Below are 105,589 nucleotides of genomic sequence, written 5' to 3' on the forward strand. Positions count from 1 at the left end.
TGTTTCACATAGGTGTCCCTGCTCTGCTTATGAATTAGGTTCCATTTTGACAGAACCTCAGTTTCCTTTTAGAGATGTAAATTTTGTTTTAGCTAATAGGGGATCAAGAGGAAGGGATGAGTGGCTATTTGTTGTTAGCTGTGTTCTCTTCATTGGTATGGATATGCAGAATTGGGATATTGTTATAAAAATCTGAAAAGAAATTTTCAAGGGAAGCTCTTTGTAGCAAGTTTATAAGCTACAGATGGGCCATTCTTTCATTTCTTTTTGCATCTTACCTAGAACAGAGATGATAAAGTATACATTTAAAAATTAAGTATACATTAAAAATACTTTAAGGCTGGCTACAAATAATTTTTGGTTAATCTTTCTTAAGTAATCTTACACAACATTTATTTAGCACTTTAAACTGCCAAGAACATTAACCACTGACTTTCTGTTTTGATAGCTACCCTTTTGTTTAGATGGAAAAGCATTTTCTCCACTCAAAAGAAGTTAGTTTAACAAGATAAATGTCTGTTATATGAATTAAAATTAACAACAAACATTTAGTACCAGACCTTGGAATATATAATCGACAAATTTCACCTCCACTTCACATAAAAATAATTTTAATTTCTTTGCAGTGTTCAAAACATTATCCAAGCCTTTATCTCATACGACTTATTTTCTTTACATAGTAAAATTTCCAATCTTGGTTTTAAAAAAGGCAAACCAGTCAGCTACATTAGAGATTAGATGTAATATACAGCTGCTACAGCCTATGCAACAACATGAGAAATAGTTTCTGCTGCTTTCATATTACACAGGTAGTTGCTTCCCTCAGCTAACGCCTGGAGTCTTGTATTAGTTTTATGCATATTGTGTTTTGTTCTGTTACTTGGCAGGAGATTCTACTCCCTTGAGTCAGCTGTGTTCATTGGTCAGAATAAATTCCAGAATCTGACACCAATTCCATTAATCACAGACAAGCCTGAATAAGTGAGTAAGATAATAGAAAGACAAAAAAAAATATATGAACAGTGAACATTGTTTATGTATGTATGCTATTCAGATAATATAGATGAGATCTGATATATTCTTTTGAGTTTAAAATGGATGTTTGAAACTGTCTATTAAAAAGGCTAAAGGTTTCCCACATGAAACACTTTATCTCAGGCAAAGGATGTATGAAATCAAGTAATACATTTTATTACTAGTATTCTTAATACTGCAACCCTGAAAAATTGATGTAAGTTTCCATGTGAAGCCATCCTTGTTATTTTCTTGTTTATAAATGATAGGCCACTTAGAATAAAAAAGTTTGAGGACATTTTGCAATTATACGATATCAATATGGTACAGAATTTGGTTTCTAGAATTAAAATTCTTAAATCAGTTAATTAAAAATCACTCAATAAGTAACACATTACATTTCAAACCAAAATCTAACAATTTATAAGCAGCTCTGTATAATAAGTGAGTGTACTGTAGACGCTTTGAAGAAAATTACTTTATAAATTACACATTTAGATTTTCATTATGGACCCTGAAGGGATAGATTAGACTGAAACCTTTGTGATGCTCTACTTCTAATTGGATTATAATAGTTATTCACATACTACATAGACTTTCAACTATTTCATCACTTTTCAATTAGGACTGGAGATGTACTGGGATAAAGTTGGCTTCTATGGTCAGGTTATTTCAAGTCTTAAAATTCAAATTGCAATTCTAAGCTTTATCAAAAACATTGTGATTAAAAATGATTTTAAATTTTGAAACACAATAGCATATAGAGATGGAAAAACCTACATACTGTTATCCCACTATTTATATTTTTCATATATTTCTCAACAGGAAATGTTAACTATTAGCATTGTCATTTGCTTATGTAACTTAAAGCAACTTATATAAATTTTCTCTTATATTAATGGCCTCCTCTATTTTTAATGAACAGCTATTTAGACATTTCACATGCTTTGTAAAACCATATCTAAAAACTTCCAATTCCATTCTTTATGTGAGGCAGAAATGTACAAACATTATCAAAGACAGAACTGTCTTTTTGAAACACCTCAAGTTTATTAATTTATTAGTAGTATATATCTGATTCTTAGCCAGAATGTGAAGCTGGAGGGTTGCTCTCATACTGGAAAATCAACTACATAATACGTTACAGTATGTGCAAATGTGTACATTGAAGAACTCTGCAAAAGTTTAATCGAAACCTGCTTTCAGTTTATTAAATAATTTCTCAAGAATACTTGCGGGAGGTACAGCAACCTCATGACCAAGTCACATATCTCTTCAGAATTAATTCTTATAAAGGCAGTTTTGATTACGTTGATCCAAGTTATGCAGGGGTGGCAGGATGGCTAAAGGCAAAGTTTTATTTTTAGTTTCCCCAAATGCTGTTTCACTTGATTTAGGAGGGCTTGGGAGTACCCAAGAATTGTCTTCCAGAGAATTTCTGCCATACGAGTAGTGTTCCTGAAAGTTTGAACAGTCATGAGGAATAGGTCTCTCATTATCTGTCCATGATTGGAGAATTGCTTTCTCTGATAAAATCTTTACATCTCCTGGTAAAGGGGGAGATGTGGTATGACAAAGAGTTTTGCCATTTGGTGAGAGAGGGGGGTGTCTTCTGTATGTTGCAGTGAAATTCGTCAAGTGCAGTTTTGTGCTTTCTTTCCCATGGTCTTCCATGAATCCTACAGGGGCACACGCTAAAAGAGAAAGTACAGGCCAAATGTCAGTTGTCATGGCATTTTTTATCATAAAATTAACATTAATTGGTTGAATTTATAACTGGAAGTAAAGTGAACATTTCAACTTAGGGAAGTCACTGCACTGTTCCAGGTATCACTTTTCTCACTTGCAAAATGGACACAGCATAGTAATCCTATCCTGCCTGTATCATTGCACTATTAAAGGTGAAGAATTTAAAATTTTTAAAAGTGGGAAACCAATAAAGTTAAAATACAAGTAAAGATTCTGTTCGGGGCTCTTAATGTGGCTAGAGAAGGCTTGCAGACTTTTTACTTCGGTAGAGAATAAGAAGGCTTTCCTCAAATTTCAGTATTTATTATTAAATATCATATTCCTTTATTTATTCAAATCTTTTTTTTCCATAGGTGGTCCAAAAGCAAGTTTTTTCAGAAAGAATTATATTATGAATTGGTGAGACCTAAATAATATGTGTTCAGGCTTTTATGAATAAAACAGTTTAAATAACAGCTATAAAATAATCCAGTATCTTATGAAATACATATAATGTAAGTTCTGCTACTGTCACAATATAAGCCAAGTTAAAAAAAAAAAAAATTCTTCAGTAAGCATGTAATGGCTTAGAAAACAGACTGCTCTAAAGCTATTGTTTAGCCACAGTCAAAACAATGGTAGTATGAGATTTTGTTACTCTTCCAATTCCTGGGCAAAAAGGATGCCAATTGAAACTGAGCTTGACTCTATGTAGTTTGAGAACAAAGCAATTGAACCACATTATAAAATAAGCTCTGTCTTTTTACTTGGGAGGAGACAGGAGTGAGAGAATTGGAAGTAATACTGTTCAGCTTTTGGACAGGATGGTATTGTAGTCAGGAAAAAGGTAATCTAGTCTTGTCTCTGTCTACTCCTCAGAGCACTGAATTTTGTAGTGAGGAGTGGTGGCCTCAAGCCTACCACTGTTATACGAAATGTCCTAGGAAACTTATAGTTCAAAGCACTAAAAATTTATCACCAGCTCAAGACACAAGAATGAACCATTTCTATATAGGGAAAGCATTTTTCCTTTATTATTATTTGGAAGTTATATTTATTATATAAATAAAGAGCCACGCTGAAAACTCACTGCAAAATTACTGTATGAGTCCCTTTTAAGAGAAGTCTTATTTCTACCATCAACTAATATTCCTTTATATATAACCCTGGCCACTAGAAAACTCAAGGACAAAATGAACCATAAATTAAGTGAGGGCCTGCCAAAGCACTATATTATTTTGTTTTGATTCATAAGTCACTAACTGTAGAAAATGAAACAAATTCTGAATTTAGTTTTCCTTCACAATATGCAACATTTCCGCCCACTAGTGTATACTCCTGAGGAGAGCTATTTATAAAATACAATTTTATTTTATTTTTTTGCACTCTAGGGACAATCTGAAGTATAAACAATTTAAAACTGGATAATGATTATTTTTTATAAAAAGTCATAGCATTACTTTAAAAAGTAAATTTTAGGGCATTCAAATTTATATCACACAACTTCTCAGAAATACAACTGTTATGTATTAAAAGGTATAAATGCACTGATTTTTCTCTGAGGTATAAAAATAGCTTTGGCAAAGTAACCACTACTAGTTAACACAAAACTCTAAAAGTTTAGTCAGCCAAACAGGTAAAATATGAAAGGAAAAGCAATGAAAATTTTTGTTTGGCTGAAGGGGATAAACATCTAGCCTCTCTTCTAAATAACCTATCTTTCATGGAAAGAAAAAACTTTGCAAAAAATGAAAACCAAATAATGAATCAAAGTTACTTTTTTCAAAGCAAACAATTGAAAGAGCTAGGTCTTTGGTATACTCTGTAATGAAAAATAGCTTTGGGTGTCTTGGTGTTTTTTTGTTTTTTTTCAAATATATGAAGTAGTTGTGGTAAAAGGTCAACTAGAGCAAACTTAACACCTCAGCCTTATACACATAAGCAACACTTGGCTGAGAAAAAAAGCCACAAGGGGAAAGAATACAGTACTGAAGAAAAAACACATCAGCAACACCTTTATGTGTGAAGTTGACCAGTATGAGACTGAAGCCAAAGCAGAGACTGGGTAGGCTGTGAACATACTATATATTCTTTGGCTTATCAAACTCATTTGATGAGATTTTGATAAGATACGATAACTCAGTTGCTCTTCAAGCTTTTGGCTGGAATCAGTGGTTTCCGGCAAACATTGACTTGCCTTTCTTGATCACAGTTGGGGTTTTCAGTTTTCTTAGTAATTCAACCTGTACTTGAGTCACCAGATGTAAATTAGACATTTCTCTCTTCAGCTCCCAGTATACATTTTGCACATCATCACTGAAATACAGGGTTTAAAAAAAAGTTAATGGTCATTCTTCTCTTTATGAACGGAAGAGAATAACTTTAAAATAGAAATGCTCACATTTGTATTTCTGCTTGAATTAGTTTTGAGATGATGTAAATTAAAACTTCCTCATTAAATAATTGAAAGATACTTAATTAGGGCATTATAACAAATGAAAAGACTTTATTCATAATAATAACACTGACCTAATTTCTAGCAATTAACTGAACTATACTAAAAAGAAGAGTATTATGAAAAAAAGTATTCTAACCAATGAGTTTCCTATAGTTCTAGTCTCAGAATTGAGATTTTATCATAATTACAGTGCAATTGTGTTAATACATTTAATAGTAAGGAATAACTGATCAAGACTAAAGTGATATTCATGTATGGGTTTTAAATTTGTATTTATCTTATGATTATTCTGTTTTTGACACTGTGAATTGAAATACTCATATCAATTGCTGAATGTACACCCAAGCCCCATTAAAATAAAATTTGGGTTTCATGTATTCCATTCTTTTATGTTTGACTGGGCTGTCTCATACTGTTGGTACTAAACCAATGTGACATGACAGCATAAGACATGAAAAGCCAGATGATTTCCTGGTACGGGGGGGAAAAACTAGGGAGAGAGGATCATATGAAACAGAAATAAAAACTTCACAAATGCCTCTCGTTTTTATGATTAAAAGTATTTTTTACCTCAATTATCTGATAAATTATGTTATTTTAAACCTAATTTTTAATAACTTTCATCTTCAACTAAATATTCTTATTTGGATATTCATGATTTTATCCCCTTTTTAGGTCCTTAATTAACTAAATAAATCAAAATTTACAATATATATTTTTAACTTTGCTGAACTAGAATACATAAAATATTAGAGTAAGAACAACTGTTACCATAATGTCAAATGACCAGTATTGTTTCGTACAGGTTAGTGTAATTTTAGTAGCAATGAAATAAAATTGGACAGATATGTCACTTCATGCTTTAACTTTTGTCTAGCTTTAAATGAAAACCTTTTAAAACAAATTTCAAGGAATAATACTCTTCATACTTAAATCTAATGTTCTATTTTAATCACAGAAGCAACAGATATATTAAAAAACAATTATTTTGAATTATGTAAGGTTACATATGTATTTTTCTCAAAATATTCCATTCCATTCAGAATGCTTTCAATAGTAGCAGTGGAATACTTTCTACTGCCTCTAAGAGAAATCTACAGGTTTTAGTCTGTTGTAAACATCACTTGTTCACCAGTAGTCTATTAAAAATCACAGAGCTGCCTGGCTGGCATGGCTCAGTGGTTGAGCACTAACCTATGAACCAGGAGGTCACGGTTTGATCCCCAGTCAGGTCATATGCTCAGGTTGCTGTGCAGGAGGCAGCCGGTCAATGATTCTCTCTCATCATTGATGTTTCTCCCTCACCCTCTCCTTACCTCTCTGAAATCAATAAAATATATATTTTTAAAAATCACAGGGATTTTTTGCAGGTTTTTGACAGGTGTGAATAATTATGTCACAAAAATTAATCCACTCTACCTCACCAGTAAACATCTGAGATGGTGCTACATTGAATGTTTCACATAGGAACCTATCTTCATTGTGAAGAGAGTTGTTGGTCCTTGATGCAAACCGGGGCATTTGGTGTGCTTTCCGGAGTTACTCATTACATAGCAGTAAGAATAAACACTGTATGTGTGCTAATAATTCATGGAGACAGTCACAATATGAATCATGATGCCTAAAAGTAGTGTTTCGTTATTGGCATGAGATGGTATATCAGTACCTGACTTGTAGAAAAGAAAAGCAAATACCAAGATAGTGTTTGGATACTGGAATATCAAACATATTTAAACATTCAAAATAGCTAAGCATATAAAATAAAAGAGAATTATCATAGAGGTATTAGAAGCAATGTCTGATACAGATTTTCCAATTCAGTTTAATGAAGACTGCTTATAAATTATGTTAAACTAACAGCTAGATCACGAAGTTGAACATCTATCTAGTCCAGGGGTCCTCAAACTTTTTAAACAGGGGGCCAGCTCACTGTCCCTCAGACCATTAGAGGGCTGGACTATAGTTTAAAAAAAAAACTATGAACAAATTCCTATGCACACTGCACATATCTTATTTTGAAGTAAAAAAACAAAATGGGAACAAATACAATATTTGTATTTGCATGTGGCCCGCGGGCCATAGTTTGAGGACCCCTGATCTAGTCTTTTTCTTTTGTCCTTAATGTCACCTGGATTGAAAACTACAGATATAAATATCTGAAATTATTACTAAGAACAAGCTCTCCCTCTTGTGGATAACGAAGTAATGGCAGTTACTTTACAACTAACACTAAAGTGCTATAGTGTTACAAATTTATTTTTTATTTTTAATTTTATCTATTTAAATAAAATGTTTAAATATATTACTCAAGTGGAATTGGAAAAGGAAAGTTGTCACCCACAAATCTTTAGCAGAGTTCCAACTAATCTTCACTTAACAAGGCATCTTTGAGATTATACTGCAGTACTGACCCCCTTTGCCCACCCGGCAGGGGATTAAAGTTAAGTTCTGCTTTAAATGCCATGCAAGCAAAATCCTAGTAATATATATGGTTTCTATAAAGAACTTGTAAAACTACTCAAACACTGAGATGCAACACTAAAGCATCCAACATGAGAACACTAAAAGCAATAGATGAAACAAACAAAAAAAGTTGTTTGAGCATTTATTATAAGCTAGGCACTTCACCCACATTCTCAGGCCAACTTGGCAAACTAGGTTACCGAATTTTACTTGAGGATACAGGTCCAAGAAGAATTTACTTCACTCTAACATGCTGCTGCTCAAAACCATCTTTTAGTTATCCAGTCTAATAACTGACTGGCTTTGGGGGGGGGGGGGGGGTAACATTTTTCATATCACCCACAATATGCATACTGTCAACACAACCTTATTAACCCCTTAAAATATTTCATACTTCTAAATCTTAAGTGTAATGAAACCTTTTTATCCACATATCAAGAAGGGGTACATGTCCTGCTTACAAAGTAAAATTATATAAAAGCCCAGTTTTCTTAATTGACACTATACATTTACCTCTGATGGTTAGCATTTTTTAGCAATAACGTATTTTTTGAATTAAAGTGTAGTGTGCAGGTATTTTTTTTTAGACATATGCTTATTGCACACTTAAGAGACTACTTTTGTTCTTATCCCAGAAGGATAATTCTTTTAAGAATTTATGTTATACCAAAGACTAAGGCTGTCCAGGTTTATCCTTAAGATAAGTGATATTAGTGTAAGAATTGCATAAATCTCTATGTATAAATTAGGATTTATTACAGAATACTTCTACACAATTAACTCTCTAATATCCTACCTAAAATATTATTGAATGTTCAAATATTTTGTTTAAGGCATTACATTATGCACCTTTCTACTAAAGTTCAAGCATATTTTAAGCATCAGTTAAATCAGCGGTTCTCAACCTGTGGGTTACGACCCCTTTGGCAGTTGAATGACCCTTTCACAGGGGTCGCCTAAGACCATCCTGCATATCAGATATTTACATTATGATTCATAACAGTAGCAACATTACAGTTATGAAGTAGCACTGAAAATAATTTTATGGTTGGGTCACAACATGAGGAACTGTATTTAAAGGGCCTGAAGGTTGAGAACCACTGAGTTAAATGTATTTTATATATTGTGATAAACATTACATGCAGTACCCAAGTAATATCCGTTTTTAAGGCTAAATAAAAAAAACTAAGTACCTATATACAAAGTAGTCTATAGAAGAAGAATGTATTATTTTTGAATGCTGAATAATGTTCATACCTTGAAATGCTTTGTCTTTGGAGATCTCTGCTCTGCAGATTGTCTTCCTGAGATGGATCCTGTCATTTGTTTTAAAAAAGTTTAAAAGTTGTTACATTCTATTTATTCTCAATACCAGACACATCTTTCAGATGAGTAGAATATGTCTATAACTGTACAGCATAAACTAGATTTGATATTCAATTTTATGAAAACACCTCCAAACCTATACAAGATATTTCAAAATCAATTGTAATTATTTAGTCATTAATGCTTTAATTTTAAAAAATGCTCTTATGTAAAAGAATTTGGAATCTTACAAAATGTACTTCTGAAATCTAAAGTCTATATTCTGAAAAGGGTAACAAATAACAAAGTAATGCTCATTCAAGGTACATGTGAATGAATTCCATGAAAAAATGAAGTTTTATTGGTATTTCACTTTTTGATATTTTTTTAAAGTACCAAAATTTAACAGGTTATTTTTTAAAAAGATCAGCATAAACTTCCTTATTCCACAAGTCTATAAAATCCTTTATATATTTTAAGTTTTAGTGGTGTAGATTATAGATATGACAGAAAAAAATAACATTAAAAAGTAGATATGTTCAAGACAACTGTAACACACTTGTTTTCAGTGCATCATTTAAGGATCTGTAACAAAAATCACTACCATGGGTACTAATTCACTTGGCAGAAGTGGCCCGTATAAACTGAGAGAACAGAATTTATTTTTTATTTACATAATCTAAATATGTTTTAACATGGAACATTAAAAAGCTGTATAAGGAGTTTGTGAGTACTGTGAACTTGGGAGAGTAAAATATTAAAATTTTTTCTATTATAAGAGTTAAAGCATTTTTGGATCTCTGATTATTCAAAAAAATACCAACTAAAAATTCTTTTAAGTTGTTATCTTGGGAAGCACAATAGAGGGAAAAGAGAACTAGCCCAAGAGTCACACAAGGTCCATAGCATATGACCTTGGACATTTTTCTTTCCTGTTCTCCACAGGAGATAAAGGAATCACATCAGGTCACTTTTAGTTTCTTTGTATCACTGATTAAAAATATACATTTAAATTAATGTATACTGAAACATATATGTAGAATTGAAACCTTCATTTTTTTAAAGAATAGTTTATTGACTTTTTTTTTTTTTTTAAGAGAGGAAGGAAGAGAAATATTGATGTGAGAGTGTAACATTGGTTGCTATTGGGGATGGAGCCAGCAATCCAGGCTGTGCCCTTGACTGGGAATCAAACCAGCAACCTCCTGGCGCATGCCCAATCAACTGAGTGACAACCGGCCAGGGCTGGAAACCTTCATTTTTAAAGCTAATGATATTCTTTTAAAAATATGACATTTTGGGTTGGAAAATATTTTTCCAGCTATTGCCTAACAATTCAGAAAAATCTAATGTAAACTAGCATTAAGTACAAATGAATTGTCTCTAATATTAAAAAATCCAGTTCCTAGCCAGTCACTAGTTTGCCTGTTTTCTAAAAGGAAGTATGGGTCTGTTTCCTGACTGGTGCCATATGATGTGGGAGTTTCCCATAAAGGGGCCGACCCATGGCTTGGGAAACATTGCTCAAGTTAAACAGCTTCTTGTACTAGAGGACTTCTCAGACCTTACAGTACACTATAGTACATTGTGAATGGGCTATTATTAGGGACCTTAGACATCTACACCATCTCTCCTTTTACTGATCCAGTGTTTCCTATACTTCTTTGGCAATGGTGGCTGTTTTTCTCAAAGTATCAACTATACTGGATAACAAGGGCTGGAATATTGGGGGCTACAGAAAGTCTAAAACAGCGGTCACCAACCGGTGGTCCGTGAGGTCTGAAAGGTTGGCGACCGCTGGTCTAATAGGCCCATAGTGGAACTGACCCTAGAACCTTGACCTCATTAATACCAAACACTAATCAAATGAATTCACTAAATATTTAAGCAAACAAACCAAAAAACACTATTATGTTCACGTAGGATGATGTATCACTTTTCAGAAGGTGGTGTATCTTTCACAGAAAGTACTATCTTAAAAATATTTATAAATATGGCTATAGTAGATATAAGATTATTAATGTGAACATATATTTCTCTCTTTGGCTTGCTTTTTGATTCTCATGCTGACTAACCAACACCTTTGAAACAAGACTTAAAATTACACATCCCACAATGTCAATATAAGATTTCAATCTGGAACCCTTGATGAATTAAGCATTTCCACTCTTCCCTTTCCTGGTTTATTTTCTTATATTAGTTGTAAGCATTTTTAACTTTATATCTCACCTTTCCCTGCCAAATAAATTCCAATGAAGGTGGGGACCTTTTTTAAAAAAAATTATTCACCCCATCTCACCTTAGACTCAAAGTTTCTTAGTCTCTCAGATTGTTTTATCAGTAGTAAGAAGTGATAAAGTTTCTTCTATCTTCAAGTCTGTTTCTGTGATTTATGATAGATGAATAATTAAACTAAAAGTAAATTTATCCCCTAGCACCATCTAGTGGAAAAGAGTAATAAGAACTGAACTATAACACATACATACCACAATTATGAGCCAAGTTTTTTATGATTCCATGATACTGTTTCCTACTCTATAAGGAAATACCCATTATGTATACAAGCTATCAACTTATTTGGAGTCGAATGCATAATTTATACATTCTGAGCTTCTGACAGTTATAATTCAGAGCTTCAAGGTGCAGATTTTTAGTTGCAAGTACATCTTTTTAAGAGGAGCCTCTCAAGGCTACTGGCGCCTGGGCTTGTGGGAAAGGATGCTAAAAGGCTTTGAAGGAATTGTGGAACATAGTCACAGGTTCAAAGCTGGGAAAATCAACTTGAGATGTCAAATAGGAAAAAAAAACATTTTGGCTCTAACAAGAATTGACTGTAATTTTTGTACTGTTTCCCCTTTATCAGGGTTGGGGGCTCCAAGACAAGTTCTTCGTTCAGTTCACAGGAATTCATTCCGTCAAGGCCAAGGCAGGATGGTATTACTCTTGATTCCTGGCTCATTCTCAACCAGTGGTCACCTTAGACAAAGACTGCATTGTAGTAATGAGAGGACTGTCAGCTAGCTATATATAAGGACAGTTGGGATTCAGAAGCACATCCTGGCTGTCTGTCGGGAAGTGTTGGAAGTAGTCTTCTTTTAGTTAGTGACATGCAGAGGCACCTCGAGTAGGTGACACAGCTCAATAGTGCTGAAATGCTCAGATGGGCAAAATGATTGAGCTGAGAAATAATTATCCAGCCGGGTACCTTAGTTTGAAATACATGACTATATATATATGATGCATATAAAGGCTATCTGAATCCATAACTTTTAAAATTTGCATTTGCTGCACTGCTCTCACACCACCCTGCTTCTCCATCATCTCTTCTTTTTATCCTTGGCATTATTTGCTATGACATCGGAAAACATGTATCCAAACTTGTTAGAACCCAATGTAAAATATTAGTAAATAGACTCTTGGTGAAGACAGATAGGCACCTGTGTTTTAATAGATGACTTTAAGCTAACCACACTTAAGCAGCTAAGTAGGGTGTTTTGGGTTTGCTCTCCTCTCCCCCGCCCCAAATTCTTGAATTCTCAGTTATTTGCTGAAAATTAAACTTGCCCCCAAGTATCAGACTTCTGAAAACAAGTGGCCTCTGTAAAGTCTTTTTTAAAATTCTAAAAATCAAGTTGTCTCTTGTGGTGTCTGTATTTATTAAATTATTAAGGAAAATAAAAGGGAAACAAATCCGAGTTGTCTTTAAACCAGAGGAAAAAATGACTTAAGGAAATTGAAGGAAAGGGAGTTTGAAAGAATAGCTTTAATACGTTAATAAGTAATAAGCTTTATAAAAGTTAGTTTTTATACAACAAAATTATATAATCCTGGAATTATGCTAAAAGTATACAGTATATCAGATTTTAGCACAAATGGAAGGATAAAGGTGAATTTTTCAGAGAATGTAACTCTAAGTAGTTAGAATTTGTTAACTCTGTGATTTTATCCCTAGTTAAGTCATTCATACAATGCACACAGAATCTGAATTTCTAAATTTAACTCTGCAGTACCGTTTGTTTGGCTTTTTGTAGCTCTATTCTGAGATTATTACATTCTTTCTTCATCAGTTCTAGTTCTTGTTCCAAGCCATGGATCTTCAGGTCACAACTCAACTTTTCCACCTCCCAGTTTGATGAAGGTGGATTTAAATTCCTTATCACTGAAAAAAAGAGGGACATTACAATTTTTTTTCTGTCTTCTACTTACAATTCAAAAAAGTTATGCTAGTAAAATGCAGATAACAGAAAAACTAATATATGGAAAATTAGTAATAGTTTTTTAAAAACAGTAATTGCTTTAAAAATCTATGCTAATTAGAATAAAAAATCTAGCAAGCATTGTTTTAGAATGTATTGTTCACCCCTATCCTTGATTTTCTGTGTAGGTTAAAGTATAAATTGGTCAGCATGGAACTTCAAGATATATACTAGTCAAGCATATGCTAAAATTAGATTAATAATCTTTATATAAGTCAAGGTTAAGACAGTGACAAAAATTAAATAAAGTGAGTAAACTGAGGCTCACTCCACTAATCACTCCACATAGTCCTTTCGGAGTATAAAGTTTGACACTTAAACCGAGAACATTGTCAAAACAATTTTATTCATAAACCTTCCACTGTAGACCCCTTGATACAACTGAATACTGACTTATCCTGATTTCGTTCTTTAGTCTACCTAGAAAAGTCCCACTAAACTACCATAAGAGATCTCATCTCAATCTCCTGTCAAAAGGTCTCTCAGAGGCCTACTTTTCAGCTTGTTTCATTAGAATGTTCATGCAAACATGCTAATACTCATATCTCACAGACCTAACTTTTCACCCTAGAAACTCACTGCTCATCTGCACATTTTAATAACCTTCAGAAAAATTTTTTAAAAAAGTAATTGTAACCAGTCTATGACAGTATGTCTAACAGTGGACAAAAGATTAGTGGGAAGAAAAGCCAGGACATACCAGTGGGCAAGAAGTTTTGACAAGGATGGGGTTCTACTCCTTTCTTCATCTACTTTATCACAAACTAGCCCTGAATAAAAACTTCCTCCACCTCTCCCCCAGGAATAGTGCAATTTATATCTAAGGAAAAGTTAAAAGGAGTTGAAAGCAGAATAAATTAATATAATCCTAAAAATTAAATAAGTTAAAGCCGTAGCATACAGATAAAGTAAAGTGATCATGGATATAACACACGAGCAGAAAATATGTATTAATCCCGTTAGAATATTTATAACAAGTGGCATACCCTGCTGAGTTTCCACCTCTGTTCTTAGCTGGAGGAGTTCTACTTCTTTAGACTGCAGCTGTTCATTCAATACTTTCAAAGATTCAGAGTTGTCTTTATTCTAGTTAAGTAGGGAAAATGCCAAATTACATTCAACAAAATCTGCAGGTGATATTATATATTAATTTTCAGGTAGATGCTGAAAAACTGATTCTAGCCTTTTAAAAGCAAAGTGGGAAAATGAACTCAGTTTTTCACTAATCTTTTTGTCTTTTTCTAACTTGGGACATAGTATTCACTGGCCTTAAAAAAAAAAAAAAAAATACAAATTCTACCATGTCCTGATTTTTCACAATAAGTGAGTGGTGTTAGATGTATTTAAGTCCTAACATCATTATATAGACTACTACCAGTGCACGAATTTGTGCACGAATTTGTGCACGGGTGGGAGCTGGCCAGCCCGGCTCCAATTGGGGCGGATAGGGGCCAGGCTTGTCAGGAGGAGGAGACAGCGGGAGGTTTCCTGGCTGTGGAGAGGGGCCGTGGGCGATTGGGGGCGGGGAGGGGCTGTGGGTGGTGAGCCGGGCGGCCCACTCCTGAAAGAGGTGGGGGGGCTGATCAGGGGTCAGCGGCCGTGGGAGGTTGCTGGCCAGCCCCACCCCTGATTGGTGGGGGGGCAATCAGGGGCGGAGCTGTCTGGGGAGAGGGGCTGCAGGCCGATTGGGGTGGGGGGCCGATCTGGGGTGGGGCCGGGTGGGGGAAGGGGCTGCAGGAGGTTGGCCAGCTGGCCTCACCCCCTATGGGGGTAGGGGGGGCGATCAGGGACAGGGCTGGCCAGGGGGCGGGAGGTTGGCTGGCTGGCCCCACCCCCTGATCGGCTGGTTCGCTGGCCACAGTGGGTGTCATAGCAACCAGTCATTGCAGTGGTTCCAGCATTCCGGTCACTGGCTTTTTATAATATATAGATTTATTTTGCATAGAATTAAGTTGCAAACATTACTATTAATACTTTCTTAAAAATATATATTTTATTGATTTCAGAGAGGAAGGGAGAGGGAGAGACAGAAACATCAATGATGAGAGAGAACCATTGATTGGCTGCCTCCTGCATGCTCCCCACTGGGGATCGAGCCCACAACTTGGAAATGTGCCCTTGACCAGAATTGAACCCAGGACCCTTCAGTCCGCAAGTCAACGCTCTATCCACTGAACCAAACCAGCTAAGGCTAGTAATACTTTTTATTTTTGCCTTGAGCATATTTATTTTTAAATTTTTATTCAATAAATATTTCATATTTCTAACTTTAACATCTTGAATGAGAAAATTCATTTGCAATATATAATATCATTCTTTTCAAACCAACTTACCATTTTATCCAATTTGCTCTTTAAATTATCTCTATCAATGCAAACCTCTCGATATGCATGATAGGCCTTATTTACTTGTTCTCGTCCCACAGAACTTGTTTCTTCATCTAATAAAGCACCTGTAAGCTAATGATATAAAATAAGAAAAAGCTTAAAAGGGTATTCTACATAAAGCAATTAGTCTTCTCATGGCATCACATCTTACTTTAATCACTGTAATACAGGAATAAAGCCTGGACTGTAATTATCTAAACATTTTACTTCCATACAATTAACCTTTACTGATTAAGAAAGCAAAAAAGGACAGAATATTTTTTAACCCTTTGCGGTACAATGTTATTTTTTAAATTCAAACAGTCTGGTCCAAATTAATTGACGGGATTGAATGTTGAACTTTTTAATGTTCTTATTGCTCGACGTTGGACCTGCTCCTAGCGCCTGGTCCAGGGGTCCTCAAACTACGGCCCGCGGGCCACATGCAAATACAAATATTGTATTTGTTCCCGTTTTGTTTTTTTACTTCAAAATAAAATATGTGCAGTGTACATAGGAATTTGTTCATAGTTTTTTTTTTTTAACTATAGTCCAGCCCTCCAGTGATCTGAGGGACAGTGAACTGGCCCCCTGTTTAAAAAGTTTGAGGACCCCTGGCCTGGTCTGTCGAGTCAGCCTCGAGGTTGGACCGAAAAGGGTTAAAGTATTCTATTTTATGCTTTTACAGTGGAACCTCAGTTCTCAAACTCAATTTGTTCCAGAAAGCTGATTGAAAAAGGAATCATTCCCCCCCATTAGAAATAATGTAAACTGAATTAATCTCTTCCAGACCCCCAAATAATTCCCTGTTTTGTTTAATCTTTATTGTACACAGTACATGTCTAATATACTGTTTACTTTATAAATACTATAAATGCTTTAAAAATGAAAAGGACATTAAATATAAATGAAAATGTAACAAAAAGGAAAGGAAATGTACACTAAAAATGAAAATTTGATCATAATAAGCAGCAATAAAAGCAAAAAAAACATGAAAATATTCACAGCACAATTTCCTGAGATGTTACAATGTAAAGTTTAGTGGTAAACTGACTCATAATCGCGCATTCTCTCTTTTGTCGCCTGAGAGATGAATGACTGATCATACAGGTATCAGCATGAAAGAGTTGTCGGGTTGAGAAGTGAATTGTTCAAAATGGGAGATGTTTGAGAACTGAGGTTTGACTGTACTTATTAAAATACTAGAGGCCCAGTGCATGAAATTTGTGCACTCTGGGGGTGGGGGGGCAAATCCCTTAGCCTGGCCTGCACCCTCTCACAATCTGGGAGTCCTTGGGGGATGTCCGGCAGTCGGACATCCTTAGTGCTTCCTCGGAGGTGGGAGAAGTTCCTGCCACCACCACTACACTCGCCAGCCGTGAGCCCGGCTTCTGGCTGAGCGGTGCTCCCCCTTTGGGAGTGCACTGACCACCAGGGGGCAGTGACGGCGTTCAGCATATGCCCCCTGGTGGTCAGTGCGCATCATAGCAACTGGTCATTCTGCCATTTGGTTGATTTGCTTATTAGCCTTTTATTATATAGAATTTTATACTTTACAGTATCTTCTTTATAACATTCATTTATCATACTAAAACACAGTACATCATTTTTTTATAGTCCTTAGTTGTTTTCCAAGTCATAGTATTTACTTTCCATTATCACAAAAGGTGTCAAGGAAAGGATGGATTAGTTCATTAAATCCTATATTATTCCAGAATGGGAATTAATAGATTATTGATCACAAAGTACAGAAATATTTCCAATGTTAACTAGACCGAATCACAATATTCTTCTGAACTTTAAAACACACACAGCTATGAGCTCCAGAATGTTACTTTTTCTCACTTTATCCCAGAATGTCACAAATTCATTTAATCACTATTAAAGTAAATTCATATGAATACAAAGAAATTATGAATAATTTTTACAACTGACTCCTCTTATTCCTCCAAAAGAATTAAACTTTATCAAGTTCCATCCTTGAGTTTTCACAAGCAGATAATTTATTTCCTTGTTTGCTAAGGAACCCATTTCCTTCCCCCTTTATTGAAGCTGTTGCTTGTGAAATATGAATATGCTGATCTGAAGAAACAAATTAAACTAAAACTTTAAAACTCAAAAACAAATGGATAAGTGAGGAAAATTTCCTAATACACAAAGCCAAGTAGAACTGATGATTCATAATTGAATCATCTACCTTGCTGTATATTTTACAACATTTAAGAATGTCAGGCTCTAACCGGTTTGGCTCAGTGGATAGATAGAGCGTCGGCCTGCAGACTAAAGGGTCCCAGGTTCGATTCTGGTCAAGGGCATGTACCTTGGTTGCAGGCACATCCCCAGTAGGGGGTGTGCAGGAGGCAGCTGATCGATGTTTCTCTCTCATCGATGTGTCTAACTCTCTATCCCTATCCCTTCCTCTCTGTAAAAAAATCAAAAAAATATATTAAAAAAAAAGAAAAGAATGTCAGATTTCTTCAGGAAAAGGTATATAGACCAAATTTTATCAGTTAAAAAGCACTATTCTTGTTATGTGTATTCAAAAGCAAAAGAATGCTGAGGTAAAGAAGATGTAAGTCCTGGTGAAGATATTATTAAGCATATAATAACACTGTTCCAGGCGCTTTCTCTTTTGACACTTGATTTCCTTTATTGGCTATAACTTTTGCACAGATTTTAAGATTACAATTATGAAGGTAAGGCAATCTGAAAAAGAGGTTAAGAAAAATATCTGACATATATCCCTCCAAATTGCTAAATCCTATTCTATAAATATTCCCCCAGCACAGCGTATGTGAAACATTGCCATCTATCAGTACAATACCTAGGGTTTTGAAGTTAGCAGTGAGTTATCCTTGGAAATTTAGTACAACCATGTAAGACAGGACAGAAAAATATTTAATACTTTAAATATTTTCAATTGTTCTTTGGGTCACAAAACATAATGAAGGTAAATAAATAATTACCTTTTCTTCCAAAAATCTTATTCTTTTCTTTAGGAAAGAGTTCTCTTTTTCTGAATCCTTGAGTCGTTTTTTGATGTCTTCATATGCAGTGACAAGGGCAAAATGTGAAGCAACAGACTCATCTGAATATATTGAGACTGGAGTCACTGTATCTCTCCTATGGGCTTTTTCATGATTTAGAATGCAGATATCATCTTCTACCAGTGTATCCATGACAGCTATTTAAAACAGTAAATATATATAATATAAATGTCTCACTGAATAAATGAACAGAAAAAGAAGGAATATTTAGAATAATGTGAATATTGAGGCAATGGTTCAAAATTCCTGTTTGTTTTAGAGGCAGTATAGTATACAGTTAAGAGCATAGACTCTGAAACCAGACTGTGAAGGGTTTGAATCCAAGCTCTACTACTTAGTGTCTATGTGACTTTGGGCAAGTTGCTTAACCTCGCTGCCTCAGTTTCCTTAGTATAAAGTATAAGAAATAATAGCAACTACTTCATAGAGTTTTTAAGAATATTAAAATAGTTGATATCTATAAATCATATAAAACCATAATCTCAGCTATTAGTAAGTTTTATAAAAAGTTGTGAAACACCATTTTCAGTCAAAAAATAAACAATTTTAAACTCTTTATACCCATATATTTCTTCCTCATCAACATTTCCATTCTTAGATATAAACAGCAAGTTTATAGCCTCTCCAATTATAAATTTTCAAACACTTTTAGTATAATTCATTACCTTATTATTATATATTTTAATGCATACTCCACTATATTCTTTCCATACCAGTAACTGATTATATTTGTTATACATTCAAAGTAGAAGACAAAGAAATTAACATTTGAGTGTCCACTATGTCCCAGTAACATGTACATTATTTTAATATTATCTTATTTAAATTCATCCATATAATTCTATGAAGCAGGCATCATCTACATTTGGTTAGAATTTGTTCAAAATTTGTTCAAAATTAAATCTAGTAGAACATTAGCTTTGTGACAGCAGAGGTTATGGCGTGTTTTTTGCTTATCATTGTGTCCCCGACTCATCACTGTGTGGAAGATACTCGATTATTGAATGAAGAATGGTAGAGGTAGGATTCAAATCAAACTCTGAGTCTAAAACCTAAAAGAAGCCAATTACTTACTTAAAATATATTCGCTCTTTACATCTACGTTTGTTGTTAGATTCAGCGTTACTTCCCCACCTGAGTTATGTTCCTGAAAAAACATGATGAAAGGAGAAATAGTAGCTGAAACCTTTTAAGATCTCATGGGAAAGACAAGGTAAGAGGGACTAGGCCATAAAAGAACCTAAAAAATCCTTTAAATTAAGACACCAAATACAGCATTCTAAATGAGGACTCTCAATGGTGTTTTATGTATCTTAGATTAGTAATTAATTGATGCTTGAAAAATGTTTTTATTTACCAGTCCTTGCTTGAGATAACATTTGATTGCTTACTAGTGTCAGTCACTGTTCTAAAAGTATTGTGTGAAGAAACTGATGTAGAAGAAATTTAAGTAATTTTCCATAGTAACACAGTAAATGGAGAGCTGAGATGTAAACACAGGTGCAGAATCGGTTTCACTATGCCTGCATTTTTATGGAGGTTTCATTACATAATAGGCATAATCCAGCCCCTCTCCACTACCCTGAGGTCTAAAAGTTCCAACCCTCTAATCAGATGGGTGGTTCTCCTGGCAGCCAGCCACCATCCTCAGGTGCTGTCCAAAAGTCATCTCGTTAACATAAACCCAGTCCTGTTGGAAAGGGCTTGTTATACCCCTAAATAACAAGACACCCATTTCACTTTTATGGCTGTGATGTGATTTCAGAATTGAGGATGAGACCAAGTAGAGGGGAGGGCAAACGTAGATTTACATTCATGAGTATGTGAAACAGTTTATTCTTGTATTATTTTTAAGTACTGTAGTATTTATTTGTATTACAACTGTAGAGCTACTTTTGTTCACTCCTGTATTATGACAAAAGATGCTCTCATAGTTTTTATCCCTCAGTAAATTCCAAGGGTTTTGAGAGCTGTGATATATGAGAAATATTATTTTGGTTACCCGAATGACCAAATATATTTCTTATAAAATCACATATTGCAATAATAATGGAGAAAGAAGGACACAATTTGCCAGATCAGGTGGATAGGAAACAGAACAGTAGTTCTTAAGGCTAGGGGAGAGACATAAAGAAAAAAATAGAATCAAACATTGTTAATCAGAATTATTTTAAAAAATCTTAAATTTCAGTCTTCACTACAGTTAACACTGAGAGGACCCTCAGTTGAGATATGCTACAAATGCTGGGTGCAACACACTAGAAAACAAAGAAATACCTTCTGACACCAGACTGGTCTTTTTTCTAGGGATAAATATGATTATCTTCTCATATTTCATCATCATAATATCTACCATTAATTGCTCACTTACTGTATGACAGGCTTCCACATGCATTTTTTCCTATTTAGTACTATTATTCTAATTTATATACAAAGTCTTAGAAACAAATACTTTAATAACAGATACATAACTAATCAGTGGCAAAGCTGGGATGTGAACCCAAATAAGCTTCCAAATTTATATCCTTTTAAAAATTTTGATTGTTTTTTTTTTGTGTGTTTTTTTTTTTTGAGAGAGAGAGAGAGAGAGAGAGAGAGAGAGAGAGAGAGAGAGAAGGAACATTGACTTGTGGCTCCAGCGATCCATGCACTCATTGGCTGACTGCTGCTCTGACTAGGGATCAAATCCCCAACCCTGGCATATGGAGACAACACTCCAACCATGCTACCCAGCCAGGGCCAAATTTATGCTTTTCTTTTTTTAAATTTTTTTTTTATTGATTTCAGAGAGGAAGGAGAGGGAGAGATAGAAACATCAATGAGAGAGAATCATTGATCAGCTGCCTCCTGCATGCCCCCTACTGGGGATCAAACCCGCAACCTGGGCATGTGCCCTTGACCAGAATTGTACCTGGGGCCCTTCAGTCCCCAGGCTGACACTCTATCCACTGAGCCAAGCCAGCTAGGGCCAAATTTATGCTCTTAATACAACATTCTGAGAGGAAACATAGCGTGGAATCTGATATTACCAACAATAATCTGGACAAGGCAGAGCTCAGTGGTAGGTAGAACTCTGGCCCAAGATTCAGAAATCTAGGTTCTAGTATACAATCTGATGCCTTGAGTATTACTTTACTTCCCCAGATCTAAATTTTCCCACCAATAAAATGATAGGGTTGAACTACATCACTAAGATGCCACCTTCCTAAATTGTGAAGGCAAAATTTTAATCTGAACATGGGATGGCAACCTAGAGATATAAGGGAATTCACATTTTTGCCAGGAACTGAGTAAAAGGTATGTAGTACTAGTCCACACCAAACTTGGCTAGAATGATGACTACCAGATAAGAAAACAGAGGCTCAGAGGTGAGGTAAATTTGCCTAAAATCACTGACAGTATGTGACGGGTAGGGTTTAAATAAAGGCCCATTTGTTACTTTCTTTTTTCTATTCTATATTACCTTTTTGTCTTCCTAAGTTTTTTTATTGTTAACAATATTGCAGATGTCCTCCTCCCTTTGCCCACCTCCACCCAGCACCCCCACCCTCACACTATTGTCTGTGCCCATCGGCTATGTATATATATTCTTTAGCTAATCCCTTCACCTTCCTTTATCCAGTTTCCCTCCCACCCTCTAAGCTTTGTCATTCTGTTCTGTTTATCTTGTTCATTAGATTCCACATATTAGTGAAATCAATGGTATTTGTCTTTCTCTGACTGGCTTACTTCACTTAGCATTTCCATCATGTTTCTACCTCTGAAAAGCCAGAATAGCCCTTCATAGAGTAGTCAAGATACTATGGAGCAAGAATTAAGTCTTATAGAAGACCAACACTCCTTTCTCTATTTTAATGAATAATTAGAGGCAGGAATGGCCTAACTATTTTATAAAGGGGTTATAAGTGCCTTTTTTTCAAGATACTGTCATTCTATCTATGTATCTCAGCACTCAAACACCCTATAACTCAGTGAGTGCCCCCAAATGTACTTAGCACCAGATATACAGTATGAAAAACTTCCTTCTCATTTTTATAACCCTCACTGATTTATCTCACTGTGTCAGTCCCGAAATGAATTTGCATGCCCAGGAATCATAAGAATTTTTCAGGGTTAACATAGGTATAAAGAGCAGTCTACTTCTTTTCATTCCTTTCATAAAATAATAGATCTCAATGTAATTGAGCACCTATGTAGTACACTAAATGTTACTAGTGTTAGCAATGAGTATTCTCTAATAGTGGTATGACAACTATAATCCAGAATATCAATACCACATTGGCTCTGTTCATGAATTATGGAAAATGTCACATTTTATTAATCATGACAGCTTCTGTGTTGGTAATTAATATTTACCAAGTGTTTATAGTATGTCAAGCAATACGCTTTGCCTTTGAGGGAAACTCTCTTGTTTATTTTTAATGATTCATTAAATCTACATTAAGACCTCTGAAGAGGGCAAGAAATATCTCTTATCACCGGTGGAGCAACTGAGAAAGACAAAAGTAGAAAGTGTGGGAGCCAGAAATGAAAATCAACCAGTTGACTCCAGAGCCAGCAAAACTCATAGAAACTTTGCTTTGGTACCTTGGAGAGTAATCCTTAATACCACTGGAGAGGCAGAGAAAATGGAGAGATTTAATCTCTTACCCAGCGTCACGTCAAGTGCACAAACAGAAAAATCAGCACGCAGATCCTGAGTGAATGTTCTGACTTAATCCAGTGGATTTCCCATGACACTATACTGTCTCTTTAAATTAAAACTTTACATTTGTACACAACTCCCGATTTTAGAAACAACAGCGCATTAAAACTTTATAATAACCCTGTGAGGGATGCACAGCTCCTAGTTTACACATGCTTGTAGTGAGTGATCACAACAGGTTGGGAAACTCGATATGGCATGTTTAGAGAACTGGAATTTAAATTATGCCGCGAGATCTTGCTCAATCCAATTTAAAATTACAAAAACAAAATAGCGTCTTCCACGTTTAAGAGGCACGGGTCAATTCCAATCCTCGTACGTCACTGTCTTTTATCATCTTAGCATTTTTCTAACAACACATCCTGGAGCGATCTCTGTTTTCCTCCGTTCTGCAGTTTTCGCGAGTCTCTTGTTTGAGTTCCCTGACTGCAGGGCCGCGGTCTCTGCCTACCTTGCATGTTGCAGTCACTCAGCAAAAGGTCGCAGACCGTACAACGCACAGGGGAGACACTGGCGAAACGAAGACGACCTGCCGTCCTCGACAATGTGCAGGGGTGAAGTCCACTGCTCGGGCGCCCCAGGCAGTACCGCCCTAGCCACGCGTCCCTCTTACGTTTTAGACATAAAAGCAGTCTCCATGAATGAAATAAAACCGAAGACGTTCCCGTAAGTCAGACTCCGGAACGAAAATAAGGAGAAGTAAAGCGAAGGACCAGGATGGGCCTGGAACAGCGCGGGTGCGAGGCTGGCAGGGGGCAGGGATGCCCAGGCGTGGGCTGCTCCCGGCCACAGAAAGGACCTGCCTCCGGGACGGCCACCGCGGCAGCCGTTGGTCCCGGCACTGCCCGCGACCCTCCCCCGGCCACAGCCCGTCACTCACCCCTAAGTCAGGCTACGCAGCGCCGCGGAGTTTCGATTCCCCAGCGTTCGGAAACGGGTCGCCAGGGGTCACCACGGGCTTCCGGTTTCCTCGAAGACACCGCCGCTTCCCCGGCGAAGGCCGCCGCTCCGGGTACACCGCGGAGGGGTTCCCATTGCTTTGGCCACAGCTGCGCCAGGACCGACCAGTGGGCTGGGGCCCGGAGGATCGGGAAGGAGTGGCCAGCCGGGGCAGGAGGGGCCGAGGCGCCGCCGGGAGCAGGCCCGTTACCCAGCAACACGCGCGCGAGGCCCAGGACCGCGGGCGCTGGTCCCCTCAGCGCCCACTCGGGCCGCCCCGCGGCAGGGAAACGCGGCCGAGAGGGGCTGGCGGCGAGCAGCACCCGGCCGGAAGGGGGCTGCCGCGGTCCGCGCGCTCGGCGCTGGGGCCACGCCAGCAAACCGGAAGTCAAGCCCCAGGGAGCCGGAGCTTGGAGGGGTGGGAAGAGGAGGAGGTGGGCGTGGCGTACTACGTATCCCGTGAGTCTCCGCGGCGGGCCGGGGCGGGCCGCGGCGACGCGAGGAGGGGAGGCGGGGCTGAAGAGCTGGGTAAGAGCGTTGTTCTCGGCTGCGAAGGGTGCTCGGGGGCCTCCACGGTGGTCCTCTAGCTCGTCCGTTTCACTTAGCGTCCAGTTGGGGGTCCCCGGGCGTGTGCGCTGCGTGTTCGCTCCGCTTGGCAGCGCCCTCACGACGTGACCGCGCTGTCGCCTCGCGGAGGCTGGGAAACCTGGAACCACGCGCGCGTGGAGGGTGCGGGTGGCGGACCGGGAGTCGGGGGGCCCGCGGGGAGCCGTTCACCCCTCTGCTTCCTGGGCGCTGACTCGAACCCTTGGGCGATCATTTGAAGCAGACCCGGCGCTGAGCGTCCCATAGTTACTCCGCACACTGCTGTCTTTCAAAAGATGAAATTGGTTGAATTTAGGACAAAGCTTTGGGATTTGGGATTGTACCAGCTGCCCTGGAATTGCTACCACCTTTGTTTTTTCCTGGATGACATGCTTGAGCTATGGAGTGAGGGGTCATTGAAGTTGTTATATTGGGGGGTCGCAGCCAGTGGAGCCCCTCAAGCTCCAGGGATGTTTCGGTTTAAAGCAGCGGTTCTCAACCTGTGGGTCGCGAACAATGAAAATACATCCTGCATATCAGATATTTACATTACGGTTCATAACAGTAGCAACATTACAGTTATGAAGTAGCAACGAAAATAATATTATGGTTGGGGGTCACCACAACATGAGGAACTGTGTTAAAGGGTCGTGACATTAGGAAGGTTGAGAACCACTGGTTTAAAGCCATAAACAAGAAAATGGTAATTACAGGCAGGTTTCCCTCATTAGCTGCCAACTGGCAGCAGTGCCCTCACCTAGTGTTTTGGCCACTGGGGGCTTAAATGTTGTTACAGGTGTGTGTGCTGTTGGCGGTATTTTTGCATCGCCTTTTAATTCATCAGCCCAACTGTCAGCTCATCCAAGCACGGACTCACCTCTAGGCTTCTGAAAAATGCACAGCTTTTAGGAATAACGACCACTACTTAGTTACATGGTGTGTGCAAAATATTTAAACATCTGTATTCCTGTATTCATCTAGAAAGTCCATTCGCTTCCGTGTGTTTGGCCGGGGCATGGAAGAGACCAGTGTTTTTAACATAGTGGACAAGAATCCTGTTCATTTGCTTCGATAATGTGCCGTTCAAATTTAATAGTTAATTCCTGAAGTTCATCCGTAGCCAATCAGGGCAGCGAAAGGGGGAAAAAATTAAAAACCAAGCGGTATGGTTAGTTAGTAAAATATTGAAGAATGTTAACAAAATAGGAGTAAGTAAAGAATATAAGTTTAGCTTCAAAACTAAAATTATAGTTTTAGTGTAGACATTTAATCACATGAGGAAATGTTTATAATGCTGTTAAAGCAAATTGTCAGGTTCTGTTCAAGATTACAGACAGATATATTTCTATCTTTTCCTATTAAAACTACAATTAAAAAGTAAAGAAAAGAAAATATGCACATAACAGAAAAGGAGAGGGTTGGAAAATAATCAGCGAACGGATTTCAGCAGATATCCTGAGAGGAACTGGGTCTGAGCATGTTATCAAAGGGAGCTCAGGAGCTTTGGCACAGAGCAGGCTGGACAGGTGTCCACCATGGAGGTAGGACTTTTGCCTTTTCATTGTAGGTAGAAGAGCTCCTTTCAACATTTCTTATAAGGCAGGTCTACTGGTAGTGAACTTCTTTCCACTTTTGTTTGAGAAAGCCTTTATATCTCCTTCATAGATGAACGATAACTTTGCTGGATAGAATATTCCTGGCTGGAAATTTTTATCTTTTAGTGTTTTGAATATGTCAATTCACTCTCTCTTGGACAATAGAGTTTTTGCTGAGAAATCTGCTGATAGCCTATTGCAGGGGTTCTCAACCTTCTGGCCCTATAAATACAGTTCCTCATGTTGTGACCCAACCATAAAATTATTTTCGTTGCTACTTCATAACTGTAATGCTGCTACTGTTATGAATCGTAATGTAAATATCTGATATACAGGATGGTCTTAGGCGACCCCTGTGAAAGGGTCATTCGACCGCCAAAGGGGTCGCGACCCACAGGTTGAGAACCACTGATAAAGGAAGTGGTAAACTTAAAGACTATTCTTCCACAACATTCTGTCTTTAAGCAAATGAGCTATGTGACTTCCAAGCTAATATCCTATACTAATAAAAGACAAACATGCAAATTGACTGTACTTTTGCTACTCCTTAAGCCACGCCCACCAGCCAATCAGAGCGACTATATGCAAATTAACCCAACCAAAATGGCAGCCGGCAGCCATGGAGCTGGAGTGAGCAGGAGGCTTGCTTGCTCCAGTGATGGAGGAAACCAAGGTTCCCCGCCTGCCACGGCCTGGCTCTGAGCTCCACTGAAAACAACAAAGTTTCAATTATAGAAGGTAAATAAACCCCAGATACCTGCTTTCAGCCAGCCATGGCCACGGAGCTGGAGCAAGCAGGAGCTGGCTCTGAGCTCCACTGAAAGCAACAAAGTTTCAATTATAGAAGGTAAATAAATCCCAGAATAAAAAAAAAAAGATAAAAAGGAGAGGCTGTGAGCTTATGTCGCCAGGGTGCTTGGCCAGCCTGAAAACGGCCCTCAGTCCCTCACCCAGACTGGCCAGGCACCCCAGTGGGGACCCCTACCCTAAAGGGGGTGTGGCCAGCCTGAAAACAGCCATCAGCCCCTCTCCCAGGCTGGCCAAACCTCCATGGGGTGAGGGTCCCCACTGGGGTGGACATCCTCCGAGGGGACCCACACTGAAAGAGGGCATAGGCTGGGCTAAGGGACCCCCCCCCCCGAGTGCACAAATTTTTGTGCACCGGGCCTCTAGTAGTTTACATAAAGGTCAGTTGAGAATGGCCACATGTAAGAAAGAAATAACTAAACAAGCCTGAAATTAATATTCTCCTTGTTCAACCTATGGATATAATTCTAGACTGCTTATGGCACTATTACATTTGGTTGACAGTCTGAAGAGCTTAATTTTAATTATCTTTGTTGGATCAGTTATTTTCAATATACTGAGTAAGCTGGATACTCACAACCATCTGATATAGACCTAAAATATATAGATTGATTACTAAGTTTTGAAGTTGGCATTTAGCACAGTTAATCCAATTTCTAATTATAAATGTTTCCCTTGAAAAATTGTAAAGCAGAAGAATATAGTTGCTGCAAAAGATATCAGCCTTTCAGTATGGAAATGAATTGTTTCTTTTCATTCTAATTTGATTGCTGATATTAGAAGAAAACCATCAGTTATCTACATTATTAAAACAAAAAAAATATTTATTAAGCATCTTGGAGCATTTATTAAGCTATAAGCTATCTAGCAATATCTGCATAAACTAATCTCTGAATGATAAAGATAAATATGATTTTGCACTGATAATAGGCTCTTAATAAATTTCTGTTGAATCATTAAATATGGTCTACAGTTGACATAAAGTCACTGTTAATTAGATAAATGAATGAGCAGTCAATGTTAAATTTATATCATAGAGAAGATTAAGGATAAATGCATTTCAAAGCTTAAAATACAAATTAAGTTGTGCACTGGAGAAAAATCATGAAGGTAAGACAAAATAATTAGAGTGCTTTCATTTTACATTGGTTTCTGCGTATTTTAATTTTTTAATGTAACTACAACTATAACTCACTTTAAAGCAGTCTAGCAATGAAGTAAAACATTTATTATTGGTCTTTAGTGTACCAGGCACTGAAATGGGTTTTTTTCATATGCTGTTTCATCATTAAAATTAATATTTCATCCTATAAATTATTATTACCTTCATCATGTACACATGATAAAATTATGTTCAGATCATTTAACTGGCTTGCCTTCACTTAAAAGTATCATAGGAAATGGAGCCAGAATTTAAATCCAGAACTCCAGTTATTCAATTGATACAGCCATCCAAATTGCTACATGTTTTGATTATCAACACTGGTTAGGTCAGTCTAACTCTGAGGTCCATATTATTTCAATTATTTCATAATATTATAAATATTCAATGCTCCTCTTTGGCAAGTATTCTTTAGATGCTAACAAGATAGAAATTAACCTTCCCATAAGTGGATTTTCATGATGTGATAAATGGTATGCAGAGGGTGTAGAGACTGCTGGGTGGGGCACATAGTAGGGACATTGACTCCTACTTAATCATTTTTCAGGTTGGCTTAGACATCACTTCTCCTAAGTAGCCTGATAAACCCCTGGCCTGTTGGAAAGTCTCAGGTGTGCTTAATGTGCTTCCACAGCATTTTGTAGTTGTCTCATAATATTACTTAATATTACTTGAGGAGAGGGATCTTATCTTTGCCTGGGCTCATATCAAACCCTCAAGAAGTATTTATTTTAAAAAATATACATTGTTATTAATTTCAGAGAGGAAGGGAGAGGGTGAGAGAAATAGAAACATCAATGATGAGAGAAAAACACTGATTGGCTGCCTCCTGCATGCTCCACACTGGGGATCAAGCCGGCAACTCCGGGCATGTGCCCTGACCAGGACTGGAACCGTGACCTCAATCACTAAATCATGCCAGCTTGGCAATCAAGAAATCAACCTCCCTCCCTCCCTCCCTCCCTCCCTCCCTCCCTCCCTTCCTTCCTTCCTTCCTTCCTTCCTTCCTTCCTTCCTTCCTTCCTTCCTATTTCACAACGAAGAAAACATAATGGTCTGAAACTGCAGCAAATAAATGAGAACAGTTTTAGGTAAGCTTTTAGGTATTGAGGTGAAAAGGGATGGATATTTTCTTGTAATGTAGGAGGAAAGTTTATCTTTTGAGAATGAGGAAGATAGCTGGATATTTATAAAGGTTTCAAATAATCACTAAGGATGCAAGAGGAAAAAGAGAAGATGAGTGTGGAATGGCTGCTTTTGGAAGACTATTTCTAGAAGAAAAGATGTTTAGTTTTACAAGCCAAAGACATACTGAAGTAGAGAGGGTTGCTGTATTTGCAGAGCTAGGCTCTCCAGTTCTCGGTTTAGTGACAGTAAATGATGAAATGACTTTCAGAGCTGTTTGCAGTTACGTGAGACTCCAGAAGATTTTCACAGTGGCTGAGTGCTACTTGTGAAAAGAAAGAAAAAGCTGCTGGCAGGATAAAATAAAATCAAAACAAAAAACTGGAATCATGTGGTAGATACAAGGACAGGGCCCAGCCTGAACTCTCTGTATTGACACCAAAGAAAGTGAAAAGTTTATGTGGAAACAGGATAAAGAAGCAACCAGATCAGTGAACTGTGAGGAGAATGTCAGCCTCCGGATTCTGATGCCCGTGGTACCACCTCAAGTACTTCTCTAGCCCCATCTCCTGTTGCAGTTACCAGTCAGATGATGGCTCTCATGCAGATGGCTTCCGGTTCTAATAAGAACACCTGTCTTTTTCATTTTAACCTCACATGTTGGAAAACGCAGGAAATAAGTTGTGGGATTATCTATAAAAGACAATTTGGGGAAATCCTTTTAAACCTTGCTGCAGCAATAAGAAAGCAGTGTCTGAGAAGCTGAAGGAACAGCAGCCAGAGCCTCTAACCATTTCCACTGAGGAGTGGTGCCTGAGGTTTATGTAGAAGAGGAACCAAATTTCGGAAAAGTGCTTGTATTAGTTCACCAAAGCTACCATACCAGAATAATACAGACTAAGTGGTTTAAACAGCAGAAATTTATTTTCTCACAGTTCTGGAGTCCAGCCAATGCAAGGTGTCCTTAGGGTTGGCTCTTTCTGAGATCCTTGAGTTAAGGATCTGTTCCAGGCCTCTCTCCTTGGCTTATTGATGGTTGTCTTGCACCTGGGTCTTCACATCATCTTCCGTCTGCAGGTTTCTGTATCCAAATTTTCTCCTCTGATAAGGACACAAGTGATACTGAATTAAAACCCTCCCTGATGACTTCATTTTAATTTAATTACCTCTTTAGATACCCTGTCTCCAAATACAGTTAAATTCTGAGGTACTGGGGTTTAGGACTTCAACATATAAAATTTGGGGGGGGGGATATAATTCATCCCTTAACAGTGGCTTTCCCATTTTTGACTTTTGCTGTTCTCCAAAAGGCAATTTCTAGAATGGTTTTGAACTGGTGGTTCTTTTCTCCATTTCTACAAACTCTGAAGCAGAGTTAAGTACTGTATCTAGCTTACTAAAATAGAAACCAGTTTAATAAGATACTGAGAATTTCATAGGAAAGTTGAATGCTGCTATAAAGTGTTCTTAAGTCTTTAAATCCCCTTCTATTGAATTAAATCAAGGGAATTTCAGGGGACAGAGATAAGATTAATTGTATGATAAACTCTATGTAGTTTTATCCTTCTAAATTGAAAAGTAGTGGTTGAGGCATTTTTAAATGATTATTGCCTATACTTGTTTTTCCTGATAAATATAAATTTGTAGTAACTTGGTCACATAGGCTTGTCACTGGAAGTATTAATAATTTTGAATTAAGGTTTTGGCAAGGTTCTAATCACTCAAACCTTTACTAGTGAAATATACAGGACAGACTAAGCTTTCTAGTGTCAGTACCTTGAAGGAGAAAGTAATTCCTAAATATACATAGAGGTAACTTGACTATCTGTGTTGCATCCTGTGTTATTTCCCTCTGTGTTAATATTTGATAAGGTATTTAATTTATATGAGACTTCTAAAGCAGAACCAAAGCTCCTCTTTGGGAAAACTCACACTTTTAAGATAAGGAATCTTGTAGGAATATACCAAAGTACTACCATGTAGTAGCTAATACATTCTATTAAAATGTTACACTATATGAAAAATAAAGTATGTAGGTCATCATGATGACACAGCACAAAGGTTAATGCTTCTTGGGGTACATTTCTTAGAGGAGAGGTTTTACCACATATGTAAATAGTTGGCTTTTATTTATATTGTATGGCTGATGATTTCACTGAAAACCTGCACAATTCAGTTTCAGCTCTGGATTCAGTTGACCGTTGTGAAGTATTTATACAGTGGGCATTTGGTTTGTTTTAACCTATTGGGATTTTTTTTTTTTCATTTCATAATAAATAAAATTTCTGGAAGAAAGAGGTGTGTATTAATGCTGAGCGGGTTGGTTTTGGGATGGATCTTTTAGTCAGGCTTTTGAAATATTGCGATGTTAAGTGATTAGTGAATCCTGAGTGTGACGCTCTTTAGTTCTAAACTCTTTATTAAAAACCTCTCTCATTTGAGCCCAAACCAATGTATTGTCATTGTCACTTTTCTAAAAGTTCAGGAAAGAAACATCACCAGTTCAGAGTTTTTATAATAAGGAAAAAACATTTTGCCTACCTTATTAAAATGCGACTCGGTGCTGATTTTTAAAACTGGCTTCTAAAACTTGGATAGTATAGCAGTAAGCAATGAATCATTTTTATGGATATCCTGTAATTTTATAGTTATTAGTCTAAAATTAAAATTGTATACTTCTTCCTTTTGGAAAAAACCTACTTAACACATGCCACCATATACACAAAGTGAGTTGGGTGGGATCTCTCCTTAGACTTTGATATGTATAAGAGTCTTAGTCATTATCATCTCTTTCATGAGCCTTATTTGAATATTACTTTGTACATTTTGGCTAGTATTGATGATAGAATATACTACAATATGGATTATCTCTATGTCTGTATGTATTTCTTTTTTACTATACCCACTCAAAGTTTTCTTTTCTACCTCCCCCCTTTCTTTGGTCAAGGAATGTATCATGTAGTCATATACTTTGTATTAATATATTTGAAATCACAAGTCTGTTTCATGCTTTTATGTTGTTAGATTCCGATTATCAGATTTTTACTAGGATATTAAATAGATTTAGTCTTATTACAAAATTTAAAGGCTGTAAACAAAAGCAACCTTGAGGCTTCCCTGCTTTCCTGAAGCTCTTCTACTGAGTACATTCACCTCATACTTTAGGTATTTCTGAATATTGATCTAAGTGTCTGTATATTGAAAATATTTCATCCTTGTCTATTTCTTGCCTTTCAACTTATTTTATGGAGTTTTTATAGTTTACTAGTAGCCCTGTGCACGAATCCGTGCGCCAGTAGCCTGCTGCCACCTTCCAGTAGCTTTCCACCTGCTGCCCCACCCTGCTGTAGCTCCCCTCACCACCCCTCCCCCCTCTCATAGCCCTGCCCCCTCCTGTAGCTCTCCGCTGCCTGCTTGTAGCTCACTGCCCCACCCTCCTGCTGATCCATGATCCCGTAGTTACGCAGTCGGTCATTACGCTTCATGGCATAACGACCTTTTACATATTATATTTTTATTATATAGGATTTGCACAGAATCTCAACGTGTTTATCAATCTTTTATGACTTTTGTGTTTTACATACAAATACATTTTTATTTCAGTGTTATAGTTTTTTTACATTACTATTTAGTCACTGAAGTTTTTTTTAAATTGTGCGAGATTGAAATTTTATTTTTTGTTGTAAAAATCATGAATGAATATTGATTTTCTCACATGCTTTTGGGGCAGCAAATGTTAATATTATATGGTTTTCCTTGTTTAATCTGTAATGTGGCATGTCATGCAAACAGTGCAGGTGGCCAAGAAGCATACCTTTCAGCCCTGCTGGAGCAGCATTTCTCAGAGAGAGTCACAGACAGGGATCAGTAGCTCAGTGGATGAATCTCTTTTGCCTCCTTCCACCTGAATCAAAACATAGAGATATAATAAGGCCTATGACAAACTTCATTGTAGAAGGACGTTGACCATGAGCTATGGAGCTTTTAATGAATATTAGAGAAACACCAGCTACTTCCTTAGCATGATCAGGGACCGGAATACAATCTACACTAATAAAAGAGAAAAATGGTAATTGGCATACGACACTACCCTTTTCATTGGCTAATCAGGGCTATATGCAAATTAACTGCCAACTAAGATTGGCAGTTAACTGCCAACAAGATGGCGGTTAACTGCCAACAAGATGGTGGTTAATTTGCATATGTAGGCACAATGCAGGGAGGCGAAAGGGAAAGCAGGAAGAAGCCCCCTGCCACTGACAGTGATCGGAAACCCAGGGGGGAGCTAAGAGCTGGGGGGCAAGGCGTCCCCTGCCCCCCAGCCATGATCGGAGAATCAGGTGCCTTTTCCGCCCTGGCCAGTGATAGCAGGAAGTAGGGGTGGAGCCAGGGATGGGAGCTGGGCATGGTCGAAGCTGGCAGTCCCAGGAGCTAGGGGTCCCTTGCCTGGGCCTAAAGCGGAGCCCGCGATCGCGGGGCAGCTGCAGGTCCCCGCTGCCCGGGCTGGACGCCTAGGCCAGAGACATTAGGCCTGGGCAGGGGCGGAGCCTGCTACCGCGGGGAGCTGGGGGTCCTCTGCCCAGGCCTAATGCTTCGGCCAGAGGCGTTAGGCCTGGGCAGGGGCAGAGCGGAAGATCGCGGCGCTGCTGCCGCTGCGGGTCCCCGCTGCCCGGGCTGGACGCCTAGGCCAGAGATGTTAGGCCTGGGCAAGGGCGGAGCCTGCAACCGCGGGGAGCTGGGGGTCCCCTGCCCAGGCCTGACACCTCTGCCGGAGGCCTCAGGCCTTGTCAAGGGGCCGATCCGGTGATTGGTGATCGGAGGGTGATGAGGATCAACTCCTCTGGCTGAGGCATCAGGCCTGGGTGGGGAGCGGAGCCGGGGATTGGGGGGATATGATGGTCCCCTTGCCCAGGCCTGAAGCCTGGGTCAGAGGCGTCAGTTTTGGGCGGGGGGTGGAGCAAGTGATCAGAGGGAGATGGGGGTCCCCTGCCCAGGCATGATTCCTGGGCCATAGGCCTCAGGCCTGGGCGGGGGTCAGAGCCAGTGATCGGGGGGAGATGGGGGTCCCCTGTCCAAGCCTGACACCTCTGGCGGAGGCGTCAGGCCTGGGCAAGGGGCCGATCAGGCGATCGGAGGGTGATGGGGGTCTACGCCTCTGGCCGAGGCATCAGGCCTGGGCAAGGGGCAGAGCCAGCAATCGGAGGAGTCTGGGGGTCCCCTGCCCAGGCCTGACGCCTGGGCCAGAGGCATCAGGCCTGGGCTTGGGGCAGAACCAGTGATGGGGGGAAATGAGGGTCCCCTGTCAGAGGCGTCAGGCCTGGGCAAGGGGCCGATCCTGCGATTGGAGGGTGATGGGGGTCAACGCCTGAGGGCTCCCAGTATGTAAGAGGGGGCAGGCTGGGCTGAGGTACACTCCCCCACACACACACCCAGTGCACGAATTTCGTGCACTGGGCCCCTAGTCTATCCTATATAATAAAAGGCTAATATGCAAATCAACCGAATAGCAGAATGACCAGTCACTATGATGTGCACTGACCACCAGGGGGCAGACGCTCAACGAAGGAGCTGCCCTCAGTGGTCAGTATGCTCTCATAGGGGGAGCGTCGCTCAGCCAGAAGTCGGGCTGACGGCAGGTGAGCGCAGTGGTGGTGGCAGGAGCCTTTCTCGCTTCCGTGGCAGTGCTAAGGATGTCCAACTGATGACTTAGGTGGGCCTAAGCCATCAGTTGGACATCCCCCAAGGGCTCCTGGACTGTGAGAGGGCGCAGGCCAGGCTGAGGGACCCCCTCCCCCCCGAGTGCATGAATTTCGTGCACTGGGACTCTAGTATATACATATAAAAGCCTAACTGACCATTATGATCAGACAGCTGGACGACCAGCTGGTAGCTGTGAAGCGCACTGACCACCAGGGGGCAGATGCTCAATGCAGGAGCTGCCCCCTCATGGTCAGTGTGCTCCCACAGCCAACTTCCTGCGGCCAGCCAAGCTCCCACAGGTCCCTCCCCCTCAGCCAGCCCCAATTGGGACTAGGACTGGGTGAGACAGCCCCGATCACAGGCCAGACCAAGGGACCCCACCCATGCACGAATTCGTGTACCAGGCCTCTAGTAGTAATATAATGTGGCAGAACTTTGATTCTAGCACAATTCTGATAGCATGGCATTCAAGGTTGATTGGCAGTCCCAGCCCAACTAAAATCTAAGCCTTGTGAGTACAGTTAGCTTCAAGATGTTGGGTGTTAGTAGTGGGATTGCAACACGATAAGCCATATCAGTATACATGTTTGGGCTAGCACCAGCCCCCTGGCTGGCATGATGGGAGCTGGAGGTGGCACTGAGATCCAAATGTTGTTGGCCAGAATTGATGGCCACAGTTCATTTCCATGGAGCTTTGTGGGACATCACATTTGTGAGGCCATCTTTCAGGGAACCAGTCTTGGACACATTAATTACTTCTCATTGAATATTTGTCCATGATTAATTTTTCTCTAACAGATCTGGTTCATTTCACAGATCTTACCTGCTTTAAGTAGGGTTTTTACAAGTTGACTTTTTAAAATGAGATTAACACAGTCTTTGTTTTCTTATGCTCAAAAAGAAACTTAAATTTCCTTTTGAGTTAAATATATACAAGGTATCCTCTAGTAATTTAAAATTTGTAAAGCCCTGTAGTTATATATCTAACTAGAGGCCCAGCACATGAAATTCGTGCACGGGTACAGTCCCTAGGCCTGCCCTGCAATCAGGGCCATCTTCCCCAGCTGCCCGCAGCTGGCCCTGCCCCCTGCTGCCACCCACCCCCGGTTCCCCGTTCGCCATTGGGTGATCGGTGCTTGACGACCGGGGAAAGGGACCAAGAAATAGTGATTCTCATAGTGACTGGTCCAGTGATTGTTCTGCTATTAGGGTCAATTTGCATATTACCTTTTTATTATATAGGATATGATTTATTCCTGAATTTTTTCTTTTTAAGGAACCAGCTTTTGGTTTTACTGATTGTTATATACCAAAAATTATGTACACCTAAATTCATATGTTGAATAGTGTAAGAGAATGTCAAATAATTCTTTATCATTTTAAAATTGTAAATATATTGTTTTTAAACTTTGCTAGGTTGATATGTGACTTCGGATTCATCCCAGTGGAACCCCTATTTCTTTTTGCTATTATAGACCTCACCTTTCTTCTTTGTAGTATTTTTTATCCTTCATAAAATTTTTCTAAGAATAATTTTTTAAAATTCCCCCTCTGGGAGTACTGCAAAACTTTCAAACTTGACTGTCCTTGGTACAGATGCATTTTTATTTCTATTACTGTTCACTATTATATTTATTTTTTAAAAAAGCATCCTTACAACCTCTCTATGAAATAATAATTTTTAAAAAAATATATTTTATTGATTTTTTACAGAGAGGAAGGGAGAGGGATAGAGAGTTAGAAACATCAATGAGAGAGAAACATCGATCACCTGCCTCCTGCACACCCTCCTCCAGGGATGTGCTTGCAACCAAGGTACATGTCCTTGAGCAGAATCGAACCTGGGACCCTTGAGTCCACAGGCTGATGCTCTATCCACTGAGCCAAATCGGTTATGGCTGATATAATAATTTTGCAGATAAAATTACAAGAGTTTAAATGACTCTCAAAGTTATATAGCCAATAATTGGAAGAATATGGACTACTCTTAGACTTCCCTATTTTCAGAGCTGATAACATTAGATTTGGGTGGTTAGGTGGGAAGGTCAATGAAACAGTCTGCCAACATTTGCCAAAGGGAATTTATATCTGCTATCATTAATTGTTTTGAAGATTGTGATAAAAGCATCTTTCATGAGAGATACTGGAAGACATCAGTCTGAAGGCTCCAGATGGAGATTGAAGGTGATGAAGAATGCCACATTTTAATGACTGGCAAGAAATACACCTTGTAGACTAATATGATTTCCTACCTAAGGGAAATAACATATGAACCAAAGACAGAATAAACACTGAAAACCAACATTTACTGCAAAGAAAATAAAGTTTAGTAAGTCTTCAGAGCTAACAAGACTAACACAGTGATGAAAGGGGGGCTGGTGAAATTTAAACTCTGATATGTGGCTAAAAAGAACATAGAGGAGCTGATAATCCAGCACAGGGAGTAGAGATTTTTGAAGAAAAACAGCCAGAATGCATCAATCATGAACCATTAAAGCAGGACAACTTTTTAGAGGTCATCTAGCTCTACTCTCCTTACTTTACAGATGGGGACACTGAGGCCTTCTGAAGATTACACAGCTGGAAAATTGCATAACCAAGATTAGAAACTATATTTTTTTTATTCCAAGTCCTCATCCTTTTCTACTGTCTCTTGATTATTATAAAATTTTAATTTATAACATTAAAATTATTCAGGTTCTCTTTGAAAGTAGGCAGGCTTAGTAATGCAGTCTTTTTAAAAATATGATCTTATTGATTTTTAGAGAGAGAGAAAGGAAGAGGGATAGAAAGAACCATTGATAAGAGAGAAACATCATCGATTGGCTGCCTGCTGCATGCCCCCCACTGGGAATGGAACCCATGACCTCTTGGTTCCTGGGTTGATGCTCAACTGCTGGGCCAGGAATGCCCACTTCATATTGAGGATCAAAAGCCTACAGAAAGCCAGGAGGATTTACCACCCCCTCCTCCTGAAGTATAGCCTGTAGAGCCTGTAATACTTAAGGCCCCAGATTCTCACCTCCGATGAGGGGAGGCTTATCAACTACGTCCTTGGTTATGGGATCAGGTGTCAGGCAAGCTATGCTACAAGGATTGCTTTTGGCTTGCCCAGTTATGTAAGATCAGCAAGGTAATTGGATGCATGAATCGCTCTCCTTTAATACCTTTAAAGAAATAAGGAAAAGTGTTAGAGAAAATGGGGCTAACAGTTCGTTTATAAAAGGACTCCTTGAAGCCTTGTCTGAAAATGACCATAGGATGCCATGGGACTGGCAGATTTTGGCTAAAAGGACTTGAGATGCCAGTCAATATCTATTATGGAGAGCAGGATATGATGAGATCTGTGAACAGCAGGCTGACCAAAACAATCTAGTGGGTGCTGGTTACAGGCGAGATATTATCTAGAAAATAGAAGTGATTGAAATTGAAATTATAATGCTGAAATGCCCCAACTTTGAAAACAGCAATATAGATACCATTACTTTTCTCAAACCTAGAGGAGTTGTATTATCTGGGATAGCCTGTGGTTAAAAATGGATTACTTCCTATAACAACAATGTTGGAGAGCAAAAGAAAAATGACAATTTTGTTTGTTTGTTTGGAAGAACAGTCATTTTTCTCATTCACATACAAACAATAAAAGCAATTTCTATTATAAGTAGCCATTTATCTTCATTCCTTTTCTGTATGTATTTATTCACACAGCCTCATTAAATTCTTATATTGTTCAGAACTCCTTGGGTATGTTGTAATTTTACCATCTGGGATGCATCAGTCATAAAATGTATATCCATTGTAATAAAAATTGATGCTTCACAAGAATTCACATTGTCTTTACTCCATCTTACAGACCTTTGTTCTGTTGAACAATGGAACTATGTAATATTTCTATTCAAGAAAAATTGAACTTATTTTTTTTTCAGGCTCTGCTATAACATTCTAAAATAACATTCATTAAATACAAAAATCTTTAGAGAATTTATGTAAAATCTATATGGAATTTTCTTATTTTCTTCTTTAGCTCATGATTTTCACTTTAATACTACAAATTATATATAATGATTATACTGTATTAAGTTTTCTAGAACTGTTTAATGGAGTTCTGCAGACCTTGGTGGTTTCTTTAATAAATTCAATTTAACTAGTAATGCATTGTAATGTATTGTTACAAATAAAAATTGCTCACTAATCCCTTTCCCATCTGTTAGAATATTTATCCAGTTCCAGATGCTTCACAGAAGTATAGGAGAAATTGAACAAAATTAGGTAAGTGATATGAAAAATCCCTGCATGTAAAGCACTTTATAGGCATTTTGGAATCAATATACAGAACCAATTTTTCCATCATCAATTCATTCATTGCTGGCAACATAAACATACTGCCTCTTCCATTAGATAGCTTACAGTCTAGTGGTAGGAAGTAGTCATTACACATCACTATAATATGAAGCAGAATGTTATACATACCAGAAGTTAAGATGACATGAAGGTCAAGTAGGGAGAAATTGCAGCTGGTTGGGGATATCCAGAAAAACTTCTTAAAAGAGATGGTATTTGAGGTAGATTTTAAAAGTGGAAAATTTACAGATTATGATAGAGTAAGGAGGATAACATGAGCCAAGACATAGAGACAGAACACATTGGATATATTTGGGATATATCAAATAATGTAAGTTGATGCAGTTTGAAAGTTTAAGAAAAGAAAGTAATGAGCACCTACTATGTGCTGTGCCTCTTCATACCATGCATGCATTATTTTAGTGAACATTCAGAACACTCTATGAGGTAGGTGCTGGTAGTAGTCCCACTTTCCAGGTAAAAATATTTTAAATGGTTTGCCCAAGGCCACACAGCTATTCAGTAGATATTATTAGATCTTAATGTAGGTCTGACTGGCATAAAACCCATACTGTTAATCACTACATTATAGAGTTGCTTTGTTTTGTGAGGAATAGTTTATATAATACTACAATCTTTACAAGAAATGCTAAAATATTTTTTAAGCTTAAATGAAAGCAAATCAGTAATATGAAAACATGAAAGTATAAAACTCATTGGTAAAGGTAAAATTCAGAATATTATGTAATGGTGATGTGTAAATAACATATTACTCATAAATGTTAAAAGACAGAAGTATTTTGTCTAGCTACAAACCATTTTAATGTATACACAACATAAAAATATGTACATTGTGATATCAAAAACAAAATGTGGGGGAAAGTAAATGTGTAGAGCTTTTGTATGCCAGTGAAGTTATCAGCTTAGGATGGACTATAGAATGTTTTATGTAAACTTTGTGGTAACTACAAAGCAAAAGCTTATACTAGATATACAAAAGATAATGAGAAAGGAATCAAAGAATACCACTACAGAAAATCACAAAGCATGAGAGCAACCGAAGAAAAGAGGAACAAAGGATCTACACATCCAGAAAAGAATAAAAAGGTTACTAGCCCTTTTTTTATAAAAAAAAATACTCTAAATGTAAATGGACTAATTCTCCAATCATACCTTGAAAGTGAAGGGATGAAAAATAATATTCCATGCAAATGGAAACCAAAAGAAAGCACAGGTTATGATACTAATATCAGACAAAGTAGAATTTAAGTAAAAACTTGAAAAAAAGTCAAGGTCATTATATAACTAGGAGCCCAGTGCACGAATTTGTGCACCTTGAAAGGAACTGTGGGCCACAAGGCTGCAGTGGGCACAGAGGCGGGTCTTGGCCCATCCTCCGTGTCCCTGCCCAGCCCCTTCTGCCGCGGCCCCTGACCCCAGTCTGCCGGCAGCCCCACTTCCTCTGCCACCACTCCCACACGCTGATGATGCCGGCCCTGCTTGCACCCGCTGATGGCGTGGAGCAATTGGGGCCGGAGCCAGCAGCGGGTGCAAGTGGCAGCTGCTGCCCCAATCACCCCTCAGGAGCAGGGGGAGATAAAGAAGCCCTGAGGGGCGATTGGGATCAGCAGCCACCGCTCTTACCCACTGTTGGCGTCCGGTGCTGGCCCTGATCACTTGGCGCCGGGCTTCGGCACTGGCAGCGGGTGCAAGTGGGGCCGGCTCCGGCAGCAGGTGCGAGTGCTGGGTGTGACCGTGACGCATGGGAGCAAAGAATTTTCAGTAACCACCAGAGGCTCGCCCTGATGACAGCGACCAGTGCCCTGCCGTGGTCTGGTGCCCCCACTCACCTGCTCTACCATCACGCCAGGGCTGATACCCACCATGTTCTGCACTCTACTACCTGCTGCCGAAGCCTGCCATGTTCCACGCGCCACCTGGTGGTCAGCGCACATCATAGTAACTGGTTGTTCGATTGTTCTGCCATTCAGTCTATTTGCATATTAGGTTTTATATAGATAGATGATGAAGGTGTTAATTTATCAAGAGGATTGAAAATATTTATGCATCCAGTGTTGGAGCATCAAAATAAAGAAGCTAACATTAATGGGAGAGATAGATAGTAATACAATAATAGGGGATTTCAATATGCCCCTACCAACAATAGATAAATCACTCAGACAAATTAAATACAGTACCATTTGACATAAAGTACACTTTTGATGAAAAGAATCTAACATATAGAGAACATTCAATAGTAGAAGAATACATATTCTCAAATATACTTGCAACAGTCCTCAGGATAGATCATATGTTAGGCCAACAACCAGCCTTAACAAATATAAGAACATTGAAATGATATCAAGCATCTTTTCTGAACCACAATGGTATGAAACTAGAAATCAATAACAGGAGAGAAACTGGAAAATTTTCTTTGGATGCATTCACATGAGTGGAATTAGTAGGTAAAAAATTGTGAATTGTGTCAATTGTAATATATTGGCAGTTTTTTTCTAAAGCTATCTGTAGTCATCCTGGAAAGGCCTATGATAAGTGAGTTTCAAAACATGTAATTAAATCATGATTTAAGAGCTTTTTTAAATGGTGCATATTCTTGGCTAGTAGTGTTCTAACTCAATATAGTATATCTAAGTTTTTTTTTTTAATTTAAAAAATAGGTTTTCATTGCAAAATAAGATGCTAATATTTTTACTTGTATTTTATTAATTACAGTAATTATTAGTTTAACTATATTTTAGTAGTATGCACATAGCAATTATTGTTGAAGTTAGAAATTTGAGGCCTTAATCATACAATGCTAACTTTTATTATAAGTTTAAAATTTTTATAAGAAAGCTATGCTAAATGTTCTTTTTCAAATCACTTAAATTATAATAAAAGGTAAAATTATACATGCAAATATTTTTTAATTTTCTTAAAGCATTTCAAATTTTCATATGATGAAATGTTTTTCTGCATTTGATTTTCCTCAGAATTTGAAAAAGAATGGTCTAATCAAGCCATGCTGTAATATATATATATACGCAGAGGCAGTACTGCTTAGTAGGTAATATCATGAATATGGGACCAAACTACCTTCATTTTAATTCTACTCTACCATATATAAGCTCTGGAACCTTAAACAAATTTCTTTGCTTCAGTTTTTTCTTTAAAATATTTCTTTAAAAATGGTTATACTAAGGTCGTTGGGAAGACTATGTAAGTTGTGTGCATGAGTCACTTAGAACGATACCTGGATTGTAACATTCAATAAGGCTTACCTATTTTTTATGGCAAAAGTATTGGATATCTACCAGCTGTGTGTGATATGGTAGATTAATAGATATTAATCTCTAGTCTTCTGCTTCATCATACTATTCTTGTTTTTAATTTTGGAGCATTTTGAGCCCCAAGGAATTGCTGCATCTATTTTGCTTCTGGGTAAGTGGAAACACAACATGCTCAACATGTATAATGTTTATAAGGATAGAGAGTAGGTGGGCAAAGAGGGTATTTAAAGAGCTATTTTTCAGATTTTGGATTGCACTTTTCTTACACTCTTGAATCCTTACTCTTTTATTTTCCTCTTATTTTCCAGATTAAATTCATTTATGAAAAAAGAAAAAATTTACTGTAAGATAATAGTAGATTGTCATAACACTGCAATGGATTCCTCCATGGAAAACAATACATATATAAACAAAATGTGGGTTCAATGTGAAAGTTGTTTGAAATGGAGGTTGTTGTCAACTGAGGATGCAGCCAGAGTTGATCACAATGAATCATGGTATTGCTACATGAACACTGATTTAAAATATAATAAGTGCTCTATTTCTGAAGAAGACTTTCCTGAAGAGTCTCAATTTCATCGAAGTGGATTTAAGATTGTCTATTCACAGATACCTGTTGGTAGCCTGGTTTTGGTAAAATTCAAGAATTGGCCAAGGTAAGATATTTGCTATCATCATATATAATAAAAGGCTAATATGCAAATTGACCAAATGGCAAAACAACTGGTCGCTATGACATGCACTGATCACCAGGGGGCAGACGCACAACGCAGGAGCTGCCCTCTGGTGGTCAGTGCGCTCCCACAGGGGGAGCACTGCTCAGCCAGAGAAGCCCTGAGCCGGGCTCATGGCTGGTGAGCACAGCAGCAGTGGTGGGAGCCTCTTGCCTCTGAGGCAGCGCTAAGGATGTCCCACTGCTGGCTTAGGTCCTAGGGCTCCCGGACTGAGAGAAGGTGCAGGCTGGGCTGAGGACCCCCACTCCCACCCTCCGCCCCTGCTGAGTGCATGAATCTCGGGGCCTCTAGTTATTTTATAATAAACTGTTAAGATATAGTCTTGCTAAGTTTATGAATTTTAAAACTTTTCAAAGAATCAACTTTTTTCTGTTGTTTGTCTAATTTCTTATTGTTTCCTGATGTCATCATAATTCTTTCCCTGATTTCTTTGGGTTTGATTCTACTTTTTCTAGTTTCTTATATTGGAAACTTAGGTAACTGATTTAAATCTATTTTTCCTCTTATAAGTATTGCTTTAGCTATATCTCAAAAATTTTAGTATGTTGTGTTATATTTCCACTGAGTTTGAAAGATGTATTAATTTTCTTAGTATTTCTTCTTTGAAATGAGTTGTTGGAAGTATGTTTTAAAATTACCAAATATTTGGGGATTTAAAAATAACTGTTACTGAGTTATAATTTAAATAGATTGTAGTCAGTTTCATTGAATTGTATTCTATAGCCCAGTATGGCCTATCTTGAAAAGAATGTGTATTCTGTAATTGCTGCCTAGAAACCTAAAATATATTATTATTTTTCTCCTACCCCTCTTTCTCCTTCCTCCTCCCCCTCCTGTTCCTTCTTTCTCTTTCTCTCCCTCCTTCCCCTCCCCTCCCCCTCTTTCTTCTCCTTTTTCTTCTTCTTCTTTAGATTTTTGTATATTTACTATTGTCTACCTCAGTGTTTCCCATTCCGTATTGATTTTTCCAAGAATGTAATGTGCAGTATACATATAGTTTCAAGTGTTTTTTTTCCCAATTACTTTTTAAAATTATATTTATCCTGTTAACATTGTTTTGATTTTCTTATTTTGGGAAGGCAGCTATGCTCACCACTATACCACCAACGCTGATTTTCTTATTTTGGGACTTACATATATTACTTATGGTAGATCTTTGTTTATCGTTGGTATTTTTTCAACTCTTTTCATGTTTTCATTTTTAAAATTTTAATTATTTTCCATCTTTTATCTTTCTGAAGGTATTATCAATTGAATGTAATGTCTTTTGTGTTTCTTCCAGATTAGTCTTTATTGAAAAATTTTGAAATGTTTTTATGAGTTTTGTCACCTGTCTGTTCAAATCTTCCTTTTCTTCAAAACCTACATTTTTTAGTTTCTCTAATTCTAATTTATATTTTTTCACAACCTACATTATTTTCTTAATTTGTATTAATTCAACCTTTAGTGTTATATTCCCACTTTTATTTGTACCATCTCTTTTCTTTATTCTTATTGGTCCTGCCCTATTAAACTTGGATTATACTCCCAACAGTTTCTCCTCAGCATGAGCTTTCGCTCTGAAAAGGAGCTCTGTCAGTTAGTTTTAAGTGTTCATAGGGCCCAGACTGCTCTAACGCTTTCAATTTTGTTGCAGTCCCCCTCACAATTTTGACTGCTGTACTCAGTTTGACTTTCCAAAGAGAACTTATGGTTTTAAGGTTCTTATGTCACAAACACATCAGAACTCTGGTTGCCTGCCCCTTCCCACTTTGTTCTCTCTCGTATATAAAGATGCTAATAATGTGGATCTTGTAAGTGTTGGTAGTTTGTACCTACATTTTGCATTTGTATAGCTCAGTGGTCGGCAAGCTCATTAGTCAACAGAGCCAAATATCAACAATACAACGATTGAAATTTCTTTTGAGAGTCAAATTTTTTAAACTTAAACTATATAGGTAGGTACATTGTTATTAACTTAATTAGGATACTCCTAAGCTGGCCTTTGCTAAAAACATCCTCATTTTATAATAATAAAGCCACCAACACAAAATAATTACAATTCTTAAATTGATGCAAAAATACCTGTAGGATTTGCAGCTGTTTGGAAAAATACAAGTAACTTTATGCTTTGAGTAGGTACTTTTGTCACCCACGTGCAGTTTGCGGACGCGACTAGCACTAACCACTACACAATGAGACTGCTGACTGATTGGCTCACTCAACTCGTGCATGAATCATGAGCACCTACCCCGCGCTGCATATCCCGCAGCCCGCCTGCCCTGCGTCTCCTTTCACCCGCCCGCCCGACACCCCCCACTTCTTCTAACGCCACTTCAAAATAGACTCGCCCAGGCCGAAAACCGACTTCTGCACATGGGCCACGAAGTTTCAATCGCACTGTACGTGCACACCCGCACGTGGTATTTTGTGAAAGAGCCACGCTCAAGGGGCCAAAGAGCCACATGTGGCTCACGAGCCGCGGTTTGCCGACCACTGGTATAGCTTATCAATTAGTTTTGTTATAGAGGTTTTGTGTCAGGTTTTGCCTTTCTGTTATAAGTGTTCTGCCTGTATTTATGGGAAAATCAGGAGATTCTAAAACTATAACACCATTGCTGTCTTCTTCCCAGAATCCCTTGCTATTTTATATTACATTCTCCTACTTAACATTCTTAAATCTGGGATATTCTAGCTCATGTTACCTTGTTTGCATTCATATTGAACTATTTTGCATTAAGAATATGTTTGGTTTCATAAACTGTGGTGAGCTTATTCTAACATACACCTAAGACACACACAAGAGGCCTTCAAGTCATATACATAGATTTGGGTTGAATTATGTCCTCCAAAATCACATTTTAAAGCTCTAACCTCAGAATGTAACTGTATTTGGAGTTAGTGCCTTTAAAAAGGCAATTATGTTAAAATAGGCTCTTAGGGTGGGCCCTAATCCAATCTGAGTGACTTTATAGGAAGAGGTGATTATATACAAAGACACCAAGGATTCACAGAACAAATACCATATGAAGCCATCTACAAGTCAGGGAGAGGTTTCAGGAGAAACCAACTCTGCTGACATATTGGTCTTGGACTTCTAGCCTCCAAAATGGTGAGAAAATTAATTTCTGTTGTTTAAGCCACTCGGGTTGTGTAATTTTTCTATGGCAGCCATAACAAACTAATACATCTAAAATCTTTGCAAATGCGGAAATTACTCTGAGATTTGTACATTTTGTTGCTGAGAGCTTGTCTAGGTATCAAATGTGAAATATTGTATGGGTGTGTTTATACATATGTATATATATATGTATATCTTCTCTCTATATATAAAACCCTAACATACAAATAGACCAAATGGCAGAACAACTGAACAACCAGTCGTTATGATGTGCGCTGACCACCATGGGCACGCGGAACATGGTGGGTATCAGCAGCAGGCAGCAGAGCACTGAACACGGCGGATGTTGGCATAGCACAGCGGATGGTGAAGCAGGTGAGCTGGGGCCCCAGACCAAGATGGGGCGCTGGTCACTGTCAACGGGGCGAACCTCTGGTGGTTACTGAAAATTCTTTGCTCCTGCATGCCATGGTCCCGCCCAGTGCTTGCACCTACCAATAAAGTAATACTTTCTTTTCCTACAGCAAACTCTATGGAAAATCAAATTATAATAGTTATATTTACATCCACATTAAGTGTGTGAATTAGCACATACTTATGTACTTGTAAAAATACTGATGCAACCTCTTGCCTTTGGACTATGTCTCTCTGCTTTGTGGTGGAGATATCTGCATGTACTAGGAAGAGAAAAACTATCTCCATAATGCTTAAGCAGCCTTGATTTTTAAAAATTTCAAATAGCATTGTATTCAACTAAAAAGAGCATAGACGTTAAAAGTAAAAGAGAACAGTGCATATCTTATTTATTATAGTAGGACACATTGTCAAACAGAAGCTAGGCTCTGTTTAGGATAGCTACCTTGGGCATATTTACACATACAAAGCTTTCTCATGAATATGAAAATTAGTTTATAGAAAATATATTTGCATCCTAATGTAATGTAGTAAAACAGTTTAGTAATAAAATATGTCTTTAGGTTAACAAACCAGTCCAGTGATACATTTTAGATATGGTATGTAAATTTATAAATTGATATTTCTACTAGATCCTTTCAGTATTACAAATTATTATTTAACTAGGGGCCCGGTGCATGAAATTCGTGCACTGGGTGTGTGTGTGGGGGAGTGTCCCTCAGCCCAGTCTGCCCCCTCTCACATACTGGGAGCCCTCAGGCGTTGACCCCCATCACCCTCCAATCGCAGGATCAGCCCCTTGCCCAGGCCTGACGCCTCTGGCCTAGGCGTCCGGCCCGGGCAGCGGGGACCTGCAGCTGCAGTAGCCCTGCGATCGTGGGCTTCGCTTTAGGCCCAGGCAAGGGACCCCTAGCTCCTGGGACTGCCAGCTTCGACCGTGCCCAGCTCCCATCGCTGGCTCCACCCCTACTTCCTGCTATCACTGGCCAGGGCAGAAAAGGCACCTGATTCTCCGATCATGGCTGGGGGGCAGGGCAGAGGCGGCCCCAGGGCCGCCTCTGCCCTGCCCCCCAGCTCTTAGCTCCCCCCTGGGTTTCCGATCACTGTCAGTGGCAGGGGGCTTCTTCCTGCTTTCCCTTTCGCCTCCCTGCATTGTGCCTACATATGCAAATTAACCGCCATCTTGTTGGCAGTTAACTGCCAATCTTAGTTGGCAGTTAATTTGCATATAGCCCTGATTAGCCAATGAAAAGGGTATCGCCATACGCCAATTACCATTTTTCTCTTTTATTAGTGTAGATTACTTCGTATTTTTTGCCTATGGATTGATATACTGTGTGTGTGTGCACGTGCATGTGTGTGTATGGATGGGGAATTTCTTCTCCCCAACAACCCCTGCATTTAGGCACAGCCCAGAGATTTCTTGACAAGTATAATGTTCAGTTAGTGATGATTCCAGCTCATCTATTCTGTTTCTCAAGGATTAGGAATGAGGCCCAAGTAAAATTTGCTCTCCTCTTAAACATCCAAACCACAGTTAAAAATAAGTCATGTACTTCTTCTCATTGGAAATAAATAAATTCATGCTTAAGTTTCAGTTCCTATTGAGGGCAATAGCTATCACATTAAAGATCATTTTCCTGGATAAGAAATGTGTAAGATATCAGTTTCTTCATAATATACTAGAAGCCTGGTGCCAGAAATTTGTGCACGGATGCAGTGCCTAGGCCTGGCCAGTGGTCAAAGCCCGGGCGTCTGGCATGGAAGGGCAGGTCCCAGCTGACCTCTGGGCCCTGGGCAGCACCTGGGCCCCTGGGCCCCCGCGTGCACCCCTCCACCCGAGTCATTGGGCCCCCACCTGGCTCCCTCAGTGCCTGGGAGCCCAGTGTCAGCCGCCGCCCCCCCCCCCCCCCGCCACCACCGCCACTGGTTGCTGTCTGGGGGGGCAATCAGGCCCCACTCAGCTCCCTCAGTGCCTAGGAGCCAGGCGGTGGCCCCACTCCCCACCGCTGCTCGTCATCTGAGGGGCGATCGGAGGGCTGATTGGGTCCCACTCACACCCGCCTTGGCCTGGTGTTGTCTGCTCACCTGCTCCACCATCCCACCATGGTCCCGCTCTCATTGGGGCCCATTGGGGCTGGCAGTGTCTCCACTGCCACCCACTGCCAGCACCATGTTGCTGACGCCTGCCATGTTCCATGCCACCCCCTGGTGGTCAGCACACATCATAGTGAGCAGTCAAAATCCTGGTTGAACTGGTTGAGGGGACAATTTGCATATTAGGCTTTTATTATATAGGATTTGCACTTCCCCTTGAATTTACCACATGTTCTGCCAAAATGTTCTCCTTCCCTCCTAAGGGGATTATAACACCAGGTACCTTTTTGACTTTGTTGTATTTGTACATTTTACACCCACAGATTCTAAAATTGATCATACACTTCCCTTGTAATTCTGATACACTTCCATTGGGCTGCCTATTCTTACTCTCCCTCTTCACCTTTAAGCTTCAGAATTTCTCATCAATGTGAAAGTGAAAAATTGGGAAGTAGATGTGCCCAATGTGCTGTCATCATTGACAGTTTTGGAACTGAAATTGAAGTCAGAGTGAGGGCAAAAATGGACATCAGCTTTTTTGAATCACAGCAAGTCAGAGAAGATGATAGATGTAGCAGCTGCAGGGAAGTAATCATGTTTTCTACATCTACTGCCTCTGCTCGGCTCTTCCTACCGTTTAGGAGCATTCTGTGTTAGCCGAGATATACAGACTAGGAGTCATGATTCCTTTGCACCGCCTGGAGAAATACAAAAGTGCCAGAGTTATTTAGACATTTGACAGAATTTTGCATAATTCATCTCTGAATCAACATAGAATATTTTCTATAATATAGCATATTTTTAATAATGAACAGAAGCTTTTTTTCTTTTGTTGGCATTCAATAATTTTTAAAGTCATCTTTTTTTATATATATTTTATAGAGTAGTGATTTAGATTGAAGACTCTTGGGCCCAATAGGTTTGATGTAGAAACAGTTATATCAGAATTTGTGTCAGAAAAATACCAGCCCATGTTACACATAATTGCAAAATATTTCTTTCTTTCATGTCTTAAGTGTTAGAAATCCTGAGACTGACACTGAATGGAGTAGTTGCTATGCATAAATTTGCTATTGTTTGGCAATGATCCTTTTAAAATTTGCTGTGAGGTTTAAATCAGTAGTATTAAGCGTGAGCTCCTTATATTTTACAAAAAGTTTAAACAAATATAATGTAACAATCAGTTTGGTTCTTTTAAAATAGCTGTTAATTGAAGCACATACTTGTTCCTTGGTGTTCAATAAGTTGGGGGTCTCCATTGCAGCTGCCACTTATTCTTAGTCATTTGTCTATTGAAGTCTTCTTTTGACTGGGTTTCTTCAGAAAGTGGATTTCCAACTTAGTTTTAAAAGATGAACTCCACTTGAGTTTTACTATTAAGCACAGCACAATAAGAGCTTTCACATGTTGTTATGTGAACCCGATAATAACCAGACAGTTTTCATTTAAGTCCTGAACCACTGTTTGTTTTCCATTATCGTTTCCTTTTCTTCCAAATTATTAGGCTTGTTTGGGTTCCAGATAGTGTGACTCAATCTGTAATCCTCTAGTCTAGCCCCACTTCCATGATGGAAGGTTACCAAGGAAGCCTTCTACCTCCCTTACCCTTAGAGAGGCCCAAAGCCACAGGACTCTGCTCAGCATCAGGGAACAGTGGATAGCTGTTCCATTCTCACACTCGGGTGACTGGTGCACCTAAGTCACCACCTCCTTGCAGTTCTACTTGGGACTTATCAGCTTCCTGGGATCAAATGTTTTTACCTTAATAATGCTAAGCATAAACTCTTTTCATTAATCTATAATCTGTGAAACTTTTTTATAGTTGGCTGTGGTAGATATATTTCTATATTTATAACTTTTTGCAAAAATATTTTTGTATTATTCCTTCTACTTCTCAGTGGTACCAATTATCTTAACTATATACGGTTGTATTAGTTTGCTAGGGCTGCCATAGCAAAGTGTCACAGACTGGGTGGCTTAACCCAGAAAATTATTCTCTCACAAATTTGGGGACTAAAAGTCTAAGGTCAAGGTGTCAACAAGGTTAATTTCATCTGAGGCTCTCTCCTTGGCTTGTAGGCGGGTCTTGTGTCTTCACATGGTCCTCCCTCATATTGGATTACGGCCCACCTTTCAATTTAGTTACTTTCTTAAAGGTGTTATTTCTAAACACAATCTCATTCTGAAGTATTGGGGGTTAGGACTTCAACATATAAATTGAATTGTACACAATTCAGTATATAATGATGATACTTCAAAATATTTTAATTTACCTAAAAACTAAAATGTGTAAAACACATGTTTGTTTCAATTTAGTAACTGCACAATGAGGAACCAGAGTTACAGTGAGGCCTCATTACCTGCTGCCGGCCTCTTGTCTGGGAGAAGGCAGAACTAGAGTCTGGGTCTCCTGATTTGAACCTTGTTATCTTTTTACTCCATAGTGCAGCAAACTGAAATAGAACTTGATAATTGTACAGATCTTTGAATGTCTGGGTATATTAGATATGTATATTTTGGGTCATGAACTATAAACTTCAGATTTCTATTGTACATTATTTAGTCACAGCTTCCTGACCTTATTTAGTACCTTTTTCCCTGCTTTATTTTCTGAAGAATAGTAGGTCAGAGTCTAGAGAGATTGGTAAACTAGTTACAACTAAGTTGCCAAATAAAAAAATAAAACATACCAAGGAATTTCTAGAGATTTATGTTATTTAAAAAAAAAAACCTAAAGATTTATTTTTAGTAAAGGATAAATTTTATTTCCTGCACTGAGGATTTTTAGCAATGTGGTCACCTGTCAATGGAGCAGATGGGGGGGCGGGGGAGGGACAATATTGACTGCTGAACTTACTTCTGCTTGTCCCACAGAAGTTACAATCTCCAGAGTTAGCACAGCCTGAGCTAACAGTACCCTTTTGGCAGCCCTGGCTCAGGAAATGTCAACGCTCTCCTACCCGTTCAGAAGCCCTGTCAATGGGTTAACATTTTAGTAATTAGTCATTCTGATTGGTTAGAGTTGAGTCAGTCCTGTCATGATTCTGATGAATCTTTTTTCTCTTAGCAATACCTAAGTGTCTCTTACAGACCCTGAAGATCACCCCTTTGTCTTATAATTCTTTCTCATATCTCATGTATATCTTAAATGTGACTATTTCAAAGCTTTCTATATCTATAAAGGCACAACTGATTACTTGTATCAAATGAATATCCTACTTTTAAAATGTGAATATGTTAAAGTTTAATAATTTATTAAATTCAAAGAAGAAAGTTTGATATACAACTATGACAGATATATTGATGACTGGCTTTTTTAAAAGCATCAAAATAATTAAATATAATTTTCTTTGAAAGTTGGCCAGGGATACTTTGCCCTGATCCTTTGAAAGGTAAATATGTGACCTATGACCTGGATGGAAATGTTGAACAGTATCACATAGAATTCCTGGGTGATCCCCATTCAACATCATGGATAAATGCAACATTTGTTGGAAATTATAGTATCACATTAAAGGTAAGTAGAAAAATCAAAATTTTATTCTTCTTGCACTTGTTTTTAATTATTTCCACTTTTGTCTCAGATATTAAAAGATACATAATGATTAACTTTTATATTTATATAAACAAATAGTATATACTCTTTGTTTTAAACTCATTTTAATTTTTAAAGCAGTTTTTCAAAGGAAGTATGGATATAAAAATAGTTATGGGGTACTTTAAAATTTTATTTTTCTAATAGAAATATAGTATAAATCAACTGAGGACTTCACATAATTGTGTTTTGAAATAATTTTAAGATTATTTGGAAATTTTTTAATTCTTTTGAGAAAACTCTAAGTTGTAGCTAACAGGGAAAATTACTTATGTAATGCAACCAGATTTTCAAATTTCAAATGGAATATTTCATTATACTAGCTCTATCAGTATCTTTTTGATTCCTTTTAAACTTTAAATCACACAGTCCAATTAATGAATAGACTGGACTCTCAGGTTGATGAGAATAGGTAAACTGGACCTGTTTCTATGGATTTGGTTTAATTATTATAAATTAGCTCAGCTATCTGTCTGTATTTTAATATTAAAACTTTTCATCTGCAAATCATGCTTTCATGAGAAATCTGATGTCAGAAATGTGGATTCCTTTTCCTCAGTTTGGGTAGTATCTGTTTTTTAATGAGAAGCTTATGTATTCAACTACACATATGAGTGTATGTACATTTAAGGCGTGCCCTTTAACCCACACTATAAGTAAATCTGTGGAGATTTGAGGTACTTTAAAATGGGCTTTTACTCTGTCTTTGACATAAGCAGTGTATTTGCCCATTTCAGCTTGAAAACAGCTGGAAGGAAAGGCTGTTTTATTTCAGTGTGGAATAACATCGCTTATATTCATGTCACGGGAGTTTTGAACCAGTCATCTTAATGTGAGCACCTTCTCAACTCTGACTTCTTGGATGTATGCCTGGGTACTTCTACTGATAGTCACTGAAGACAGGAAGGAGTGTTCTCCCTTCTCTTTCCCCTCCCCTTCTAAAGGATGGGGAAGTCTAGCTTCTCATGAAGCAGACCTTAGAAGCTTAGATATTTGATAATGTGATAAAGAGTGGGACACTTTTTTTAAAACATATTTTTTATTGATTTTAGAGAGGGATAGAGAGAGAGAAACATCAATGATGAGAGACAATCATTGATCAGCTGCCTCCTGCACTATCCCCTACTGGAGATCGAGCCTGCAACCTGGGCATGTGCCCCTGACCAGAATCAAACCTGGGACCCTTCAGTTCGCAAGCTGATGTTCTATCCATTGAGCCAAGCTAACAAGGATGAGTGGGACACTCTTAAGAAATTATATGTAAATATAAATTTTAAAAAATCAAAGTGTATTTTAAAATTGTCAGAACTAGTAGTACTTGTAGGATTTGACTCCCGTCATGATTAATTTGAGTAGTCTGGTATCAGTGGGCATACCATTAATCCCTGGGACAAGGGAAAAATTTTGATGCAAAACAAAGCCAACACACAAGAATCAGTAGACATTAGTTTTTAACCTTATGAAAGCATTAAAGCAAACTTAGAAAATCTTGCAAAGACCAGGAATTCAAGGCTGCTTAAATGAATGAAAGGCTGAGAGCAGAAGAAAGTAAAGTATTGGTTTCTGCTCTTCCTCACCCCTTTCCCAACTAGCCAGGCACTCTGGGTGGATAACTCACTGGGTGCCCACAGGCTCTGGGGCAGGCTCTCTCCTCTACTGTCATTCAGGGTACCTACCTACAGGTTTTGCTCTTGGCCTATACTCTTTTTTTCTTACCTGTGCCTTTTTTTCACTTATTCTCTTAGAGCTTGTATAATAGGGGTGCCTTCTTCTGTGGGTCTCTTCATTAAAGTCTGAAATTTTAGTTCCTTTTCACTTCAGTTCAGCTGGCACATGCCAGACTGGCTGTGCTCTGATTCCCTACTCCTGGCTACCTAAGGTCTCAGCGTGCCAGGGAGGGGAGATTAACCCGTGACTGAAGCCTCCTTGCTCCAATCGACTCAAGAAACACAAGGCAAGGTGGTGGACTCAGGGAATACAGACAACCAAGGTAGAAAAATGATAAAAAATGATACGTCTGAGAAATTGGTTGAAAAGTATTAATTCCAAACTATGTATTACCTGGAGATAGCTGGGATTTATGTCCCTGTCTCCTGGAGATGGAGATAGTCTTGACTTCAACCTGTAGTTCTATGACCTAGACTTCCAAGGGTTTAATCTTTCATTGTCCTTTTTGCACTGGAGCTCCTGTATCCTCAGATGCTATCTCTGTATTGCACCACAGTGATCCAGATACTAAATTCATACCTCCTCCCCCCATAAGAAAGATCACTTACACAAGTAATATAAAGTAGACAATGTAAACTTTCTTTAAGATTTTTCTAGAAGGGGTGGAGAAGAGATGCACATTGTCCAATCTTTTTCTAAAACTCAACAAGGAATGAGAGGCACATATGACTCTTACTGGTTTAAGCTGTCTAAATCTTACTTCATACATTATTTCAACATCATTTTCTTCTAGTTGTATAAGCTTAGTTTAACAAGTGATTAAATAATATTTCAGAATTTTCACTAATTATGGGCTATATTAATTTTGCTGTGTATGTTAAGGTGGGAGAGAAATAAGCTCCTCTAGAAAGACATTCCATGTATTTACAAGAAAATGGAATGTTTTTAGTTTTAGATTATAAAAAATTTAACTCTTTTGTTTCATGTTTGTCTAGTTCTTTTTTTAAATATATAATTCCCCCTGGTAGATATGTTTATGGGACCACTGAATTAGTAATTTTATTGTTTAAAGTGCAAAAGAACTCTGTTATTATCTATTAATACGAATGGTAGGGTTTTCTCCAATAAATAAAACTTACTTATAGATACAGTGCAATATACTTTAGAAAACAGTTGAAGGCAATATTTAGATTGCATATTTGTAATTTATATTGGTTTATTCATACATTATTTTTTTCATTTATCATAAAATCAGTAGCTATAAAAAAGGCTAAAGTTCCCTCTTCATTTTAAAGAAACCTTGATTCTTTTGAAAGTTTGTATTTAAAATATATATCACTCTGATAATTACTCAGATAAAATGTACATGAACGTGTACCAGGTGGCTATTTGTTGTTGTTGTTAATCCTCACCCAAGGATATTTTTCCATTGATTTTTTAGAGAGAGTGGAAGGGTGGGCGAAAGACAGAGAGAGAGACACATCAATTGGTTGCCTCCCGGCATGTGCCACGACCAGGTTGGAGCCTGTAACTGAGGTACATGCTCTTGACTGGAATCAAACCTGAGACCCTTCAGTTCTCGGGCTGATACTCTATCCACTGAACAAAACTGGCTAGGGCTAAATGGCTATTTTTTTTTAAGAGTCAATGCATGGAATACAATTCTTTCCTCATTGGCACAAATCTTTATCCTGTATTTAGTAGGTACATGTTTGCAGAACTCATTATTTACAGATTTATTTTTTAGCTTGATAGACTACTATGTGATAGACTGCTACTTGATAGACTACGAGTTTAGCATTTCTTAAGCCTGGATGTGCATTATAGAGCCTTACAAAACAGTAACAACACCACCACACATCAAAAATACAGCAATGCTAGGGTTCTACTCTACTGGATCGATTAAATCAGAATGTATTGGAGTAGGGCCAGGCCTCAGCGTTTTTAAGTTGCTCAGATAGATCTGATGTACAGCCCAGAGAGACAGAACTGCTGAGTTTTCACATCATGAAGCATCAGAGTTTTATTGGAGTTATCTTTATACTAGAGTCCTGGTGCATGGATTTGTGCACTGGTGGGGTCCATCAGTGTGGTCTGTGGACCCCACTGGGCTGAAACCAGCATCCAACATCCCCCGAGGGGTGTAATAGTGTGCGAAATAGCAGGTGGCGGGGGAGGAGCCGCTCCCGCTCATCCCAGGCCTGTTCATCCCAGTCAGCTGAGCAGGGCTCCCACTATGGGAGCACACTGACCACCAGGGGGCTGCTCCAGCATTGAGTGTCTTCCCCCTAGTGGTCAGTGCGTGTCATGGCAACCGGTCAGACTGTCGGACACTTAGCATATTAGCCTTTTATATAAATAGATACTCATGTTGAATGACAGTCTTGGGTAGACTTGCTTAAGCAGAACTCTTGACTTTTCAAATTATGTATGCAGTAGTTGTCATTACACAAGTGCATCTGGAATAACATCTATTCAGCAAGTGTTTTGCTTCTAATATCATTAGGATCCAAATACTAAGAATGTAGTATATAATAAGGATTAGCCCATTAGTTTGTAGACTAGATTATTAGGCAGCATTTTGCTCTTAGAGTAATGGAGTGAAACTGGATACAAATCTATTGAGCCAGTGGAAAACCACATTTGCAGCAAATCTGTAGAGCTACCAAACTCTCAAAAGTTTTTTATCATATGGATTCTATATTTGATGTAAAATTTTCTGTAATTTGCTATTAGTTTAAGACTTTTTGTTTGCTTGTTTTCTAAGCATCCTTTAGTTTTTGGCCTGGAGAAAGGTTAAGGGAATTAGAACATGTTTCTATAACTGTGATCTTTTTGTGAATAGTCTAGTCTGCCAAGGAAACTTTTGTAGTAATGTATATTAAGAAAAGAATGAAGTTGTCATAGTGGTTAAAAAGGCAGTCTCCAGAGCCAGGTTCTTTGGGTTTGAAGGTTGGCTGTGCTATTTACTAGATGTTTGAACTCAGGTAGGTCACTTATCCTTTGCAAATCCCACACTCCTCATATTAAAATGGAGGTTATAATAGTACCCGCCTCATAAAGTTGTAGTGGTTAACTGAGATAGTATATATAAAACATTTAGCTCAGTGCTTGTCATATAGTAGGCTCTTAATAAACATTAGTTGATATTTTACAATGGGAATATAGGTGAAATACATAGCTAAATAATTATTTTTCCCCCTAGAAACTAGTATCTGTAAAAGGGAGCACCAAAACACATACAAGAACAAAAAGGTGGAGAATGATATTTTTTCTTTTGATTAAGATCATATGTCCAAATGGCATGATTTTAGTGGGGGGGGGGGGTGTGTTTTTTTTTTTTAAATCAACCAACATAATGATCCCAGAAATTGAGTGAAATAGACTGAATTGATCATCTATCTTATCCTCTGATTCTTTTTGTACATGGCTGAAAGAGTCCATTGCTGTAATGCTTTTCTAGTTTAAGGTAAATGTAAGTGCTAAGAACTTTTGAAAGCAGGAGATAATTTAAAACTTTCTGAATCCGACTTCTTGGTGAAGGAATGAATAGTCCTCAATATCAGCAATCTCCCAAGAATACTTTGGATTTGTTTGATGGAATTTGGAAGGAGAATAGGAAATACTATCTTTCAGGTCCTTTGCAACTGAATGAAACCAGTTTTTCCCCTATCTCTATTCTGCTTCTTGATTCACTCACATTTATATATGCTGACTTTGATGTTTCAAGTAAATTTTTGAATTCACCTCTGTCATCTCCCACCTTCATCTCTTATGAATTTAGATAGCTGTGAACTTCTACTGAAGTTAAAAGTCCAAATCCAAATAAATGACCAAGTTTATTCTGTTTACCTTAAGTATCAACTAGGTTTCTCATATTGACTCTTCAGTAGAATTGCAGTCATCTTTTCTAAGAAATTCCAATGTGTAGCTTTCTCAATTTTCTGGAAGTGCTTATTTTCTGTTAAAGAAACCAGAGTCAGATCATTGTTTTTAAGCCAAAATACAAGGCTCATTAAATTGCCTTCAGAGTCATACCCATTATAAGTAAGTCTGCCTTATAATGGGTCTTTTATAGTGGGGTTCTTAAATAAGCAAATAGTTGTAGTGTAACTTTTTGGTACATTCTTCCATTAGGGAATGGTGAAGTCCAAAACTCATAATCAGATGAGTGCACAATTGATATATAAACTCCTTTTTCATTTCATTTTCTTTAATTCCCCCACCATTTTTGCTTTGTTTTGATTTTAAGTATCTTTTAGCCAAGGGTCAAGACCAGTCCATGACTCAGGCAAAACCCATATCCCTAAATACTAAATAATTTTTATTAGAATAACTGAAAATAAATTTCAGAACCACTTCCTTACCATTTTGTTTATCTCACAGAATATGTACTGATTCTGTGTCACATATCTAACCATCCCTTTCTCCTAGATCTTCCACTTGCTCTATGAGTCTATCTTTCAGCATAATCTGAGTATCTGTCTGTAATAAATACAACCATTGTTCTCTCATTAACTCATATTCCATGAAAAATGAGCAAATGTGGAGTAGAAAATAGCAGTCAAGTATGTTAACTTTCTTTTAGGCTCAGGTCTTGGTATCCTCATTTGTTGTTTAGAATCCTTTAGATAAAAAAAATCCTTTAGGTCAATTCTGACTTTTTAAAGAGCTTAGATTTTAAAATATTTAGTAAATATATGTAGCCTGAGATTTCTTTAAAATCTTTTTTTCTTTATTGATTAAGGTATTACATATGTGTCCTTATCCCTCCTTTACCCTCCTACTCCCACCCCCCTGCTCATGCCCTCACCCCCTGGTTTCTGTGTCCATTGGTTATGCTTATATGCATTTATATAAGTCCTTTGGTTGATCTCTCCCCCTTATCCCCACCCTCCCCTACCTTCCCTCTGAGGTTTGATGATCTAATCAATGCTTCTCTGTCTCTGGATCTGTTTTTGTTCATCAGTTTATGTTGTTCATTATATTCCACAAATGAGTGAGATCATGTGATATTTATCTTTCTCCGACTGACGTATTTCGCTTAGCATAATACTCTCCAGTTCCATCCATGCTGTTGCAAATGGTAGGAGTTCCCGCCTTTTTATAGCAGCCCAGTATTCCATTGTGTAGATGTACCACAGTTTATAATCCACTCATCTGCTGATGGGCACTTAGGCTGTTTCCAAATCTTAACTATTGTAAATTGTGCTGCTATGAACATAGGGGTGCATATATCCTTTCTGATTGGTGTTTCTAATTTCTTGTGATATATTCCTAGAAGTGGGATCACTGGGTCAAATGGGAGTTCCATTTTTAGTTCTTTGAGGAAACTCCATACTGTTCTCCACAGTGGCTGCACCAGTCTGCATTCCCACTAGCAGTGCACGAGGGTTCCTTTTACTTCAAATTCTCACCAGCACTTGTCATTTGTTGATTTGTTGATGATAGCCATTCTGACAGGTGTGAAATGGTACCTCATTGTTGTTTTGATTTGCATCTCTCAGATGATTAGTGACTTTGAGCATGTTTTCATATGTCTCTTGGCCTGTGTATGTCATCTTTCGAAAAATATCTATTTAGGTCTGTTGCCCATTTTTTGATTGGGTTGTTTGTGTTCCTTTGGTTAAGTTGTATGAGTTCCCTGTAAATGTTGGATATTAAATTCTTATCGGAGATAACATTGGCAAATATGTTCTCCCATGCAGTGGGATTTCTTGTTCTTTTGTTGATGGTTTCTTTTGCTGTGCAGAAGCTTTTTATTTTGATGTAGTCCCATTTTTTTATTTTCTCTTTAGTTTCCATTGCCCTAGGAGCTGTATTGGTGAAGTTATTGCTTCCGCGTATGCCTGTTATTTCTTTGATTTGTCCATTGAGGTTATCTTTATCAAAAACATCTTGACTTCCTATTTCTTCTCTCACCCCTAGTGTTGCAGGTAATACTCAGTTCCTGTATTGGTAATTTTTGTATAGAATTCAAATACAAAATCCCAGTATTTTAAGCCAAGTAATGGAATCACACTGTAAAGATTTAACTTTCAATTTTCTTTATTCTTTCTTTTTCTGCCTAATTTCTCCCCTGGCACTCATTGCATTCTCAGCATTATGTCTCAGAATGATGTAAAGTATCAGACTAAATAGAGCTAGTACTCTTTTTGGTGGGGGGTGGTCAGGTTAACTGGTTCACACTTTGTAGTGGTGTGGGATGGGGCACAGAAGTTACTTTGATCTTAAAATCTTGTTGATTCAGAGTAAGCAATATGCCTATTTATGTCTAAGGAAACTTAAACAGGGTAAGAAATACATCTTTGAGAGCAGTATTTGCTTCAAGTGTTCAATAATTTGAGTAAGCTATGTAAATATCCCAGGGTTGATTATTGAAGATTATGTGAATTTATGTTAAAGATGACAGATGAGAGGGAGGTAGATATTAGGAAGGCAAGGAATGTGTGGTGCACGTAGGTGTGACGTGACTGTCTTCTAGTTGGCATCAAAGGAACAGGAGTGTTCTTACTGTCTAGATTACCAGTTGCTGTTGCAGAAATCCAATTTAAGGAAGACAAGATATCCTTGTGATTAGCTTTCTACTGAGCTGCTTTAAGTGAAAACAATCTGCGCAACAGAGGAGAAGAGCGATAGCTTTGGCATGATAGTAAATAGAACGATGCATCAGGGCAGTACATGGTTAGTCAGTGAGCTACACTGCAAGTTTGAATGTATAAGTAGCAGCAATTGACATAAATCACCAGGCAGAGGACTTTATAAAAGGCAGTGGTGTCCATCCTCATTTAGTGGGGGTGCATTCCAAAGGAAAATTATTTTATACTTCTTTAGATTATGAAATCTGTGACTTATATCCCCATATTTTAAGAGGCATATTATTTAAGAAGTTACTTAAAGTAATGGTCAGTATTTGAAGTCATTTCAGTGAATTTATGAAACCAATAAAGCAGACTAAGTACTTGTGATTCTGGTTTTCCAGATTTTTATCATATGCTCAACATTGTGTCTAAAAGAAAAATTTCCTAAATTGTAGGTACCAATTTTTCAGTTAACTTTAATCTATACTAATAAAAGAGAAAGATGCAAATTGGTATCACTCCGCTACGCCCACCAGCCGATCAGGATGAGTATACAAATTGACCCAACAAAGATGACAGCATATGCAGGTGTGGAGCGAAAACTAAAGACAACTGAAGACGACTGAAGATGCCTGAAGACTGAAGAGGCTTGCCTTCTCTGCTGCTGTCCGAGCGGAGAAGCCTCCGGACTTGGCTTCTCCGCTGCGGCTGGAGCGAAGGCGTGGGTCCCGGGTGCTGGAGGAAAACCGGTGCCAGCAGCCAGGGGAAGGAAGGCCTATTGCACGAATCTCTTCGTGCAACAGGCCTCTAGTATTGATATAACAAAAATTCTAATTAATTTGGATTGTAGACCCTATCATTGTACCTACAGGATTGTAGTGAGGCTCTGCCATACCTCAAATAGGGCAGATAAAGAAACATTTGATTGATTTGTTTTAAAATATGGTACTATTTTTTATATACTGTTTCAAGTATTTGAAGTTAAATACACATTTTTTTATATACTCCAATATAATAGGATAAATCAGTGGTCTATGAAACACTTTAAAGATCTGAATTCTGTACACAAAATGAAGGGTTATATTATTTTAGGAGTAATCCTATATAATAAAAGCCTAATATGCTAAGTGTCCAGTTGTCTGTTCAGCCAATCAAAGCATAATATGCTAATGATATGCTAAGGCTGCTCAACCACTCGCTATGATGTCTACTGACCACCAGGGGGCAGACAGTCAACCGGTTGACCAGTCACTATGATGTGCACTGACCATCAGGGGGCAGACACTTTGACCTATAGGTTAGCTTGCTGCTGGGATCTGGCTGATCAGGACTGAGCGAGATGGGCCAGATACACCCTGGAGCCCTCTCATGGTCCCTCCCTAGCTGGCCAAACTCCCACGTCCCTCCCCAGCCCCGATTGTGCACTGGTGGGGTCTCTCAGCCTGGCCTGCGCGCTCTCGCAATCCTGGACCTCTCAGCGGATGTCAGAGCAGATTTCGGTCTGATCCTGCAGGCTAGGCCAAGGGACCCCATTGGTGCACGAATTTGTGCACCTGGCCTCTAGTATCATCATATCATTCCTAAGGCCTGGTAGTCATCATGTTATACCTTTTTCTTTTAGCTTCCTAGGCATAATCACATAATTCAGGATTAAAATGTAGCAACCTTTCACTTTCCTTTTTTTTAATCCTCACTCGAGGATATGTTTTTTATTGATTTGAGAGAGAGAAACATCAATGTGAGAGAGAAATATCGATTAGTTGCTTCCCATAAGCACCTGACTGGGAATGAAACCTCAGTCTAGGTATGTGCCCTGACCAGGATCTGAACCCACAAGCTTTTGGTGTACAGGATGACACTCCAACCAACAGAGCCACCTGGCCAGGGTGCAACCACTCACATCCATCACCAATTTCCTGACCAGGTTTTACCCTGGGGGAAAAAAGTGTATTTATAATACCCAATAAATATTTACTGAGCTCCTATTATTTGTGACTCTTCTAGGCTCAGAAGTGAACAAAACAGACAAAATTTAAATGCCCTTATGAAATTTATTGGTGGGATGATAAATAGTAAACAAGCTAAGTAAATAAAGATATGGTATGCTGATTGTTGCTGAGTGTTATGAGGGAAATTTAAGGAAAAGCAATAGGGGTGGAAAGACTACCACCTGCCTATTATTCTAATCTTCAAAGTCCCTTAGCTAGGAAATCCTTCGCTACCAATCAAATACCAGTGCTTGGTTAACAATTTGTTTTGATTGTATTTTTCCCTTTCACTTATTCCAGAAAGTGGTCAGGCCCCTAGTATTCCCATGTCTCCTGAGTGTTTTGTTGTGGGGACCAAAAGCTGAGCTTGTCTGTCTTGTTGACCTGAGTTCCTTGAGGATGGGAAGGGTGGAGTGGGAATGAGAGGCCAGCGCCTCTGAGAGGGACAGGCAGGAGCAGCATGGCAGAGAAGAGATTCTGTCAGACTTGGAAGAGGATAAAAGTCTGTCAGTGCCCTGAGTAGTGGCAGGACCTCAGAGAAGGATTACAGTCTGGTGCACTCAGGGAGATTGAACCCATGCCATCGTGGTTCCCGGCCTCTTTAAAGATTCTTTTGTCCAGGTGTGGCAAAGAAGCTGTTAGACTGCCTGACTTCAAGGGACCTGAACAAAGACGTTATTCATGTAACCACTGTAGGTTGAAAAGTAATGATCTGTCCTCACTCTTCATTCACCACATTTTTTTCCCCTCAATTTATGTGAACCTGGCGAAAGTAAGGGATGGCTCCAAAATGACTAAGATCAATCACCTTGTTGGATTAGGATTTCTCATTCAACTTAGCAAAAATAAGATATTGTGACATTGCGTACACATTCAAGTTTGTGGAGTAAAATTTATCCTGCTACAAAGCCGGGCTATTATATCTTGATTAATTCTCATGTGGAGAAGCAATCGTAAATACAAAGCAACAGGCTCTGATCAGTGTGGCTCAATTGGATGAGCGTCATCCCGTGCACCAAAAAGTAGACAGTTCGATTTTTGGTCAGGGCACATGCCTGGATTGTGGAGTGTGCAGAATGCAGCCAATTGGTATTTCTCTTTCCCTTCCCTTCTCTCTCAAATCAATAAAAAACATATTAAAAAGTTACTTAAAAAATACAAAGCAACAGAAGACATGAATTTCTCCAGATAACAGATTTCTCTCCACTGGCTTTACTGGGTGGGCAAACACATACGTATTCTTTTCCTTGAACTGGACACTCCATATTAGTGTATGGTGATAACACAAACCTTATTCAGTAAGTCGAAAGTTACTGAGAAGTGTCATCCAGCTTCTTCCTCAAACCCTAGGAAATGTAAAAGTGATATTAAAGCCTTCTGTCAGCCAATAACACTGGATTGAAACAAGACCAGATAGGACAGTAACTTACAAACTTTTCAATTTTGGACACGGCCAGGAATTTTCTCAGACTAGAGCACTATCTTTCCCTGTCGAACTATTTGTTTAAGTCTCCAACCTCATGCTTACTCCAAATATTTGGATGCTATTCATCTATTAAGAATACATCTGTCAAGTATTATTTACTTTCATAAATTGGCACAAATTTTCAGACTATGTATCTTCCTTCTCTTTCCTTGATGATTGCTTATTATTTTCCTCCACCCCAAATTGAATGAAACTGACTGAGAAAACTCAGGTTGCCACAGTAATATAAAAAGAATGAAGGACTTGATATTCCCTCTTGAGATCATAGAATTTACTGGAATATGAAGGTGCCCAGCCCTTTTATAGTCTCAGCTGAAGTCATTGATCTTAATTCTTGACTTCATAAGTTTTTAGCTCCTTGAAAATCTGCTAGTTACCTTGAAAATGTACTTCTTAAATGCATTTAAAAACTTGTCTGAGTTTTGTTTTGGGGTGGGAGATAAGATAGAAGTTCTAAATTTATTAGATATGTTCAGGCCTAAGTGAAAGGCATAGATATTTAAAGCTACAAAAGCTGAGGACAGGTTGGCCATTGTTGCCCATTGCTTACAGTATCACTGGAAGACTGAAAGAAACTGGAAATAATGGGTGCCTTCTATCCGTTTAGAATGTGCACCTATCAGTTCTTCAATTAAAAATCAAACTCATAGAAAATGCAATCCATAAGCTGAGACTAATTCTGGAATTTGCAATTCTGAGTCAACTTTTTGAGTTGATGTTTGTTTTACCACTAGATGGCACATACTTACTGATAAATTCTTAAAGACCGTCGGATAGATTTTCCAAAAAGCTCTTCAGTTACCCAAACTTATCAAAGTTCGCTGTAACTATATATTGCATTGATTTTTCTCAAGAAATTTCTTTACCTTCAGTTGTTTAGTGCTATATCAGGTTTTCCGTGATTTTTCTCTATAACTTCTTACTTAGCATTCTTACAGCTTTTGAGTTGCAGAAATGTCTCAAGGCAAATACTAGCTAAGCTATCCTTAATTTAGTGTAAATTTTTTAATGTTTATTGAATTGTATATCTCTACTTTTCATCTTTTATCATGTGAAATAGCTTAATGAATGAAATTTAAAGATTCTGTGTACAAAGTAGAGTTTTTATTTGATTTTTTTGCTTCGCTGCTTTTAGACCAAATAAATCAATGTCCAGGACCACATGCAATTTAAGAACCAATTTCTGCATGCTTTTATAATATGCAGAGAGATTAGGCAAATGGGTACTGTGGAGAATACAAAAATGAAATATTATGTATTGCTTCTGTCTTCAAGGATCTTTCATTTTATGGGAGGAGATGGTCATGAATGCAAATTAACTATAATATGAGTCAGACTGTAGTAAATAATTAAATGAAAATATTAAGTGTAATGAGAACTAGATAGTAAATATTAATTTGGAGACTCCAAGAATAAAGTGGAATTTGAGAAGAACCCAAGTAATTCTTATAGTCATTTTTTACCTAAAGATTCTTCAATTGTTTTTATTTTCTAAATACATTTTTGACAAAACTAAATAAACATTTAGAGAAAAGTTCTGTATTCAAGTAGAACAACATTTATTGAGTGCTTCCTACTCTAGTAAACTGTCATCTATTATTTCATTTAATACTCATGAGACCTTTGATATATGTACAGCTATCCACATTTTATAGATGAAGAATTTGAGGCACAGAAAGTTTAAGGAACTTGTATGAATATGTCAGCTGTCTTCCATAACACCAAAACTAGATGTGAATTGAATTAATTTTCTTACAGTAAGAAACTTAGCTTTTCAATTTTTGTCACTACAGCATCTTTGCTATATTACGTAAGAGGGAATCAACATTATTCTAATAAATGTGTTAACAGTGACTACTTTGTTATATTTGTAGCCTTAATTTTTATAACTTTCTAAGAATTATGTGAATCATATTCAAATATCTTGAATCAAGAATATGACCCTTTTGACTATTAACATGCAAAATTTCTACAACTTTGCTATATTCTAAAATAATACAATAATAATCAGATATCAAAATTTAAATAATATATTGTACAATGCTTAAATTAGATTTGGTTCCACTTCAACAGCTAAGTCAAGTGGATATGCAAACACAATTATATATTTATAATGAATCTTATTTTTCTATGTTTCCTTAGCCAGGAAAATATGAAAGTAGAAGGAAGAAGTGGTATATAAGTGCGCTACACGAAGCATACCATCTTTATGGATATTCTCCTGAGCAAAGACTGGAAATGTGCTGCCTATCAAAACAGGGTATATGATTTTTTTTATTTTTTGCCATCCCAAATAAAGATTTATTCAGATGCATGCTTTCCAAAATGTGTATGCTCAAGTAAAAATCTTTTTCTTTATACCTTTGTCCACTGAAAAATTACTTTTGTGTAGATTAATAGTATATATTTTACTCTCTGAAACTATTTTCAGTGACTATACATACACTCTATTTGCTAGTAAATATAGGGGTTTTAAATGGCATGTCTGTCATCTTTGCTCTTAGATTATCTACATAGGTCCTCTTGTATATTTCAAACCATATATTTCAAAATTGGAAACTGTGTCTTTAAAATATATTTCTGGGGTTAAACTTTCATTGGATGTGTTGTATTATTTCAGAACAAAGTATTTTTAAATAAATTCAAGAGAGATAAAAGGTAATCCTCAATTTTCTTTTTAATTAGGTGAAAAAATAATATTTCAGGTCATTTTCAAAGAAACTTATTTGAATTACAAATATTTATACGTAGCTTTTTAAATGGATTCAACATAAGGATTATAGTAGGTATAACATTTTTAAACTCTAAAAAATTATGATTATCACATAAAATGTTGATTTTCAATAATTTTAAGTGTTTTTAAATGTTTCTACTTAGTAATCATAATAATTTTCTGTCTTATGAAGGTCCCTTTTCACTTTATCACAGTAATTTTTTTCTCCTTTGGAAAAGTTTAATATATACATTTTGAAATTTGTGAAAACATTTTATTTGAGAAAATGTTTAAATATTAATCCATCCCCCTAACTTTAGATTTTTTTTTCTAACTTTAGATTTTAAAGCAAATATGTAGGTTAGAAACAAGTAGAAAAAGAATAACAAGTCACTACTCTGACTTACTCTAAGACCAGGAAAAGAGACATTTATAATCATAAATGTGATTTTATTCCTTGTGTTGTAAATATAATGTCTCCATTATTAGCAATAAAAGTTGAATTCACTCTGTTGTCACAAATACAATTATATCCTTTGCATGGACTATAGATTTCTATTATGTAACCAAAATAATATTTGAATAACTTAGTTTTTTAAAACATTAATGCCTGAAGTAATATAGCCATTTATTTTAAAAAATTATACTACAGCCATTTCACATGAGCAGTAGACCCACTCTCCCAATAAGTTATGGAACTGTCTTTGCTGTTGTTGTACATGGCGGGTTATTTATCTCTGGGTCCTTGAGCATGGGTCCTCTCCGGGCTTGTCCAGAGAGACAGGTTATTTTCTCTCAGGTCTGCAGCAGCAGACTATTTTCTGCTGGAAGTCTGATGATTTTTGCATGTAGAATCTATGTAATTCAGCCTGATTATTGAGAGCCTCATGTCTAAAGCCTTTTATTTTCTCTGAAGTAGCAAAAATGGAGGGGCGGGGACAGACTACTATGAGTACAGTCTTTGCCATAACTGTCTTACTCCCTTTCTTTTACCCTTCACTATCTCCATAATAGACAATTTAGTCCTATGGTCTGCTCTGCTTTCAGGGTGAATTCTAGTATGCATTTAGCTTTTTATTCTGTTTAAAAGTAGTGTGAGAGATAATTAGCTACTATTTAGATACTTTACAAAAGGTGAGTAACTCACCTGCAAACCATTTATTTAATTCCAGCAACTTTGAGAATATCTTCACTCCAAAATTTCTTCTTCCAACCCAGAAATAATTACTACTAAATTTTGGGCCTCAATTCTTCCTGCCCTGCAGAAATTGGCTCACGTTTATGTTTGATGCTGCTCTTCCTTTGTAGACATCTAGAGTCAGTAAATGATATGTAAATATAGACCCGGTCAGACTATGACACATTTTAAAATCCTGTCCACATGATTTGGTTGTCCTGTATCTGTTGTATTAACTATTACTCCCAATGAACGATTCTTCTGCTGGGATTAGGAAGCTTTTTCTTATATTGGAACATTCATTATAATTATATTTTTAAGACGAATGGTCTCTTTATAATTGAGCTTTAGGATTTTGTGTTATTATAGAATTAATATTTCTTACATGCTCTACATTTTAGAGTAGATGTTCCTATCTCTACCTTTTTTTCAGAATTATTTTTCAAAAATAAACTTAATTTTTTTAGAGCAGTATTAGGGTCACAGCAAAATTAGGCAGAAAGTACAGTTTCTATATGCTCCTTACCTCATCACTATCAACATTCCTCATCAGAGTAGTAGATTTGTTACAATCGATGAACCAACTTTGACACATCATTATCCCCCAAAGTCCATAGTTTACATTAGGGTTTGTTATTTGTGCTGTACCTTCTATGGTTTTGACAGATGTATAATGGCATGTATTCACCATTGTATTATCATACAGAATCATTTCACTGGCCTAAAAGTACCCTGAATTCCAGTCTTCCTCTTTCCCCATCTCTTCACCAATAACTGGCAGTCACTGATCTCTTTACTCTTTCCATAGTTTTGCCTTTTACGTAATGTCATATAGTTGGAATCATATAGGATATAGCCTTTTCAGTTTGGATTCTTTCACTTCGAAATATGCATTTAGGTTTCTTCCATGTCTTTATAGCTCTTTGATTTAGTACTGAATAATATTACATAGTTTGTATGTACCAGTTTATCCATTGACCTACTGAAGGACACTTTGGTGGCTTCCAAGCTTTGCCATTTATGAATAAAGTTGCTATATACGCCCATGTATAGATATTTGGGTGGATATAAATATTTTCAGCTCCTTTGCTAAATAACAAGGAATACAACTGCTGGATAATTGTTTAGTTCTATAAGAAACTGCCAAATTATCTTTCAAAGTGGCTGTGCCATTTTGCATTCCCACCAGCAGTGAATGACCGTTCCTGTTGCTCCACATCCTCACCAGCATTTGGTGTTGTCATTGTTCTGGATTTTGGCCATTCTAACAGGTGTGTTGCGGTATCTCAATGTTTTAATTTGAAACTCTCTAATGACATATGATGAACAGCCTTTTTCATATGCTTTTGCCATTTGTAAATCTTCTTTGCCCGTATTTTATTTAATCTAGTTGTTAATTTTCTTATTAAGTTTTAAGAGTTCTTTGTATACTTTATATATCATTCCTTTATCAGATATGTATTCTGCAAACATTTTCTTCCACTCTGGGGATTATCATCTCATTCTCTTAATGTCATTTGCAGAGCAGCAGTTTTTAATTTTGATGAATCCAGCTTATTTATTTTTTATGGACTTTGCTTTGGTGTTATATCTAAAAATTCATCAGCATACCCAAGGTCTTGTAGATTTTTTTCTGTGTTACCTTCTGGGAGTTTTATTGTTTTGCATTTTAAATTTAGATGTGTTATCCATGTTGAGTTATTTTGTGTGAAAGATGTAAAGTCATTGTCTAGATTAAATTTTTGCCACGTGGATATCTAGTTGTTCCAGCAGCATTTGTTGAAAATACTGTCTTTTCCCCATTATATTGCCTTTGCTTCTTTGTCAAAGATCAGTTGGCTGTATTTATATAAGTTTCTTTCTGGGTTCTCTAATCTATTTCATTGTTCAATTTTTTATTAGCTTTCCCAATACGCACTGTCTTGATTATTATAGTTTTACTAGAGGCCCCTGTGCACCAGTGGGGTCCCTCGGCCTGTGCCCTCTCGAAATCTGGGACCCTTCAGTGGATGTCTGAGAGCTGGTTTCAGCTCGATCTCCTCAGGCCAGGCCGAGGGACCCCACTGGTGCACGAATCCATGCACCAGGCCTCTAGTAAGCCTATAAGATCTTTGGTTAATCTCTTTCTGCCCTCCCCCCACCCCCTTCCCTCTGAGATTCATCTGTCTGTTCCATTTTTCCATGCCTGTGGTTTTCCCTCCTGCGTTGAGTGTCTGCCCCCTGGTGGTCAGTGCGCATCATAGCTAATGGCTAGTCTGCTGGTCCCTTAGCTTTTATATATATAGACTAGAGGCCCGGTGCACAAAAATCTGTGCACTCGGGCGGGGGGCGGGGGAGGATCCCTCAGCCCGGCCTGTGCCCATTTGCAGTCCAGGACTCCTTGGGGGATGTCCACCTGTCGACTTAGGCCCATTCCCCAGGGGATCAGGTCTAAGCTTGCAGTCAGACATCCTTCTGGCTGCCAGGGAGCCCTCAGGGGATGTCTGACTAAAGGCTTAGGCCCCCAAGGGAGCTGTGATGAGGAAGCTGGAGTGACAGAGGAACCACGCTGTCCCGCCCCGCCACCCTGGGTTGGGTCGCACACAGGACACCCAGGCAGGCTGGCCGATCGCTGCTGCCCCGCCTGGCCGCCCTGGGTCAGGTTGCACACAGGATGCCTGGATGGTGGCCGGGCGGGCTGGCAGATTGCTGCTGCCCCGCCCGGCCGCCCCAGGTCGGGTTGCACATGAGACGCCCACCGCCCCAGGTCGCAGATAGTAGGCCTGCATGGCGGCAGGGTAGGGGGGATCGTGCTGTCCTGCCCCATCGCCCCAGGTGGCAAACAGCAGGCCTGGATGATGGTGGAGCAGGCAGGATGGCGCTGACCCGCCCTGCCTGCAGTATGCAAATTAGCCGCCATCTTTGTTGGCGGTTAATTTGCATATCGTGCTGATTAGCCAATGGGAGGCATAGCGAAGGTATGGTCAATTACCATGTTTGTCTATTATTAGATAGGATAGGTGGTAAGTCTTACAGTCAGATAGAGTCAGTCCTTTGACTTTGTCCTTTTCATTATTGTGTTAGCTATTTTGGGCCTTTGCCTTTCTATATAAACTTTAGAATCAATTTGTTGATTTCCACAAAATAACTTGTTGGGATTTTGATTGAGATTGCATTGAATCCATAGATTAAGTTTGGAAGAACTCACATCTTGACAATATGGAGACCTTCTATTGAAAAATATCTATAACTATATCTACATTTATTTTGTTCTTTGATTTTGTTTATCAGGATGTTATTATTATAACTTTTGAATTACTGTGTTTTACTCAAATCTGGTAAACTGAGTGTATTAGCATTCTGATAAAAAAACAACAACACTGAAAACATATATCACATTATTAGAAAGTGGAAAATTCTGATTGTGCAACTTTTAATTTATTTGAACAGGAGCATAGGCACTTTTTTTGAAGCAGCCATATTTTATTATCTTACAGATAAATCCAAAGCAGATGACAAAGTTGCTGTTGTGGCCAAGAAAAGGGTAAGATCATGGTTTTTTGTTTGTTTGTTTGTTTGTTTGTTTTTTAAATATATTTTATTGATATTTTACAGAGAGGAAGGGAGAGAGATAGAGAGTTAGAAACATCGATGAGAGAGAAAAATCGATCAGCTGCCTCCTGCACATCTCCTACTAGGGATGTGCCCACAACCCAGGTACATGCCCTTGACTGGAATCGAACCTGGGACCTTTCAGTCCGCAGGCTGACGCTCTATCCACTGAGTCAAACCGGTTTCGGCAGATCATGGTTTTTGATGTAAAGTGTACACACTTCAAATTCCATTTGCTTAATACAACTTTTAAAAAAATTAAATGAATATTTAAAAGCAAAAGTAGATAATCAAATGTTTCTTTTAAATGTTAGTTGGCTATGTTTTCTTTGTAGATTGACACTAGAAATTGATTATTTCTGGTTATATCAGTGTTACAGAATTATCAGAACTTAGAATAGAAAATTTTTATTTAAATAAAAATTTTATTTACATTATTGTTCACATGCATACTCTCATATACTAAAATTTTATTTTTATATGCCATGTTATTATAATGTGTGCAATCTCATGAAAAATATAATAAACAATTCATATTCACAGCTTAAATGATATTTACTTTAAAGTTAAGTGAGAACAGCAGCCACTTGAATGAATTTAAACCTAGAATTTTTTGGGGGGTGGGATTTGTAAGGTCACTAGCATTCTTAAAGAATTTTAAAAATTTAACATGTCATTCAGTGTATTTTATGCAGAGAGATGTTTAACCGTACTTACTGTCAAAACTATGATAGGGATAGGATTAACCTTGACATTGTCTTCAAGAGACAATATTCTTAATAGGATACCTCTGAAAAAAGCAGAGTCAATGCTTAAGTTCTTCTGGACAAATAATATATTGGTGTCATAGGAAAAAGAATTGTGATTGAAAGGAAAGCCTATACCTGTGATATTTTCGGTGTTGATGATGGGGTTGGTGCAGAGTGGATCCAGAGAAGGTTGAGTGTAACCTGGGAGAACAGAAAAGGATGTTGGGCATGAACCGAAATGAACAGGCCATGAGGTGAACATTTGTGTGTGTGTGTATTCTGAATATGTATATTTAATGAGTCCTTTTAAAATCAGATTTTATTTTACTCCTTTGCTTTGGGCTTGTAAAAAGAATCTGGACTTTTCACTTGTTAAGTAATGTTGATGTGCCTTTGCAGAGAGGGATGCAATATCATAGAAGGCAATCTTGCCCTTTGAAAAAGAAAAGAAATAGGACTTGTGTGTCTCTCTGAGATTTGGACAGGATTATGTGAGGTAGTACAGGATTGTTAATGTAGATGGAATTGTTTATTTCAGTCTCTGCTAAAGGATACTTAGAATAAAAAATGACAAGGATAATAATAATGGGCATTATTATATACTAGAGGCCAGGTGCATGAAATTCATGCACTGAGAGTGGGGGGTTGTCCCTCAGCCCAGCCTGCACCCTCTCCAATCTGGGACCCCTTGGGGGATGTCCTATTGCCTAAACCAGCAGTCGGACATCCCTCTCACAATCCGGGACGGCTGGCTCTCATCTGCTTGCCTACCTGCCTGCCTGATTGCCCCTAACCGCTTCTGCTTGCCAGCCTGATCACCCCCTAACCACTCCCCTGCCAGCCTGATTGACAACTAACTGCTCCCCTGCCAGCCCAATTGCCCCCAACTGCTCTCCCCTGCTGGCCCAGTCACTCCTAACTGCCCTCCCATGCCAGCCTGGTCACCCCTAACTGCCCTCCCCTGCAGGCCTGGTCCCCCCAACTGCCCTCCCCTGCTGGCCCGGTCACCCCCAGTTGCCCTCCCCTGCCTGCCTGGTTGTCCCTAAATGCCCTCCCATGCCAGCCTGGTTGCCCCTAACTGCCCTCCCCTGCAGGCCTGGTCGCCCCCAACTGCCCTTCCTTGCTAGCCATCTTGTGGCGACCATCGTGTGACCACATGGGCGTGGCCATCTTGTGACAACATGGAGTGGCCATCTTGTGACTACATGGGGGCAGCCATCTTCTGTGAGGGCATGATGGTCAATTTGCATATTACCTCTCTATTATATAGGTTTGCTTTATTTTTACCAGTGCTTCTCAATGATGGTGGTACTGTGCTTAGTAAAGTGTTATTCAAAGTGTGGTCAAGAGACCATAGCCATTCTGTGTACTATTTATTTTTGGTCTTTAATGATATAAGAACAAAATAATGAGAGTAACAATTTATAAATTTGCATAATAATTTGACAGGAATTTTTATCTGTTGAATGTAATAATAAAATGGAACTTATATTTTGTATTTCCTTTTTATTTTATTTTTTCTAGTGACTTTTTCCCCATGGTGAATTAAAAAAAAATTTAAAAGGTATATATCTTGAACAGATTGGATGGAAAACTGCTCCTTTTCCATAGATAGTTTGAAAGACATGGGCTCTTTTAGGAATTTGTAGAAAAGTATGTATTGTGATATAGTAATTTGGGTGGATACAAGGCATTTTTAGGACAAATCTTAAGGACACTAAATATTTTGTAATGAATGGAACAAACTGTATAACAAGAACTGCCCAACAGTTGGCATAACTTTTGAATACACTGCTGGACGACTCAACCAACTTGAAATATACCTGTGTAGTGACATAATCCTATATAATAATTCTATATAATAAAAGGCTAATATGCAAATTGTCCCCTGGACCAAGAATTCAACCTAGAGTTCAACCAGGGGGCAGGGCCAGCTGGCCAACTGCCCGCAGCACTCCCCCCTCCCCTGATTGCCCCTCTATCCCAATCAGGGACAGGTACTGTCTGCCAACCTCCAGCATCTCTTCCCCCTGGCCAGCCCAGCCTAATTGACCCCAATCAGGGCAGACAGGCCGGAACCCACCCATGCACAAATTCGTGCACTGGGCCTCTAGTACAAAATAATATGGCAACATGTTAGACAAGAAGGCAAGGGATTTAGAAGGCTTATTATGGAGAGAGAAGTTGAAATAGAATAAACATACTGTTCTTGAGCTCACTGAATACTTTACTTATTCTCTACTCAACATATTGTAACATTTCAACTATATATTTAGCTATAAAGGGTAGAAGTGCAGTTACTCACACCTCTGTCTGCAAGCCTCTGCCCATCTCATAGTCCCCATCCTTCAGCTCTCCATCCATGTGGCTACTGTTAAGATAGATGTGAGTTGTGTAGGTGCACACACCTGACCACATCTCTGCTCAATGGCAGCAGTCTGAATGAAAGAGAATAAGTCACACTTAATTGTTTTTTATTTTTAAAAAGAAGAGGAAGATCTAGATTGCTCTAAGTCCCTTCCTGCTCTAATATTCCAGGAACTATAAAATATTTATAACAGCTCAATAAGTACTTTCAGAATGTCAAAAGGCTGGTGTAGACCAGAGTAAATATCTAAGTCAATTAGCCTAGAAATAAAAATAATTTTAAATGAATAATAGCAGTGGTATGCCAGGAGTAGCTGATGGTGTTGCCTACCATAGATTATGGAAAGTGTGTGTGTGTGTGTGTGTGTGTGTGTGTGTATGTATGTATGTAGGAAACAGAAAATTTTGGTGGAAAGAGTACAGACTTATGAATGAGCCAAATCTGCTTTCAAGAACTAGTTCTGCTACTTAGTTGTGTGACGTTAGGCAAGTTAACACTTCTGCACCTCATTGAATTAATCTCTGCATTGGGAACAATAATAATCACCTTGTATGATTGCTATAAAGGTTAATATGAAAAGCAATTATAATAGCATATAGTTAATATATTTTAGTAGGTGCTTGTATAATAAATGCTAGCACTTTTCTCCCTAATTTCTTCTTAAAAAGAAATAGAAAGTAAGGACTTAAGGACATTTAAAATTCTCAGACTTGTAATAGCATCATAGTTCTATTAGATAGTTAAGATTATGTAGAAGTCTTTTTTTTTAAAGAAGTCCCACATTTTAATCATTTATTTTTTCAAAGTAATATAACATTATATTTGTAGGATAAGAATTTTAAAAATCATCTAAGATTCATCACTTAATTAAACCAAGTTTTATTAATTTAATGCATTTATTTACAGTTATTTCTTTATACGTCTAAATATAACATGAATAAGTATATATACTTTCTTAACATAAATGAAATGAATTAAAACTTTACCGTTTCCCTTAATAATATTTTATTGACATCTCAAATCAAATCTGCCAAATCTTAAGTGGTTGCAGAGCATTTTGTTTTATGGAAATGTCTTAATTTATTGAACTATCTCCTAGACGTTTAGGTTGCTTTGATTTGCAAAATTACAAATAAAAAAGCAACAACATCATTGTACACAAATCTCTGTAGATGTTCACAGGAAAAATTACTACAAGTAGGCTTCTAGTAATAAGCACATTTTAAATTTTGCAAATTTGCTGAACATCCTTTTCCAAAAATTCCCCCAACATTACTGTACCAATTACAGTCCCATCATTAGTTTAAGGGAATGACTGGCTTAGCTTGCCAATTCTAGCCATTTTACATTGTCTTTTTTTTTCTTTAAAAATTAATACTTTGGCCCTAGCTGGTTTGGCTCAGCGGATAGAGCATCGGCCTGCGGGCTGAAGGGTCCCAGGGTTGATTCCGGTCAAGGGCATGTACCTGGGTTGCGGGCACTTCCCCAGTAGGGGGCGTGCAAGAGGCAGCTGAATCGATGTTTCTCTCTTATTAATGTTTCTAACTCTCTATCGCTCTCCCTTCCTCTCTGTAACAAATCAATAAAATATATTTTTAAAAAATTAATACTTTGTCAATATGTTGCAAACATTTTTTTCAGTTTTTCTTTTAAATTTTATGTAATTCTTTAGCTATACTTATATAGTAAAACTTTTCTCTTGGGGCTTTAGAGCTTTTGTGATACGTTTTAAAAGATTGCTTTTTCATTAAAACAAAATATATTACAATTCACTTAACCTTTCTCCTATTGCTACTGATAACAATTAGATAAAAAACTAGAGCAAAATGAATAAAGAGACAAGTTAGGTGATAGACCCAGGATTCTCTTTATTCATTTTGCTTCAGTTTTTTTTCAGTGTAGAATATTACATATTTCTGATTAAGGCTACCCCAAGAATGTGTTACTAATGACAAAATAATCTCTTTTTCATTCTGTTTTCTAATATTTTGGCTTATATATAAAAATTATGTGTGTATATATGGGCATTTCCCCCTCTACTCATTAACTTTGAAAGGCAAAATTAATGACCACTCTTGATTTATACATTTGTGTATGAGGAATTTAGGTTATATTTTTTCCAATGAAAAAATATTTTTCCTGAAATTATTGCAAAAATTCTTCATAATAAGCAGGACATTTTCATTAGCCCAATGGGAGGATAAATTGCTTACATTTTATGACTAGATGTCTGGGTATTTGTGTTAATTAATAAACTTGCTTACTAATCTGGAATTCATATACTGCAATTCACTTGATTCACTTAGCTTTATATTCATCTTTCCAATAAGATAAATATTATAATAGATCCCTCTTGCTGGCTTCTAGCCCCAGGCAGAGAGAAATATCAGAAAGAATAGTAAGCAGAGGAAACCCTTGGAAAGAGTCTCTGTCAGGTTTCTAACTCATTTAGTTTCCTTATACTTTGTGGGCATTATTCACTTTTCCTTGGACCACTATTCTCCAAATTGTATCATTCAGGTATTCCATCACCATTTTGCCATAGTTACTGTAGTGATCTTTCATTCGACTTACCTTTTCCTTAGTTTAATTTTTTATTGAGGTCAAAGTGAAACACGTGAAATGCACAGATCTTAAGCATAGAGTTTGATGAGTTTTTTTCTATGTTATGCACTTATGTAACTGCCATTCGTGATCAAAATAAAGACCATTGTTATCACCCCCCTAAATTTTCTTATTATAAATTTTAAAATATAAATGTGGTCTTTTAATGTGAATTTTTCAAATAGTTAAAAATACATACACATTAATATAAAACATTATCCATTTATTACTTTAAATCAATTAGTGGAAACTTTAAAATAGAAAGTTCTTTTCATACTAATTTCAGTTACCCTATGCTCAAAATCAGCAGAGGAAAACTACCACCAGAAAGTACTGTAATGAAACAGCCTTCCAGGAGAATAATTTTTAACAAAATACTCTTTAGTAACTTAATAACTAAACAACCTTGATTTGGTTGCAAAATTTACCTATTTTTGTCTTAAATTACAATCTATAGGAATTCTACAGGATAACTATTAGCAGTAAAATATTAAAATTAGGCAAAATGGATTAATCTCTGATATCCTTTTATAATATACCATTTCTGAGAGCAAGCAAAGATCCTTTGATTCAGAGTAACTGTTTTCTGGTGTGGATGATTGTATTTGATCTTTAAATAAAAGAAAAGTCTACTTTGGGACTTGCTTAACCCTTGTTTGATTTGACTTTCAGTCAGTGGATCTGACTTCAGCCAGATTGACCTTCTTGTTCTCCTAAGATGGGCAGGGGCATTGGGAGGAGCTAGGGTGTAGAGGAGAAATGCGCATCAGAGTGAGTGCAGCAGAGGTGCAGTCTCCTTTGGTTTTCATCCCTGGAGATAAAACAACAGTGTCCCAGTGTGAGGAACATGCTCTTCTCCAAGTTCACAGGGCTGGTGGTGGGAGATGTGTTGCTTAGGAGTAGTGATAGAGGGCAGTTTTTCCATCCACATGGCTGCTGGGCAGCCTGTTTATGCGGGGTTGTAGCCCTAAGGGGTGCTGTAGAAAGTGGAAGGGAACAGGGAAGGGATGTTAGTGCTGCCTTCTTAAATCAGAGATTTGTCCCAGTGCAGAGATTTATCTGAGAAAATTCGTTTTAGATGTGCTGATCTGGTGCTTAGTGAAAGGAAATTTATGTTTGTCAGCAATTTTTTCTTTTGTCTTTTAAGAATTATTTTCATCCTAATTACTGAAAAACAAATACATACCATTTTGAATGTCACCATTTGTAATAATAGAATATTGTATTAATTTTGTTTCTCTATACATAATGCCTATTTAAAAACCCACTTGGAATTCAAGTTTACAGAATTCCAAGTGGGTGTCACAGATTCCAGAAATTCAAAACTTTTCAACTATAATTTTCCACATTTTATATTCTATATTTTAACTTTGATCCAGAAGGCAATAAAGAGAATTCTGCTAAATATGATTGCTTTTTTGTTAAGAAACAAAAATTTCTTCAACTCCAGTCCTAGTTATCACATAAAAGAAATTTCTAGGTGTTGCCCTTTTTTATTTGGGACTAAAGGCTCTTCAATTTATTTTGCTGACTATATTCATTACAAGCATAATACTTTCTCTCTGATCCAGCAACACATAAGGCATGTCTCCAACATCCAGCTATACACGAAATGAATCTGGGTTTCTTTTAAAGGTTAGAATAGTTCTCATTCACCATCTTCCTCATTCATTACATTAAAACTAAAAACAATATTACTCACCAGTAGAGTGGTTATTGATATATCATACCATTGGAATTTGAATAGTGAATTTTTATTTTATAAATTGTAGCTGTTGCATTAGATAGTAAATGATCTTTCTATACCTAATAGTAATTACTACTATTTTCCTATTTGCAAAGGGAATGCATAAAAATACAGTGTCAGTGAAAATTAGTAGAATTTCCTTTTAACTTAGAATAACTCACCTATAACTTCAAATTTATAAACATTTGCTTTCTGCCCACCAGTCTTCCAACTTTTCATGTATATTAGACAAGGTAAGCCTATTTACTTTCTTTGAAGACCTATAAATTATTAATTTTTAATGCTTTAAAATTATAATGACTTTGAGGTGCTACTTATCTTTCTTTTTCCTTATGTATTTCATATTTCTACTTTGTTCCAAAAATTATTTGCTATACTATGAAATATGTATATTAGGTACATACCTTACAGCTATACTCATATACATATTGGGGGACATAGTTATTCTTATTATACACAGGGAGGTATTTATGAACTTGGGTTTAAGACTGTCCTCAACTTCAACCTCTGGAATCATCAGAAACTTGATGTAAAGACTTGGATCCAGATAACATTTTTTAAAAGAATAATCTTTCTTTTAAAATGTTGCTATTGTGTAGATAGAATGTCTGTCTATTTCTCTGTAGGAGAGAGATCATCTTTTACACATTGCTGGCAATAAATGCTGAGAACACTTGACAGTAATTCATGGGTTAAAGAACCAGACTGGTGATCCTTACTACTCTAGTTGATGGAGCACAAAATGGTAAAATAGATAATGAAGCTCTCAATATTCATTCTTCTATCCAGAAAATATGTGTAATATAGGTACTATAACCATTTATTGTTCTATGTGTTCAGATTTTTAAAATTTAATTGAAATGGGTATATTCTAGAAAGCCTTCCTTAGAAACATTATCTTCTTCCAGCATTCATCTTGCTAAAATAACCAGTGACTTTAGATGAAAACTATACACAAATAGGAATTATTTTCAATAGACTTGGATTTTTAGAGCATCTCTAATTAGAGGTCACATAATCTAATTCAATTCCATCAGGTAAACAACTGTGACATAAGTTCTGCTTTTCATGGGCATCTTTCCTCCCAGGACACCCTGTTTTGATTAGCCTTTAGTATTCTTAAGCTCTTCGTAAATATGAGTGAAATTTGAGCTGTTTAAAAACAAACAAACAAACAAAAACCTCTTGAATTTCTATGTTCTCTCCCTGGTATGGAAATTAAGACCAAGGCTTTAAAAATTATCAAATGAAGTACATAATCATAAGTGTCTTGTTCCTTCTACCCTCACCCGGAATTGGGAGGTGTTTAATAGGTCTTTCAAGCCTTCTGTTTAAGGTGGTCTAGTGGCCAACTTCTATTTTTAGGAAAGATACTTTCTGTGTCTCAGCTCACAGCTTGAATACACACTTTAGTGTTTTCTCTGGTAAGCCCCTCAAAGCAGAGAAATTCACAGTGCTTTAGTGTGAACTTACACATGGCTGAAGAAATAGGGCAGGGGACAGCAGGATATCTCTAAGTCATCTTGCCAGGGACTGATCTGTGATATTATTCAGGTCTCACAGGAATACTGAAGTCTTCTAAAGGTTCGCTAGACTGGAGCATATGGTAACTGACGGACATTTATGCAGATTTGTAGTCTCTTTGTTGAAAGCATGTTGAAAATAGGGCTAGAAAATGCTCATTTCAGCCTTCCCCTTTTTCAAAGAAGTGTTAAAAACAATCATTATCTTGGCCTGAAGACTTTATTGTGGCACTCTCCAGATACTCAGTTTAAGTAATAACCATTATTTACAATGCTCCATGAAACTAGTTTTCATCCTTATGCCAAGCCTATTTTCCCAGCAGATTTTCCAGTTAAATGAGAGCATTGGCTGTTCTTTTGTATAACTTTTGACAAAGAGTTTGTGTACATTATTCAAGGCACAGATATACTTTTAGAAATTCTATAAAAGTAGGCAGCTCTGTAGTGATTATTTGACTGACAGTTACTCTCAAAAGAAGGTTATGAAATATATGTCTTCTGCGAGCATAAAATGCTGAATCAGAATTTTATACCCTCAGATTTAACACACCTAACAAACTTCTTGTTTGAAAATATTTTCATTTTGATGAATAAGTGACTTAAGGAAAGGGCAATGTCAAGTCAGTTTATGCAGATTACATAAATCTGATATAAACAAAATTATACACACACACACACACTCTGTGTGGCCAGATTATTATGACCACCTGATGTTTGTAGGCAAATTAGCTATAATTTCACGCTGAAGTTGCTAGAGGGCCAGACCATTATAAATAGGGAAGCAGGTTGTTTACCACGACAGTAAAAGTGATTTTTTTCTGAAGATATGGGTAAACAACGCGATTTAACAGCCTTTGAACGTGGGAGATATATATATACTGAGTGACCAGATTTTGCCTTCAATACTGTGGCAATTCTTCTTGGCATTGACTCCACGAGATGTTGAAAGGTGATGCGAGGAATCTGACACCATGCCTGATGAATAGCACTGTCCAGTTTTGTGAGATTTGATGGTTGTGGAACCAGCTGCCTGATGGCTCTTTTAACTTTGTCCCACAAATGCTCAATTGGATTGAGATCTAGTGATTGTGGGGCCACCTAAGCAAGGTAAAGTCTCCCTGATGTTCTTGAAACCACTCCTGCACAATATGAGCACCGTGGCATGGCGCATTGTCTTGTTGGAAGAAGCCATCTCCATTGGGATACGCCATCAACATGATAAGATGAACTTGATCAGCAACGATACTTAGGTATGTTGTGTTATTCAGACGTTGTTCCACATGAATTAAAGAGCCCAAATCACGCCAGGAAAATATGCCCCAAACCATAACACTGTCCCCACCAGCTTGAAGGGTTGTACTCATGCATGTGGGGGTGCATGCTTTCATGCTGTTTGTGCCAAATTCTCACTCTGCCATCTGCATGATGCAACTGGAAACGTGATTCATCGGACCACGTGACTTTTTTCCAATGCTCGACTGCCCAATCCGTGTGTTCCTGTGCAAATTGGAGACGTTTTATCTTGGTAACTGCAGACAGCAAAGGCGTTCGAACAGGCCTTGGGCTTCCATATCCCATGCGATGCAGTGTACGGCTAATTTGCCTACAAACGTCAGGTGGTCATAATAATCTGTCCACTCACGTTCAAATATATCCCACGTTCAAAGGCTGTTAAATCGCATTGTTTACCCATATCTTCAGAAAAAAATCACTTCTACTGTCGTGGTAAACAACCTACTGTCGTGGTAAACAACCTGCTTCCCTGTTTATAATGGTCTGGCCCTCTAGCAACTTCAGCGTGAAATTAGAGCTAATTTGCCTACAAGCATCAGGTGGTCATAATAATCTGGCCACTCAGTGTGTGTGTGTGTGTGTGTGTGTGTGTAATATTTATATTTCCAGTCCTGGAAAAAAAAATAAAAAAAAATTGAATTACTCCTTGAGATTGAAGATCACAAAAAGAAGAATAATTACTTAGTTTTCAGCCGCATGAGTATTTCATACAAACTTGCCTTGAGTAATTATTAAGTTATTTAAGTTGTTTAATAATACTTTGAGAAATTATTAAATTCAGTCTTCATTTCATAGTTAATGCTTTTGAATGTATAATGTGAATGTCACTCTGCTAACTGCTAAACATATAGTAAATTTAAAAAAATTATTCCTACCTTTGTAGTTCAAATACTTGATTCAACATTAGAAAGATCAGTAAAACTGTGAGAGAATTTGACAAAGCAGGCTAAGAAAGTATCACTTTAGTAAGTTAAAGTGAAAACAAATAAAAGGAACCAACGAATATGTTGAGGTGAAAGTTGCACTGAGCTGTCTTAGAAGCTGAGGATAAATGGAATGAATTTTTTTAAATGCCTAAGTCACCAACAATGGCAGTAGAGAATGGACAGTAACATCGACTCCATTTCTTCTCTATGCTGATATGTCTTTATCCTATCTTTCTCCGAACAATTATTCATTAATTTATCCCACATACACTTCATGTGCAACTACAGTATGCATGATGCGACATGGAGACAAAGTGCATTACCCTAGAGCAATGATGGCGAACCTATGACACGTGTGTCAGAGGTGACACGCGAACTCATTTTTTTGGTTGATTTTTCTTTGTTAAATGGCATTTAAATATATAAAATAAATATCAAAAATGTAAGTCTTTGTTTTACTATGGTTGCAAATATCAAAAAATTTCTATATGTGACACGGCACCAGAGTTAAGTTAGGGTTTTTCAAAAATGCTGACACGCCGAGCTCAAAAGGTTCACCATCACTGCCCTAGAGAAAAGTCTTGAATACAAATAATTAAAATATGAGACCATATCCTGACATAGATCATAACTTTTATCACAGGAAGGTCCATGGGAGAATGTGAGTTCTTCTATATCTATAATTTGAGTATAAATTTATTCAGCTATATTTTGGGTTTTGATTTCTTATTTCCTTTCTTATTTTATTGCATTTTAGTCAGTGAATATGGTCTGTAAGATAGAAATTATTTTAATATTTTTGAGACTTCCTTTGTGACTCAATAGGTGATCAAATTTGCAAATATCTTAGGCTTGAAAACGATATATATTCTATAATTAATCAGTGCCAGGTTTTATATGTGTTTATTAAATTTATTATTTCTTTTGTTGAATTCTCTTATTTCTTCGCTAATTTGTGTTTGCTTTATAATTTTTATGAGAAGTAAATTAAAATATCTTATTTTAACTGTAGATTCATCAGTTTCTACTTTTGTTTTGCTTTGTATATTTTAAGGCTAAGATTTTAGGTACATACAGGTTCAGGACTATTATACTTTCTGGGTGGACTTTTTTTAGCATTGAGTAATAACCCTTTTATCCCTGATTATGGTTTTTGTCTTAACACCTGCTTTTTTCTAACAGCAATATTGCTACATTCGGTTCCTTTTGTTAATAGTTATTGATATAGTATATTCTATCTCCTTTCAATTTTTTTGTCTCTAATTTTTTTATAATTATACCTTTGTTGAGATATAATTTATTCACTCTTACAATTTATTGAATTTTAGTATAGATACAGTTGGGTAAAACAATACCACTATCTAATTTTAGAACATGTTTTCATTACCCCAGAAGAAAACCACAAACTCATTAGTAGTCACTGCCCATTTCTCTCCTCTCCAGAGTCCCTGGGAACTACTAATCTACTTCTGTCTATATGGATATGCCTTTTCTGGATGTGTCAGACAAATGGAATCAGACATGTGGCCTTTTGTTTCTGACATTTCTGACCTTTCACTTAGCATAATGTTTTCAAGATTCATCCATATTGTAGTATGTGTCTTTACTTCATTATTTTTAGTAAAAGGGGAAAGATTTATGCGATCTGAAGAGAAACCAGAGTTACTTCATTATTTTTAAAGACTAAATAATATTCCATTGTATGACTATACCACATATTATCTATCTACTGATGGACATTTGGGTTGTTCCTACTTTCTGGCTATTATCAATCATGTTATGAATGTTCATGTATAATTTCTGTATGGACATGTTTTTATTTCTCTTGGGTATATAACTAGCAGTGGAATTGCTAGATCATAGGGTAACTCTACACTTAGCATTTGAGGAACTGTCAAACTGTATTCCAAAGTGACTCCACCATTTCACATTCTCAGCGATGTATGAGGTTCTAATTTCTCCACATTCTTCATTGTATCTTTGCTGAATCATTAAAACCCCAGTCCCAAGTCCTTTGTGCCCTATCCTGGTACAAATTCCTTGTGGCCTTCACCATGCCAGTTCCCACCTATATGGTGTTGCATTCCTCATGTTTTTGGCACATACATACTTATTTTCCTTTCTTTAATGGTCATATATGTATTAAGACTTAAAAAGTTGTTTTACTTAGTATTTTTATGTGTATGTGAAGGTGACAAACCTGGATGCAGGGGATAATATTCATCTGAATCAGCCTACCATTCCTGGAAGTTGAGCAGATCAGTGCAATTGCAGGGACTGTGAAGTTGGTTGACATAGAGTTGACCTAGGGCCATGGTTGGCAAACTGCGGCTCACAAGCCACATGAGGCTCTTTGGCCCCTTGTGTGTGGCTCTTCCTAAGCCTTAGGAGTACCCTAATTAAGTTAATAACAATGTACCTACCTATATAGTTTAAGTTTAAAAAATTTGGCTCTCAAAAGAAATTTCAATTGTTGTACTGTTGATATTTGGCTCTGTTGATTAATGAGTTTGCTGACCAATGACCTAGGGTGTTGTTCAGGGCTATGGGCTAAATTACTGGGCCCATATAGGACCCACTATTTTACTGAGCTCATCCATCCCATATGAATTGCCTCATCTTTTTTGTTGTTATTTACAGTTGCCAGTTTCCAAAAATAATACTGAAACGAAAAAGCCCAAATTCAGAAAAAGGAACAGGTATGTTTTCTTTTTAATTAGAAAGTATTATAATAAAATTGAAATATATATTGGGTTTACTTATTATATGGCATTTCCCCCTGGCTCTTGATTCTGTTTCTCTAGGGAGACAATTGGGTTTAAAATTTTCTAAAAGAATTAATAAAATGATAAGTAGTAGTTTTAGAAGTATGGAGAAAGTTTGGTGTTTATAAAAAAATGTTGAACTAGGACTTTTAATATCATGTGAGCAACTAGATGAAAAGCAGGTTTTCAGTTTAAAATAGGTCATGGGAACCAGAAACAGGCCTTTATAATCTAGACTAATAAAAGGGAAATATGCTAATTAGACTGGACATCTTCCGGATGTCCTTCCTGACAAAGCGGGCCCAGGAGAAGCCGCCCACCTGTAGTCCCAGGTGCCGGCAGCTGCAGCCTGGGCAAAGCTGCCCGCCCCAGTTCTGAGCACCTGTGGCCAGCCTGGGCAAAGCCGCCCCAGGTTCCGGGTGCCTGCAGCTGGTCAGAGGGAGGGAAGCCCGGGTCCTGGGTGCGGGTTTGAGGCAGAAGCAGTTAGGGGCGATCAGGCAGGCAGAGGTGGTTAGGGGCCATCAGGCAGGCAGAGGGGTTAGGGGCCATCAGGCAATCAGGCAGGCAAGCAGTTAAGAGCCAGCAGTCCCTGTGGGATCGGGCCTAAACCAGCAGTCAGACATCCCCTGAGGGGTCCCGGATTGGAGAGGGTGCAGGGCGGGCAGAGGGATCCCCCCTCCCCCGTGCATGAATTTCGTGCACTGGGCCTCTAGTGAATTAATACGCACTGATGACAAATTTTAGTGTTTATCATTGAACCAGCCATTGTTTGTTTATTTATTTATTTTTAATGAATGGTAATCAGTACTGTGTTAAAGTGAGTCCTACGCAAAGACTAACTCTGATAGTCCTTTTTCAGAAGATGAATAATTAAAATTTTAAAAATGACTTTAAAAATGCCTTATCTCATTTATATTTCCCAGTAACCCCATCAAAATAGGTAGGGAGAGTACCACAGTCATCTCCATTTAAAAGGTGAAGAACTTGTGGCTTAGAGAAGCTAAGTGGCTTTTTAAAGATCTTATGGTTAGAGAAAATGTGTTTGGACAAATGTTTTCTGACTCTTAATCAGCAATACCATGTAGTGGAATAGCATGGATTTTGCAGTCAGACAGAATTTAGTGCGTCATGCTCAACCACTTACCTACGTTGTCAAGTTGCTCAACTTCTCAGAGCCTCGGTTTCTTTACACAATGGGACTGACAATTACTTAGTAAGTTTCTGGGGGAAGGATTACATGAAAAAGCCTATGTAAGGTGCTTGGTAGATTATTAGTGCTTTTCACCTAGAGAGAACCCAAATCAATACTATTTCCCTTTGGCTTTTCACTGTATCATACTGCCTTACAGTATAACACAAGGAAGAGTACTTTAAAGTAAATATATATTCATAATTTATGATTACCAATGCATATATATAAATGGTCATTTAAATATACATGACAGATTATTTGAAACTAACTATGTCATATTTTTTTCTAGGAAAGCTATTTTAAAATGCTGTTTTGAAAATGTTTGTACAGATGATGCCTTATCAAAGGAAAATATGGGTATGTGAAGGCCTGTCCTACTTTTAGCTCTTTTATTTCTATTTAATACTACCAAATATAGTTGTAGTCCTTTGAAGAAAAATAATATATACATATCTGAGAAACATTAGTGGGTTATTTTGAGTATTGATTTACATTCTAGGGCTTTTCAATTGTCTTTACATTTCTATTCCTTTGAATTAAATGTTCTCGTTTTTAGCATGTACCATCTTCTGGAATCTCTGCAAGCCCTCCTTTTTGGACCATCTTTCCTATTAGTCTACTGCTCTAGATTTGCTGTTCCTTTATGAAGTTATTCTCTACCAATTGTCACCCCCACCCCCCATACACACACACACCTTAGAGATCAGTCGGAGAGCTAATCATGAGCAGCTACTTTCCCTCTCCAACTATCAGTGTCTTCATCTGTAATCAAGAGATGCAGTGAAAACCGGCTTATCCAACATGGAGAAGACTTTCTGGAAATAACTTTTTTTAAAATAAAGTACCAGCAGTTGTGGGAAGAAATATCAGCAAAAATACATTTCAGTTCAGACCTCTCCATTCCAAATGGAGTGAAGTGCCAAAGGGAGAGAAGGAAGAAAAGTGGCAGCCTGGGGCTCCCAGCTGAATAGCCGTTGGTATTAGAACACAGTAGGTGAATGTGGAATGCAGGGAGAAGGTTTTAATTTCAAAAGTGCTTTACCCTTTGTACATTTTTGTGTCTTGAAAAGCAGGCAAATGCTTATTTGCAAGTTGGAACTTAGGCAGCCTTACAGAGGTTTCAAAGCACAGTAAACCCCCAGAAGTTATTCATTCCCTCCCCCCTTTCACTAGTAGCCACCCCCAGATCCTATGGCACTGTGTTTCAATTAGCTAAATAGTCACTTATTTATAGTCTCATTGAAAGAAAGAAAAACAGGCAGAGAAAGGTTGGGATAGTTATTGTTACTTTTAATCCTTTATTCTTCTCCTAAACTACTATAAAATTCTATTGTTTCTTTCTCTTCTTATTTGGCTGCTTCTTTCCTTTTAATTAAGATGCCCTTTTTGGCTATTTTGTCCCTTTGCCTCACAAGATCAGTTCAAATATTCTTGTAGCTTATCCATGACGGAGTTTCCACTAGGAAGACCTGGCACCACAGCTGAGGGCTCCATCGCTGGGATCCTTCTACCCTCGAACTTGCAAGGGGTACTGCACAAGAAACCCAGTGCAGCCAGGAGCTCATTGACAGGAAGTGACTCTTCCGTGTAAGCGAGTGAATTCATCTCAGGAGTGATCCATGGGAAGGGAAGCCTTTTCAGGAGTCTCACATTCTGTGTGGCTTTAAAAGTCTCAGTGGTTAATTGTTAAAATAGCCTAATCTGTGTTTTACTCCTCCATCTCATTTGAACATCTGAAGAGCAGAAACATCTAGCCTACAGTTTTTTTTGCAAGAGCTGTCTACATATTGAGAGAGTAATTATTTAATAGTAGTTTAACCCTCTTCAAATATTTTACCTGCTACCTATATTTCTATGGATCCCTAAATGCAAGCCTCCAATATCTCACATGTATTCTTAAGGCAGAATCAACCCTAGATCAAGTAATACAGGAAAATTATACCATCTTCTTCTGGAATCTCTGCAAGCCCTACTTTTTGGACCATCTTTCCTATTAGTCTACTACTCCAGATTTGCTGTTCTTTTATGAAGTTACTAGAGGACCAGTGCACGAATTTGTGCATGGGTGGGGTTTGGCTGGCCCATCCCCAATTGGGGTGGGTCGGGGCCGGGCCTGTCGGGGGGAGGAGAAGATGGTGGGAGGTTGGCTGGCAGGCCCACCCCGATCGGGCCCGATTAGGGCCAGGCTGGCTGGGGGGAGGGGCCGCGTGAGATTGGCCAGCATCCCCACCCCCCCATTGGGTGGGTTCGCTAGCCACAGTGGGTGTCATAGTCATGGGTTGTTCTGGTCCTTACAGCGTTCTGGTTGCTGGCTTTTTATATATAGAGATTCTCTACCAATTGTCACCCTCACACACACCTTAGAGATCAGGAGGAGAACTAATTAAGTGCAGCTACTCTCCAACTATCAGTTTCTTCATCTGTAATCAAGAGATGCAGTGAAATCTGGCTTATCCAACATGGAAAGGACTGTTTCTGGCAATAAATTAATTCTTGTGAGGCAAAAGGACAGAATAGTCAAGAAAAAGTTGAGGAATCATTAAATAATTTAAACTGTATACCCACCACTATGTAAAGATTTAATCTAAGATATAACTGTTTGTGGAACATGTCTGTATTTTTTGGAAAATTGATACCAGGAATATCATATATTATACAGGGTGGGACAAAAGTAGGTTTGCATTTGTGAGTATGTGAAGAGTTTATTCTTGTATTATTATTTATTAATTATTGTATTATTTTCCATATGAGCAATTATATACCTATTTTTGCCCCACCCTATATTTGTATTATCCCTGTAATTGATTTTCCCCAGTGTTTAGGGATAAGAAAATGTATCTATGATGATGAAATATAAATAGCAATAATAATAGCAATGAAAAACAATACTTATAACAATTTCTATATATCCTCACTTTTCTAAGTATTTTATGTATTAGTTTGACCCTTATGAGATCTGTATGAGGTTGATATTATATACCCCATCTTATTGATGAGAAAACTGAGGCACTTAAGAGTTTACATGACTTTTCTAGGGTCACATTTTTCTTAAAATTAATCAAAGTGTGCAGCTATTTCTTTGGTTGCCTTAAGTACCAGGAACCTTAAAGCTATTTTTTTAAATGTACACCACTGGTACAACTACTGATCTAAGCATTTTAAAATGTAATTATTGCCATTAGTATCCCCTTTAATGAATTGATTTTTATTTATTTTAATCTTTGAGGTTTTATCATTTTTCAAATTGTATCATTATTTTCTGTTGGTAAATAGCTCATTTCTTTTGGGTGAATAGACAGTCTATAAAAGTTTGATTAAATAAGATATTGACATATTAATAATTACTCAGGACAAACTAATAATCTATTAGCATTCATTGTTAAATGAGAAAATGGTATATTCATAATTGACTTGGGACATGTAAGCATGGAAGGGGATGTTAATATAGGAAAGGTCTGCATCATGGGGTGGGTCCTAGCAAGAGCATGAAGACCTTGGAGCTTGAAGGTGTGACAAGGAGAGAAGTGATATCTTACTACTCAAGACAAATCTTACCACTTGGTAAGATATGATTGGTCTTCATGCCCCTTGTACAAAGCCTTGTGCTTCCAATTTCTGTTTGTGTCTCCAGGAATGATGCTGTCTTCTCCATTACATTTCACCCTGTATTTTACTCATCTCTGTATTCATTGTAAGCAGACAGAGGAGTGTTTGTGGTTACTCAAAATCAAAACAAAACCAAGTTTTCTGTAAGAATGCCTTCTAAATGTCCTTATTGAAATGTCCCTGCAAACTTATTTAACACTAGAGGCCCTGTTGCACGAAATTTGTGCACTCAGGGGGGTTCCCTCAGCCAGGCGTGCACCCTCTCACAGTTTGGGAGCCCCCAAGGGATGTCTGACTGCTGGCTTAGGCCTGCTCCCCACGGAGGTGAGAGAGGCTCCCACCACCGCTGCTGCACTCGCCGGTCATGAGCCTGGCTTCTGCCTGAGCAGCGCTCCCTCTGTGGGAATGCACTGACCACCAGGGTAAAGCTCCTGCATTAAGAGTCTGCCCCCTGGTGGTCAGTGTGCGGCATAGTGACTGGTCGTTTTGCCTCGGGCCAAAACAGGCTCTCTGACATCCCCCAAGCGGTCCCAGATTGTGAGAGGGCATAGGCCAGGCTGAGGGGCATCACTGGTGCATGATTGGGTCTGGGGAGGGATGCGGGAGGTGGCCAGCTGGGGAGAGACCACGGGAGGGCTCCAGGGTGTGTCCGGCCCATCTTGCTCAGTCCTGATCGGCCAGATACCAGCAGCAAGCTAACCTACCAGTCAGAGTGTCTGCCTCCTGGTGGTCAGTGCACACCATAGCAACTGGTTGACCGGTCGACTGTCTGCCCCCTGGTGGTCAGTGCATATCATAGTGAGTGGTTGAGCGGCCTTAGCTTATCATTAGCATATTACACTTTGATTGTTTGAACAGCCAACCAGATTACTGGACACTTAGCATTTTAGGCTTTTATTAATGGGATGATATTTTTTAGTGCCAGCTTTGGGGTGACCCAACCAGTAGCCTCTTTAAATAGGATGGAAACAGCTTCTTTTAACATTTAATAGAGAAGTAGAGTTGGAAGAAAACTCCATAAATATACATTTGAAAGCTTTTAAAATAATGACTGATATATTGAGACAAACAGCATTTCTCATTGAGAATGGAAAAACAATTTGATTTATTTTACAAAACTTCATTTTTAAAAGCCAGATGTGGACTTCAGCATGAGATTTCTTTTTCACTTTCTCTGAGTGATGGAGCAGCTGTAATGCTATCACTTTACTCTGAACAACAAATTCAAAGAAGTCAGGGAAACTACAGGATAATCAGTATTGATAGAAAATGATTGGTCATGCAATCAGGAAAAGCATTCATTCTGCCTCTATCTTTGGAAACTATCATTGACCAATTTTGAAAACCTAGTTTTTAGATTACAGTAACTGCTCTTTCTTGAGAATTATTTTTGAACTCTATCAGTTCACAAAATAGGAATACCTATTTAGAAAAGCAAAGCTCCCGTGGCTCTGGAAACAGGATTTGACATCCGTCAAGTTGGTATTATGAACCCTGGTTGATTTATGAAGTCATCCATTACTTTACCCTTGTTCAAAGCAGTGTACGTATTTTTCCAGATCACTTGGAAGCAGAGAGCCTACAATGCCATTCAGCACTGACGTTCATTATCATAAATTGATTGTATTTTAGCATAGCTTTAGAAATATAAAGATGTTTTTGTGCCATTTTTCCTTTACAGCATAGCTCAAAATCCATCTTCTCAACCATGCATTAAATGTCAGTGTCAATAGCCTTAGATTCAGAATGTAAAGCAGGAAAACACAACACCTGTGAGTAGGACTGGAGAATCAGTGTAAAGGAACCACAAATAGTGGTCTGTTAAGTAACAGGTTACTAAGTGAAAAGTTTGTCATATATAGAGGTCAATTTCAGTAACAAAATTGCTTCAGCAAAAATGTACATTCCTCTAGAAAATTCTGGACATAGGGTAGCTTTCGTATTTTTAGATAAACTTTCCAGGTGATTCTTATGCCCATCAAAATTTGACTATCATCATTCTAGAATGTAATAGTTCAGACTTCATATTCTTAGGCTTCAGCAGTTACCCTAGAACACAGATCTATGTGGCTGAAACTAACATATCAATTAAAGTTTTTGCTTGTTTTATTTTTGAACATAGGAACTGGTCCTAAAGTGTGGGATGGCTTATCGGAATGCTGTTTTCAAGCTGTTTTGAAAAAAACCCAAGATTGTCTGTGAAGACATGAGGGCCAGGAAGTCTTATTGGTCTACACCTGTTCTCTTGAGTCCCTGGCCCTTAGTAGGCACAGAATAAATATTTGTTGATTTAACATAAAGGAAATTGGGGAAAGCAGTAAATGTGGACAGAAAAATTTCTTTTGTAGACAAAATTATCATGTGCCTTGGCTGGTGTAGCTCAGTTGGTTGAGCGTCATCCCATGCAAGGAAAGGTAGCCTGTTTGATTCCCAGTCAGGGTATATGCCTGGGTTGTGGGCTCAATCCCTGGTAAGGGGGCATGCAGAAGGCAGCTGATCAATGTTTTCTTTCATCTCTCTCTCTCTCTCTCTCTCTCTCTCTCTCTCTCTCTCTCTCTCTCTCTCTCTCTCTTCCCCTCCTATTCCTCCTCTCTAAAAAATAAAATAATTAAAAATTGGAATGTGAAAAATGTAAACTAAAAATTGTTTTTTCAGTATTATAGGAACAACCAGGGAAGGAAAACTTTCTATTTAATAATCTTCCATGATCTTATTTAACACCATTATTTAATAAACAGTATTTTAGCAGAATTTTAAAATTTCTTTCTTACAAATAATAGGTAAGAGAAATGTATCAACAAAGATGGCAATAAAGTATGGCTTCTTTTGAAATCGAGAAAAGGAAACAATGCATCAAACTTTTCACATAATTTTTGTGTTTTACCTTACAACATGCTTATTTTACAAGTATGTTTGTGCACGCGTGCATGTGTGGCTATAATCTCATATGGATATATATCTCACTTTTCCTAAACAGTATTAATAAAAAAAATTTAAGTGCATTCAAAAGTTACAGTAAAAGTTAATGCTATTGCTAGGAACACCTTGCTTCTGTATTCAATGATAATATTTGAGCTCTAAAGTGTGTATCTTGCTGGATCTATTTTCATGTTCCATAAACTTTCAGCTGTTCTATTAGTGTGATTTGTGGTGGTCTGCCAGTGAACAGTGGATAATAGGAGGTGGTGTGTCAGATTTTTGTAACCAGAGTGCAAGGGGATGGGATGTGTATTCATGGCCTTTCTCTTTGAATCATGTTGCCTTTGGAAGGACTTCTCAGGTGCTCCATCTGTCTCTTGTGCGGGACAGCAGGCTCCACATGGCCTCCTTTCCTTGATCATTACCTCAACAAGACTCTATAGCAAATGAAAGTGCTTTTTTTTACTTAAATCAGAAATTCAGTTGCATATTGTTAATCAGTAGTTGAGTCTATAGAGTTATAATAGGTGTTTATTTCTTTGGGGGGTATTGTGTTATCTCAGCAAGTTCAGTGAATTATCAGATTTTTTTTTTTTTTGCCAACTTAATATATTCCTATCACAGTAGCATACACACAAAAAACTTTTAAGTGTGTTTTTTAAAAAATATCAGATTAGGCAATTAAGATGTGTTGATATTTGGATTAGGAATAAACTAGCCTGTGTCTAGCCTAGCCACTTAATCATATGGCTCCCTTTTAAAGAGTAATTTTAATAATTTATTGCAGAGATTGGTAAACTGTGGCCCTCAGTCATACTGCTGGCTGCCTGTTTTCATAAATGAAATTTTATTGGAACATAGCCCCTCTCATTTGTTAGTGTACATGTCTATGGTTTGCACTACTGCAGCAGAATTGAGTAGTTGTGACAGAGACCATCTGGCCCACAAAGCCTGAAATATACTCTCTGGCCTTTCACAGGAAAAGTTTGCTGACCCCTGGTCTATTAATAACATAATTTAGTTTAGTGTCCTTGGTTCCTGATTCAAAAAAAAAGCACACCACATTTTAGTGAGCTTTTGTTGTTGTTGGGGTACTTAACATTTAGCAAAAATATCATCTACATTTTTCAAGGAATAATTGTAAAATATTCACCTTGAAATCTATAATAATTTTGTATCAAGTAGAGGGCATATGTGAAATTTATACAAAATATTATTTCTTATCTTGTAACATTTGGAAGATTTCCTCTTTTGTGGTGGCTAAGATTAGGAATTAGATTGAATTAAGATGTAGCATTTTTTACTATATTAATTATGTTTCTTTAGTTGTCTCTGAGACAGAAGTTTTACTAAAAGAACTGGAGCAAATGCTACAGCAAGCTCTAGAACCCACAGCAACACTGGAAGGTCCCGAAGAGGAACGTGGGGAGGAAATAAATACAGGAGAAAAGGTAATATTAATAGTTATAAGTAATAACTTCAAATTCTTTACATGACAGAGATTGTTCCTGGGTGGACATTTTAAGTATATGGAAACCCTTTCTCGCTTCTCAAGTTTGAGCCCTTGATTATCATGAGCTGAATGGTAAACTAGTAGCCTGTTGCGAAATCAGAATAGACCTATCAGTCTTTGAAAAAATACCTGAGTTTCAGCAGAGGTGCTCTTTTTGTTTCAGATCTTTGAGGTTGAAATAGAAGAGAGATGGAAGGGGCTTGATGTAGTGAATGGAATGCTACTAAAGAGGCCTCCTCCACACTGCCAGTCTCCACAGTCAGGAGGAGCGCTGGGGTTAGAGCAGCTGGGGAAATCTGCCCTCTCTATTTCATGCAGAGGGATAGCTTCTATAGGGACAGGCTCCATTATTAAAATACGAGGGTAGAATCTGTTATTGAAATACATTTCACCATTCATATCTAGACTTGTCCTTCTTTTCCTTTTGGCCAACATGTTGGGCTGAGAAAGGCCATGTGTCCTTAACTTTATTTAATAGTTATATATGACAACAGAAATTTAAATTGGTTGATAAACTGCTCAGCACATGAGCTCCGTGTATCTTTTCCTGGTTTGTCTTACTAAACTCCCAGGTCATTAATACAGAGCAGCGATGTGGTAGGTGTGAAAAAAGTAAGTCATAAGGCAGCCCCTTCCACAGGCAGCATAGCTGTTCCCTGAGTGGTTAGGAAGGAGAATGGCAGCGAGGAGTCAGGTATCCTTATGGCGTTATTCATTCTCTCATTCAATCATTTAGATAGGTAGTGGGTCTGGAGTCCAGAGCACAGTGGTTAGGAGCACTGACTCTAGAATAATGCCTGCGTCCCAGCCCTGATCTTGCCATTGACGACTCCTCTACTTTGGCAAAGTTGCTCATCACTTGCCTCAGAGGATTGTTTGGAGGGTTAAATAAGACAAACTGGGAAAAGTGCTCCACATAGTGACTTCTAAGGTTAGTTGTTACTACAGGTGAGAAATGGCAATGGCGGTCACTAAAGAGAATGAGTGAAAAGATATCTTTACTTTATCTCTTTCCCCACATTCTCACTTTAATTAACTACTCATCCTCCCCAAAATGAAAATATTGTATACACACTTTGGGAGACTGCCCAATTGCATGATTTTATTCATAACTTCAACAACAATAAAGAAGATTCTTAAACACCTCCTTTATTGATTTAGAAATCAAGAGAATGTACAGAATTTACAATTAAGGAGATCAGTGTGTTAAAAATATGTAAAATTAATGTTAAAAACTCTTACTAAGTTGAAAAACATGATGGTTTTCTTAATCAGTTGAAAATGCTATTTTTCCATTTAGAGTTCCTTTTTTCAAAAAACTTGTTTTCTGTATCTCACCTTTTATAGAACAAGATCTATAGATTAGTGATGTATCTTATATTTAACTAGAGGCTCGATGCACGAAAATTTGTGCAAGAGTAGGTCTTCCTTTCCCGGCTGCCGGCACCAGCTTCCCTCCAGCACCCAGGACCCAGGCTGGCTTCCCTTGGGCCACCCTCAGGCACCCAGGACCGGAGCTGGCTTCCCTCTAGCCTGGCTTCGTCAGGAAGTACGTCCGGTCCAATTAGCATGTTACCCTTTTATTATAGATTACTGTACATTTTTCTTTTCTAGCAAATGTGTGTTTTGTTTGAGCACCATATGGTTCTGTACAATGTGTTTTCAGTCTTTGCAGTTTGTCTTTTCAAAAAACAGCCAGGTTGATTTTTATAGAGATGTCCTGGAGCTTTTACAGTCACAGAATTGGCTTCTGTTTTGCCATTATAACTAGTAACTTGATAAAACAGAAAATTACTTCTGATTTTTATTTCTTCAGGTAAAATACATAGTTTTAATACATCACCAGGCAAGAGCTTGCTTTTAGTTTTAGATTCTTGTAATATTATATGCTTTCAAAAGGCATTTAGGAATTGTAAAGATTAACCATTTTAACTCGCTGGCAGGCAGGGGAAGGCCTCCTGCCGACTGGTTTATAAGCCACTCTCCACACTGAGCTTTGTACGTCTGGCATTCACACCAGGCTCAGGATATTTAGGGCCTTGTTCACTTTTAAGCAAGGAGAATAGCAATGAAACCAATGATCAAAGCTGGAGTGATTTCCACTTTAAACGCAAAGAAGTGATCACCTCAGGGGTTTCTTTTCTCCCTCCCTCCCTCCCTCCCTCCCTCCCTCCCTTCCTTCCTTCCTTTCCCATATAAAATGGGAGCTGCATTTTGTTTTTTGGAAAAAGTGGCCTCTTATAAGCTAATCCACCAAAAAGAACCACCTGATAATTTTAAAGTTCTGAGCATGTTCATACTCTGAGCAAATATTGTCTGAGCTATTTTCAAAGTTGTAAATTTGATGATGTTTTCATCATTCACTTCACATATGAGTTTTCAAGTTGATTTCTCGCAAGCATCTATACTAATGGATGAGAGTAGCAACATGAAAACAGCATACATATGGAAAATCAGAATTTATTTCTATTTGTCATTGAAATACTTAGATTATTTTCCTCAGTGGAGTCACCTTCCTGATTATTTTCTTCTTTAGCTAATATTAACACAGGTCGACATGTCCTGACTTGGCAAGCGATGGGAGGGGATTCTTTTCAGATTTTTATAAAATCCATCTGAGTAATTTACAAATTAGATAATCCATTTACAAAGAAAACCATTTACTTAATAATTATTTATATTATAGTATACTTTTGATATATGAAAATACTTATTTACATTTTTTCCTTGAATTTCCTGGGAAATTAACTCCAGTGAACCTTGAAGTTATAAATCTCCCATGTATGCGTATTTTTTCATTGTTTTTACCAGTGTCCTGTCTAAACAAGCTTAAGAAAACTATCACTGTTTGTGAGGAATGCAGATGCTTGTGAGAAGATGACCACAGAAAATGTGACTAAAATAGCTTTAAGTTGTATTCCCTATAATAATAGTTTTAAAAGTAAACAAATATAGAAAACGCACAGAATTAAAATGATCCAATTTTTTCAAAATATAAAATTAAAACTAAAAGTGTAGTGTTGGGGAACAGACAAGACCTAAGTTGTTTTTGTTTTGGTTTTTTTTTTGAAATATATTTTATTGATTTTTTACAGAGAGGAAGGAAAAGAGATAGAGAATTGGAAACACTGATGAAAGAGAAACATCGATCAGCTGCCTCCTGCACATCTCCTACTGGGGATGTGCCCACAACCCAGGTACATGCCCTTGACCGGAATCAAACCTGGGACCTTTCAGTCCGCAGGCCGACGCTCTATCCATTGAGCCAAACCGGTTTCGGCAAGACCTAAGTTTTACAGTACATTTACTATACATTATACTATACATAAGGATCATTTTTTGACCACCACCATAACAGAAAACGTTGTGTAACTGCTGTGGTTCAAGACTTACCAATTACTTTATGTTTTGTTCAAATAACTGAACCTAGTCTTCAGATACAGTTGAGTAGTACTGATGAATTGTGTGGTTATTTTTACAGTTGCCTCAGTGGGGCCCTGACGCTTCTGCAAGCAGTCCATTTGAAAACCACTGTGAAGATGACTATGTTATAATTGACGGGATAAAATTAAAAGCTGGGGAATGTATTGAAAATATAACTAACAAGTTTAATGAAATCGATGCTTTGATATCTGAATTATAGGGCATTATAAATATTTTCAAAAGGTAATTATAAAAACAAAGTCAAAAACTTAAAATGTTTAGTGAAATAGGTATGTATTATACCAAAGTTGATATTTGTAATAGCTTCCTACTTTACATTTTGAGGATATACATTGTTTTGAGGTTCAATCAAATGATATTTAAGTTAGTGTGACAATTTATGAATTTAAGAAACCCTAATGTTTGTAGTTTGTTTTTCTTGTTTGCCCTATGTTTAAAATGGGTTGTAAAACTTACTGCACAAATACATGCTTTACAATGGTTATTTAAGCCCTTTATTCAAATATGGATGTTAAGGTGGCTGACAAATCTATTATGTTTCTTACAGATAACTCAAATCTAATATGTTTAGAGAATGTGTATTTGTAGTAGAATTAAGCTATTACAAAATAAAATAAAATGTAAAAATGGCTATATAACAGAGTTGGAGCTTTTCTTAAAAAGCAAAAATGTTAAATTGCCTTATTATATTTGAAATAATTATTTCAAGCACAGTGCTCAAATTTGGCTAATACTCTCTTGGGGATCTTTGAAAGATCAGAATTCAGGACCCTTTTCCACTGAATCAGTAAATCTGGAAATGGGGATGATCAAATGTAGTTAAAAATCTAGACAGATGAGTTAAACATATTCACTATAAAACAAATCTAAACCATATAGAAAAGTGCAAAGCACATCCTGCAATACCGCTCTCAACGTCTCCCCTGAAACCCATCTTCAGGGATTGCCTTAGTGGGCGTTGGTCTAGACCGAGTTTTGTACGCATCACAGTGTGTGTCTGGCCACATCTAGTTCCAGCCTCAGCTATCCTTCTCTATGCCTGCCTATCTTCCTGAGGATAAGGGTAGGGAAAAGGACATTCCAAAGAAAAGCAAGAGAGCATCTGGGACCCGCTGTTAGTTGAATTAGCTGGAGTGACATGTGATAGCAAGAAAGTAAGCTACAACAGATGAGGGCTGTGTAGACAGGTGGAGGAGCTTATAACTGTAGGGACCAAGGGAAGAGTTTAAACAGTAGAATCCCTTTTCTACTTCAAAAAGATCTCATGAGCGGCAGGGTGGAGAACAGAGTGAGAGAGAGTAACCTTGGAGTCAGCAGACCAGTTAGAAGACTACTTTGGGTATTCAGTTGTGAGATTCTGAGAACCTACTGCACAAATACATGCTTTACAATGGTTATTTAAACCCTTTATTCAAATGTGGATGTTATTCAAGTGTGAAGTATGGTGGTGCTATGATGGAGAGAATTGGATAGATTCAGGCTAAATTAATACCAATGAATTATTAGGATTTAGGGACTGAATATAAGGATGAGACGGGGAGTCAAGGATGATTCCACGTTTTTACTATTCACAATACATGCATATTAGAAATGTTGGACAAATACCAAGTTTGGGCCAAACTGTGTGACTTTAGCAGAGATTCTGTGCTACTTGTGCTTTGACAAATCCTGCATCCCGATAACACTCTGAGTACGGAGTGACTAGAATAATCTCTCAACATGTCATATTTAAATTCTGTGTGGTATAAAACAGTGAAGATTAAGGCTTCCTTTCTTTCTTCCAGCTGAATTTACTCCACAGCATTTTAGAAAAACTTTTCCTTCTTTTCTTGGCAGTATGATTTTATATTCACAGCCTATAAGATGTCTCAAAGTAATTAGTCCCATTTTTTGTTACTGCTTAGAATCAACTATAAAAATGACTACAATTGTATCTGAAGGACTTTATCAGCAATTCAAGTGTTTGACATAACCCCCCCCCCCCCCATCTAGAAGATCAATTAGGTCACTTGCAACTAATTCCTGTTGGTGGAACAGTAAATGGTCATCAGAGTCCGATTTCACAGGTCAGATACTGGAATATTCAGATTGAATTTATTTTTGCCATGTTCTTAGTGTTAGGAGTCTGGAATTTCCACTGAAGACGTTGTGTACTTGAGTAGCTCAAAATAGTTCTAAGAGCAATTATTTGGGTTGGTTCTGTCTTCAGTGAAAACCGCAGACTCCTTCTAAGAAGAGGCTGGAGGAACCTCTATCCATGTGAGAATAAAGGCTTTCAAATTTCCTGATAGAATGTCCCCAGGAAAAGGGATGAAGGGAGAGTCAGGGCTGAGAATCCTGCCTGCCTGGCACACCCTCCCTGCTGGTACATGTCCGGTGTTCCAAGGCAGGCTGTATACTGAGATGGCATAGCAGTGGGGCTCTGCAAACAGAATGCCTGCCTTCAGATCCTGGTGCTGCCATCTACTGGCTGGGAGACTTGGGGCAAGTTACTAAACTTCTCTGAGCCGAGGTTTTTGTTTTTTCATCCAGAAAGCAGAGAACATGTGGAAAACTATGCAAGTTATGACCATGATTATTGTTGGCTTGGAGCATTTCTTTTCTGACCACCCCTGCCATGCCTCTTCTATGCCCATTGAACTAACATGCTCCTTTGGACAGAACCTGAAGTAACACACCTGCTTTTGGGGGACTGAGACCAAGGACTGTGTGTGATTAGCTGACGTGTAGGTCAGGCCTGGTAGTAGGCAATACCTTACAATTTATAGCTAGAACCTCTTGCTAGGTCCAAGGAGAATATCATAGGAAATTGCATCTGCCCACCAAGGGAGGTTAAATTCTAAGTACACTTATTATATCAAGTTTGGTATGTGAGGTATAAGGCAATATGTCAGGGCCTTGTGTCCAGGCATTTGGGTTTGAGGAGTAGCTTACTGATACCCTTTGGAATGAGTTGGGTCAAGCCTGTCTGCCTACATTCTCCATGAACTTAGGGAAAGTCTGGGTCCATTAGAAGCTGTGTCCTGAGATCTGTAGATCCTGGAGAGTTGAGCATCAGATCCAGCCCTATATTCCAGGAAGTCTTGGTTCATTTGCCCATGCTGGAAGTTGAATTTATGCAGGGATTTCCATTGGTAGGAGGCTTAGCTCTATCTTTATTGGAGGCTGCCTGTGCACTTTTGATAGGTTAGTCTCTTGTTGCCACCAGTGAGGTGAACAAGGAAATGCACTATGTACTTGTAAAAGTCTGTAGCATACCACAATTAAAGACTTCTAAGTACTTCTTTAGGGGTGAACCCACTCTTGATGCCTGCAACCCCATGGAAGTGATACTTTGGTCAAGTTGCTTTAGCCTCTCCGTGTCTCACTTTCCTTATCTGAAAAATTAGGATGATGGTGATGATCATGGTAATAATCATCTTAATAATACTAATGTCCTAGAGTTGTTCAGCAGAATAAAATGAGTTCCGACATGCAAAGCACCTAGCAAAATGCCCAGCACATTATGTAACTGTCATTACTATTTTTACAGTCTAGTAAGAGAGAGACCTCTGAAGCAATGCCAGAATTGGGAGGGAGAACAGTGGGCTTGCTGGAAAGGGTGAAAGCCACAGGCTGAATAAAGCATGAAGGTGAGAAAAGCAGGAACACAAACACCCAGCCCCTAATCCCAGTACCAGAATGCAGGGGGTGGAGAGGGCAGGGGATGGGGATTAAGGCTGCGCCAAGCAGATTGGGCTCTGCTCAAAGAAATCCTCCTATATCATCCTAAAGGGGCAGCACCTCATTCAATAGGGAATCCAAGTCATGCAGTCATGAGAACAGTGATCACCAGAATCTGCTGGTTTAAACACCCACGGGTTCTGGGTGTTGCGATTGGCTTGGAATCAAGACTATTCTGCAATGTGCATGATTGGAGAAGGAGGGTGGGGGCAGCAGGCAGACATTACTATGCCAACCTGTGCCCCATTGTCTGAGAAAACCGTGCCCTGATGTTAGCTCAGATTGTCAGCTTCCACAGCGAGCGCCTTAGGGTTGCCAGCAGGCAGCCAGTGACTGGAAGGTTAGGTGGCTCCGCGAAGTCTTATTAAACTCTTGGCTGCCTGGAAATAATGCACCATAGCCACAGAGTTTTAAATGGCAAAGGATCTCTGGCTGTCAGAGAGGTTATAGGTAGATACTTTCATTTGTCCTCCATGAAAGCTTAATATCATTTTCTTCTGTTCGAGTCAACTCACAGACCTCATTACTTCAAGTTCGCCGGGCAGCCAGAGCAGCCTTTTTGATTTTACTGTGCTCTCAGAATCTTGTTGGGGAAGAGCTAATGCATTTTTAACCAGCTCCAGCAATTTAAAGCTCTTTGGTGCTATAGCATATTAATTCAGTTATTGGTAACTCTCTTAGGTATCTGTGTCAGGAGGGATTTCCGCTCCTGCAGTTTGAGTTCCAGGAAGTAGGGGCCACATGCCCTTCCCTTTGTGCCCCACCCAGACCATAGCATAGTGCAGCCATGGGCAAACTACGGCCCGCGGGCCGGATCCGGCCTGTTTGAAATGAATAAAACTATTGAAATAAAAGATCGTACCCTTTTATGTAATGATGTTTACTTTGAATTTATATTAGTTCACACAAACACTCCATCCATGCTTTTGTTCCGACCCTCCGGTCCAGTTTAAGAACCCATTGTGGCCCTCGAGTCAAAAAGTTTGCCCACCCCTGGGTGCCTTGCATGGTTAGAGCATTTGTATTGATTTTAAATTTTATGCCAACCTACCCTATTAGAAATGTTTTCCAAAAAGTTCTATATGCAAACACTGCTTGTTTGAACATAAGGTGGTGGTTGTAGTAAATATATACTTTTGAAAGCACATACGGTATGTAATATCAATCACATTGCTTTCCTCTCTTAACTATATATTGTAAACACATTTTATGCCATGAAATATTGTTCTACAACCTGATTTTTAAGAAATTATTAGTATTTTATTATATTTACATTTACACAATGAAATAGTCTCTTGATTGTTTTCATAATTATAAACCATTTCGCCATGAACATCTTCCTCTTTCCATCTTTGTGTACATTCCTAGAAATTAATAAATAAGAGCCTTACACAGTGGTAAGGCTTTCTATGCCTATCCTTTATTATCTTCCACTAGAGCTGTATGAGAGTATCTATTTCTCTATTGTGGTTTGGTTTCTACTTGAATTTCATGTTACTTATTACAGTGCATTGGGTTAATCTCTGTCTTAAAGAACATTGACTAAATGACTATAAGATGGTAGGTTTTTTGTTAATTCCTTAGAGGGGATGAAAATTAGCATTAACATAGGCCATAGACTTGGCCCCAAAAGTGACTGAGATAAGAATAACATATCAGGTAATGGCAGGGAGAAGAGAAATGTTAAAAACAAAGCAAAACAATGGTTACTTGATTTAGAATAAATGTCCTTTTGATCAGTCTTTGTTGTGACCAATACTAGTGGAAAGTCATTGGGCTGGAAGATGTTTCGGTGGACAGATACATTTAAAAATCTAGGAAGCTACATTGCAATTTGGACAGGGAAATAGATCAGTTTCTACTGATTGCTGTTAGTAAGGTGATCATGTGGCTTTCTTTCATGTATTATATTCATGATCGGTGAATTTTTGGATGTTAAAATACTTAGCTGGTTATTTCCCAAATCCACCTTTCTTGTAGTAAATTGAAGTTGCTAATAAGGAGAGCATAAAGACTATTTTATTTTCCATCCACACATGTGATTATTTTGTATATTGTAATTTCTGTTGTGAGTGCCCAGAGGAAAACTGGCTTTGGTGATGGTTCTTGTTCCCACCCCGCCTCCCCTTGCACAAAGTACTTACATTTATTTAAAACTATTATTGCTCCAAAATTTTGACCTTATACACAATAAGTACCTCCTTCTCAGAGTCTGGACTTTATTCATAATCCCAGGACCTAGTACAGCAAGCAAGGGCCTATAAATATTGTTTATAAATATTGATTTAATAAATAAATATTTGCTGAACAAATGAATGAATGGAATTTATGTTATAAAAATATCTGGACCAAACATCCTTGCCCAAATAAGGATTATATTTGCCATTTAACTTAGCCATTCTAATTATATGAGTCCAAGTTCTCAAACTGATTGAACCTTGAATGTTTTTAAAATTTAGTATTTAATTATACACGGGCATGTATGCTTTGTTACTTTTTCATGTGTGTTGTAGCCAGTCTCCAAGATGATTCTCACCGTCTGGTATTCACTCTCTTGTGTGGTCTCTTTCAACATCAAGTAGGGCTCATCTGTGTAACCATTAGGGTATTGTAAACATGACACAGTGTGATGTCCAAGGCTAGGTCATAAAAGACTATGCAGCATCCACGTTGCTCTCTTTTGGATCACTCAACTGGAAGAATTCACCTGCACCTCATGAGGATGCTCAAACCGCCCTACAGAAAGGTCTACGTGGTGAGAACCTAAAGCTTCCTACCAACAGCCAGCACTAACTTGCCAGCCGTGTGAGGGAGCTCCTCTGGAAGTGATCCTCCAGCACCAGTCAAGCCTTCAGATGACCACAACCCAGGTCAGTATCTTGACTACAACTTCCTAAGACACTGTGAGCCAATACCACTCAGATAAGCCACTCCTAGGTTCCTGACCCATAGAAACCACATGTGATAATAAATGTTCATTGTTTTAAGCTACTAATGTTTGGGGTAATTTGTTACACAGCATTAGATAGCTAATAGAATATGTGACAGATTTGTCTCACCAAATCAACACTAATAAAAGAGAAAAATGGTAATTGGCGTACGAGCTACCCTTTTCATTGGCTAATCAGGGCTATATGCAAATTAACTGCCAACTAAGATTGGCAGTTAACTGCCAACAAGATGGCGG

General features: G+C 37.9%; 2 protein-coding genes and 1 pseudogene across 6 annotated transcripts; 2 read left to right on the forward strand and 1 right to left on the reverse strand.

The window, feature by feature from the left end:
• Nucleotides 1-1,166: 1,166 nt before the first annotated feature.
• Nucleotides 1,167-24,363, reverse strand: AZI2 (5-azacytidine induced 2). Of its 4 annotated transcripts, none has more exons than XM_059664121.1 (8): nt 24,223-24,363; nt 18,557-18,774; nt 15,558-15,683; nt 14,211-14,310; nt 12,979-13,127; nt 8,921-8,979; nt 4,940-5,058; nt 1,167-2,708 (listed from the first exon to the last, which is right to left on the reverse strand). In XM_059664121.1, exons 2-8 carry the CDS (start codon nt 18,767-18,769, stop codon nt 2,296-2,298), a joined length of 1,179 nt encoding a protein of 392 aa, XP_059520104.1. In that variant the 5' UTR covers nt 18,770-18,774; nt 24,223-24,363; the 3' UTR covers nt 1,167-2,295. The 4 variants fall into 4 exon arrangements, 3 of the variants coding, with proteins under 3 accessions (XP_059520104.1, XP_059520103.1, XP_059520105.1); XM_059664120.1 differs by lacking the exon at nt 24,223-24,363 and adding an exon at nt 23,794-23,922; XR_009448565.1 differs by lacking the exon at nt 24,223-24,363 and adding an exon at nt 23,794-23,922 and having other exon boundaries at nt 2,571-2,708; nt 4,757-5,058.
• LOC132215450 (uncharacterized) lies at nt 24,104-32,918 on the forward strand (annotated as a pseudogene).
• Nucleotides 24,677-103,166, forward strand: ZCWPW2 (zinc finger CW-type and PWWP domain containing 2). Of its 2 annotated transcripts, XM_059664123.1 has the most exons (10): nt 24,677-24,809; nt 39,467-39,524; nt 43,195-43,542; nt 52,589-52,748; nt 66,692-66,809; nt 71,916-71,962; nt 85,881-85,939; nt 87,487-87,554; nt 95,049-95,173; nt 98,717-103,166. In XM_059664123.1, exons 3-10 carry the CDS (start codon nt 43,208-43,210, stop codon nt 98,876-98,878), a joined length of 1,074 nt encoding a protein of 357 aa, XP_059520106.1. In that variant the 5' UTR covers nt 24,677-24,809; nt 39,467-39,524; nt 43,195-43,207; the 3' UTR covers nt 98,879-103,166. The 2 variants fall into 2 exon arrangements, with proteins under 2 accessions (XP_059520106.1, XP_059520107.1); XM_059664124.1 differs by lacking the exon at nt 39,467-39,524 and having other exon boundaries at nt 24,740-24,809.
• Nucleotides 103,167-105,589: the final 2,423 nt, after the last annotated feature.

The sequence above is a fragment of the Myotis daubentonii genome, chromosome 14 (genome assembly GCF_963259705.1).
Source record: "Myotis daubentonii chromosome 14, mMyoDau2.1, whole genome shotgun sequence".
NCBI classification, from domain to species: Eukaryota; Metazoa; Chordata; class Mammalia; order Chiroptera; family Vespertilionidae; genus Myotis; species Myotis daubentonii.

Excerpts from the sequence above, each read along its gene's own strand:
- ZCWPW2 (XM_059664123.1), top strand. The coding sequence starts at position 43,208 with ATGAAAAAAGAAAAAATTTACTGTAAGATAATAGTAGATTGTCATAAC. Across the intron at positions 43,543-52,588 it reads AAATTCAAGAATTGGCCAAG|TTGGCCAGGGATACTTTGCC; the intron begins GTAAGATATTTG and ends TTTCTTTGAAAG. Across the intron at positions 85,940-87,486 it reads AAATTCAGAAAAAGGAACAG|GAAAGCTATTTTAAAATGCT; the intron begins GTATGTTTTCTT and ends ATTTTTTTCTAG.
- AZI2 (XM_059664120.1), bottom strand. Across the intron at positions 15,684-18,556 it reads TAAGATTTTTGGAAGAAAAG|CTTACAGGTGCTTTATTAGA; the intron begins GTAATTATTTAT and ends TTATATCATTAG. Across the intron at positions 2,709-4,939 it reads CCCAACTGTGATCAAGAAAG|CGTGTGCCCCTGTAGGATTC; the intron begins GCAAGTCAATGT and ends TTTCTCTTTTAG.